At 39.1% G+C, this 144,179-nt stretch overlaps 1 protein-coding gene and 1 pseudogene across 1 annotated transcript; one reads left to right on the top strand and one right to left on the bottom strand.

The window, feature by feature from the left end:
• Nucleotides 1–42,834: 42,834 nt before the first annotated feature.
• On the bottom strand, nt 42,835–57,408 carry LOC134475683 (igE-binding protein-like). The gene is made up of 5 exons (XM_063246925.1): nt 54,460–57,408; nt 51,499–53,026; nt 48,538–50,065; nt 45,577–47,104; nt 42,835–44,143 (listed from the first exon to the last, which is right to left on the bottom strand). The coding sequence occupies exon 1, from the start codon at nt 57,009–57,011 to the stop codon at nt 56,103–56,105; it is 909 nt and encodes a 302-aa protein (XP_063102995.1). The 5' UTR covers nt 57,012–57,408; the 3' UTR covers nt 42,835–44,143; nt 45,577–47,104; nt 48,538–50,065; nt 51,499–53,026; nt 54,460–56,102.
• A 7,452-nt stretch (nt 57,409–64,860) lies between these two features.
• LOC100719914 (IST1 homolog) lies at nt 64,861–108,273 on the top strand (annotated as a pseudogene).
• The last annotated feature ends 35,906 nt before the right edge of the window (nt 108,274–144,179 follow it).

Here is a 144,179-nt window from a genome sequence, read left to right as displayed (position 1 = left end):
ACTGTGGGATCACAGAGGTGTATCACCATGCCTGGTACTTACTTTTTGAGTGATGCTTGATATTTATATTTTTGTAGGATTTACTTATGTTGTCTTCCTTTTCAACATTTTTGACATTAATGACTACTCTGATAACTTAGCAACTTTTAAGTCTCTATGGGGGTTTTTAATTATGCCCCTTTTTATTACAAATAATTATTTTGATCATATTTTCTATTTGTCTTTTGATTAATCTCATTAGAAGTTTTTTTTGTATTATAAGAAGTTATTTGTTTATAAAGAGTAATCTGTTGTCTCTGTATATTTTTGCTCTTCAGTAATTATTATTTTATGTTTCTTGGGGGATGTGTGTGACTGAATCCAGGGCCTCTGCACTGTGCTATATCTTCAGGACCCCCATCCTCTTCTGTTTTTCTTTTTATTAATTTTGTGACAAGATCTTACTAAGTTGTAAATTGTTCTAGCTGGACTAGAACTTGTGCTCCTCCTGCCTCCACCTTCCAGAGTGCTGGGATTATAGTAATATGCTTGATATTCTTTTTGGTCTATTTCACTTATGTGCAAATTTATATTTTTTTTCTAAATTTTGGGCATACTTTAAATTTATTAAAATGTTGAACTTTCTGTGTTTTCTTTTAAAAAATTTTTATTTAAAGAAAGACTACACAAAACAGAAAACAGGTAGAAATAATACATACTTTCAAAGAAATAAATAAACAGTAAGAAATCACTGCTTGATGATTACATATTGTCCTCTTTCAAATAATTGTTCAATATACAGAAGTGAAATATATATAGTGGTGATTCAAACAGCAAGACTGCAAACACTTCTGTTCAACTATCCATCAAAAACTTAATAATATGGTTATCAATCCTGCATACATGTAGTTATCCATGTTTGTTCAATTCATCATGTGTTATAAGATCAGTTCTTGTAAACTGTTTATAGATTCTACACATGCAGGAGTCTTAACATGTATTGCTATCGTTTCTATATTAGAGGGAGAAAAAAACAAAGCAATACAAAACAAAACATATTCCTATAAAGACATGAAATGAAAAAGACACATAAAACTGCTATACAAGGGGTTCTACCATGGTTACTGTGTTGTCTCTTGTTATCTTCAATAGAATTGGCTATATAATCAGACATAGTATATTTGAGTACTATACTATGAGTACTAACAATATTAATAAAAACACAACTTTGTGGATAGTATAAAACTTCAAAAACAGGTAGTAATCAAACCAAAATGGGTATTGTAGTGAATCTTGTCACCTTCAATGTAGTTACCTATACTCTCAGACTTGATACTATCAATCATAACAGTTTTGAATAAAATCTGTTGATACCAACAGCAATCAAATAAACCAGATTTAACTCAGATCAGTCATGATAAAGCAGTATAAGTTATACAGGGCCCCAGATTAACTTAATAGGAACTTAAAGATGATTACTGTACTATATCCTGATATTTTTGGGATAGCTATCTATGCCCTCGGATCTAGTACAAGTAGACCAAATGGGATAGAATAAAATCTATCTAAGCAGAGTGGTGTGAGTCATATGAGTTTTAAATCCTAATGCACTATTAACAATATCTTCTGTCATCTTTTTTAAGACTATTCCTCCCCCTTTCACTCCCCCAGGGTGCACTGTGCATTTTTGGGTCTCACCAACACCCTCAGTTTTTAGACTTGGGGGCAACCAGCTATTCACCTAAGTGGTTCCGAACCTTCTCCATCCTGGACTTGATCTCTAGTATTATTCCTTTACCTATTAAAGCCTGTGTTTCTAATGAAATACCAAGACTGTTAAAAAAAATCTATCCACAAATACTGGTCTAGTTGCCCCTATTTCTCTCTAGTTCCCTGTCACATAGAGCATCATTTTTTCATATTTGATTTTTTGATCCATATACCCTTTTTCAGGTTAATTATATTTCCTATAAAAGAGCATCTCAGTGGACCCTACCTCCTGATCTACTCTGCCTGTGTTTCTCTTTTTTTATTCAGTGTATCAAGGCCATCTACATTAGAGATTATAGCCAACCTTCTCTGCCACATTTCTGTTGTGCTTTTTTTCTGTCATTAATTGTCTGCTTTTCTTCTTCATTCTGCTTTCTGCTCCATTTATTGAGGCTTCTTTGCCACTGTTCCTGGAATCCTGGTACTTCTCTCTCTCTCTCTAGAATGTCCTTCAGTATTCTCTGTAGAGTTGGATTGGTGATCATGAATTTCCCCAGTTACTCTTTGTCTTGGAAGCATCTTGTTTCTCCATTAATTTCTAGAGAGAGTTTTTCAGGATACATCAATCTGGGCTGGAGGTTATTTTCTGTCAGGGCTTGGAATACTTTGCTCCAAGATCTTCTTGATTTGATGGTCTGTTGCGAGAAGTCTGCCCTGATTTTGATGGGTTTTCCTTTATAGGTAATCTGTTTTTTGTCTCTGATGGCTTTTAATATTCTGTTCTTATATTGGATTTCTGGGATCTTGATTATTATATGCCTGGGTGTATCTCTGTTTTGGTTGTAGGTGGCTGGAATTCTATATGCCTCATAGATTTGAATATCATTTCCTTTTCCTATGTTTGGGAAGTTTTCCTTAATTATTTCTATGAATAGCCTTTGTAGTTCCTTTTTTTGTACCCCTAATTCTTCATTCACATTGTTTATTCTTAAGTTGTAGATCTTCTTGTCATTTTCTAGCTTTTGTATTGTTACTACTTGTTTCCTTGTTATTTTTAAGAAATTTTTCCTTTCATGATCCCACATTGCAAAATTGTCCTCCAGTTTGGATAATCTATGCTTAATTTCTTTCAAGCAGTTTTGCCAGCTTTCAATGGAATTTTTAATTTCCTGATAATCTCTTTGAATCTGTTTCGTGTATTCTATGTTTTCTTTGTCAAACGATTCTCTCCTTTTTTTGTGCTCCTCCATTCTTCTGTCTGTGTCTTCTTGAGAGCCGCTTAGCATTTCTTTTATTAATGTACTTATATCTTGCTTCACTTGGTTAAATATTATGAGGTCCCAAAGATATCTCTTTATGTCCACCGATGCTTTGTCTGATATTGCATGTTTGCTGTCCTCAATCTCTTTTGTATTTACCTTTCCTGGATCAATGTTTTCAGGGTTGGGGGCTGGGGACTTTTTCTTGTTGCTTCCTCTTCTCATATTTTTTTTCTTCCATACAGGCATATAGATGAGGTCCCAGTCCCTTTCCCTCGTTGGTTACAGTTCTTCTGAAGCATGCTGGCTAGGTGATCCTGCCCACTGCAGTGTGTTATTGAAGTGCAAACAGGGGCAGCGGATGCTGGCTCCTCCCCTTCGGGTCAGTCAACCTACTGAAGCCTTCACTGCATTAGTGTGTGCTGTCGGGAATTGGTTTGGGACAACTTCTTGGGTCTCAGCCAGGGGCATGACTCAGGCCAAGCATACCCCACCAATCTCGTCTGGGAAGGGAACAACTGACTGAAGCCACTGCTGTTCCTTGTTCTTGCCAGTCCTGCCTGATTTCAAAATGTCATCCTGTTGGAATGACACCCTTTTCTGTGGAAGGGTTTTATTCCTGGCACTCACCACAGGTTGATGCAGGTCCCTTGCCAGCTCCGTTCCCCATTGGGCTCACTGACCTCCAACTTCAGTGCAATTGTACTGCAGTTCGACTGCAGTTCCAGTGAGTCAAAGCGGCGGGAATTCGGGCAGCTTGATGAGTCATGGCCGTGCGAATTTGGGCACTGCAGCGGGAGCACTGAATCTTAGCTGTTTCAATAGTAGCCAGGAGCTGCATGTTTGACTGGTTCTTTTTACTTTAGTTTCTTCCTGGGTCGAGAGGATCATACTCCTTCTTTCTGGGACTCCCCACGATGTGTTATTTCAGCATCTAAGTTGACTATCTCAGGGAGCCTCTGTATTCTGCTCTTATCTATCCATTGTCTTTACCCGTTTCTGTGTTTTATAATTTCAGTATTCAATAATAGAGCTTTATCAACCTTAATCAATCTCTGATTTGGCCACATGCTTTGTTCATTTGTGTGTTCTTATAGACTGAATTCACTTGTCCTTTTGCTATCAGTTTACTTTTTCCTTCTCAATTTGTTTAGCAGTTGTGTTTCTATATTTATTGTTCAAGAAGCTATGTTTTGTTACTAGTATTTGTAACAGAGTTTAAAATGAATCAAGATATTTACTTTCCTTCTGAAAAACATGAGATTCTTAGAATATTTTCTTTCTGATAATACTTTCCAAATTATTTAGCACTGGTGTTTGAGAACCCCTTTTGTTACATTTTTGAGCTGGAAATTAACATTTTTATTATTTTATACAATTAGAATCCAACCTCATCTTTACTTATGACTTCTTGGCTGCAGGCTTCCCTGGGGATTGATTCTTCTAAAATGTCCTTCTGTATTATAAAAGAGGTTTTGGTGACAAACTGTTTTGCTGTTTCTTGGTTTCAGGTCTCCCCCTTGTTAAAGATATTTAGTTTTATCTCATTTACTCAATAGAAGTGGTTAAAAAGACAGATTCTGGAGGCAGAGTAGGGAAGGAATGTAAAGTCCATATCTAAAAGGTAGACTTCCGGTTTGAGAAGAAGGAAAAGTTCTGAAAATGGCTGGCAGCCATGGCTCTACACCACTGGAAATATATTTCAAGCCATTGAATTGTATGCTTGAAGCTGGTTAGCAAAGTGATTTTTGTTATTTTACTCTCTCTCTCTCACACACACAGGACTGCCTCTGGAGATTAGCTCCCTGAATTCAGATTGCTTCTTTCTTGCTAAAAAGGTCAACTCAGGCAAGTAAAATAACTGGCCCTGTCTTTGTTGTCTGATTTTTCAAATAGAGAGAGCTGATTGGCTTCTTAGGAGGATTCTCTGAGGACAGAATGAGTTAGAATACGTAAAATATTTAAAATAGTGCCTGTCCATATTCATTATCTGTTACCATGGATCATTTTTCCTAATATAGATCACTACCCTGTGATAAAAATGAAGAGCACAGGCCTACAAAGCCCACTAACTCAGAGTCTAAATACTACGTTCTATGTGAAAAATTTCTTCACTGAAATCATAGCTGACACTCAATGCTTTTACATAATTCAATCTGAATTTCCAAAAATATTTTTCAGTGATATCCAAGTGCATTAGCTTATAATATAGCAATATTTTCCCTCATATATTTACTTTGTTGCTGTACCTTATTTATTCCATCATTTGTAATCCATATTTCAGTTGCTTAATAATTCAGTGTTTCAGAGGTGGTTTATGAAATGAAACTCTTCATATTATGTGGTAACTGTCATACTATTTCATGTGAGTATCGTACTACTTCAGTACTTGTCAGGAAACAAATAAATCTTTGGTTGTCTTTCATTTCTTGTTATAGCCTGGAGGTGCTTGTGTGTGTGAGGGTTTTGGCTCTTTTATAAATTTGTGTACAGTTCCAAACAAACATGTGAATGCATCCGGATTTAATCTATTTATTTCCATTCTTATTTAAATTGTTTCTGTTTTTTTCTTTGTCTGGATAAATATTTCAGAAAAATCAAAACTAAAGATATCACTTTAGTTTATTGAGAAGAATAATTTATACAACATACACTTGTCTGACTTATTAACTTAAAGATTTTATTGGACACATCATACATATTTTGAATGTAGTTGTGATCTTTAAATATGTATTCAATATAAAGGAATTATTCTTATCACTCCATTTTTTGGAAACTATATTCAACTGCAGACTGAAATTGTTAACCTCATTTATCAGGCAGTCCAAGTATTTTTAAAAGATATATAGAATGTTAAACACACATACATATTAACTGAAAATATTTTACAATGAATTCTACCCATTTAGTTTGGAATAAAATGGAAACCTACGCAATCACATTTGTAATTTGAAAATTGCAATAGAGATAGGAATTAAGAGAGTTGATTAAGTCAGAACTCATTACCACACACACACACACACAAACCTCCTCATTTTAAGCATTTGTGGGATATTAGAACTCAGAAACCCCTTGATATTAAGGATCCATCAGAGTCCCAACCACTGCAAACACTTCCTCCCTCCTTCTAACTGGCTATCAGTTTCATGTACGCTCATCAAGAAAAATATTTCAGCAAGCTGGGACAAAAATATCTTTCAGCAACCAAAGAGACTTCAAAAATTTTCATAATACTGTTTGTAAACAAAGCAGTGCATCATAATAACACAGAGCAGGCATACTTGACTTGTTAATGAATGAAGGTTAAAAATGTATGAATTCCTTCATGTCGGAAACAGGACAAGATCAAGTTGCTTCTCATTTTAAACCAAATAAAAGTGTGCCACAGAAAAAATCGTGCTGATGTCTACTGTCTACTGATGCTCTTACTTGTATAATATTTTAGCGGAAATTACACTATTGAGTAAGAGAAATTTCATAATAATTGTTTGTTATAGCTATCATTTGTTTTAAGACCTGTAGGGCTGGAAAGAATACAACTCATAACCAGCATTTTACAGATGAAATATTAAATTTTAAGTCCCCAAATTACTGAGTCATCAAGCGGTAAGAGATCTTGTTTAATATTTTTATTCAATTATTTTGCCTTTTGGAAGGACTATATAGCAAACAGTGCAGTCAAATAGTTAAATCCTGTTTGAAAATTGCACTCAAAGAAACAAATGTAATACTCAGTTCATTTCTTACCAGTAGACATAGATATTTGCCTTGTGGAAAATAGAGAAAATCAGGTTAATGGTTCAAACTCTCCTAGTTTTCGAAGATAATGTCTTTCATTGTTTACAAATGTGCTGCCAAATTAAATTGTGACTTGATGTAAATAATTTGTCTTTTTTCTCTGGTTGTTTTAAATATCTATGATTGTTTCACTATTATCTAACTACCTATTATCTAACTATCATTGATCTATCATATATGTGTTTATCTGCTTTCAACTCAGGTAGGCAGTCAAATGAGGACAGGTCTTTTGTTTGTTTGTTTGTTGTTGCTTTTTGAATGAAAATCTAAACCTCCACCAATTCAGGGAGATTTTCAGCTGTCATCTTTTTTACTAATATTTCTTCAATTCTCTAATCAGCTTCTAAGAACTCATGTAATTGATTATATCAAAATGACTAATGTTTCTCTTCTTTGGCTTTTATATTGTTTTTCATTTTCCTTGTATTTTATGTCTCTGATACATTCAAGTCAATTCTTTTGGATCTGTTCCTGTGGCTGATTAGAATGTTTAGCATTGTGTTTTATCTGCTTTGTAATCTGCCTATTAAAACTTAGTTTTTATGTTTATATTTTTATAGTTTTATGTTTATATTTAGAAGTTGCAAGATTCAATTTCTATGATTGTATTTTTCAAAATTAGAAGTTTTACTTGGTCTTTGTCACATATATTCAACCCTTTTTTATTATGTATTACTGCTTTCTTAAAGTCAATTCCTTTTTAAATGATTTTAAGCATCCTCATTTGTAGAGGATTTACCAGGTTCTTTTCTTATGTTTAGGGAAGTTTTAATCCTTTTAGCCATTGACCCCACTAATCGTGGTAGAATATCTGAATGCAGTTTTAAATAATTTAATTCATTGCAATTTTAGGGTTCTTGCAGATCTGCAGGGGGCTGGGGTGCAAGCCTGGTATTTAAAACACTTTTCCTTTTGTTTTTACTACATGCCCAACCTGTTTTCATTGCCCAGGGCCTTTTGTAGTTTTCTTAATTTCTTGGCTTGGAAATCCCCAGACAAATGGCCTGGAGAATTTTGAGTCAAAAACCCATCTGAGGTGTTGCCGTACAGTTTTAGCTTTTCAAGGGAGACTTAACTGTCTTTTGCTCCGCAGAGCCAAGGCAGAGACAGAGCTGCTGTTGAGTGTGCCATTTGCTTGAGTACTTTCCACTGATAGGGAAACATCTGGAGGACTTAGCATTACACAGAGATTATAGTTCTGTCTTCTCGATGGACTCACTTCCTCACAGTTTGTTCCTGGGGTAGTTAATCCTGTACCCTAAGTGTATTAAGTACCAACCACCTTGGCCATCCGAGGCGAGGATAGCTACCTGTCAATAGATTCACTTGCTGCTTTCATTTTCAATACTCTTTCACTTACATTTCCATGTGATTTCCTTTTTTGAACTGTCAACTATGGATTTGGCTAATTTTTCCCAGTATTTTTAGGTGTTTGCATCTGGATAATTTTTAGCTGATGATATTCCACCATCTTGTCAGCATATGTCATGTATCTATGAATGGCTGCTTCCTCAGAAAGCCATATGAAGCTTTAAAATTACCTCTTCTTAGACCAAATGCCATTCTTCTTCGTTTCTTTCTGAAGTGGTTACAGTGCATTGAATCCTTACTATTTTCACTATTTTAATTATTTAGTTATCACAACGTCTCTGAACACTGGAGTTTATAGAAATTTTATAAGGGTGGAAATTGAGAGGCAGAGAGGTTAAATTATTTGCCCAAAGTATTATGGTAGGAAAATGGCACTGGCAGGATATCAATGACTTGTCAACGTGAGTCTGTCTTATCAAGACTTTAAACCACATTCCAGAGACGCTTTTTGATGTGTATCATTGGCACTGCTTATTTTATAAAATTCTACATCCTTCTATATGTGGCTTTAGACTTTATAATTAAGTATGTATGTATACATAGTCATGTAATACATTTATATTATACATATATGTTTGCACACACAAAAACCATTTATTTATTTAAGTAATAATCTCTTCCCATTTATGTCTGGCTTTAGAAAGTTCTATATGATTTAAGAAAATTTCCTCCTTCATAATATTTCCTAGTCAGACTTTAAGATCAATCAATGAATACTTAGCACTAACGATAATTACTGAGTACTTTATAAATGTATCCTGTCACTTATCACATGAGAAAGCAATGCGGGAAGTGATTAATGATGCGGTTGACTACAAAACAATGCCTACAGTTTTTAGCCCCTCACTCACAACTTTGCGAACTCATGCCATCTCCTCCTTCTCATCCTCCCAAACACTGCTCTGAGATTTATGAGTGAGAGGTGGGCCAGAAAGTGTCCCTACCCATCCATGTCAGATTCTAACTTAGAGGAGGTGAGGCAAGTTGTGGAAACAGTTCAGAAGGTAAGAATCTAGACTAGAGAGGGGGAGAAAACAAGCTGTGTTTTTCATACTGAGTCCTAGCTAAGGGTAGACATTCAAATGACAATGTCCAGGTGACACTTTGGTGTTGCAGCAAGGGACAGTGGACCTTTTGGCTTTATCTCCTCAATTGGAGTGAATTTCCTGTGCCATGGGGACTGAATATATCATGTCCCCTCGGGGAAACTGCTCTCTGTTTAGTGTTTGACTCTTTGAAGTTATTTAGTCATGTTTTGCTTTCATGGCACTTCTGGAGCACCCTAGTTACCTAAACTTTAGCTCTCTTCACATTGTGTACCTTACCTTTGTCACACTACATTGGAACTTTTTGCTTAATTTTTGTTCTTCTCAATGGACTTTAAGTTTAGGAGAGCAGGAACAACCAAAAAATACCTTATAAATTATAGTTATTATTAAATATGTACTTGTAGAATAAATTAGTAGATACTTGATACTTATAACTCTAATTCACTGTGGCATTACAAAAGCATACAAGATAAGAAAAAAAGCAAGATAGTTGTTAGTGAGATGGCAAGAAATAAAAGCCTGCCCTATTGATGAGATCTGATCAAAAGTGTCAGAAGTGTACAAACTTGCACAAAATGTACTTGTTTAGAATTATTGCTTACTGTTTAGTTCAGGAAATGAGCCGGAGCAAACTCTTTTATTTCTACAGTTGTTCTTTAGTATTCTACACACCTCAAGTCCTTATTCATTTTTCACAAGGTTAAAGGGGTTCTTTGGAATTGTACAGAATGTTCTTCCATTGCTATGAAAGGAATGTGTGCTGGCAACTCTCCTCTTAGCATTTATCAAAGTTTATACGTACTTCACTCACTGTAAACAAAATGCGTCAGATTCACATTTCTTACAAGCCTTCTTCATCATTAATAGTTTCACTATTTAAGTGGTACAGAAATATACATGCTTTAAAACTATATTAGTTGCTTAAAAGTGTCAAGAAAGGTAAAGTTTATGTGGTCTGCCACCTGCTAATGCCTGTAAAATCATTCCTGCCAGAGATACTGAATTGTTTTCCATTATATTAACATTGTATGAATAAAAACCTAAGCCTTTTAAATCACAAGTTTCATAAGGTGTTGATTAGCCTGAAGCAGGATAAATTCAGATGACTATTTATGGTGCCAAGAGTTGTGTACATAAATATTCTTCCTTGAAAATGTTTCTAGTGTACTGTTAAACTGCCAAGGTGGTATAATTTAACAGGTAAAGCAGTGAACAGGGAGCCAAGGGTCAGTGAATTTGAATTCTTTCTCCATTCTCACTTTAATATATGATCCTAACCACCTGAACCTTTCCAAAGTCAAATTCTGACTTTGTGAAATGGGGGTGGGGTTATTAAGGCACAGAGCAGGGCCCACAGAAACTTTGGAAATCTAAGTTATTAGGTTGCAGACATTCCTAACATTGCAATGTTAGTATATAGGGATTTCTTTAACAGAAAACCTAAACTAGGTGGCTTTTCAACTATAAGTAATTGCTTCTTTCAGGCAGAAGGCTGAGAAATCCCAGATCAAGGAGCAGCAGATTCAGCTTCTGATGAAGATGGGCTTTCTGATTTACAGATAGTGCTTTTTAGCAGTGTCCTCATGTGGAGAGAGTGGACAAGATGTTTTTCTCTTAGCTGTCTTTTAAGGGCACTAATCCCAACTATAAGGCTCCATTTTTCATGACCTAGTCATTTCCAGAGTGCCACTTCCCAGTGCCTTCCTCTTGGGAGTGATTATTTCTGCAGATGTATTTTGATGAATCCCATCCCATTTGGACCAATGAAATGTCCATTTACAAGGAAATCAGTTTGCCTTTATTGTTAGTCTTCAGAACACACTTGCAAACTAACTGATAATAATGCCCGTTACCATTCTTTGACTGCTTACTGTTATTCAGACATTACCTTAAATCTTCTATTTACTCTTTGTGACAAATCTTTGGACCACATTTGTTTATTCCCACATTAATGAGGCTAATATTAGAAAATGCAGCAAGCTCCAGTTTTCCCATCTTGAGGATGGCAGGGGCAGGACTCCTCCCTATAGGCTTCCAACACTGGAAGTCTGGCTTCTTGTATTCATAGCCATCTTGTCAGCATTCCTTGCAAATGAATAGGCTTAGAGACTCCAATCTGTTTGAAGATGCTCATGTGCTGATGTGCTGGACTGGAATGACAGCCTGGGTGTGTTTGACCAGGAAGACTTGGCTTTGTCTGATTGCTTCTCTAGTAATTTCTCTGTTCTTGGTATCTTTTTTCCTCTTGAATACTGTGATAACTGGAGTCAGTTTTTAACTGAATAGCCTCACCTTTCTAATCTTGAAAACCCAATTTTACTAATGAATTCTACTTGAGGGGTTATGAAGGTGGATTAAGTATCAAAGGTGCAACCAGTGGCAGTTAAGTCTTTAGGAATTTTCTTCCCATAATGCTTAAATGAGGGATTTGGATGGTAGAGTCTGAGGCTTTTCATCCCCATTCTAGTTTAGCCGGAGTGCAGTGAATAGCTGTGTTTTATCTATTGAGTCACTGGAGCCTCATGGTGTTTAGAACTATATAGATAGGAATACCATATAGTTCTTGTAATAAAGTTGCATTAAATTTTCTGATTTTTAAAATTTTTTCGAATACTATGACATTACTTATTAATGTGGCAAATACATGATTTCTTTAATATGGTAAATTCTTTTAAAAAATTACATGTAGTGGCCAAATGATTTACTTGAATTGTTTATGATGTCTTTGTTCATTACACAGAAAGAAATTCAGCGATGATGCCAGGAACTATCAATGTAGGTAGACTGACTTAGAACTGTGCACTTACTTTCCCCGGAGAAAGCTGCCCACACAGGTACACCATCCTGTTAGGACTGTCCAGGAGACTGTACAGTGTGACATTCTTTGAGAGCAAAAAAACAACTAGAGATGCATCAGGTAGCTGTAAGCATCAGGTACGTTAATTAGTGATGTAAAATAGCTTCAGAGAGTCCAGGACTTCAGCATAAGTACATACTATTTTTCTTAAAATAGAGTGTTACGATTGTTTCTAACTTAGTATAACTTATGCTAAGCATGATTCCATGTGGAAAGAGAAAGAACAGAAATGTTCTTTAGGACTGATTTACATTTGCCGAAAAAATTCAATGCAAGAAGCAGCTGTAGTTAATCTCTGATCCTGCCCTGTGTGCCACAGCATGAGCACCTTTCACTTGGTCCTTTTCACCTTTAGGAGGCAGAATAACAACTCTTTAAAGGTGGGAATGCTTCAGTCTTTGTAACCTGTGACTATGGTAATTTACATGGCAAAAGGGACTTCGGAGATGTGCTTAAGGTTAAGAATCCTGATATCCTGATTATCTTTGTGGGCTGGGTTTCAACACAGTATTCTTTAAAAGTAGAGAAGATTTTATCTTTCCAGAAACAAAGCTTTTGTAAATAAGTAGGGAAGCGGGACAGAAGGGAGGGGAAGGAAGGGGAATGGCGAAAAAATAAAGATCAAGGTATGTTATTACAGGGGCAAGTTCCACACAATGCATGTGTTCATTATGTACACCTAAACTGTACCAACAAACTTGACTAATGTTATAAAGGTAGAGAACATGTTGTGACTGTAATCAGAGAGATGTGATGTGAAGGATCAATCTATTTTTGCAGGTATTTGAGGTAGATTAAAGGTGCCACAAACCAAGGTACACAGGTGGCCTCTAATAGTGGGAAAAGGTAAAGAAACAGGTTACTTGCCCAGGGGCTTACAGAAAGGGATCTGGCCCTTTTGGTTTAAACTTGGTAGAATCTGTGTTGGATTTAGGATTACAAAATTGGTAGATAATAAACTTTTTATTTTTTAAGTGGCTGAATTTGGGATAATTTTTTATTGTACCAAAAGAAAACAAACACTGAGCCAGCATAGCCCAGGAGACACAGCCAGATCTGGCCCTGTGTGCCGCTGCCACCTTCGGAAGGCTCGCTTCATGCAAGCAGCCAATGTGAGCAAGGAGACGCAGCCAGATCCAACCTGTACACCTGCAGGCCACCACTGGAGAACCTGGCTTCCTTTGGGCAGCCAGTGCCCAATGGGAGAATCAGGTAAACACACCTCCATGTGCCTGCTGCCACTGAGGGAGTCCAGGTGTGGATATGCAGGCTGAGAAGCAGCTCTGCCTCCACACACCCCTGGCCACTGGAGAAGCCTCAGTATAGCTGCATGAGGCCTGGAGAAGCCTAATCCATATCCTGCTATCTCCCTGGGGGTACCTCTCCCTTTCCCCAGGTTCAGAGTGAAAGGGTTTTGGCCCAGGCTGGACACTGTAGCCAGTAAAGCCAAGGAGCTCCTATCTCCCCCACCCTTAGGAATCTACCTCTGGTGCCAAACAAAGACCAATGGGCTACCTGTGCATCCCTAATGCCCCTTTAGGTTCCACCCCAAGCCAAGGCTACTTACGTGCCTCACTCCACGTGTTCCACAGAGAGATCACTGGCCCCGGGGTGGAGATGCCACACCGCAGGGGGTCGGGGGTGTCTCTCCCCACATTCTCAAAATAAAGGTCATTTATATTTCACACTTCTTATCTTTTCAGCAGCTGCCGGTCCCCCACAGTTCTATCATATGGTTCCCTGACCTGGACCAGCAGATGAGAGATTCCTGGGGCTGGTTCCCAGTTTTTTTTTTTTTTTTATTTAAGAGGAAAAAGAGAAAAACACAAAACAAACCAAAGCGGCGTAAGGGTACACACAATACAGAACTACAAACAAAACAAAACAAAACAAAAAAACATAACAGTAAGAAATCACCTGCTAGTAGATTACACACTATCTTCTTGAAAATAGTTCCTCAAATCACAGTATCAAAGAACACAAGGTGGACATTCAAACAGGGAGACTGCAAACAGCTGTGTTCAATGATCCAAAAACATTGATAAAGTCAGCTATTTAACACCCCCAAACACACTTGCTGTTATATCCGTTAGAGCTCTTTTTCTTTTTTTTTTTTCCCTCTCTTTTTTACAACAAAATTTACACATCTTGGATTTTATTACTCCTTAGTGCTTATTACTTTCTTTGGGGGGGGGGAAGATACAGTCAAATATGGCAAAACAAAGCTGTCAGTCAATACCAAGGATAGACATAGCACATGGTGTAGAACAGAGTACGAGTTTATCAACAATGGTTATCAACGTTGTCCCTTGTTTCCTTAAAAAGAATTGTCTATCTCATTAGATATTATAAAGTTGGACAAAACAGTAGAGAACAAGACCAATAAAACTTAGGCATTGTAAACATTACAGGACTTCCAAAGAAGACAATAGTCAAACCAGAATGGGTATCTTAGTGAATCTTATTGTCTTCAAAGTAGTTGCCTATGTCTTCAAACTTGATACTATCATATAGAATGGAACGGAGTCTAATCAGTCAAAACAAGATCGTGGGAGTACTACAGGACTTCAAAACAAGTTAATAGGAAATCAAAAAGAGTTACTATTTATATATCTTAATTTTTTTGAATTTTTTCTTTAATTAAGACAAACATAAGAAATGACTAAATAATTTTTTTTGAAACAATAAGGGGGAGATTGAGATAAAACAGGACATAACAATATAACAATAGAGGTCACAGCATGACTGTTTCAACAACCTAGTACTTCACCACCTTATAACCTGACTTAATAGTAGTTACCATAGTGTCTTTTTCCTTGAAATATTTGGATGAAACTTCATATACTCTAGCTTCAAATATTTTCATATCAAGAAGCCCAGAATAAAGCCTTTCTAATTAATGAGTGAAAACTTTATAAGGCTTCAAGGCCACCTAATGGGGAATCATGATTACCACATATTTTTATATATTTGAATCATTACTTACATTAGGGAAACTATTCGGTATTCACACATGCGAGATTGATTTATTTCACTAATGAGTATGGTCTCAAGCTGCGCCCATTTATTGATAAATATCTCAATGTGATCCTTCTTTATAGCTGAATAATACTCCATTGTATAGAAATACCACAACTTTTTTATCCATTCCTCAGTTGATGGGCACTTGGGTTGTTTCCAAGATCTGGCGATTACAAATTGTGCTGCTATAAACATAGGTGCACATATATCACTGTGGTATGATGCTTTCAGTTCTTCTGGGAATATGCCTAGAAGTGGAATAGCTGGAATAAATGGGATTTCCAGTCCCAACTTTTTGAGAAATCTCCAGACAGATCTCCACAAAGGCTGTACCAGTCTACACTCCCACCAGCAGTGCAGGAGAGTTCCTTTTTCCCCACAGCCTCTCCAGCATTTGTTGTCGGTTTTCTTGATCCTGGCCATTCTTTCAGGAGTGAGAGGGTATCTCAGTGTGGTTTTAATTTGCATTTCTCTAATGACCAATGATGATGAGCATTTTTTCATGTATTTATTTGCCATTTGCATTTCTTCATCTGAGAATTGCATATTCATCTCAGATGCCCATTTTTGGATTGGATCTTTGAATTTCGGAGGTCTGAGTTTCTTTAATTCTTTATATGTTTTAGACAAGAGGCCCTTGTCTGAGAGAGAGTTCACTAAAATCTTTTCCCAGTTTGTGGGTTTTCTTTTCACTATGCTGGAGATTTCTTTTGACATGCAGAAACTTTTTAATAAGAAGTGGTCCCAGTTATTGATTCTGGGAAGTATTTCCCGTGCGGTTTGAGTCCTGTTCATGAATTCTTTACCTACTCCTATGTCTCCAAGGTTTCTACCTATTTTGTCTTCCAATAGATTTAGTGTTTCTGTTTTAATATTCAGATCTTTGACCCATTTAGATTTTAATTTAGTACATGGTGATAGACATGGGTCTAGCTTTAGTTTTCGGCAAATGGAGAGCCAGTTTTTCCAGCACCATTTATTAAAGAGACTGTCGTTCTTCCAGTGAACCTGCTTGGCTCCTTTATCAAAAATAAGGTGGTTGAGTGTGTTCGTAGTTGTGGTTGTATCTTCTAATCTATTCCACTGATCTTCAGCTCTGTTTTGATTCCAATACCATGTTGATTTTACTACTGTTGCTTTGTAGTATAACTTCAAGTCAGGGATTGTGATGCCTCCTGCTTTGTCTTTGCTGCTTAGAATTGCCTTTGCGATTCTAGGTCTCTTCTGGTTCCAGATGAAATTTAGGAGTGATTTCTCTAGATCTATAAGGTATGTTGATGGTATTTCTATTGGGATTGCATTGAATCTGTATAACAGTTTTGGGAGAATGGCCATTTTCACAATGTTTGTTCTTCCTATCCATGAGCAAGGGATGTCTTTCCATTTTCTGAGATCATCTTCAATTTCCTTTTTCAGTGTATTATAATTTTCACTGTATAAGTCTTTCACTTCTTTTGTAAGAGTAATTCCTAAATATTTCATTTTTTTGCTTGCTAATGTGAATAGTCCAGTTTCTCTTATTTCCCTCTCTGTAATTTTGTTGTTCGTGTATAGGAATGCTATTGATTTCTGAGTATTGATTTTGTATCCAGCCACATTACTGAATTTATTTATTGTATCTAAGAGTATTTCAATGGAGTTTAGGGGGTCTTCTATGTAAAGTATCATGTCATCTGCAAACAATGATAATTTAACTTCTTCTTTTCCTATCTTTACCCCTTTTATTTCTCTTTCTTGCCTAATTGCTCTGGCTAGTACTTCCAGTACTATATTAAATAGGAGTGGTGATAAAGGACATCCTTGTCTTGTGCCCGATTTTAAAGTAAAGGCTTTCAATTTTTGGCCATTTAGTATGATGCTGGCTGTTGGTTTGTCATAAATGGCCTTTATTATATTGAGGTAAAGACCATTTATTCCAATTTTCTGTAAAATTCTTATCATGAATAAGTGTTGGACCTTATCGAAGGCTTTTTCTGCATCTATAGAGATGATCATGTGATTCTTATTTTTGGCTTTATTGATATGGTGGATTACATTTATTGATTTGCGTATGTTGAACCATCCTTGCATTCCTGGGATGAATCCCACTTGGTCATGGTGTATAATCTTCTTGATGATTTGCTGGATCCTATTTGCCAATATTTTATTGAGGATTTTTGCATCTGTGTTCATTAGGGAGATCGGTCTATAGTTCTCTTTTATAGTTGGGTCTTTCTCAGGTTTTGGTACTAGAGTAATATTTGCTTCCAGGAATGACTTAGGAAGGATTGCTTCCCTTTCAATTTCATTGAATAGTTTGAGGAGTGTTGGCATTAGGTCTTCTTTATATTTCTTGTAGAATTCTGCAGTGAATCCATCTGGGCCTGGGCTCTTCTTGGTGGGCAAGGACCCAATTACATTTTCAATTTCATTAGCAGAGATTGGGTTATTCAACAGTTTTATATCCTCTTGATCTAGCTTTGGTACTTCATATGCTTCTAAGAATCTGTCTATTTCTTCTGTGTTATCAAACTTTTGAGAGTAGAGGTTTTCGAAATAGGTGTTGATGATCCTCTGTATTTCTATTGGGTCTGTAGTGATTTCTCCTTTTTCATTTCTTATTGCATGAATTTGAGCTTTTTCTTTCCTTTTTTTTAATAAGGTTGGCTAGGGGCTTATCGATTTTATTTATTCTTTCAAAGAACCAACTCTTTGATTCATTGATTCTTTGGATTGTTTTCTTAGTCTCTATTGCATTGATTTCTGCTCTGATTTTTATAATTTCCTCTCTTCTTTTGGCTTTGGGCTTGACTTGCTCTTCTTTTTCTAGCTGTTTGAGGTGTAGCATCAAGTTATTTATTTGTATTCGTTCTGCTTTCCTGATGTGGGAACTCAGTGCAATAAATTTTCCTCTCAGAACGGCTTTCATTGCATCCCACAGATTCCGGTAAGTTGTATCTGCATTTTCATTTTCTTTTAGGTATTGTTTAATTTCTTCTTTAATTTCTTCTGTGACCCACTGATTACTCAAGAGTGTGTTATTTAGTTTCCATGTTTTTTTGTGGAATTTTTGCAGTATCCTTTGTCATTAATTTCTAATTTCAGAGCGCTATGATCCGATAATATGCAAGGGATGATTTCAACTCTTTTGCATTTGCTTAAATATGTTCTGTGAGCTAATATATGGTCTATTTTAGAAAATGATCCATGTACTGCAGAGAAGAATGTGTATTCTGATGTTTTTGGGTGGAACATTCTGTATATGTCTATCAAACCCATTTGTTCACAGGTGTGATTCAGTTCTGTTATTTCTTTGCTCATTTTCTGTCTGGTTGATCTGTCCCTTGGTGTCAGTGGTGTATTAAGGTCTCCTGTTACAATTGTGTTACTGATAATTTGAGTTTTCATTTCTGTTAATAATTGTTTTATATAACTGGGTGCTCTGGAGTTTGGTGCGTATATATTTAAGATAGTTATCTCTTCCTCTTGGAGTTTTCCCCTTACGAGTATGTAGTGGCCTTCTTTGTCCTTTATGGTCATTGTTGGTTTAAAGTTCACGTTGTCTGCAAACAGAATGGCTACTCCTGCCTTTTTTTGGATTCCTGCTGCATGAAGAATTGTTTTCCATCCTTTGACTTTCAGTCTGTGAGTATCTTTCTGGGTTAGATGGGTTTCCTGTAAACAGCATATGGTTGGATTTTGTTTCTTGATCCATTCTGCTAGTCTGTTTCTTTTGATTGGTGCATTGAGACCATTTACATTAATGGTTATTACTGTTAAATGCTGGTTAATTGTAGGAATGTTATCTCTCTGCTGTTGCATCTTTATCTTTCTGTTCTGTTTAATTATTTGCTTTGCTTAGTGGTTTTTTCCTTTGTGTATCTAAACTGTCTTTCAATATTTTTTGCAGGGTTGGTTTGGTGTTCATGAAGTTCTTCAGCTGTTCTTTGTCATGGAAGTATCGTATTGCACCATCTTTTTTGAATGATAGTTTTGCAGGATATATCAGTCTTGGTTGGAAATCATTTTGCTTTAGGATCTGGAATACTTCACTCCATGCTCTTCTTGACTTTATCGTTTGTGCTGAGAAGTCTGCTGTGATTCTGATAGGTTTTCCTTTATAAGTGATCTGTCTTTGCTTTCTGACAGCTTTTAATAATCTATTCTTGTGTTGGATTTCTGGGATGGTGATTATTATATGTCTGGGTGTAGTTTTATTTTGGTTATGAGTGTTTGGAGTTCTATATGCTTCACTGATCCTGATGTCAGTTTCTGATCTCATGCTTGGGAAATTTTCCGCTATTACTTCTCTAAATGTCCTCCTGACATCCTTCATGTTGTCTCCCTCTCTTTCATTAATCCCTATCATTCTTATGTTATTCTTCTTTGCATCGTCTTGCAGTTGTTGAATTGTTGTTTCCTGGTTCCTTGTTATTTTCAAAAGATCTTTCCTTTCCTGTTCACTAGCTGCAATCCTGTCTTCAAGGTCTGAAATTCTATCTTCACTTTCATTAAGGCGGTTTTTACAACTTTCAGTGGAGTTTTTTATTTCCTGTATATCTCTGTGCATCTGCATTATGTATTCTGTTTGTTTCTTATATTGCTCGTCTAGGGATTCTATCTTTTTGTTTAGTTCCTCCAATTTTTTATCTGTGTGTTCTTTAGATATATTTAGAATCTCTTTCATTTCTTTTATCATTTATTCTTTTATCTGGGAGATTATTTTGTGTTTGAATTTCTTTAAAGCTTCCTGGAGTTGCTTGTCAATTTCAGTGGCTATTGTGTCTGATATATGAGGTGGATGGGATATATTTTCTTCTATATACATCGCTCCTAGGGTTTCTTGAGATGGGCTGGAGGTTTGAGGTTGTAATTTGGTCTTTCATTTTGTCATTTTCCTATATTTCTGTGTTTCAAGTGTTATTTGAAAGCTTCCTCAGGATCTGTTGAAAATCCCCTTCTATGTTTGGAGCTACTGAGACTCTGGCGCCGCGCTACCCCAAGCCATTAGGCCTACAGAACCAGTGGCCCTCCTCTGCCTGCTCAGAACTCCGCAGTTCCAGACAAGCTGGGCCTCAGGGACACTGTGCGCCCACCTGCCCCTTGGAAGCTCCACAGTTCTTCAATCGCAGCCGGGTTAGGGTACTCACCACAGGCCGCAGTGCTTCAGGAACCTGTGGACCCTCCCTGGTTGCAGAGATATCCACAGTCCTCCAGACACATGGAGAGGCTGGTGCAGGCACCCCAAATCTGCCCAGCTCCTCCTCTGCAGACCAATGGCCAGGCACGGCAGCTAAACAGGCTGGGCTAGGCTGGTAGTGTGGGCCAGCCCACCTATCGGGAGCTGAGCAGGTCTCCAAGTGAAGCCGGGAATGGGGAGGCTGATGTTGAAGCCTCAAACCCACCTCTCCCCTTCACTGCACCTGGAAGCCTGAGGGAACTCCAGCAGTCTGGGCGCAGATATCCAGAGTCCTCCAGACACGCAGAGAGGCCGGTGAGGGCACCCCAGATCTGCCCAGCTCCTCCTCTGCAGGCCTATGGCCAGGCGCGGCAGCTAAACAGGCTGGGCTAGGCTGGTAGTGTGTGCCAGCCCACCTATGGGGAGCTCAGCAGGTCTCCAAGTGAAGCCGGGAATGGGGAGGCTGATGTGGAAGCCTCAAACCCACCTCTCTCCTTCGCTGCACCTGGAAGCCTGAGGGAACTCCAGCAGTCTGGGCGCAGATATCCAGAGTCTTCCAGACACGCAGAGAGGCCGGTGAGGGCACCCCAGATCTGCCCAGCTCCTCCTCTGCAGACCAATGGCCAGGCGTGGCAGCTAAACAGGCTGGGCTAGGCTGGTAGTGTGGGCCAGCCCACCTATGGGGAGCTCAGCAGGTCTCCAAGTGAAGCCGGGAATGGGGAGGCTGATGTGGAAGCCTCAAACCCACCTCTCTCCTTCACTGTACCTGGAAGCCTGAGGGAACTCCAGCAGTCTGGGCTCAGATATCCAGAGTCCTCCAGACACGCAGAGAGGCCGGTGAGGGCACCCCAGATCTGCCCATCTCCTCCTCTGCAGACAAATGGCCAGCTGGTTCCCAGTTTTGAGTCCCCTGCAGTTCAGGACCAGGACCGGACTGCATCCTGTATTAATTCCTCGCTTCTACACTCAGGAGCTGTAAGCTTGTCGCTGCCAGTTTGCAAACAACAGCCACCCAATTTACCACAGGTGAACAACTTCCCAGAGATTGCCATTGGGCCAGGCCCAGGCGTATTTTTCTCCCCCTTTCCATGGGTTCCTGTGATGCTCTCACATCCTCAGCCTAAGACAGGGTCTTTCTGGGCAAATCTGTGTCCACTCTGGACCACCCACACTGACAGGCCCTTACTTTCTTCAGAGCTTTTTAAGTTCTCACGGGCAGACAGCCCAAGGCAGAGTCTTTCTGGGCAAGCCTGTGTCCATTCTGGACCGCCCACATTGAGAGGCCCTTAAGTCCTTCAGAGCTTTTTAAGTTCTCACGGCAGAGTGGTTACTCGGCCCACATAAAGTCCACTCATAATATTGGTGATGGCCAATTACTAGGAGTTTAGAACCATATTAACTGTTCGGTCTGCAGTAAACAAATGACGACTTTAAGCTTGACAGACCATGGACCTTTGTCTCATCTGGTTCTAACCCCATGGGCTAGACCCCACACCAGATTTTATCTTGGGGACCACTTCCTGTCTCCCCCCCCCCCGAAACCATACCTAGCTATGGCTTATCACACTGCTGACAAGCTTACAAAACTCTATTTTTAAGCCTTTGTTTTGGGAATGTGTCCTTTCCCGCTCCTCCAGGATCCCCTCCCCCCACACTTAGAGATAACAGCATCTTCCCTTGCAGCCTTTTGGAGCTTTCTCAGTGTCTCCCTTCCTCCCTGCTTCCCCTCACCCCTGCTGCGCTGCCAGTGTCCCTTTGTTTCCCGTGCGCGCCAACCCATTCCCCGCCGAGATAAAAAATGAGACTAAACAGTGTTAAGAGATATGCACAAAACTGCTTTGGGCTTTAAACAGTATTTTTGGCTTTCACCTCACAGCCCCCAACTCCATGCGCAGTGTTTTGGCTCTCATGCTGTGATTCAGGTCCACATGCTCGATTCAGCTTTAATGCCACGCCCTAAGACGTGTGTCTCGCGAGTGAGCCTTCGGTGGCTGCTAGCTGTGCGTCTCTGGGAGTGGCCCCCAGCTTTGAGGTGTGCTGGGGCGTCTCCCACCCCCGCTGCCACTGCAGTTGCTGCTGCCACTTTGAGTCTGCCAGCCCCACCCCCATGTGCTGCTGTGGCCGCTGCCTTGCATGTTTCTGGGGGCCGGGCCTTCCCAGCCCCTCCTTCCCCCGTGTGCTATTGTCACTGTGGCCTTATGCATTTCCTGGTGTGATCTCAGCCCGCCCCTGCATGCTGCATCCTGGCGCTCACCCCAGCCACTCTGCATGTTCCACTTACAGGCTGCGTGCCAGAGAGATCCCAGCCCAGCCGCCAACCGCGAGTATGCTCTCTCTATAGGCTCGCTCTGTCTGCCTTTGCAGACAGGCACAATTGATAAACTCATTGCTGATCTGACACTGTGTTCGCGTTTTAAGATATTAAGTTCAGATTGGTTCTGCTGCCTTTTTTGTATGTGTGCTCCAGCCATGACAAACGTTTTCTTTTAGATCCAGATAATTATAAATTCCTTTTTGCTGGAAACCACTAGCTCTCTTCCAAGACAAGGGTTTAATTCAAAGTTTTATTTTATTTTGTCTTGGTTCATAGTACTGCAAATGACACTTTTAAAAAATAATTAAATGTGTTTAGAATTTGACATTATTAGATCAGTTTTGATAGATTTATTCATAACATTGGTAAACCTTTACTGCATAATGTTTCCATTAAGATTTTACTCCAAAAGGGGGAGGGCAGACTAAAGCCTTTTTGTTAAATATGTAATTCCATGTGGTACCATATAAAATAGCGGTGTGCCATCCAGATAAAGCCTGCTCTCTAATCTAAAATGCCAATATTAAACTCCTACATATTTACTTAATTCTACAAATACTTTCTACTATAGTCCAGATCTCAAACAAAAAGGCGAAACTTGCCCTTCAAACTCCACAGAGACCTTCTTAATATGGCTTTTTATATTTTTGAACAATAGAGATAACAGTAACACTTAGAGTTCTGAGGCAGATAAACCTACACAAGATGGAACTGCCGCGCCCCCCCCCCCATGCTCAAATGTAGCAGAAGACATTGGGCAAGAGAGAGTGCTCCATCCTGGCATTCTTTGAGACCTTACTCCAGAGCTGCTGGGCTGTCCTAGCCACCAGAGAGTGGGTAAGCCATCCTAACCTCTAGCCCTCACAGGAAATGCCAACACTGACAGATTTCTTGCTGACAAAATTTGCTGCTGAAGACTGAGGGGGTTCAGGGTCAACACAGCCCCCTTTGTGGGTGTCCGTCTCAGAATCCAAGTCACATTAAACTCTCAGGTAAAACGTTCTCTATATTTATGGAAAGAGGCCATATATACAGAGTTCTTCCTCAGTTTTCAGGCTGCTATATTAAGTCTTCAATCTCTGTGACGGGGTATTGATGGTCAACGTATGCCATTTAAACAGGGCCTATTTTGTGCAGGTCCCAGTCCTAAATCTTAAAATGCCTTTTATACAGGCTGATTTATACACACTGAGGCCTCAACAGCTTCCACCTGTTATTGCTAGTAAACCTCTCCTCAATGATATATGACCACCTCCTTCCTATCTTAGTCACCAATTTCTCAGGTAACCCTGATCAAGGCTGATAGATACATTTTGTCTTCTCACTTTGTTTATACTTTTTCAGGATACATAAAAGCCTTTCTCACAACCAGGAAAACTGCTGATATACTTGCTAAAGTTCTATTACAGCAAATCATTCCAAGGACTACAACCAGGTTACAGCGACCTATACCTACCTGATATTCTTGGCAACCTCAACAATGATTGGAGTTGCTAGACTGCCATTCTGGTTTCGTGTCACTCTGGCCCTAGATCTGACCATCCTTTTCCTACTCATCTCTGCCTTACCAAGGCCTCACAGCAATGACTCACAAGTTGTCATTTTTGTTATCCACTTCGGTTCCTAATTTCTTATGTTCTATTAATGATCATTTCTACAGCAGGACTCTTAACAGTATTTCCTACAGACCCCAATGTCATGCATATGAGAGACAAGCCTTACCGACCTACCTTTTTAAATTTTACCCTTTCAGATGGGGGAGTAAGCACCTCTCGTAACTTCACTCCTCCTAACCCCACGTTTAATTTTCAGAATTCTGCCTTAGCATGGAAATGTTTCTACCTCAACATGGTCCTGATATAATGATATTTCTAAATCAAAGGCACCTTTCCCTCTACCTCACCTGGGTCCTTAAATATGACAGTGCCATGTCTCCTCATAACATCTTGTCTCTTTATTTTTCCAGTCTAACATACGTGCATTCACCAGTAAAGTTGTTCTAGCTGAAACACCTGACACCAGCTTCTACCTGGTCACCAACCATCATCCCATCAACTCCCGTAGACTCTGGTACAGCACCCTCTGTCATCAGGAAGCAATTAAGAGAGAAATCTTCACCCCTTTTCATAATAATAATAATAATCATAAGGCGGGATATGAAAGGGTTTTGGCCCAGGCTGGACACTGTAGCCTATAAAGCCAAGGAGCTCCTATCTCCCCCACCCTTAGGAATCTACCTCTGGCACCAAAGACCAATGCATCCCTAATGCCCCTTTAGGTTCCACCCCAAGCTGAGGCTACTTATATGCCTCATAGGTTCCACCCCAAGCTGAGGCTACTTGTATGCCTCACTCCACGTGTTCCACGGAGAGATCACTGGCCCCGGGGTGGAGATGCCATGCCCCAGGGGGTCAGGGGTATCTCTCCCTACATTCTCAAAATAAAGGTCATTTATATTTCATACTTATCTTTTCAGCCACTGCCAGTTTCCCACAGTTCTATCACAGAGAAACCCAGGTGCCTGTCCCATTTCCCTACAGTGTAGAGGGACAGCTAATGTGGGAAGTACCTGAGACTCCACAACCAGCTTGGTGGGAGACTGTCAAGACAAAGGAACAAAAGACAATCCCAGACCTCCAGCCCACACAGTACAAGTCTGGGAGGTAAACTCATGGAAGAAAATAGTAGTCACACACCCGAAATCTCTGAAATGATAGCAACTGAAGTAAAGAAACAACTTTTTGAGACCGTAAAAGTAATCACATCAGAAATAATGTCTCGGGCAGAGGGAGAAATCAAAAACATAATGAAAGGAACTGCTGAGCATTTCTAAAGAAGACATACGTAAAAAAGAGGAGCACAGGAAAATGATGGAAACTTTGAATGAACAATATAGGAGGGAATTATACAACATGGAATAGACTCAAAGAGATATACAGGAAATTAAAAAGATGATCGAAAACTGGCAAAACTGCTGGAAAAAGATTAAACATAGACTTTCATATCTTGAAGACAGGATCACAACTAGGGATTATGAAAGGAAAGATTGCTTAAAAATACCAAGGAACCAGGAAATAACAATTCGAAGGCTGCAAGATGTTGCAAAGAAAAATAGTTTAAGAGTGATAGGTATCAGCGAAAAAAACAAGGGTTAACACAAATGAAATTAAAAAAAAAAAAAAAAAAACTTTACAGAATAGCGAAAACTTCCCAAACATGCATGGGAAAAGGATCTGGCATATAGTTAAGCAAGGTATACAGAAATCTAAACAAGCCATAACCAAAATAAATGTACACCCAGCCACATAATAATCAAGATCCCAAAAATTCAGCACAAGAACAGAATATTAAAATCTGTCAGAAAAAAAGAAAAAGATCCCCTATAAAGGAAAACCAGTCAGAATCACAGCAGACTTGTTGACACAAACCATCAAGTCAAGAAGAGTTTGGAGTGAAGTGTTTTAAATCCTAACAGCAAACAACTGCCAACCCAGATTGATGTACCCTGCAAAGCTATTTTTTAAAACTGATGGAAAAAATAAAACATTTCCATGATAAAGAAAAACAGAAGGAGTTCATAACCACTAACCCAACCATATAGAGAGTGCTGAAGGATATTCTAGAGAAATACAAAGATGACCATGGTTCCAGGAACAGTAGCAGAGGAGGATCACTACACAGGACAGGCAACTAAATGAAGTGGAAAGTGAAGGGCCAACAGCATGAGGACAGCATGACAGAGACAAGCCAGTATATGCTGGTTGTAACCATTAATGTAAATGGCCCCAGTTCACCAATAAAGAGAAACTTAGGCAGAATGGATCAAGAAGCAAGATCCATCAATATACTGCATACAAGAAATACATTTAAATTGAAAGAAATTCATAGACTTAAAATCAAAGGAGAGAAGACAATTGTTCCATGTGACAAGAGGCCAGAAAAAAAGTCAGAGTAATTTGCCCATCAACCACAAAATGGAAAAGAAAGACGTGGTATTTTCAAACAATGGAAAGCTACCCAGCTATAAAGTAGGATAATCTCAAGGTTTATGGGTGAACAATGATTTATATTTCCAGCATAAAAACTGAAGGAGTTAGTGGGATCCAAAAAGCACAATAGATATTATGAAAGTGATAGGGGAGGAAATGCCTAAAAAGGGAAAGTGGTAACCACTGTTAATTTCTTATCATCTTGTTTTGAATTCTTGTATCATTTTCAAGACTTTGTTAGGTTTAGTTTTATTGTGTCTTGTTAGATTACTGTGTCTCACAGTATGGGTAGCTATTTGGATGATAACAGGATGTATTATGGTAACTATTGTTGATTTCCTATGATATTGTTTCAAAGTCCTATAATTTTTTCATTTTTTGGTTTTTCTCTGTTTTGTTTTGTTTGATTTTACTATGTGTGATGGTATGGACAGCTATTTTGAAGAAAATGAGATCTTATGGTACCCATTGTTGATTTCCTATCATCTTGTTTTGAGTCCTGTAATGGTTACATTCCTTTGTTTTGATTGGTTTTATTGTGTTCTGTTTTATTATGTGTGATACTATAGACAGCTATTTTGAAGAAGAAAAGAGACAATATAGTAGCGACTGTTATTTCCTATTATCTTGTTTTAAAGTCCTATAATGTTTTCATTCTTTTGTTTTGATTGGTTTTGCTCTGTTTTGTTTTGATTGTATTGTGTGTGATGGTACAGACAGTCACTTTGAAGAAAATGAGACATTATGGTAGCTGTTCTTGATTTCCTATTGTTTTGTTTTGAAGTCCTGTATCACTCTCATTGTTCTGTTCTGATTTGCTTTATTCTGTTTTGTTTTATTCTCTTCAAAATAAAAAGAGATTAAACAAAAAGAAAACAAACACTGCATCACTGTGCCTGATCTTTTCCTGATAGGAATCCATAAGAACTGTCTTTGTAAAGACCAGGAGGATGGGTCAGGCATCGTACAAAGCATTATGTGTAGGTGTGAGTATGTGTGTGTATCTACATATACTGGCAATATGCACTATTATAAAAATTGATTATTAATCCAGATGTGGTGGTGCACTCCAGCACTCAGGAGGTTGAGGCAGGAGGACTGTTGCAAGTTTGAGACCAGTGTGGGCTACAAAGTGAGCCCAACACCAGCCTGAACTGCATAAGGAGATCATGTCTCACAAAGAAAAAAAAATTGTTGATTGTTTCTTCTTCATAGGTGAGAAAAAGTGAGGACTGAAAACTTCAAGTAATTTACATGAGTCACCTATCTGGTAATTGGTACAACTATTATTTGAAACCATATCAATCTGGAGTCAAAATTCATACTAGATCCACCTATATATACACCAGGGATACACAAAGTTTTAGGGTTACTTTTCTTCATCAAACAACGTTCAAAAGTGATGTTGTTTACTAAATATAGACTGTCATCTTTTAGTTACCTTAGATGTCAAACCATTCTCCCTAGCATATTGTCTTACAGATACTTCATTAATAGTAGTTAAATTAATGAATGCAGGATCACTGTTGTTGAAAAGAAATAACAGTATTAGGATATGTCATTATATTTGTTGTACTGCATACATGCATAGATTTATAATGTACATGTATATACATAATCATAAACATTCTTTTCATTATAAAAATAACAGAGATGTTCTTTTATGTCACAAAAATTGAGGGTTCTCATGGGATTCTTCTGCATTTATAGTATTTGAATTTATTATTACATATTTTTAAGAAGTGTTTTGCAGGTTATTTGTAGTTTATTTGTATATTTAATATCAGTAATGAGAGTGTATTTAATAAGATGAGATCAAAGATTATAGAATTTACATACATTTAGATCTGAATGCTTTTGCTCATTAAAATATTTAAAATATTTTAAAAAGATTATTGAACAATGTAAAGGAAATTAAATGACCCTTGTTTCTGCTGACAATGTCTTTCACTATCTTTTAAAGTTTCCAGTAAAATTAAGAGTTCTTTTCATTTGAAAAATGTCAGACACAAACCTATGAGAAATAATACAATCTTATTTATCTGTTAACCTTTCCCCCTTCTACTCCCTTTCCAAATGAGTACCAGATGACCTAAGGAGGAATATAGATGCTACTGACGCTTCAGCTTTATAAGGATATCAAATACAACCAAGTTGGTAAAAAGGACTGTTGGGCATTAAACTCTTCATGGAACTAAAACAAATGTCTACTGTCCATTTGCTTACAAATATTTTTTTCCAGGCTCCAGTAGAGACTACCAGTGGAAATGTGAATTTATCTTATTAGAAAAATAGCTATCTTTTCCTTAAAATGTTCATGTTGGACAGCATGGAGAAATGGAGAATGCTGCCTTTCATTCAGCAGAAATTTGAGTAGCAATGAGCAAGATAATCACATACTAAAGCAGTTTAAAAATACTTAGTTTTGATGTTGACATGCTGATTTATTTTAATTCCATAAAATTTATGAATATAATTATGTACATACACTTATCATATTTGTATAATATATTGGAGAATTATACATAATCATTTATATAATATAAAGTATTATAGCCCAAGTAACAAGCAATTTAAGCACAAATGTATATTAAAGTAGTATATTAAAGATGAAAGAGTTAAGATATGTTTTACATCATCACAAAGCATATTTTAGATATCATGACTAGCCAAACCCACAGTAACTTGGAGAATTCAAGTCAGAAATTAACCATGGAACTCAATCAGATCAGTGGATTACTAGTACCCAGAGAGGGTTGTAAAAATGGAAATGGAGCTTGGGTACAGAGAGGAGGATTAGAACGACATATCAGGAAACATCTGTGCATAGTGGCAGGAAGAAAGAGTTTTAAGACAAGAGCACTAGAATTGAAGCCCATGAAAAACCAACGGTCTTGGCAACTAGAAGCTAATTACATTTGCACTCTCTTTTTTGCTCCGTCCTGTATCTGAGGGAACTGTTTCTCTGCATTTTCAGGACATGAATACAAGGTTCTCACCTTTCCATCTTCTCCGAGACATTACTTTCTGTCTTTTGCCATCTTTACTTCCTGTTTTACCTCCTTCTACTGATTATGACTAATTTTAGAGTGCACATGAAAATTCTTCCCTAGCATTTGTTGATTTGAAAAGGTATCTAGTTGATTCCTTTTTCAATCTTGTATGTTTTCCGTTCCTTGAATTCACTGAATTCAAAATGCCTTATTAGTCTCCGTAACTCTTGGTTTGCATAAGCCCTAAAATGAAGTAATACGTGCATTAATTATGCTTTGCCATTTACTCAGAGTTTCTATGAAGGCAAATGCCACTATTTTTGGTTTTTAATCTTAAGATAACTCATTTTGAAATGCTATAAAATCTTAATGAATATCCAAATTCATATACATTATTTAAACTATAATTTCCTACACTAAGCAGTCATTAGATTAACATACATCTTTAGATTTCTTCCCAGCTGTACCAAATTAGCTTTTCTGAAGACTTTTAGTTTATGATTTGAGGCAATGCAGAAAGTATTGCTTTTCTAAGTTGTATTCTAAAGTTACAAACAGCAATTTGACTTTAAAATGCCATTTAAAATGGATGTTTCCTCCAGTTGGTGTTCAAGCAATGAAACTCAATTTCTCCCCAGAATTATGAATATTGATATATACTCTGATCTACTCATTTACAGATGAGGAAAAAGATATAAAAGGTTGAATATGTTTCAAAAGAAGTCTATATTTTGAGGTACATTCTCTCTCCTTCCTCTTTTGTATTAAGAAAAGTAACTGTGATGGAATCCTTGAAGTTAGGAGGGTAATTGTCAAGAAATATATCCAGGAATTGAAATGATCACAATTAAAAATGAAAATATTGTCATGCAGATTTTGTTAAACTGAGAAATGTCTAAGGGTGGATAACTCCAGTGGGTGTTTGTCAAGGTAGCTGACTCTTTTCCAGTATTTCTTTGCTAAGATTTTTGGTATCTAAAGGACGTCACACAGGAGAAGCATTTTCAGTTACCTGTCCCAGTAAATGAATTTCTTTTTCTCCTGCTTTCCCTTTCTAGTGTCTAGGTTTAGGCTTTCTCTTTTTCAGCTTCTCACATCTCTTAGAGATTCTTTTCACATATTTCACTGTACTAGCTAGATACTAACATCTCTCTCTGACACTTCCTTATTTCTCTCCTTCTGAAAGGAAAACTATGCTATTGTCATGATTTTTTATTTTAAGATTCCCTTCAGATCTCTCCTTTAGCCAGACACCCATTTCCAGTGCACCAGGAACATGGGGATGGCAATACCTCTTTTTTCTTTTTTTTTTGTTATTCCAAATACTCAGAATACTGCTGACATAATAGAAATAATGACAGGCATATTATGTTCATAAATTACTTTTCATCTTGTGATTTAAATGTAATTTATGTATGAGAATACTTTAGCAGTCTCAATTTTCTTATGATGTGTTGAATCACTTCATGTTCTTTCAGTGAGTGAAGCAACAAAGAAATAAGACAGAATTTAGGGTGAACATTATCTAATGGCTTGATGCTGGGGCTCTATCCAGTGGAGTAGCTTTTTTAACAATAAAAGAAAAATATGTAAAAAAATCTACTTTATTTCACTAAATTTAATAAAATGATACTAAATGAAGTAAAACTATCAAGGTTTTAATTTCATTCCAAAAAACTGAATTTCCATTAGTCTCTTAGCTTTTTTATATTCAGACAGGCACTTGCGGGTAGAGTAGATTCCATTCTTTTGCCTCCGCTTAAGGGCTTAAGGTAGGTTCAGTGTATTTTTTTGGCTTATTTCATAGTCCTGCAAATTTGCATTTCAGCCTTTTATCTCAAGCTGTGTCTTGATTATGATGCATAACAAAAGAAATCTTAGAAGTTATCCATCAGGTGGCCTGAAAGCAGAATTGGGAGTGGTCATTATTTGTACAAATGGTGCACTGTGCATGAATGCAGACGGAAAGTGAGGGATGATAGACAGACCAGGGAATTAATGCAAGACCTCAGACGAAAACTTGCCGTTGGGAGGGAGCCTAGCTGGGCTTCCACCTCAGAGCTGGTCCTATTTTGAGGCAGAGGTGTGACCTGCTGTACTCCCTGTCAGTCATTTTCTATGGACTGCCTAGGGGTCAGAGTATAATTTTGCAGGGAAGGCAGTTATCTGGAGTAGGAGCTGCCCTGGGCCCTCTGTGACCCCATAGCAGCTAGAGAATAGGTACCTCAGACTAGTAAAGAATGTGCGTCCTGTAGCTTTTGTGCCTTGCAGCATAGCCAACCACACTGATGCTTAAAACTGCAGCAATGTCTTTCATTTCAGCTTTCTTCAGGCTGGTTATTTGGTGCAGCCTAGCTAGACAGCCCTTCCGGTCTTGGTATACCTCAGCTGTCCTTAGCTGGGCTTGCCCCATGTCGGTGGCCACAGGTGGAATGACTGGGCAGCTGTAAAGCCTATGACGTCTTTTCACATCATTTCTCTTTTATGTATCATGGGGACTGCACATTATGGCCCGAAAGGCAACACTATGCACAGTATGCCCGAAAGGTTTGCTGCTTGTTTTTGTAAAGTTTTATTGGTATACATTTATTTATAAACCTGTCTACACTTGCTTTATCATTAAAATGGCAGAGTTGAGAGTTCTGCCAGAGACTAGATTGGCTCCAAAGCCTAAAATACTTGCCTCTGACTCTTCACAGAAAAGGGCATTGTCCACTTTCTACCAAGATGGCTCAGGAGTGGCTGCTTGGCGAAAGCATTCTCAGGGCAAGGTGTGTGAGGTCTAGATTTGTGACTTTTGCAAGGTCACTTCTGCCACATTTTAGTGTTCAAGGAAGTCACGAGAGTGATTCAGATTCAGGGAGTGGAGAAATAGACTTTACCTCTTGATGGGAAGAATTAAAAGCCTGTAGCTATTTTTGGCTATCTACCACAGTGGGGCCCCTGTACCCTCTACCACAAAATTTAACTTTACCTTATACTCTGAAGATCAGGTGACGCAGGCATGGAAAAGTGATATATATTAATTGTCTTATATCGTGTTAGAAGAAGAGCCCCCATTAGAAGCTGAGTGTCCTGATCGATAATCTATTATTTGAGCTTTACCATCGTGCTTTAATCATATGGGTACTGATGGAAGCAATTCTGGTGGGCTACTGAATGTTATTCATCAGTATTTTAACAGAATTGTATTACACAGCAAGGAAAAATATAATCAGACTCATACATGAACCTTCTTCCCAACTGAGTGGATCTATACACTATTTTTCCAGTTCACTGTCTCCACTGATCCTCTTTAGACCAACACATCTCTATGGTTTTCAGAGCCAAACTGCTATTCTGGCAAATTCTATTTTTCTTCATTTTTATATTAAAAATCCTTTATTAAATAACTAAGGTAAGCAAAACATTGTGCTAGGCTACAAGAAATTTTAAAAGGTGAAATTACAAGAAGAAGTAGGTAGATTTTTTTTTTCTGCAGAAAGCATCAGACTCTCAAGGGGTAAACAACAATTTCAACTATAGCAGAGATGATGGCTACAAGGATCAGGAAGCAGTACACAAATGGTCTGCCCGAATTTTGGGTGAATATTGCTGCTTCACAGGAGAGAAAATCAGGACAAAACAAGACACGAGTGTCTCAAAGCATGGGCCATTATTACTTATCTTAAAATCCCTGTATGTGCTTTCTTGTGTGTACTCAAGTTCAGGGTAAATGATTCAAGAAGCAGACTTTTCGGGTTACCTATATTTTGATTTCTGTTTTTTACAGAATATAGAAGGTGATTGGATCTTCACAGCGCCGAAGAGCCAATGGAATTTACTAACCTGAATAGGGAGAAGCCCTATCCCCCTTCCTTTGTTTTTTCTTATGTTTCTACATTATTTTTTAAAGTACTTAATGGAATTTATTGAAATTAATCTCTTAACATCAAGGGAATCTCTTTATTCCCATTTTGATTTATTTTTCTACATTATTTCTGAAGCTGTACTGAGGAATGCATTTTTTTTTTTTCCTGAGCATGTATTTTCAATATTCTAACCACGGAGTGAAGAGAGCCTAAGATGCTGAAAACATTAGCTTGCAAGTTTTTTTCTTGCACTCTTCACATTAAGCCTGTGATAAAAGGCCCACTTGAGGGCTGTGTTCAGTGCCTAAAGTGAATGTTTTAAATTTAATGATACAATCAAAATCATTTTTCCCTGGTAACTACTATTGTGCTCATTTGAATGGATTCCAGTACAGTTGTTTCTCCTTTTGCATTACGCTTTGTGTATAAATATAAGTGAGATGGTTGAGTTCATGTATAACAAGTATCCAGCTAATACAGTAATTTCCTTTGCCCGTTATTTATTTCTGTCAGGATGAATGTCTGCTTTTTCCCATCCTTGGTTCATAGCCATTATTATAATGTTACTTCCTCAGTTTAAGAATTCCACATGGAGTTGCTAAAAATTGCTTAAGAGTACTTCATACCAGAAGGTTAAATCTCAAAGAATTATGGTATGGAACTAGCAGTTGAAATTGCTTCTAGTAATATTATATTAATTAATGTCAGGTCAAACTACTATTTTTTCTTTGTGCTCAATTCCAAATAGCAAGTGTTTTTGGCTGTGCCAGCCACAAACTGATTTAAACAGAAGAGGTTGAATAGGCTCAAACTACTCGCTATCCTGAAATAACTACTTAGTTACAAATTTGACAGTGCTTTGAAAATCAGTTTTCAGAATCATTTTAACAATAAATCAACTTTAGTAGAAAACTGTCTTATAATTGCTTACGTGCCATCTTTCCCCTTTTCCAGCTAATTCCATACTCCCATAGGATGGGAATAGCCTGTAACTGGAGACAGGTCTCCTCTTACATGATTTTCTGCTTCTCGATGGTGACCTGTGTTTTATTTTTTCTTGTCACCCTCTAAAGAGTAGCAAAGGAATCAAAACTGAGGGTGAAGGCAAGGGAAGATGATAGGCAGATAGACCACAGCAATCTTGCTCCCCACCCGGGACCTCTGAGATGGCCTGTGCCCTTCCACACTCCAAATGGACTCTGGGTGGACCTGTTCCCTGAGCCCACTTGTGCAGTAAGAACTTGCAGCTCAGTTACACCAACTGATGTATTCTTGCTGTGGGGAAGTTGAAAGATCCAATGAGCTTCAAGTCATGAATGGAACTCTAGGTATAAAATCCATGTGGCTATTACGACAGTTGTTTCATAAGAATTACTCAACCATGGTAACAAGAATGAGGGCATCATTTCTCAAAGATCCATTAAGGAAGTACGATAATGGTCTACCCAACCCCAAAATTCAAAGCCCACAATGCTCTAATTTTCAAAATTTTTTGAGTACTAATATAATAACATAAGTGGAAAATTTCATATTAGTAAACTTCATAAACAAAATTATTAAAAATAATATATGCAATTATTTTTCAGGCTATGTGTGAAAGGTATATATGAAGCATTAAATTTGGGGTCTAGACTTGGGTCCTGGTTTGGTCTCCTCTGTCTCTCTGTCTCTCTCCTCTGTATCTTTTATCTCCTATCTTTTTGTCTCCACCTATTTATCTATCATCTATCTATCTATCATCTATCTATATCCTAAGAGCTGAAAAATCTGAAATACTTCAGATTTCATGTATTTGAGTTAAAAACTATTCAATGTGTAGTGAATACTTAGATTATAATAATAAAGAAAATGTTAAATTTAAATAAAAATTAAGTAATCATGTAAATCTGGGAACTTTTGAGAAAGGGTCCTGCTTTTTTAAGCAGTGCATACATTACAACGAATAATTTTTCCTTTTTGTGTCCTTCCTAAAATTTATTAATTCAAAATCACTTTATTTACTAATACTAGAAAGAAAAAAAAAGCCTGACACTCCAAAAGACTGAAAATTGATATTTACACTAATATGTATAAGTAAATGTGAAAATAGAGTGTATCTTTATCAAATAACTCATCTTCACAGTTTTCCAAACGCTGCTTTTTTCTTTTTTTTTGGTGCCAGGGGTCAAACTCACAACCTCATGTTTGCCAAGAAGGCACTTACACCACTGAGCTAAACCCCCAGCCCTATCTTCACAGTTTTGACTGTCATTAAATTCTCTACATTTTTTCCCATACATTTCTAAAAATCAAGGAAAAATATGTTTTATTAATATACTTTTCAAGAAGAAACAAGACAGAAAAAATGTGAAGAGATTTAAATAGAGACTATCATAAATATTGATTATATCAGAAGAGTTTTATTGTCACTACTTTATGCTTGTCTCCATATATTGCAGGAAATTACACTAAAATCAGGCTTTGTAAGGACCATACCACTGTCCCTTGAAGCTGGATTGTAGTGTTGAAGACTTCGAGTCTTTTTGTGCTTCATAAAATTCATCTGCAAAGGGCTGATGCAGTAACAGGGTACCAGTTAATAATACAATTTGTGCTGCCATTTCTGCAAATAATACTGGAAGACAGCCATAGGACATATTCAGTCTAAAGTAAATTTGGATTTCTCCGTTGGGCATTAGATGGCAGTATTAATCAAGACATTTAGAGCTGACTTATGCTGCAGAAATTTCTAAAGGTACTCATAATTCTAAGACTGTTTCATAAAACAGTTACTTATCCTGCATTTTCCACTTCTAAAAAGAGAAAGCAAGAAATGTATTGCAGATTCAGTTCTGTAATCTTTTGCATCTTGTATTTATTCTTGTTTTAGGGAAACTGCTGGAAGACAAATGACTTCATTTCCAGTTAGTTATTTCTAATGTCGTGTCCAAAGTACTTCATTTGCAATTTTTAGCTTTTCTCTTTTTATGGATATAAATGTATATATGTCAATGATTATAATTTCAAAGTTAGACAACAGGCAACATGTATGATAGTTTTATAAATATGGGTTTATGGTGCAGTTTGAAAGGAAGAAGGCACTAAAATCCTGCCTAGACCATTCACTAGCTGGTCCATGGGTAATTAATCTAACTTCTAACATAAATTCCTTATCAAGACAATGAAAATAACACTGATTTTATAGTCTTGCTGTCAAATATTTAGTGAGTTATGCAGAAAATGTTTAAGAGGAAAACAAAAGAAAGTGCTTGGAACCACGGTGAGCGTATTATGAGTACTATATAAATGTCTCTGGTTTATGCGGGAAGGACCAAGAAGAGGTCACCAAGGTGTCTGTAATAATAACACTTCTATTGTTCAGCACACAAAATATTAGGAATTAAATTTGTAAAAACTGAAGACTCTTCGCTTCTGTTGCCAGGTCAGCTGATATTTAGTGGCGCTAGACAGGAGGCATGATAGCTTATTTGCCACACAATGGGGGATTCTGTTCTGCAGTGACCACACTCATAGGTGACTTTCCCAACCAGAAACATTAGGGAATCAGATTCCCTCCATCCCTGCTTGTGAACAGAGCTCAGGCTCAGAGACCTCAGAAAAGAACGGCAAACAGCGGGTTGCACACACACAGAAAGAAACCATTTCCTGGGACATGAGTCGTCTTTGGCAGCCATTCAGAAGAGCACTTTGGAGGAGAGTCTGAAGATTGTTTACCATGGTAGACAATGACTTGGACATTGAAATGTGAACTTTTGAGATATTATAGATAACATCTGAGAATTCTCAACCCTGATGTTGGAAGGCATCCGACCTCCATAGACAATGGAATAAAAACATTGTGAGGGACCCAGGAAATGGTAAGCTGACCCGAGAGATCAGGAGAAAAGCACAGTAACTCAGATCTTTAGTAGTATACGGTTCAATGGTTTTGATTAATGTTCTGTGAGAAGAAATTATATTTTCTGTAATCTGCATGCTAAACATAATAGCCCCAAATTTAAAAGCTAGGTTAAGTACTTTGCATTATTTCATTTAATCTCTAATAATTTTAAGGTATTTTCTTCCCTACTATGTTCCTTAGAAGAAAACTAAAGCTAAGAAATGGTAAGTAACTTCCATGTCAAGTCATGGAGTTCAGTAATTCACCACCAGTACATAAGATAACTTACTAGTGAAGCTGAATGTAAATCTCTTACCATGTTGGTGTAGTCAGTCTCAATGAAGTCTTTCATAGATTCCTAAATGTCTAAGTTAAGTAATTTTTCTAGATACTTTTATAGAAATCTTCGATCATTATAAAATAATAGAACTGAAACAATTTTATCTGTTGATCTCAGTAAAAATAGTGAGTTGTAAGACAGGCAAGCAAGATAAACAGCATATATTTTTGAGACCACTGTCTTAATGGGAGGTATTTCAGTCAGGTAATGCTGGCTGTGTGTATATATGTAACTAACTAGACATGTGTTCATTCATATATTTAACAGCTTTATTCATATATATGGCCTTTGTCTTCTTCATATGTCAACAGATCACAGCTGAATGTAGGGTCGCTGTTATCATTCAAATGCTGGGATTAGGCATAAATTAATGCTGGTATCTTTTAATTTTGAAATATATAACATTGGTATTGTAAAATGGTACAACGGTATTGGTATTGAATGATGCAACATTTAAATTTGGTATTTAAATTTGACCTTGACTGCTCTATTTGCTCCTTGCCACCCATAATCCCTGAAGGAATGTAACATCAGATTCTAGTGTTATCGTCTATTAATGGAATTTAGGTTTTTATTTAAACATTCTCAAGTTAGTATTCGTAATAATCAAGCACTTCATTTAAGATAAATTTTTTAAAACTCTAAGTAATCAAAATAAAAACATTTTAACCAACCCTGGCATCTCTTTTCCTCTTATATCCCATAGAGTTTATCATTTCCTTTCAGTGAAGCTGCCGGTTATGATTTTTCCCTGTGTTTACTTCTGACACTGAAGATCAAAAAACAAAAACAAAAACAAACAAAAGGACTCCAGTGACTCATCTTCTACGGATCTACTGCCATGGTTGGCTATGATGCCTGAACCCGCTGTTTACAAGGCACATTAGTGTCTACAGCTCTTGACTTCATGGTTTGCAAAGCATTTTAGTTCAGACTGAGTTACTTGTTCATAGCAACCGATTTTCTGTTGTGTGGGTATCTATTTGACAGGGAAAACTCCATAATACAGCTGTCTTCTGTGAGCATGGTAGTGGTCACCTGCTTGTGCTTTGAGAGGGACTCAGTTTCTGAACCTAAAGTCAAAGCGGCATCAGAGAGGATGATACCCACTTTCCACCAAACAGTTCAAAAGTTTCATTTATTTTTCCTATCGGACAATTCTGTTTTGCTTTAACAATCCTGACACTATTGCTGTTTCAGATCCTGCATGCCTGCAAATGCTTCATCCATGAATATTTACACACACTGTAAATGTGATAGGCGTGGAGACAGATCTGGGCTAAGTGCAATACCTATGAGATTCATCTGCATGCTTATAGTTAGCTAGAAGAACTAAGTCCAAGAGATATGCTATGTAGCCTGGCCAAAATAGTTAATAAAAGCCTTGTATAAGAGTTTTCATTACAAAAGTGGTAAGTTTTAGATAATACATTTGATAATTAGCTGTACTTAACAATTTCAAAGAGTATATAAAGTTTTAGCATTATGTTATACCTGACAGATACCTATAACTTTATGTGTCAGTTGAACATATTAAATAAATGTGAAAAAATTGACCTGATAAATGAATAAACTAATACTTAGGAACCAAGGAGTCAAGCAGGGAGATAACCAGAGAACAGTAAGAGAGTGGCAGTCCTGAGAGTGAGGGCCTCTTTGTGTTTTGTGTCAAAGAAGATGCCCTTATGGCTTTACACCAGTTCCATATCCCTAGTGCCAAAATACATGAGGGGTCTGAGATTTTATCCTAACTGTACTCTAAGAAGTTAGTCTGCTGCAGTTTCATAGATGCTCACAGAAGGCAAAAGGACTCCTGCCTCAGAGACAAAGTATCCAGGAACATCAAGGAGCCCGAATTTCACGTTGGAGTTAGAGCCTCTTGTCAAACTCATCTGCTCTGTGATAGCGAGCAATCCAAGAGGATGTAGTGTACTATGTGGATTTATATCACAGCTTGGAAATCTGAAGCTTAAAACAATCTAGGTATTTTATAATGAAGTACAAGAAACCAAAAGTCCTAGATTTAAGACATCATATTTTATTATACTCATCAGTAAGCATGACAAAAACTAACCAACCAACAAAAACTAACCAACTAACAAAAAACAAAACAAAAGCCCCTATTCTCTGCTCTTGAAGGAAATGCCACCTATATCTTTCAAGGCTGTGCATTTGGAATTCTGGGAAAAAAGCGCGAGTGACTCTGATTGTAAAATGTACATAGTCATGAGAGATGCACAGAGAGTTAACTACTGACACAATATTTCATATGGTCAAACAAAGCAGTATTGATAAAGCACTCAGTCCAGGTGAGGGAGCACAGAAGGCACTCGATAAATGTTAGTTCATGGCTTATGCCTTTTTACCACGCTGAAGCATGGAAGCACATCTTTGACCCACAGCTGGAGGGTTAATTGAAGGTAGCAACTGCAATTTGTAGCTCCTACGATGAAAAATATTTTCAGATGGTTTCTGACTCCTGTATATCTGCAGATGAATCTAATCAAAGTCAACTCATGCTTTCTACTGGCCGCTTCTGGATTCATATAAATTGCTGACGGTCTCCACTTCAACCCCAAGTCAACATAGATACAGCATTAATCCTTAGCAAGGCAGGTCATGGTTTTCAAGGTTTGCTGATGCAGATCTAGCCACCAGAGCAGCTGAGAGACTACTGGTCAATCTATTTATGTTCCATATCCTTTCCCCACATTTCTTGTGTGGAATAGTGTTGTCTCCTACTGCCTGTTTTTCCCTAGTTCCTTTGTTAACCAGTTTCTTGTTGGGTTTGGCTAGTGAGAGAACAAGAGATGAGAACAAGGAAGTAGGACCCGGGACATTTCTCTCACCCCAAACAGTCGAATTTGGGTAGATTTCTGACCATAGTTGCATCTTCTAGTGATTTTAGCTTTTCCAGGCAGCACCTCATGTTACGGTTCTACATTCTATGCACACACCATCACTTGTGCTATTAACACATCTCTACCATTTTTTCCAGACCCACAGGTGGCAGTATCTTCTTGCTGTTACCTGTGTTGCTTTCTCAGTTCCACACTTGTACTTTTTCCCTTAGAACTGATGCAGATTGGTTTTTGACTGGTCATACACTATAACACTTGGACACCTGTGTATATTCCAAGTGGTATCTTTCTCCTGGTGTCCTCTAAGATAGTCCAACAGAGTCACCAAGATTCCACTTTGAATTTTTTATCACTCTGGTAGTCATTTGGTTGTAATAAAATAGAGCAGATTTAGGCTAGCTTCAGTAAAGGGTATATTGCAAAGGTTTTAGGGACTTCAACAAAATAGGAGGGGAAACATGCTGTTGATATACCTTACCTGCTCTAGTATTTGACTTTCATAAGAGCATAGATTCAATCTGGCCCCTTGGGACTGATTTTGAGCAAGGGAGCCAAATCAAGAAAATCCTTCAGCCTCAGAATTTTATTACTTTTTAGCTGAGTGGTAAGAAGGAGCCAGTCTGAAATGGGAGCTGTTTACAGTGTCATCAAAAGATAGTCCAGGAAGACCCAACTTGTGGATAAAATCATCTGCATTTTAATAAAATAAGCACTCCCTGATGACTAGCATAGCATTTAGAAACATTCATCAACAGAAACAGAAGCGTTAGTGTGATAGTAGAGGCTGCAGAAATCCAAGAAGAGAGACAGTGACTAAGAAAGTCTGAAATAGATGGGTATGCACTAACCCTGGGCACATTCTATATGCTTTAATTAGATGTATTTTTTCCTCTGCTGGACTTTTTTATTTTAGTTTGTCTTTGCCTTGGAAAAATGTGATGCAAAATATGCAGCAAAACAACATGGTTGCCACAGGCAAAAGTACTTAATCAAAATTCAAGAAATAATTATACATGATATTTTTGTGCCTAGTAAACGTATAGAGTATTAAGCCAATCTTTACTGTTTAGCATTGTTTTAAATGGTATATTTCAGCATCATTAAGCCTATCAGCCACTTAGCTAGCTGTAGCCATACTTTGTTCATATTCTTTTGATGAAAAAATATTGTCACTTGGTAGATTTAAAAAAAAAATACTTTGCCAGATGCAGCAAATGTAGCATGTTCTTTTACAATAGATGCATAAATGAGATTTCACATAAAAATTACTAACATTTAGATCTACCTAAGTACTATATACTTGACAGTGTTGATTTGGCCATAGTGAATTTGTAGGTCTTTACAAACTAGAATTCTACAAACTAAATTTTGTCCTCCACATCCACATTCATATGTTGAAGCTGTAACTCTTTAATACAACTATTTGGAAATGGGACCTGTACAGACATAAATAAGGTAAAATAAGGATAGAATGGTAGAACTCTGATCTGATTGCATGAACATTATTTAAAAAGTCTTTCTCTCCCAACCCCTTCTTCCCCTCCTTCTCCTTCCCTCTCTTTTTTCCTCTCCATTCCCCTATATCAGCTATCATCTGGGAATCCCTTGGGTGGAGGCCATGTGCAAGCCAGGAAGAGGGCCCTCGACAGAGCCCAGCCATGCTGACTGTGCGATGGCAGCTGGAACTGAACAGTAAGTAGCTTACGCTGACACTGATGCATCTTTTCTTAATTAAATGGCAAGCCAGGGGTGTGAAGTACGGGGATATCTGGAAGTGGGCTTGACACAGACTGATAATTCGGATGGGACTGAATTTGACAAAACAAACATTTGTTTACACATGAATGACATCCCCCACTTTTTTTGAAAGAAAATGATTGCCCAAATCTAAAATGATTTTCTTTCCCCCAAATTATTATATAGTATATTTTTGGCAAAAATAATTTAGTTTATTAAAACACATAAGACTGTGCTGAAATGCAACCATTTTAACATTAACTCTAGATTAAAGGAATCACATATTTTTAAACAGATTGAATGCTAAATGGAGAGCAACTTGTGAACATATCTGTTACTTAGGATTTTTTTCTTCTAATCGAATTCATTTTAGCTTCACCACAGCCAAGTAGTATTAGTAATGGCTGTCATCCAGGGTCTAGAAATAGCATCATTCCATTGAAATGTATGGTATAATTCCAGTCTTTAAAATTGAAATCTACATGTACAAATTTCATTTTCTAAGCTTGTGAAGAATGGTGCAACAGTGAGGTGACTCTTTTTAGGTGAAAAAACAGTTTAACATTAACCAGCAGTAAACTTTTTTATCATAATGTTTATTTTGAGTGATCAAAGATTTACCTCATGACCGGAGCCGCGGGAGACAGGAGGCCAGACTCGAGCAGGATCAGCTCTCAAACTTTATTACGTACAGCGAACCGGACCTGACAAGGTCCGCCACCCTCGGTGTTGATTCCTCTTCCGCCGTTGGGGGCAGGAACAACCTCTTATAAGGGGAAGCAGTATCCAATCACAGAGAAGTGCGTCTAACAAGCTGATAGGCTAGCGTCACGGGTAACTGGGCAGATATGACAATTTGGCGGGCTTGTTCAGGCCGGGAAGAACCCGGAAGCAGGAAATGGGCGCCATCATAGGCGGCTTCCCACATCTCCCCCTTTTTTATTTATTAAAATAGGATGGTCTGTGGGTCCCTCCAAGGTGTCTATGACCTTGTTGCTGTTAGACACCTAGGAGTGGGCCTACCTTGTAGGCCGAGGCATGAGAGAATGTAGAGGTCTATACCCTGCTGTGCATCACCCTGTTTTGTGCATATCCTTGCGCCAGGACCATGCTCAAGGTGAGTGGTTCATTTTTTCGCAGGGCCAGGCTTTTGTGAACCGAACCTGGATGCATATAGACATTCATTCCTGCCTTCCTCCCAACCTTTGAGGCGGATGGCACTGCAGTACCCTTGGTCTCGCATCTCAATGCCCATAATTTGGCTCCAGGAGGGACCCCTGGCCTTACAGGCCATGTATATCTGAGTGGAGCCTGTCTTAGGTTGACCGGGAGGGCTTTTCCCGTCTTACCCGTCATTGGCTTGCCCACTCAGCTCTTATAGCTGATGTTCTGCAATGTGAAGGAGATATGCGGCGGCCTGCTGGCCTGATGGGCCACCTGCTGCCATTTGCATGGCTGCCATAGCTGTGATCTTAACCTGCTGCTGAGTTTGTATGAGGCGATCTAACAAGCATTTAATAACCACAAGCCCTACTAGGATAGCCATGGCAATTAGGATCCAAAAAGAGGTAATCGTGGGACAGAAGGAAGAGAAATGGAGGGTCGACCGGAGTTAAGCGGGTGGGTCATAATCAAGGACTGTTTGATTGATGGTGTAAACCCTGGGTGAGGCGGGCGAGGCCGCCGAAAAAGGTGCCAATGTGGGCAGGTGGTGCCAAGGACCCCAAAGATATTGTGGTGGTTCTGTGGAATCTGAGCATATCACAGGGGTGATTAATAGGAACCCACAGAATAGAAAAAGCTCCAAACCAGACATTTTAGTTTGTAGATGGTCTCGGGCGCTGAGCGTCGGTCCCAGAAGGGTCGAGTTGACTTGTGTCCGCGGGCTTATCTTCCTGTGCTTTATCAGGAACTGGTGGGGAGTTTACTGCTCGCGTCAATCTTTCCGGGACCCACAGCGGTTCGCAGCCTGGTTCCTGTGGGAAGACACAAACCACACCTCGGGTCCAACTAACCACTGGATCCGGGCCCATCCATTGTCCTGTAAGGACATCTTTCCATCTCACCAGCCCTTTGTCGGCCGGGGACGGGTTATTGTGCTCCATGGCAGGGGAATGATATGGTAAAGAGTGCCAATGATATTCTTCCTTTGGGCGTTAGGCCGTGGCCTATCCCCTCTTTTTGCTTTTGTAAGACACCCTTGAGTGTCCGATGTGCCCGTTCAATGATGCCTTGTCCTTGAGGGTTATATGGAATGCCATGCTTAAGGACAACATCCATTTGTTGACAGAATGTTACAAAAGTTTTGCTGGTGTAAGCAGGACCATTGTCTGTTTTTAATATATTGGGCTTTCCCCAAGCAGCCCAGGCTGCAAGACAATGATTAATAGCATGGGTGGCCCTTTCTCCCTTTCCAGCCAGCCGTCTCCAGGCCTGGAGGCCACAGCGGCTAATTTGTTCATAAACCTGGCGAGGGTATTGAGTTTGATCTTCCTCAAAGGTTCCTCGCCCTAATAGCATATCCCTGTTCCACTCTCTCTGGTTATTTTCCCTGTTGGCTGCCGCCTGCTCTACACAGAATCCGGGGGAGAGGCAGGCGCGTGCCAGCTGGGTCCAATCTCCAGGAGTTAAAAGCAGACCTGCCAATGCCTCTAAAAGCGCCATGGTAAATGGCGCATTGGGCCCATAAGCTGAAACTACGTCCTTGATAGCTTTAAGTTGTTTAATTTCTAAGGGCTCATAATATCCTCCTCCTCCCCTGCCTCCTACTTGTACCGGGAATGCATGGAGACCGGAACACTCAAAGGGAAGCCTCGACCATACCCTCTGGTGGAAGGAACGTCCTCCTCCCTCCCCAGATGGGGGCGCAGAAGGCAACCCAGGAAGTAGCTCTCCCTCTAACCAGGGCGGTGCCATAGGTTGTGGTGGCAGCCCAGGGAGCAACTCCTCTTCCGGCCACGGCGGTGCAGTGGGGCCTGGAGCCCTGAAGGGAGCGACCATGGGTCGCGAACTTGCCAAAGGGCGGAAGGGCTTAGTGGGGCCTGGCGCCCTGAAGGGGGTGATCGTGGGTGTTTGGTTCCCCTTTTTATCTTCCCGAGCCCTGAATTCCTCTTTAAGCTGTGCAGGAGGGTCCTGTTTAGCGAAGACAACCTCCTCTTCTGAACCTTCCGAATCAGAATCAGAATTAGAGCCCTGAGGGTCCTCCGGAGACCCACAATCGGCAGTGGCTCCGGGCTCCTCTGAGCATTCCGATCGAGCTCTATCAAAAGCCTGTCGGGCTGTATTAGCGAAGCGAAAGCAAAACAGATGCAAAGGGAAAAGAAAAGAAAAAAAAAAAACCAGCGTCCACTCGTGTGGCGCTCAAAATCTGTTAGGTGCGTCCACCCAACCCAGGTGACCCAGTACTCACCTGTCCCGGGAACCGCTGTATCTCACGTAGCTGATCAGGGTGAAGAGAAGAGGCGCTCGCGGCCTTCCGTTGTTATTGGGCCAGGTCCTCCGTCGTACCGCAGGCGACAGCAATCGCACCTCCCGGCCGAAGAGGCACGTCGCTGAGTCTTTTATTCCCCGTACGGGGGCCACCAGATGACCGGAGCCGCGGGAGACAGGAGGCCAGACTCGAGCAGGATCAGCTCTCAAACTTTATTACATACAGCGAACCGGACCTGACAAGGTCCGCCACCCTCAGTGTTGATTCCTCTTCCGCCGTTGGGGGCAGGAACAACCTCTTATAAGGGGAAGCAGTATCCAATCACAGAGAAGTGCGTCTAACAAGCTGATAGGCTAGCGTCACGGGTAACTGGGCAGATATGACAATTTGGCGGGCTTGTTCAGGCCGGGAAGAACCCGGAAGCAGGAAATGGGCGCCATCATAGGCGGCTTCCCACATCTCCCCCTTTTTTATTTATTAAAATAGGATGGTCTGTGGGTCCCTCCAAGGTGTCTATGACCTTGTTGCTGTTAGACACCTAGGAGTGGGCCTACCTTGTAGGCCGAGGCATGAGAGAATGTAGAGGTCTATACCCTGCTGTGCATCACCCTGTTTTGTGCATATCCTTGCGCCAGGACCATGCTCAAGGTGAGTGGTTCATTTTTTCGCAGGGCCAGGCTTTTGTGAACCGAACCTGGATGCATATAGACATTCATTCCTGCCTTCCTCCCAACCTTTGAGGCGGATGGCACTGCAGTACCCTTGGTCTCGCATCTCAATGCCCATAATTTGGCTCCAGGAGGGACCCCTGGCCTTACAGGCCATGTATATCTGAGTGGAGCCTGTCTTAGGTTGACCGGGAGGGCTTTTCCCGTCTTACCCGTCATTGGCTTGCCCACTCAGCTCTTATAGCTGATGTTCTGCAATGTGAAGGAGATATGCGGCGGCCTGCTGGCCTGATGGGCCACCTGCTGCCATTTGCATGGCTGCCATAGCTGTGATCTTAACCTGCTGCTGAGTTTGTATGAGGCGATCTAACAAGCATTTAATAACCACAAGCCCTACTAGGATAGCCATGGCAATTAGGATCCAAAAAGAGGTAATCGTGGGACAGAAGGAAGAGAAATGGAGGGTCGACCGGAGTTAAGCGGGTGGGTCATAATCAAGGACTGTTTGATTGATGGTGTAAACCCTGGGTGAGGCGGGCGAGGCCGCCGAAAAAGGTGCCAATGTGGGCAGGTGGTGCCAAGGACCCCAAAGATATTGTGGTGGTTCTGTGGAATCTGAGCATATCACAGGGGTGATTAATAGGAACCCACAGAATAGAAAAAGCTCCAAACCAGACATTTTAGTTTGTAGATGGTCTCGGGCGCTGAGCGTCGGTCCCAGAAGGGTCGAGTTGACTTGTGTCCGCGGGCTTATCTTCCTGTGCTTTATCAGGAACTGGTGGGGAGTTTACTGCTCGCGTCAATCTTTCCGGGACCCACAGCGGTTCGCAGCCTGGTTCCTGTGGGAAGACACAAACCACACCTCGGGTCCAACTAACCACTGGATCCGGGCCCATCCATTGTCCTGTAAGGACATCTTTCCATCTCACCAGCCCTTTGTCGGCCGGGGACGGGTTATTGTGCTCCATGGCAGGGGAATGATATGGTAAAGAGTGCCAATGATATTCTTCCTTTGGGCGTTAGGCCGTGGCCTATCCCCTCTTTTTGCTTTTGTAAGACACCCTTGAGTGTCCGATGTGCCCGTTCAATGATGCCTTGTCCTTGAGGGTTATATGGAATGCCATGCTTAAGGACAACATCCATTTGTTGACAGAATGTTACAAAAGTTTTGCTGGTGTAAGCAGGACCATTGTCTGTTTTTAATATATTGGGCTTTCCCCAAGCAGCCCAGGCTGCAAGACAATGATTAATAGCATGGGTGGCCCTTTCTCCCTTTCCAGCCAGCCGTCTCCAGGCCTGGAGGCCACAGCGGCTAATTTGTTCATAAACCTGGCGAGGGTATTGAGTTTGATCTTCCTCAAAGGTTCCTCGCCCTAATAGCATATCCCTGTTCCACTCTCTCTGGTTATTTTCCCTGTTGGCTGCCGCCTGCTCTACACAGAATCCGGGGGAGAGGCAGGCGCGTGCCAGCTGGGTCCAATCTCCAGGAGTTAAAAGCAGACCTGCCAATGCCTCTAAAAGCGCCATGGTAAATGGCGCATTGGGCCCATAAGCTGAAACTGCGTCCTTGATAGCTTTAAGTTGTTTAATTTCTAAGGGCTCATAATATCCTCCTCCTCCCCTGCCTCCTACTTGTACCGGGAATGCATGGAGACCGGAACACTCAAAGGGAAGCCGCGACCATACCCTCTGGTGGAAGGAACGTCCTCCTCCCTCCCCAGATGGGGGCACAGAAGGCAACCCAGGAAGTAGCTCTCCCTCTAACCAGGGCGGTGCCATAGGTTGTGGTGGCAGCCCAGGGAGCAACTCCTCTTCCGGCCACGGCGGTGCAGTGGGGCCTGGAGCCCTGAAGGGAGCGACCATGGGTCGCGAACTTGCCAAAGGGCGGAAGGGCTTAGTGGGGCCTGGCGCCCTGAAGGGGGTGATCGTGGGTGTTTGGTTCCCCTTTTTATCTTCCCGAGCCCTGAATTCCTCTTTAAGCTGTGCAGGAGGGTCCTGTTTAGCGAAGACAACCTCCTCTTCTGAACCTTCCGAATCAGAATCAGAATTAGAGCCCTGAGGGTCCTCCGGAGACCCACAATCGGCAGTGGCTCCGGGCTCCTCTGAGCATTCCGATCGAGCTCTATCAAAAGCCTGTCGGGCTGTATTAGCGAAGCGAAAGCAAAACAGATGCAAAGGGAAAAGAAAAGAAAAAAAAAAAACCAGCGTCCACTCGTGTGGCGCTCAAAATCTGTTAGGTGCGTCCACCCAACCCAGGTGACCCAGTACTCACCTGTCCCGGGAACCGCTGTATCTCACGTAGCTGATCAGGGTGAAGAGAAGAGGCGCTCGCGGCCTTCCGTTGTTATTGGGCCAGGTCCTCCGTCGTACCGCAGGCGACAGCAATCGCACCTCCCGGCCGAAGAGGCACGTCGCTGAGTCTTTTATTCCCCGTACGGGGGCCACCAGATGACCGGAGCCGCGGGAGACAGGAGGCCAGACTCGAGCAGGATCAGCTCTCAAACTTTATTACATACAGCGAACCGGACCTGACAAGGTCCGCCACCCTCAGTGTTGATTCCTCTTCCGCCGTTGGGGGCAGGAACAACCTCTTATAAGGGGAAGCAGTATCCAATCACAGAGAAGTGCGTCTAACAAGCTGATAGGCTAGCGTCACGGGTAACTGGGCAGATATGACAATTTGGCGGGCTTGTTCAGGCCGGGAAGAACCCGGAAGCAGGAAATGGGCGCCATCATAGGCGGCTTCCCACATCTCCCCCTTTTTTATTTATTAAAATAGGATGGTCTGTGGGTCCCTCCAAGGTGTCTATGACCTTGTTGCTGTTAGACACCTAGGAGTGGGCCTACCTTGTAGGCCGAGGCATGAGAGAATGTAGAGGTCTATACCCTGCTGTGCATCACCCTGTTTTGTGCATATCCTTGCGCCAGGACCATGCTCAAGGTGAGTGGTTCATTTTTTCGCAGGGCCAGGCTTTTGTGAACCGAACCTGGATGCATATAGACATTCATTCCTGCCTTCCTCCCAACCTTTGAGGCGGATGGCACTGCAGTACCCTTGGTCTCGCATCTCAATGCCCATAATTTGGCTCCAGGAGGGACCCCTGGCCTTACAGGCCATGTATATCTGAGTGGAGCCTGTCTTAGGTTGACCGGGAGGGCTTTTCCCGTCTTACCCGTCATTGGCTTGCCCACTCAGCTCTTATAGCTGATGTTCTGCAATGTGAAGGAGATATGCGGCGGCCTGCTGGCCTGATGGGCCACCTGCTGCCATTTGCATGGCTGCCATAGCTGTGATCTTAACCTGCTGCTGAGTTTGTATGAGGCGATCTAACAAGCATTTAATAACCACAAGCCCTACTAGGATAGCCATGGCAATTAGGATCCAAAAAGAGGTAATCGTGGGACAGAAGGAAGAGAAATGGAGGGTCGACCGGAGTTAAGCGGGTGGGTCATAATCAAGGACTGTTTGATTGATGGTGTAAACCCTGGGTGAGGCGGGCGAGGCCGCCGAAAAAGGTGCCAATGTGGGCAGGTGGTGCCAAGGACCCCAAAGATATTGTGGTGGTTCTGTGGAATCTGAGCATATCACAGGGGTGATTAATAGGAACCCACAGAATAGAAAAAGCTCCAAACCAGACATTTTAGTTTGTAGATGGTCTCGGGCGCTGAGCGTCGGTCCCAGAAGGGTCGAGTTGACTTGTGTCCGCGGGCTTATCTTCCTGTGCTTTATCAGGAACTGGTGGGGAGTTTACTGCTCGCGTCAATCTTTCCGGGACCCACAGCGGTTCGCAGCCTGGTTCCTGTGGGAAGACACAAACCACACCTCGGGTCCAACTAACCACTGGATCCGGGCCCATCCATTGTCCTGTAAGGACATCTTTCCATCTCACCAGCCCTTTGTCGGCCGGGGACGGGTTATTGTGCTCCATGGCAGGGGAATGATATGGTAAAGAGTGCCAATGATATTCTTCCTTTGGGCGTTAGGCCGTGGCCTATCCCCTCTTTTTGCTTTTGTAAGACACCCTTGAGTGTCCGATGTGCCCGTTCAATGATGCCTTGTCCTTGAGGGTTATATGGAATGCCATGCTTAAGGACAACATCCATTTGTTGACAGAATGTTACAAAAGTTTTGCTGGTGTAAGCAGGACCATTGTCTGTTTTTAATATATTGGGCTTTCCCCAAGCAGCCCAGGCTGCAAGACAATGATTAATAGCATGGGTGGCCCTTTCTCCCTTTCCAGCCAGCCGTCTCCAGGCCTGGAGGCCACAGCGGCTAATTTGTTCATAAACCTGGCGAGGGTATTGAGTTTGATCTTCCTCAAAGGTTCCTCGCCCTAATAGCATATCCCTGTTCCACTCTCTCTGGTTATTTTCCCTGTTGGCTGCCGCCTGCTCTACACAGAATCCGGGGGAGAGGCAGGCGCGTGCCAGCTGGGTCCAATCTCCAGGAGTTAAAAGCAGACCTGCCAATGCCTCTAAAAGCGCCATGGTAAATGGCGCATTGGGCCCATAAGCTGAAACTACGTCCTTGATAGCTTTAAGTTGTTTAATTTCTAAGGGCTCATAATATCCTCCTCCTCCCCTGCCTCCTACTTGTACCGGGAATGCATGGAGACCGGAACACTCAAAGGGAAGCCTCGACCATACCCTCTGGTGGAAGGAACGTCCTCCTCCCTCCCCAGATGGGGGCGCAGAAGGCAACCCAGGAAGTAGCTCTCCCTCTAACCAGGGCGGTGCCATAGGTTGTGGTGGCAGCCCAGGGAGCAACTCCTCTTCCGGCCACGGCGGTGCAGTGGGGCCTGGAGCCCTGAAGGGAGCGACCATGGGTCGCGAACTTGCCAAAGGGCGGAAGGGCTTAGTGGGGCCTGGCGCCCTGAAGGGGGTGATCGTGGGTGTTTGGTTCCCCTTTTTATCTTCCCGAGCCCTGAATTCCTCTTTAAGCTGTGCAGGAGGGTCCTGTTTAGCGAAGACAACCTCCTCTTCTGAACCTTCCGAATCAGAATCAGAATTAGAGCCCTGAGGGTCCTCCGGAGACCCACAATCGGCAGTGGCTCCGGGCTCCTCTGAGCATTCCGATCGAGCTCTATCAAAAGCCTGTCGGGCTGTATTAGCGAAGCGAAAGCAAAACAGATGCAAAGGGAAAAGAAAAGAAAAAAAAAAAACCAGCGTCCACTCGTGTGGCGCTCAAAATCTGTTAGGTGCGTCCACCCAACCCAGGTGACCCAGTACTCACCTGTCCCGGGAACCGCTGTATCTCACGTAGCTGATCAGGGTGAAGAGAAGAGGCGCTCGCGGCCTTCCGTTGTTATTGGGCCAGGTCCTCCGTCGTACCGCAGGCGACAGCAATCGCACCTCCCGGCCGAAGAGGCACGTCGCTGAGTCTTTTATTCCCCGTACGGGGGCCACCAGATGACCGGAGCCGCGGGAGACAGGAGGCCAGACTCGAGCAGGATCAGCTCTCAAACTTTATTACATACAGCGAACCGGACCTGACAAGGTCCGCCACCCTCAGTGTTGATTCCTCTTCCGCCGTTGGGGGCAGGAACAACCTCTTATAAGGGGAAGCAGTATCCAATCACAGAGAAGTGCGTCTAACAAGCTGATAGGCTAGCGTCACGGGTAACTGGGCAGATATGACAATTTGGCGGGCTTGTTCAGGCCGGGAAGAACCCGGAAGCAGGAAATGGGCGCCATCATAGGCGGCTTCCCACATCTCCCCCTTTTTTATTTATTAAAATAGGATGGTCTGTGGGTCCCTCCAAGGTGTCTATGACCTTGTTGCTGTTAGACACCTAGGAGTGGGCCTACCTTGTAGGCCGAGGCATGAGAGAATGTAGAGGTCTATACCCTGCTGTGCATCACCCTGTTTTGTGCATATCCTTGCGCCAGGACCATGCTCAAGGTGAGTGGTTCATTTTTTCGCAGGGCCAGGCTTTTGTGAACCGAACCTGGATGCATATAGACATTCATTCCTGCCTTCCTCCCAACCTTTGAGGCGGATGGCACTGCAGTACCCTTGGTCTCGCATCTCAATGCCCATAATTTGGCTCCAGGAGGGACCCCTGGCCTTACAGGCCATGTATATCTGAGTGGAGCCTGTCTTAGGTTGACCGGGAGGGCTTTTCCCGTCTTACCCGTCATTGGCTTGCCCACTCAGCTCTTATAGCTGATGTTCTGCAATGTGAAGGAGATATGCGGCGGCCTGCTGGCCTGATGGGCCACCTGCTGCCATTTGCATGGCTGCCATAGCTGTGATCTTAACCTGCTGCTGAGTTTGTATGAGGCGATCTAACAAGCATTTAATAACCACAAGCCCTACTAGGATAGCCATGGCAATTAGGATCCAAAAAGAGGTAATCGTGGGACAGAAGGAAGAGAAATGGAGGGTCGACCGGAGTTAAGCGGGTGGGTCATAATCAAGGACTGTTTGATTGATGGTGTAAACCCTGGGTGAGGCGGGCGAGGCCGCCGAAAAAGGTGCCAATGTGGGCAGGTGGTGCCAAGGACCCCAAAGATATTGTGGTGGTTCTGTGGAATCTGAGCATATCACAGGGGTGATTAATAGGAACCCACAGAATAGAAAAAGCTCCAAACCAGACATTTTAGTTTGTAGATGGTCTCGGGCGCTGAGCGTCGGTCCCAGAAGGGTCGAGTTGACTTGTGTCCGCGGGCTTATCTTCCTGTGCTTTATCAGGAACTGGTGGGGAGTTTACTGCTCGCGTCAATCTTTCCGGGACCCACAGCGGTTCGCAGCCTGGTTCCTGTGGGAAGACACAAACCACACCTCGGGTCCAACTAACCACTGGATCCGGGCCCATCCATTGTCCTGTAAGGACATCTTTCCATCTCACCAGCCCTTTGTCGGCCGGGGACGGGTTATTGTGCTCCATGGCAGGGGAATGATATGGTAAAGAGTGCCAATGATATTCTTCCTTTGGGCGTTAGGCCGTGGCCTATCCCCTCTTTTTGCTTTTGTAAGACACCCTTGAGTGTCCGATGTGCCCGTTCAATGATGCCTTGTCCTTGAGGGTTATATGGAATGCCATGCTTAAGGACAACATCCATTTGTTGACAGAATGTTACAAAAGTTTTGCTGGTGTAAGCAGGACCATTGTCTGTTTTTAATATATTGGGCTTTCCCCAAGCAGCCCAGGCTGCAAGACAATGATTAATAGCATGGGTGGCCCTTTCTCCCTTTCCAGCCAGCCGTCTCCAGGCCTGGAGGCCACAGCGGCTAATTTGTTCATAAACCTGGCGAGGGTATTGAGTTTGATCTTCCTCAAAGGTTCCTCGCCCTAATAGCATATCCCTGTTCCACTCTCTCTGGTTATTTTCCCTGTTGGCTGCCGCCTGCTCTACACAGAATCCGGGGGAGAGGCAGGCGCGTGCCAGCTGGGTCCAATCTCCAGGAGTTAAAAGCAGACCTGCCAATGCCTCTAAAAGCGCCATGGTAAATGGCGCATTGGGCCCATAAGCTGAAACTGCGTCCTTGATAGCTTTAAGTTGTTTAATTTCTAAGGGCTCATAATATCCTCCTCCTCCCCTGCCTCCTACTTGTACCGGGAATGCATGGAGACCGGAACACTCAAAGGGAAGCCGCGACCATACCCTCTGGTGGAAGGAACGTCCTCCTCCCTCCCCAGATGGGGGCACAGAAGGCAACCCAGGAAGTAGCTCTCCCTCTAACCAGGGCGGTGCCATAGGTTGTGGTGGCAGCCCAGGGAGCAACTCCTCTTCCGGCCACGGCGGTGCAGTGGGGCCTGGAGCCCTGAAGGGAGCGACCATGGGTCGCGAACTTGCCAAAGGGCGGAAGGGCTTAGTGGGGCCTGGCGCCCTGAAGGGGGTGATCGTGGGTGTTTGGTTCCCCTTTTTATCTTCCCGAGCCCTGAATTCCTCTTTAAGCTGTGCAGGAGGGTCCTGTTTAGCGAAGACAACCTCCTCTTCTGAACCTTCCGAATCAGAATCAGAATTAGAGCCCTGAGGGTCCTCCGGAGACCCACAATCGGCAGTGGCTCCGGGCTCCTCTGAGCATTCCGATCGAGCTCTATCAAAAGCCTGTCGGGCTGTATTAGCGAAGCGAAAGCAAAACAGATGCAAAGGGAAAAGAAAAGAAAAAAAAAAAACCAGCGTCCACTCGTGTGGCGCTCAAAATCTGTTAGGTGCGTCCACCCAACCCAGGTGACCCAGTACTCACCTGTCCCGGGAACCGCTGTATCTCACGTAGCTGATCAGGGTGAAGAGAAGAGGCGCTCGCGGCCTTCCGTTGTTATTGGGCCAGGTCCTCCGTCGTACCGCAGGCGACAGCAATCGCACCTCCCGGCCGAAGAGGCACGTCGCTGAGTCTTTTATTCCCCGTACGGGGGCCACCAGATGACCGGAGCCGCGGGAGACAGGAGGCCAGACTCGAGCAGGATCAGCTCTCAAACTTTATTACATACAGCGAACCGGACCTGACAAGGTCCGCCACCCTCAGTGTTGATTCCTCTTCCGCCGTTGGGGGCAGGAACAACCTCTTATAAGGGGAAGCAGTATCCAATCACAGAGAAGTGCGTCTAACAAGCTGATAGGCTAGCGTCACGGGTAACTGGGCAGATATGACAATTTGGCGGGCTTGTTCAGGCCGGGAAGAACCCGGAAGCAGGAAATGGGCGCCATCATAGGCGGCTTCCCACATCTCCCCCTTTTTTATTTATTAAAATAGGATGGTCTGTGGGTCCCTCCAAGGTGTCTATGACCTTGTTGCTGTTAGACACCTAGGAGTGGGCCTACCTTGTAGGCCGAGGCATGAGAGAATGTAGAGGTCTATACCCTGCTGTGCATCACCCTGTTTTGTGCATATCCTTGCGCCAGGACCATGCTCAAGGTGAGTGGTTCATTTTTTCGCAGGGCCAGGCTTTTGTGAACCGAACCTGGATGCATATAGACATTCATTCCTGCCTTCCTCCCAACCTTTGAGGCGGATGGCACTGCAGTACCCTTGGTCTCGCATCTCAATGCCCATAATTTGACTCCAGGAGGGACCCCTGGCCTTACAGGCCATGTATATCTGAGTGGAGCCTGTCTTAGGTTGACCGGGAGGGCTTTTCCCGTCTTACCCGTCATTGGCTTGCCCACTCAGCTCTTATAGCTGATGTTCTGCAATGTGAAGGAGATATGCGGCGGCCTGCTGGCCTGATGGGCCACCTGCTGCCATTTGCATGGCTGCCATAGCTGTGATCTTAACCTGCTGCTGAGTTTGTATGAGGCGATCTAACAAGCATTTAATAACCACAAGCCCTACTAGGATAGCCATGGCAATTAGGATCCAAAAAGAGGTAATCGTGGGACAGAAGGAAGAGAAATGGAGGGTCGACCGGAGTTAAGCGGGTGGGTCATAATCAAGGACTGTTTGATTGATGGTGTAAACCCTGGGTGAGGCGGGCGAGGCCGCCGAAAAAGGTGCCAATGTGGGCAGGTGGTGCCAAGGACCCCAAAGATATTGTGGTGGTTCTGTGGAATCTGAGCATATCACAGGGGTGATTAATAGGAACCCACAGAATAGAAAAAGCTCCAAACCAGACATTTTAGTTTGTAGATGGTCTCGGGCGCTGAGCGTCGGTCCCAGAAGGGTCGAGTTGACTTGTGTCCGCGGGCTTATCTTCCTGTGCTTTATCAGGAACTGGTGGGGAGTTTACTGCTCGCGTCAATCTTTCCGGGACCCACAGCGGTTCGCAGCCTGGTTCCTGTGGGAAGACACAAACCACACCTCGGGTCCAACTAACCACTGGATCCGGGCCCATCCATTGTCCTGTAAGGACATCTTTCCATCTCACCAGCCCTTTGTCGGCCGGGGACGGGTTATTGTGCTCCATGGCAGGGGAATGATATGGTAAAGAGTGCCAATGATATTCTTCCTTTGGGCGTTAGGCCGTGGCCTATCCCCTCTTTTTGCTTTTGTAAGACACCCTTGAGTGTCCGATGTGCCCGTTCAATGATGCCTTGTCCTTGAGGGTTATATGGAATGCCATGCTTAAGGACAACATCCATTTGTTGACAGAATGTTACAAAAGTTTTGCTGGTGTAAGCAGGACCATTGTCTGTTTTTAATATATTGGGCTTTCCCCAAGCAGCCCAGGCTGCAAGACAATGATTAATAGCATGGGTGGCCCTTTCTCCCTTTCCAGCCAGCCGTCTCCAGGCCTGGAGGCCACAGCGGCTAATTTGTTCATAAACCTGGCGAGGGTATTGAGTTTGATCTTCCTCAAAGGTTCCTCGCCCTAATAGCATATCCCTGTTCCACTCTCTCTGGTTATTTTCCCTGTTGGCTGCCGCCTGCTCTACACAGAATCCGGGGGAGAGGCAGGCGCGTGCCAGCTGGGTCCAATCTCCAGGAGTTAAAAGCAGACCTGCCAATGCCTCTAAAAGCGCCATGGTAAATGGCGCATTGGGCCCATAAGCTGAAACTGCGTCCTTGATAGCTTTAAGTTGTTTAATTTCTAAGGGCTCATAATATCCTCCTCCTCCCCTGCCTCCTACTTGTACCGGGAATGCATGGAGACCGGAACACTCAAAGGGAAGCCGCGACCATACCCTCTGGTGGAAGGAACGTCCTCCTCCCTCCCCAGATGGGGGCGCAGAAGGCAACCCAGGAAGTAGCTCTCCCTCTAACCAGGGCGGTGCCATAGGTTGTGGTGGCAGCCCAGGGAGCAACTCCTCTTCCGGCCACGGCGGTGCAGTGGGGCCTGGAGCCCTGAAGGGAGCGACCATGGGTCGCGAACTTGCCAAAGGGCGGAAGGGCTTAGTGGGGCCTGGCGCCCTGAAGGGGGTGATCGTGGGTGTTTGGTTCCCCTTTTTATCTTCCCGAGCCCTGAATTCCTCTTTAAGCTGTGCAGGAGGGTCCTGTTTAGCGAAGACAACCTCCTCTTCTGAACCTTCCGAATCAGAATCAGAATTAGAGCCCTGAGGGTCCTCCGGAGACCCACAATCGGCAGTGGCTCCGGGCTCCTCTGAGCATTCCGATCGAGCTCTATCAAAAGCCTGTCGGGCTGTATTAGCGAAGCGAAAGCAAAACAGATGCAAAGGGAAAAGAAAAGAAAAAAAAAAAAAACCAGCGTCCACTCGTGTGGCGCTCAAAATCTGTTAGGTGCGTCCACCCAACCCAGGTGACCCAGTACTCACCTGTCCCGGGAACCGCTGTATCTCACGTAGCTGATCAGGGTGAAGAGAAGAGGCGCTCGCGGCCTTCCGTTGTTATTGGGCCAGGTCCTCCGTCGTACCGCAGGCGACAGCAATCGCACCTCCCGGCCGAAGAGGCACGTCGCTGAGTCTTTTATTCCCCGTACGGGGGCCACCAGATGACCGGAGCCGCGGGAGACAGGAGGCCAGACTCGAGCAGGATCAGCTCTCAAACTTTATTACATACAGCGAACCGGACCTGACAAGGTCCGCCACCCTCAGTGTTGATTCCTCTTCCGCCGTTGGGGGCAGGAACAACCTCTTATAAGGGGAAGCAGTATCCAATCACAGAGAAGTGCGTCTAACAAGCTGATAGGCTAGCGTCACGGGTAACTGGGCAGATATGACAATTTGGCGGGCTTGTTCAGGCCGGGAAGAACCCGGAAGCAGGAAATGGGCGCCATCATAGGCGGCTTCCCACAACCTCACTTTATGAAGGGAAACCCCTATTACAGTAAAGACAGACCTTTTTTTGAAGGGTAAATAATATATGATGTTCTCTATTTTGCATGCCTCATAGATGTTTTATTTTCTTAGCCTCCTCCCTGTCTGACAATTGACAGTTGTCCTAAATACCTAACCTCACACAGAGGCAGAAAGTTTGTGCTACATCTTAGAGAATCTCCACGTAGAGCTATTTTTAAACATGTATTGAGTATATACACATTTAAGCTTCTCATATGTGCCTATCATCCTACTTCAGGCTGAATCTACTGCAAAGATAAATAAGATCACTATTTTCTGTCCCCAGAGAGCTGCGAGGCTCAGCAGTCCAGATGCTGTATTTCTCTGAGAGGGGACAAACCGTTCAGGCTTTGTGGGCTGAACAGTCCTGTTGCCCAGCCTTCCTTGCTGCTTGGTTACGGTACTCTAAAAGCTACAAACTATTTTCCCCCTTCTGAGTGATACGAATCAGCCCTGCCCACCCTTAGTGGTTCACAGGTATTTATTATCATGCCTCAGACTGATCTGTTGAAAGCAGATCCCTGAAGTTATTCTGCAGAGTTCTTGGTTCAATCTATAAGCACCAGGACCTGAGAGTGGACATTTCCAGTGAGCTCACTGGTGATCCCGAGGCTGCTGTTCCTGGAACTTTATTTAGTCACCACAGCCTCTTAGAATCCCCCAGGGAATTAAAACAACAATCAAAACAAAGCCTACAAAATTATATCCAGCCTTCCTCCCAGAGCATAAGGGTAACTTCTATGTTTTCAGAAGGTTTATATCTAGGTCCCATCCCTTGTGCTTTGGGTGTGGGCATGCGCACACGTACACACACTATGCTATACATCTCATTGAATGTGATATGTAATCAGTACTGGACACAAGTTCTTGTTCCAGCTCCTCCTTCCCCTAAAAGGTAGGAAACCCTTTCCCTGAGGACTCAGCCCTTGGTAGGATCATGATTTTAAGCTATGTGCACTCACTTTAATTCTATTTTTATTTCCTTCCATACACAGGAGTCTCCACTAAGCAAAACCTCAGGGTCCTCTGGAGAAACAAAGCAGTTGTTGCACTGCGTATTTGAAGACTGTGATTATGAAAAGGAACCCAGACCTAAAGAAAAGTAAAGTATTCAGTATAAAAATCCTGTGGGCGGGGCTGGGGATTTAGCTCAGTTGCAAGCAGGCGGTCTTGAGTTCCATCCCCGGTACCAATAAAAATGAAAAAGACAAAAAAAAAAAAATCCTCTGGGCAACATGTTTGAGATCTACTTTGTATTTGTTTGAAGTGGATTTAGGCACCAAGGACATGGCGGAGGGGAGAGATTAGTACAGTACAGACCAAAGCGAAGAGAGGGAAGCAGATGCAGGCTCAGTGGAGGGGAAACGCGCATGGTCCAGACACCTGTAGGTCCCGCAAGAAATGGGATAGGATGATAATCCTTTGATGGAGAAAGACCCAGCACCTTAGATGCCCACTATGGGGATCAGGGACCCCCCCCCCCCAAGACGATCAGCATGGATGCATGTCCAACTGGATGGGCAGAGAGAGAGAGAGACAGACAGACAGACAGACAGAGACAGAGAGACAGAGATTGCCAAACCAGGGCATTTGTGTAGTTCCTGTGTAATTCTGCTTAGGGTTAGTGACTCTTCTGGACTCATTTTCAGGACAGTGGAAATGATTTGAGAAGATTCTCTGCTACTTTTGCTTTTTGACACCAGCCTGGGAAGTGTTTCAGGAATGGCCAAGGTCAGGAACGCTTTGGGCCTCCTCAGGCCGCTGTTCCAAGTAGCCCGAGTGGGAGGAGAGCACAAAGGGGCAGAATAGGGGAAGGAAGCCCTCAGGAGGAGGCTGAAGGGGAGGGGGGGGGAGGGAAAAAGAAGGGGGAAGGGTAGGAGGAAGAAGGGGAAGAGAACGGGAGGGTGAGGGGAGGGGGAAAAGGGAAGGAGGCGGGAGGGGAAGGGAGAGACTAGGGTGGGGAGGAGTAAACGGGACCAGGCGGCTGCGGGGCGCTCCAGACAGGGAGATGCGGACCAGAACCCAGGGCTTCCGGCGCTCCGCGGTCCGCGGCCCCTCTGAGCCAAGCTGGGGACTGGCACGGACCCTGCCTGCCCAGGCCCGGGCCTCTCTGAAGGCGGATGCTCAGCGGTGGCTGGGTGGGGCCTTCTACGGCCCGCCCCCCCCCCCATTCCCTACCCCCATCCCTGTCCCCTGACCCCACGTGGGCGGCTGGGCTTAGCACCGAGCCGCGGGACGCCCGGACTAGGACTGCGGCCGCCTGTGGACCTGGTGGGCCTTGGGGCCTCCCTGGAGGACAGCAGGAAGTGGACCCTGGGCTCTCTCTTCCTCCTTCCAGGCCTTCTGGCTTGCCCAGGAGGAGCCCAGCATGGTGGTCTTCACTGTCTAGGACCTGAGCTAGGTTAACATGAAGGGTGGGCTTGCATGTGTGAGTGTGTGCTTTGGTGTGCGTTTGTGTGAGTGCCTAATGGGTTGGGGTGGAAGGGGCCACTCACACCTGCGTTCAGAGGGCTGCATGGGGGTTGTGTGTTTTGGGGGGTTGGCTGCGTGGGACTGAGCAAAAAGTCTGGCCAAGGTTTGGCCCTGGACACTTGTTCCTTGTGCAGGGAGTGAAATCAATGCCCTTAAATTGAGGAAAACTCCACTGGCCAACTTTTGGGGAACTTTCTGGGCCGTGAAACTGATGATGGATGCTTCAGAACAGGAAGAAATGGCGCTTGCTACTGTCTCTAGCTGAGGCAGCAGATCTTTTCAGGATGGAATGTAAACAGGATATTTTGGGTCAAGGCTCCTGGTTTATGGTCTGTGACCCACCAGATCCATGGTCAGAATCTCATGGCCACTTTATTATTTGATAGGTGCTGAAAGGGCTGTGAGACAAACCTTTCCAGAGTGAGGCCTCATCTCTTCCTCTGGATTTTCCGATGGCACTTCTTGGGTGAAGTAGAATTTCTTACTGCCCTTTCATCTTGATAAGCAGAGCGCCCGTTTGCTGGCAGCGCGCACACAGTGTGGTGGACCTGCTGGCCCAACGCATGGCTCTCAGATATCAACTGCATGTCAGAATCACCTGGATGTATTGCTAGAACAGTGTGGGCCTTCTCTCCTGTCCTAGGACTGATTGTTCATCAGTGCTGCACCAGCATCAGGACCACCTTTGGAGGTTTAAAACTAGATCACAACAAACCACCCCCACCCCCACCAAAAACATGCAAAGATGCATGCCCAGACTCCCCTGTCAGATATTCTTCTGTCAATAGCGGGTCTGGGAAGGTCTTGGCCACTGATTAAAATCATCTTTGAGTAGGTTGGGTTTAGCTCAGTGGCACAAACGCCTGCCTGGTAAGTGCAAGGTTATGAGTTCCATCCCAGGTCCCCAAAACAAAACAAATCATCTTTGTTGTCATCCTCAGGTGAGTTTAGTCTGCGCCGGGGCTGAGAACCATGCCACAGTATGGCCAGTGGTTGCCATTATGACCACCTGCTCTGTTTCAGTATGTGTTCAGTAGGAACACTAATTGGATACGTAGAGGGGTCAGTAGGCACATACCCTACCAGTTGTGGGATAGTTGATGAGTAGTTTGATGTGCTTATCGGGAAAAGACAAAGGGGACAGATTCAGTTCATTTGGGGAGTGTTATGGGTTGAAAACTGGAGGTCAACTTAACGCCAGCTGGATTACATCAGCATGCACTGAGCAAAGATGCTCCACCTGAGGAGGGTAACCAGGATAAATAGGTGGAAAAGAAGGGGGCTGTTGAGGAGGGTTGAGGCATTAAAGAGGCATTGTGGGTTCTCCTATGAGTTGCTCTCTGAGCTGTTGGTTCTCTTGGAGAAGCTTTGGCCTTCACATCGAGCATTGCTTCCTGGCTCCGGAGGGGAAGACATGTGCTGCTTGGTCCCCAGGAAGAACTCATCACGCTGCTTCCTGGCATGTACCCGACTGTGCTTGTCGTAGGAGGAGCTTGGGGCCTCCGTGTCACTGAGGACAGCTGTGGTGCCTTTCAGGATAGCCCCGCTCTTTGTTGTGAGTGTGACTTCTCAGCTCCAGTGTAGAACCCTCATCCCACTAGCATAGTTCTTTCATCCTGCTGGCATAGACTTTCTGGCTTCCACCGCAGACCGTTGGGTCTTCCCGGCACAGATCTGTAAAAGAGACTGGCGTGAGTCCTTCTTGTGGGCTCTGGACTTCCAGTTGGACTCATGGAGGCATTGTCCTGATCTCTGGGTTTTTATCTGGACTCATATGGGACATTGCCGTGGGGTTTAGGCTCTTGACTAAATAATCTATGTCTTTGGTGTTGTGGATAGATTTCCTGCATTCTCCTGTGTTAACTTCCGGTGACCATTATAAAAATATTATAAACTCCATGTCCTAATCCTAGTTGTTCTCTGTGTACAACCCCTGACTACAACAGGGAGACATTCCGAAAAGAAGGAGGTCAGGTCTGCAGGCACATGATTCAAAGAGTGGATTAAAACAGGGAGAAGGTCATACAAAAAGAGGCGACCTAATTTCCAACAATGTGCTCATGTAGGGCTGAACTATCCTACCTGCATTAGCCAAAAAATTGTATATAGAATTTTGATCAGTTTCAGCAATATTACTTGATAGTTTTCATACCATCTTCTGTGCCTGGTTATTTTTAAAGAACATAGAAAGGACTGTCTAGAATCCAGAATAGGAACCACAAAAGGAAGAGATAACTGTCAGTGTGGCTAACAGCAGGGAACCACTGGGGAAGTATAAATACAGAATGAGCGATTCTGAGAGTTTGTGGAAGAGACAATGTGGGTGTGGCACAGGTGGACCAAATGCATGCGGCGAGGGGGGGGGGTGTTCATTAGCCCTGATCAGCAGTCACTGTCAGGAACGTGCCCTTTCTCCTGCTGGTGGAAGGCGCTTCTTTACAGATCTGATCACTGAAATTCAGTCCCTTGTTTCATTTTGACTGGAAATATTGAATTTCTGTTAAACATCTTTGTATATTCTCCATGTAAGTTCTTTGTTCTTTCACTGATTATTCAAATTTTTGCTCACTTTTTGTGTTGCTGTGTTGTTTCTCATAGAAACAGACTAAGAATTTTGTGTATCTTAAGGGCATTGGTATCTTCCGGTATATTTTCTCATGGGGGGGCATTTTTTCTTTGAAGTAAAACATTTTTGTTAATAAAGTTTTAGCCTTCTGCAAAATCAAATCTATTGTTTTTTATTTTTTTTCCTTTTTGGGGGATTCTGTTTTGTCATTCACAGAAAATCACTTCTCATTTCACTTTTAGCAGAATTCCATGAAGTTTATTTATTTATTTGTTTCCATTTAAACCTGCTGATTTAGTACAGAAATAATTTGCCGTTGGAGATGATTGAGTTTTGCTCCTTTTTTTCAAGTAGAGCTGGTTGTCAACACCATTTTTATCAACCGCTTGTCCTTTTTCTTGATTTGAGATGCTGTTAACCTAAAAATATATCCATATTGTCTTACTTTCATAGCTATACCAAAATACCTAAGTTGAGTGTTTCATACAGAAAAGAGGCTTATTTGGCTTATAGTTAAAAGAGACAGAAAGTCCAAGATTGGAAAGATTCTGTGTCACATCATAACTGATGGTGTCCTAGCAGGAGCTCATAGAAATGGGGAGACAGAATGTCAGGGTCTCATATGGTGAGATAGAAAGTCAGGGGTGTGTTCTTTAATGACGGCTTGCTTTTGTCATTAATCTCCTCTGTGGGAAGCACCCACAGAGGGTGACCCAGTTACTTTGCACTAAACTTCACCTGTTCAGGCACCCACTTGTACCCAACCACCTCAAATACTGTATCGTTGCTACACTGAGGACCAAGCTGCCAGCACATGAGACTTCATGGAACACACAGCTTCCACTCCATGGCCACCTGTGAATATATATATTCTGTCCCATGTATCCATCTTTATGGTCCCTGGCCAGTATATCCCTTTATAAAATTACCATAAATCTTTAAGGGAGTGTTGTACTGTTTCAAAGAGTAGGGGTCTTTTTTATTCTTACTTTGAAAATTTTGTCTTTTTGAATGGCTACTAACAAGAAATCAACCAATAACAAATGCTGGATTGTCCATGGAGAAAAAAGAGCCCTTCTCACTGTTGGTGGGAATGTAGACTGCTATAACCACTGTGGAAATCAGCGTGGAGATTCCTCAAAAACAAAAACAAAAACAAAAAAAACTAAGGTTGGAAGTCCCATTTGATCCAGCTAGTCCCCATCTGGGTATCTTCCCAGAAGAATTACAAACATCATACCCCAGGACTATATGCATACCCATGTTTATAACAGCACAATTTGTAATAGCTAAATCTTGGAAACAACCCAAATGCCCATTGACTGAGGAATGGATAAAAAAGATGTGGTACTTTTATATAATAGAATATGACTAAGCCACAAAGAAGGATAAACTGGAGACTTTTATAGGTAAATTCATGCAACTTGAGACCATACTCATAAATGAAATAAATCAGACAGACATGTGTAAACATAGTGTTGTCTCACCAGTGTGAGAAGCTGAAAGAAACAACATTATGTATATGTATGCATGTATATATGTGTATATAAAATAGTAGCTAAGATAGTTATACTACTGATTTCTCTAAGGTCACTGAAGAGACAGATTTGTCCTGCTACTATTAGGACAGTTGAAGGCAGTTGTTTTGTGCTCTGGGTAAGTGATTTGGAAATGACAATGTACAATGTACCTACCATTGTTGCCCCGATTGATGTGTTTTGAAATTTTTTCTTTTTTTCTCTTTGAAATAAAATTAATTTGAAAACAATTTTGTCTGTTCTAGCTCATTCTTTCAAAAAACTGCTTCATCATATCCCCCCAAAATATAATTAGGACAATGTGAAAAAACTGCAGATGTTTAAGAGTATCATTCGGAGAATGGAACATCCTCAACAGCAATGCATCATCGGGACAGCACAGCTTGTGTAAGTTTAACATGGACAAGTAGTATTTGTTTTATTTTAGTGCAAGAAGGAGAGAATGTAAATACTCAAAGCTGTCTTTTAATTAGTAAGTTAGTTTCAAGTTACTTGGATCACTGACAAATTTGGCTATGTGAGCTATGCAGGGCATATTATTTGGGATAAAGCTACCGAGAGATGGAGCCCTAAAAACCATAGATGATAATTTCTTTCTCAGGTGATGTATGAAGGACAGTAGGGCAACTGTGCTCCTTGAAGTTATTTGGTTCTTGGGATTCTCCTAATTTCATCTTCCTGGGTAATCAGGAAGTTGAATTGCTGAAATGTCTGGGTTGCAGCAAGAGGGAAGAGGAGAGAGAGCGTGGAATAGATGTATTCATGGTTGTGAGGTCTAGCCTGGTATCACAATGAAGCTTATTTTACTTTCATTCACTGCTTCTGCCTGTAGTCCTTTGAAAGAGCATGTGTGAAATGATTTAGGAAACTAGTCATGACTGATAGGGGACCTGCCTAACTGAAGTGTCTGCCTAGCTGAAGTGTCTGTGTGGTACAGAGAGAAAACTTTATCTATCATCACAGATCAGAAAGGGACATCTCTAGAGAAGCATGTGAGTGTAGTATAGTCCAGTTGTTTTAACTCCTTCTTTCTATCATTCTAATCAGTGTTTCAAGGGATAAAATCCTTATTTTTTCCACCTTGAGCTTTTATGGCCCCTTCTACCAGGAGCAGTTATAGGAGCAATGCTACAACAAGCTTGGGATGACCAGTAAAAATGGCCAGCGCACATACAGAATGATGAGCATTTTGTCAGACAGTACAAAATCAAACCAGTACCCTCATCGTAGCTGGAGGACTGGTTGCGATGAATCTGCGTGGCATTTCTGAACTTCTTTTCTTGCTCATATTCCCATGTCTGCTGCTCTTCCTACTGATGACTGTGTGTATCAGGAAGGGACAAAGGAAAAATAGGTGTAACAGTCGCGTGCTGAAGGCTCTGCCCATTCCAGTCGAGGCTAAAATACTTCCTATGCAATAGGCACTGCTTTGGTTAAGTGTCACATACTTCCTTTTGTATAAGAGGTGAGATGCTTGCTTTTATGTTTGCTAAACTCATAATGGAAAAAGCAAACTCAAATGGTCTGGAGCTAAGCATAAAAGGTCGTAAACTAAGATTTTTAAACCTAATCAGTTGGCAGCCAAGCCAATACTGAATATAGATTTGAACTTCATTTTTATTCATTAGAAGTACTGCATTTACTGTTACTTTTACAAGCACAGATTTATAGCAGTTTAGGTGTACAATGTTTTCACACAGCTCTAGCGAAATTATGTTTGCTGCTGTGTGAAATTGTTTCAAGTATTCTAAAATTAAAACTGTTCTGCGACAGTTTTCACATTTCTCCCTGCACTCGAGGGTCATTCTAATATGCTTTTCTGTCATTTAATGAACCCACTTGCAGTTTAGGGTACACATTCTAATTAACGCAGGTATCACAAATTCCTTAAAAACTAAGACCTTTGGTCTGACAGTAAGAAAATAAAGTTTGACCTCTGTACTTTTTTTAGGTCACAGTGAAGCACAACAAGCTGTTTGGATTTTCTTTGTTGAAACAATTCTACTCTCACTCTGGCTTAAGTCCCTGATGGGAAAAACTCCCCTCTCTTTAGACCTGGGGTTTCTAGGTATCCAGGAAGGCTGCCTGATGTTCCCTATTTACTGGTAATGGAAAATCAAACCTGGGTTCAGTTTGTTGATGGGATTGGAGGAAATTTCCCTGGAGGGGCTAAACTGGGAATAAAGTATCAAAAACATCAATTGAAAAACCAGAGTTAGAGATTAACAGGCTCCATATTTGCTTTTGAGAGTATTCATTGCCATCCATATTCAACCACTATTTTTCTTAAAGATTAGCATGGCTAAACCAGCTTTTCAAGTAGGCAGATGGTGTGTGTGTGTGTGTGTGTGTGTGTGTGTGTGTGTGTACTGACTGGCCACCAAGAATTCCAGGTACTCTATAACATATTTATTGTACATTTCTCTGCTTTAAAAACTTAGAGGTGTTCTCTTGAGTGCTTTGATTTCTGTCTCTTAGAGTGTGCAGAATTGTACCCTAACTGATCTCTGTGTCCTTTTCCTAAAACACCTTATCAAATTGCATTCTGTTAAATTAACTTCTTTACTGCTGCCTGAAAATATCATGCTGATTTCTCTTCCTGTCAGTAATCTAGCACAAAATTGGGTTTACTTCTGTAATAGAGGAATGAAAGAATTCCTTGACTTAGGTGCTTTGCTCAGGCCAATTCCTATATTTCCAGTCTTCTTTAATTTAGCACCAAACCTTTAGTTCTCTCTCTTGAAGTCTTCCTTGATTACCATCTAGATATTTTCTTCCCCATGGGCCTTTCTCTTGACAGCATTTATTGCACATTTTGGTACTTAATTTTATGTTTACTTTAGTACAATTGTACAGAGTATTATATTCTTCAATTCTCTGTTTCACAATTTTCATTACACCAAAAATTTTACAATGTTGCTACACCATTGGTTTTTTTCCTCCTTTTGTATCTTCTAAGAAACTTAGCACTCAATATCAAGCCTATAATATAACCTTAGAAGAAATATTCTGAGAATTCGAATGAATAGTTCTGATTAATCTTTTAATGTGATCAACTTTTGCTATTTCTACAATTCAATTCAGTATGTGCCTGTAAACCAGTACCATTACACTAATGAATCACACTTCGCATATTCTACATGTTTGTACCTGTACACATTTGTACACATCAGAGGACCAGTCGTCTGCTGGAGGATTAATTTCAGGTGATTTATGGTCCTATGCAAAACAAATAGGTAAATAACAAGGAAGTAACTTGCTGAAATCTCTCCCTATCCTTTTCCTGAACTGTGGTGTGTGTCCTGGGGACAGCATAAACAGTAGCAGCTGCCCTTATTTCCTTAGTCCTGGGCTGAGGCTCTGAAGCTAAAAAGTTCCTCTGCATTTAATGATTTCTTTGCCATCTATGAACTGTGTGACCTTGAGCAAGTTCTCAGAGCCTTGGTTCTGCCTTCTAAAATGAGGATAATCTTGGCACCCTTTCAAGGCCACTCTTGGGATTAGTGGTAATACCTACAGTAGTCATCACTTATGGTGATGACTCTGTGCCTGGCAGGATGCTTCGTACATAAATTTTCTCCTTTAGTTGTTACAACGTTTTTGGCAAAATGTCAGTAGATGCTCAGTAACAGTGGTTATTATATTTCAGGCCTTGGATTACACAAAGACTGAGTCAGTCTGGAAATTGCCAAAGGCTCTTTTTCATTTCCTAGAGTTGGAAGAAAGGTCTGGTAAAATCAGGCTACCACCAGAGGCCAGTGTAATAGTTGCCCTGAGTGGAGGCCAAAAGGCTGAACCACCTCCCCTACACTGTCATGACACAACCGGCTTTAGGAGACAAGGACACTGCTGTGAGTGGATGGGAGCTGCTCTGTAATATAGCCTCGTAGAAAGGGTGACTTAATTTCATTTAGCCCAGAAGTACTTCAACTTAGGTAAAACTTCAGGGACCAGAAAGTAAAATCTGGCTATTGTCAACAGGTCTTATTTCCTCTGAGCTTGGATAGTGGAACTTTCAACAGGAGGGACTTAGATTAAACCCCAGTAAGAGGTTTTTTTTTTTAATTATAAAGGCTTTGAGCCCTTAGAGCACATGAACAACAGAATTCATGAGAACTTATTTGGAGTTTTAAATGTTGTTTGTTCAAACCCAGGAAGTATAAAAAAACAACCCAGATGCCCTGAAACAGTAACTTCCCTGGACAAATTACTCCTTCTCATTGCCCTTTTGGTCTAAAACACAATTGCATTTGAAATTGTATTTCATTCCCCTGTTCATTCAGCCAAACATTAAACTTCTAGTGGTGTGGCTTGGAGTCTGGTCTTCTAGAAAATTCTTCCAATATTTCCATCATGCAAATGGGCCTGTTACCAATTCCTTGAATAAAGTGTCTCCCAGAGACTAGGGAACCGGTCACTAATCCCATGATGGGTTTGGCTGTGAAGACTATGGCATTGCCCCTTTTACTTCCACCTGTGTTTTGCATCTGCTATTATGGGCCACATTGTGCTTGCTAATTATGGAGGAAGGCTTCCCTGTTGGCCTATAATGACCTTATCAAGTTCTTGAATAGTGTGACCTTAATCTTAATTTCTCATGGAATTTCTGTGAGCCTGTTACATCTTTCATTAATTTCATACCACATCGTCTCATCATGGAAAATAAAAGAGCATTTTCTAATCCAATATCCTACCAGCAGCTTCTTCCTACTCTTTGTTATGTACATCCCACTGAGATAAGTAAAGTCATAATTCATGTGTCAGATTTATTTGTTCCTCCTTAAACAGTTGATGACGTAGAGGCTCAGAAAAGCTAAGTTACTTAGGTAAAGCCAATAACTTGTCAATAGGAGTGCTCCATTCAAAGCCCAGGAAGCCAACTCATCTTGTGTCCTCACTGAGTTTTGGTAGTAGAATCCAGTCCCCAGGACTAGAGACTGGGAGTAAAATGGCTGACAAGGGAAAAGCAGATTCTAGTTCTGGAGAGGGCTGTTAAAAATGCTTCTTTTTAATGAAGTATGGAACTCAAGAGCACAGACAGAGGCATTCTTTTGATTCAACAGCTAATAGCCTGAGGAAAGACTATGGCTCAAGATAAAGGGAGATGACTACAAACTCAGAAAGGCAGAGTCGCTGGAAGTGAAATCTTGTGTTAGGATCTTCCTCAGCTCTGGGAGTGGAGAATAAACAGACAAGGACTGGTTCAGAGTAGCCACCCCTGTCAGCACCACAGTGAGAGAGGAGAGGAATCACACAGTCTGAAAGATGATATTTGCCGACAGTTTATGAGCCCCTAGCAACATAGCAAGCAAGTAGCCTGCATTCCTTATTGCACCTTCAGGGTCCTTCTGTGAGGTGAGTAGCATTTCCAGTTCCTTTTCGCTGTCACCAATATGAAGCTGTAAAATGCCTACTAATTTATGACTGAGATTAAATCCTGGAGTTTAGAGTCTTCATATGTCCTCCCCATGTCTCCCATGGCCTTATGACTCCTATTTGTGGACAAAAGATCAATCAGGAAAACCAAATGTAGTTATTACCATTTGCCAGTCTAAGTTAATTTGACAACACTGTTAAGATTTAGTTTTTATGGAGGGCATTTGATATATCTTGTTTGGTAGGGAGGAGGGCAGAGGCGTTTCTGGTTTTGAAGATCTCTCTTTTCCATGAAGTCTGTGAGCTGTGGTAAGCAAACATGGCTGCCTGCTCTGTACTGCACCATGTCACACAGACTCACCCAACAAAGTGTCCATAAGGACCATGTCTGTGATTTTGAATGTTTGATAAATTGACTGATGAGGAATTTACTATCTGGTGGTGGAAGCACCAGAGCAATTGGATCTTGAGTGTCCGTGGGGAGAGCTATGTGTCAGAATCCTCATCAGGCTGTGCAGTGGGGCGACTTCCACGGTCTCCTTTCCTTTGTGTGTTGCCCATTTCTGAAACTCATTCTCCACTGTCTTCCTCTCCAAACTCAAGTCTTTGAGACATTAGGTATCTTCAGCAATTTCTATTTTTCGTTAAATGAGTTAGTTTCTGTTGCTTGTTACCAAAAACCCAGACTGACTGCTAGACTTTAGCAAAACATAAATAGAATAATTATATACAGAAAATTGCAGGTATCTTTCCTAGCTATTATGTCATAGTTTAGCTCCCTTGAAATCATGGCCATATTATGGAAAAGGTTTTCCTTATACTTTTATCTTACTGTTAAACTTTCTTTCTCATCTAGTTTTCTGATTTATTCTCTACATCTCTTTTTCAGCGAGGTGGGCCAAATATGGCATCTTTAAAATTTCTAACAGCTTTCTTTCTGGGGGTTCTGCACCTCACCCTCCCTGATCATAATCGTGATGGCTATGTACTTTTACACGGCAGGGGCCTATTGAATTTATCCTACTATTCAATTAATGACTTAGTACCAATGTGTTGAATGCTTTTGTACTTCTTCCACTTGCAAATAAAAAACGAGAGCTGTGGCTTGTTTCTTTATTTACCTTTTAGATCTCTGAATTGGTTTATACTGAAAAAGAAAATGAAGATTTTAATTCTTTCATCACTGTTGTTATCTCTTATGACCTGGACTAGGTTGTTATAAATCTTTTTTCTTGCAAAAGCACTTCTAAAGCTTGAAGGTATTCATGGATTCTTTGCTTATTTTGACCCTGACATAATAGACTCTACATTAGTGGTTGTGAAAAAAAAAAAAAAATAAAGTAACAGGGAGGGGAAAATGCTAGCAAAACTACAAATAATGTAGTTGGTTTTGCCTCTAAGGAAGTGACACAATTTTTCCCTAGAATCTTTTTAATTTAGTGGTCTGATCTTGGGTGCTAATGCTTACATGAATTAGAAGGAGACAGCAAATAGAAGACTGGCAAATTGGATTCATATGAAACAAAGAGAAACGATGATGAGGAGATTCTCATAAGAACCTGGAGCATCAGGAGAAGCCAGGCATATGGTAGCAGGTTTTCTGCCTAGAAGGGATAGGTAGGAAGCATTTTCTGGAGGTAGGGATGGTCAGGAACTTTCGGGGCTGGAATGGCTGATATTTAACAATTTTAAGTGGTTTGTTCCAATCCTGCAGTAAAGAAAGGTTCATATGTCCTTGATTTAATTTCTTCCTGGGATGTGAGTGGTGAGGGGAGATTGCTAGCCCAGGAAGTGAAAGTGTTGGATGCAGAGCAGAAGTGGCTCAAGATTAGACATAAAATTGTTATCCTTTTCCAGATAGAGCAGAGGAAGGAGAATCCTGGAAGACGATGAGGGCAGGCTGGAAGTATTTTGCTTCTAATCATTACTACATAGCCAAAATTTGGAGAAAAATGCACTGACCAACTGAGGAAGCAGAAAATAGATACTTGAACAGTTTTTAGTAAGGAAAAGATCAGCATGATGAATAAAGGCAAAAATATCATGCTTTTTCTTATTTTTCTGCTACCCCTTTCAATAATGAAAAGTGACAGCGTTTGATGTTCTCCTGTAAGTAGTGCTCTCAAGTGTACTGCAAAGTGGTGCTCATTCTGTTTAGCTAAGTGTAGCTAAGTGGCATTAATTCCTTCTATGCACAGTGACATGGCACAGTGAGATGTTTTCCTCCAAAAACAGAAAACAGGAAAGAATGTTCAAATATCTAATAAAAATGTAAGCACTTTTAGAATGTAATTTTCTTAGTTGGAATATTTGCATCATTCAAGTTTATTTCCCTAGAGATGATGATGATTATCTTACATTTATGTTTATGATTTCAGATATATGAAATATGATTGCAGCTAGTACCTGTTAATGTAGTAGTTCTTTAATCTCTTTATGACTAAGAACAACTGACCAGTTTAAAAAAAAAGTGATCAGACTTTTTGGGAATGAGAAATTCCCTACCTGGATTGCCAATATCTATTCCAGTGAGATATAATAGTTGGGATGAAAAATAAGGATCTTTTCTAGAATTAGGGGAAGAATCTGCAGAGGAGGATAGGCTAGAGAAGGAAAAGAAGCTGGAAAACAAACTTGGAAAGAAATACTTTGTAAAGTTTGAAAGTATCTTCTGACTTTTATCTTGATTGGGGTGACTTCTGAGCTTTAAGGGGTACAAAAATTAAATTTCTACTTGAGAAGTCAAAGTAGCTTTTTAAATATAAGATACTCCACTGTACTTTGAAATAGCTCATCAACAATCTTAAAGTTTTTACTTCAATAATGGTATAAAGCTATGATCCACAGAAAGTTAACATGTAGCTTACAGTAGTTTTTAAATATATATTTTCATTAAATGTTATGATATTTGAATATTAGATATTTGTAAAGAAATTTCAAATATTTAAAGTATCCCTGCTCAGTTCAGAGTTCAAATCTAGTATACAAATTTCTACTATAGTTTGAGAATATGTAGGTTTTTATGTGACATTGATAGTTACCTAAATGGGAGTCCCTATAACTTCTCTGAAAAAAATACATAATCCAATATGAAATGGATCATTCATAAATCACACTTAGAGAATAAGCTAGGATATGATTTCTACCTAATTTTTTTTTTTTTTTTTGTACTGGGGGTCGAACTCATGACTTTGTGCTTGCCAGGTAGGTGCTTATGCCACTAACCTAAAACCCCAAACCTGTTCTACCTAAATTATATGTAAGCATGCAGTGAAATAAATACATAATTAAACCAGAATATCCAGTTCCATATCCCACAGCAGAATTAAGAATTAGTTGGAAGACAAGAGGAAAAGCTGACGGAGTCTTAGAAGAGATGAAGTCTCCTTCAGAAATAGAGCGTCACCTGAGAGTCTTTCTAAAAGAAAATATTTTGATAGTTTCAATATATCATTATATTCTGTAACACAGATTTCTGTGTTGAATGGGAACTTGAAAACAACCCCCTTTATGCTGACCATGATTTGTTTGTCTCAACAGAAAGCTGTTCATCATATTAGTGTCATTTGCTTCATGATCTAAAAGTAAAATAAAAGAGAAAGAAAATAAATAAGCAGAAACATTATTCATTAGATTAAACATTAAAAGGAATTCAGTATACAGAAATATAGAAACTCAATAAAAAATGCACACAAAAAAGGAACAAATGGAAATCTGTGAGGAAAGCTTTTTTTAAATGGAAGAGTTGTGAGTGAGGGCTCCCTGAGAGCCTTCCGATGAGAGACAGTTCAAGGGCAGCCTCTGCAAGGCCCCAAAAGGAGACTATTATTCTAGCTGTCACAAATATAACTTCTCTGACCTGCAGGATGAAAGCTGCCTATTTTCAGGTAAAAAGAGTTATTTCCTTCTTTTTTGGTGGCAGGCACCTGACACATAAATGAGTCCTCTTCCAACTCCCTGGAACTTTCCCAGAAACCTTGGTGAATCCTTTGTGCCCAGTGCTGCCCTCTTCTAGGTCTTGTCCTCTGGGTTTCAGCTGTGACTTCCTCTAAGAAAGACTCCCTGAGTCCAACCTTGTTGCCTACTCCTCACCCTCACTGTTCATCACCCCAGATTGTCTTCCCCCATCTTTGGTATTGATTGAGCTTCCCTTTTTCTTTACCTTTTGATGGTGGTATTATTTCCTGTTACTTACCTTCCACTTGGTGCGTTCACCTTTATGAGCTCGAGGTCTGTCACTGTACCTGGGACATTGTGCATGTTAAGTAACAATACTGAGTAGTGCAAGAAAACCTTTGATCTTCTCCATGAGAAAAGAAACTGAGCCCAGGTGACAGAAGCTTGCAGAAGTTTATGCCCTGTGTCCATGAGCAAATGGAATAGTCTTCTACCTTGTTGTATAGTGACAACCATTTCATTTGTATTTTTTTTATCAGTTTAGGCATTATTATTCTGCTCTGGGGAAAAATAATGAAAACTATTCTCTACAAATTTTATCCTCAGTGTAGATATTTGGATGTATAGATATGAGTATATTACACTATTTTCCCCAGAGTGACATCTAGTCTGGCTTTTCATACCTGTTGGAGGCACTGCATACTTTGGACATTAATAAGCGTCTACAGGACCAGGTTTAAAATGATCAGGAAGTAGTTGTGCTCCAGCCACTTCATCCAGTCTCTTCTACATGTTGCAGCTACTTCTAATGTGCCTGTGCATAGAGATGACCTTGTCACTTCTCTAACCAAGGACCAATCCTCACACTTCCCTCCTTGCCTATCTTATTGGCACCGAATAAAAATGATACAGTGTAACAGTCTTATTTTTGTCCTGTCTCGTGTTTGTTTTTTATCAGTGTGAAACCTCAGAACATAAAACTAACCATTTAAAAAGCACATAATTCAGTTGCATTTGATACATTCATAATATTGTCGAACCACCACCTGAATTTAAAATATTTTCATCACTGTCAAATGAAATTCCAGTTGTATTAGGCAATTCTTTCCCCTTCTGCCTACTTCCCAGCCACTGGCAATCACCAGTCTACTTTCTGTCTTTTAGATTTAACTAATTCTGATACTTCATATGAATGGAATTGTGCAACACATGACCTTTTATGTGGAACTTCTTTACTTAGTATAATATTTCACTTCATTAATGTCATGCATGTATCGGGTTTATCCCTCTTCATGGTCAAATCTTTCATTGATTGGTTCTGCCATATTTTGTTTAATTATTCATTTGTCGATAGCCATTTAGGTTGTTTCCATTTTTATAGAATTGTGGACTGTGCTTTTAGGAACATATGTGCATGTGTATTTGTTTAGTCACTTGGTTTCTTGTCTTTTGTGGATTTAAGTAGGAGTAAAATTGTTGGGTCATACAACAATTCTAAGTTAAACTTTTTGAGGAAGGGCCAAACTATTTTCCACAGCAATGGAACTATATTACATTTCCATCATCAGTCCACAAGTATGTCAGTTTCTTTTTAAGTTTTCCCATACTTACAACTTTTTTTATTAGAATACCCATTTTAGTAGGTGCAATACGGTATATCACTGTGGTTTTCATTTGCATTTCCTTAATTGGTAATGACCTTGAGCACCTTTTCATGTGCCTTGCAGTGATACTTACTTGAGTCTTCTACTCTTTCTTTAATTTAGTTGCTTGTTCTTGATCTTTATAAACTCTGGATACCAAACTTTTGTCAGATGTAGTACTAAAAATATACAAGTGTTTATAGATAGGCTTTTCATACGTTATTTTCTGGATCATGTCCTTAGCTTCATAAAACTTTTTAATTTTATTGAAGTTCAATTTGTCTGTTTTAGATTTTGTTATCCATGTTTTTATTGTCATATCCACAAATCCATTGCTGGGAATTTACTCCTAACATGTTTTTTCCAAGTGTTTTGTAGTTTTAGTCCTCATATCTAATTCATTGATCTATTGTGAGTTATATAGTAGACGTTTCCCTCTACTTTTTATATCCATCTATCATTTAGGCAAAGAGAAATATATTCATACAAAATAAATTCCAGCCTCCAAGGCTTTGTTGTTTCTTTTATTTACAGAAACTTTCTCTGTTTTATCTCCATGTGGGCTTGTACCACCAACCATCCAAAAGCTGGACCAACTCTACTTTTCTCTCTTGCTTAAACTCCTGTGCCCTGTCCACAAAATAAGAGAAAAATTTGTCTTTCCTTTGAACTCCTCCGACCTCTTTTATGACACTAATTCATACAATTTTCATTTAGTTATCTGACCAATTGTCCACATACTTAAAAATAATAACTAGGCACCCACTCCATGAAGTACTATAGCCTTTTCAAAATGTTAAATGTGATGGAATTTTCAAAATGTCTTATTCTTTCTACTGATGTGACAGTTTTAAAACATAGGAACACCATGTCACTGAGCACTCCATCCTTCACAGGTCTCAGCTAAGCAAACTGAACAAATCAATGACTGCATCAATATGGGTATCACTCTAATATCTATTACCATCCATCGGCCCTGTCCACCACTGATTCTGAATCCTTGACCCCCACACATCTGCTGCCATGAAGCACTGATCTCAGCTGACACCAGGGAAGTTTATAGCAGCACACTTTCTCCAAACTTATCAGATTTATTGTACCAGTTCTCCTTTGGTCCACTACTCAGCCTCTGCTTATAAATGGAACTTTCAGTGTCTTCAGGGATAAAAATTGTTGCAGCAAGATAATCATCAGTTACTTTTTTTCCAGCAGAAAAACCAGAAGAATTCAGGCCTACATTGACTTACTTGCTTATAGACTTTAGACAAATGATTGTGCTGAAATCATCTGATGTTTTAGTAAAACCATTTGACAAAAGACCAATAGAAGTAGTCATATGTCTTTAGCATATTTTCCCACATATTGCTTAGGTAAGGATTAGAGAACGCTTTGTTGTGTGTGTAAATGTTCCTGTCTGGGTCTGCATGTGTGAGTGTGGTATAATTCTTTCATATCTTTCATTGTAAGCCAGCGTTTTTCTAAGAAGTTTTGAAGTATTGAAAGTGGCCCTGGTAAATACAGAATTGACAAGTTCCAAAATGACATCTGATATTTAAGTAACACCCCACATTGAATAAAGACATCTTGTTGGATCCTTTCTAGGTGCTTGGATTTTTTGAATTGATAGATTTCAATTACCTAACTTCTCCAAGCTATAAAATAGTCCACAAACAGAAAATTTCTGAATTTATGTGCTATTTGCTACACAGTAGTGGTAGGATAAAAAAAAAAATCTACTCTTTGAAAATGAGAAAAGATGGGAGAGGCTGCTCTTTGCCAAAGAAATTTTTGTTGGGGTGCTAAGGTGCAAGAGTCCTGACTTATTCAGTAATTTATTCAATTTAATTTGAAGTAAAATTCTGATAATAATGTCCCTAATTAGGTAGTTGTTTTCAGGTTCTGTGGCTCCCTGGCTAAATTCTCCACAATATCTGCTGAGTTTGAGCAATACATTAGATGGCACTATTCACATAGCTTAGGACAGCTCTCCAGGTTTGGTTCTATCACACAGACCCAAATACACACCTTCTTTTGAGGATTTTATATTGCTCCAGCTCTGTTTCTAAAGCTGATAGTTTCCAAGTGCCTTTTTATGCTTTGGGTGGAACAAGAAGAAGAAACCCCACATATATAATAAGAAAGTTAATAATTGTGGATATTCCACAGTAAACATTAAAATGTTTCCATATTGCCTCAATGCATATACCTTACTTCAGGAATAAGCAAAACCAGAGTAGATCATAGCTGTTGTTTATTCATAGCTTTTTAGTATTTATAGAAATGCATGTTGTCCTTATTTGCTAATTTATACTCACCTGAAAGTACTGGGATGTTTCTGTCATTAAAAATGGTCAGTTTTGAATCACATTCTTTATTAAAATATTGTCCCTCATTTAAAAGGTTGATTGGATTTCACATTATTTTATTGCTCTTTTCTTTTCTGCCTTTTTATTATTATTATTTTTTTTTTACTTTGACCCTTTGGCTTCTTAAATGAAAACCTTTATTCTAACCTTCCTTATGCCTCTATTTATTTTTAGCCTTAAATCCAATAAGGGTAATTTCCCTGGTCCAAAGCTGACTTAACTCCCTCTGAGCAGAGTCCATTTGGCACATGGACCAGATGCCAAATAATTTAATATGTCTTAGATGCCATCAGGAAAATGTCTCCAAAGTCTAAGTCTGGATGCCTTTGGGCGTTAGGGCATAGCTTTCTTTTTGAAAATGTAACTTGAACAAACAAGTCCTCGAGTCACTGGTTTTCTCCAAATAGCTGAATAGTTTGCCTTCTCTAATTTCCACCACCAAGTAATGTCTGTTTTCCAATTTTCCAGAAACCCTAGGACCTCTTGACCCAGGAAGGTGGAATGCCATATGTTAAATCCACTTAGACTAAATTTAGAAGCATCTTTCTCCCTACCCCAAGTGAGATCAAGCAGTCTTCATGGAGAGCAGAGAAAGGACTTTCAGAAGTAAGGGTTGCAAGTTGGAGAAATAAAGGGGGCTTTGTTTTACCTGGGGTTTAACCCTTTTTAATCTTTTCAGAAGCACCAGAGATCTTAGGCACATGTAATCAAAATAAACATTCAAATGGAATAAAATGTTTTAGGGAGGTGAACACCCAGAATATGTGCGTTGAATGAATGCTATCTAACTGAGTAATAATAATATCTGATTACATCTATAAAACTTTCACATAGAGAGACTATAATCTATTTGATAGGTGAGGAAAAAAGAATTAGAGCTCAGGTTTACAGATATAAGACTAATACCAAATCTTTTGACACTTAGCTGCTTTGTCTAACAATCTGGATTATGTATATTCCATTTAAACTTCAATTTACATTTGTCTTGACTTATTAGCATCAGGCGAAAGCTAGAAGTTACTTTGTTCTTTGGTCAGGAAACAATTATGAGAATAGCTAGACAGGGCCCCCTGTCTCCTGTGGCTAAATTGCCATATTACTTTCAGGTTAATCTGAATACTTTGGGAGCCACTTTCCTCTGGATTTTAAGGATTTTTCAAAGAGTGCATGATGTTTTAGAGAATTCATGTTTCAAGGGAAAACTTAAGCAGAGACATGTCCTTTAAGTGAGAATTTCCATCCAAAAACAAACAAAAACTTAGAGAGTTCTGATAGACTATGTTTGTTTTTTAATATCTAGCATATGTCTGATTTTAATCAGGGACAAGAGGAATGGGTTAGTGCTTATTTTCACAGATTATATAAATAACAGCCCCAAAATTGCTTATTTCTTTTAGGTGATAACCTTTTGGATTGTACTAAGTAAAGTGTGAAGGAAAAACTTAAAGCCATCACTAATTACTAATAGAAACAGCCCACGGATAGGTCTCTAACTAGTGCCCACAAAATTTTGGACTGTGAGGTTTTAGAGAGTGGATTGTTTTATAGCTAGAGATGAAGGTGATGGCTTTTAGGGGTTTTGACATTAATATTTTCGTTATCTGTTGTTATTTTTTCTCTTTGTTATTCTCAGGTTTAGCTTAATGACTTACAAATCTGACTTTTAAAAATTAAAGATCCAGCCATATTTGTTAATATTTTTCTTCTTCTGATTAAGACACTAAACAACCAATTTCTTAGCCTTCTTTCCACACATCTCCTCTGTAGAACTGCAAGGAGAGCTGGCCTGTTGTAATGCCCAGAGGGAAGAAAGGCTTTCACATTTGTGGAGCTCTCTCTCTGTCCAGGCACTACGCTAACCTATTACATATGTTGGGGTATAATATTTCAAAGTGCTAATTGTCTTGTATAACTGCCAGTTCTCCCCAGCTTGGCAGCTAAATGGAAAAGCAACATGGCTGTGGGGACGATTTACAGGGGGGAACAAAGTTCTTTAGCTTTTAAGTTCAAAGGGCACCATCTGGGTAAGAGACAGGGAAAATTTTGAAAAGGAATGCAGTCAGTGAGAACAGGTTTTTCTTCCTCATTCGAGACAAGGAGATAAAGGATCCTAGAGCTTGCAGCCAAGTCCTCCCCAAAGCTGCCCAAGTCCAAAAACATGACACTGGATGCTTCTTCAGTCTTTGCAAATGTACCTGATGCTGCTGCTTCCAAGGCTACCTGGAATGGACTGAAGTCCATTCAGTCAAAGGACTGAAGATTGAAGGTTTTGGGGTGGGGGAGGCAGAATTTATCACAAAATGGGAATAACTGAGTATAATGGGCATTTGCTGAAGAAATAATTGAATATCTTGGTTGTGCTGGTGGTGGATGTATCTCTCCTTTTATTCTTCCTCATCTTTGAGCTTACAAACCAACAGGTCTTGCCTCCCTCTCTCTTGTTGATGTGATCATTTGGATACAGGGAGCTCACAGAGTTCACAGACTTCTGCTCCAAGGACCTCAAATTGTAGGAGCAACTCTATGAGCATTCTCTACCCTGGTGGCAAATCTTTGCAAATTTCCTTCCCTTTTTTAAAAACCACATTCTGCATACCCACCCCCAGGAACTCATCACCGGCCGTCTGGCTTTTATTTTTCTTAATTCCCAGTCTCTTTGCTGCATCTTTTGTCTTATTCCCTCCAGCATCTGCAGTACACTTTCCTGGTGATATGCAAGATAGAAGGAATTGCTTATTTCTGTTAGAAAATTGTCATTTTGGAAGGAAAAGTTTGACTTCCAGAAGTGAAAAATTTAACATACTACTAAGAGGAATTGTCCCCAGAAAGTAAGCCAGACTTATTTCTGGCTCCTTTTCCTGAACTTGTATTTTTTAAAACATTCTTGCAACAACCGTCTTAGAGGCCCAGTGACCACCAGCTGAGTAGACAAGAGGGGAGATAAATTCTTCTGCCTGTGTGTGCTCTGAGTGCTGTGCAGCCATGGCAAGGGAGCTGGGGGGAGGTTAGGGCTTTAGGTTCATGTGCAGCCCGTGGTACAGATGTCACTTTGGAAAAATCATTCCTCTCTGTCTCAGATTTTCATCTGCAAGATGGATTTCTACTGCTACTGAATTAGGAGAAAATGAGATGAAAGATGTGCAAACATTTTTAAGATAAAATGCTTGTAAGATGCAGAAGACTGGTGTTATTCCAGTGACAAGAAATTGACTGTCATTTATAAAGACTAATAGACTTCAAATATACATATTATTTAGATTGAATTTCTTCTAAGATTGGACTTTAAGCAAATCTGCTTGGAAGATAAGTTTAATTTGGACATCTTTATGTTTCATAAATGAAACCAAACAAATTTTTTAAAAAGCAAATTGCAGTGATTATAAGTCAGAGACTTGCATTTACTTAATCGAAGTAACAGGTAAGTTAAAATCAGTGTGCAATGAAAAGTGATTACAAGGCACAATGACTATGGAATTTTTCCTTTTTTAGAGGAATTGCTTAGTTTTAGTCTTTAGATAAATGTATCTTTTTAATACTTGCTGGTGACAATCAAATGTAAGAAAACACTGTTTTAAAGAATAAAAATCTGCAAAGCTGGCTATAGCATATTTACTTTAGTAAGAACAAACCTAGTGATGTCTTGGTTTTTATACAAAGACTTGTGATTTAAATAAAAATATGAATTCATGTCACATGGAACTCCTACGTGGCCTATCGAAAAACTGATAGATAATATGCACAGTCATTTCTATTGTTAAAAACAATGATCAATGTAAAAGCTTGCTTCTCTTCATGTGTTGTGATATCACAGAAAAGAACAAGACTTGGCCAAAGTTTAAGGCTCCCAGATCGATGCAGTACAGACAGTTGTAACATGAGAAGGGAGGAGGGAAATAGGTGATGCAGAAAAACTATCTTGCATTCTGTAGGAAAATGGTGGAAAGTGGAAGAAAACGTAATCCAGAAATTCCTTTTCTAGGCTGAGTCACAAGCATCACATTTTCATCTCACTCTCCTTTCTTTGAGGTCAGGAAAATCTCTCCAGTAGCTAGTTATGCCTTGGGTCAGTACTTTGCACAGCACCTGATTCATTGTGGGGGCTTTTTAGTTAAAATTTAAGAAATGAAATGTATCCAGTTTACATAATATTTGTTATTCAGGGAATGGAAATTATAAATATATCTTTAAAACACAGAAAATAATAATGCTGATCCTAGAACCAGTTCAGCAGAAGATGCATAGACAATTGAAAAACTGACCTGAAAAATTTAGAAAAAGAAATATGATTTAAAAAAATATTTGCCCTGAGAAAAGTGAAAGAATGTATTTTTATATGGCAGAATTGCGTAGGTTTCTCCATTTGCCTCTGGCCCTGGTCCTGAGGTCTATTCCCTGCTGTGCCATTTTTGCTAAATATATAGATTTTATGAACATTCATGGACAGGGTTCTGTGTGACTCTAAGTTTTTATTTCTCTAGGATAAATGCCCAAGAGTGTAACTGCTGAGTGTGTGGTAAGTATATGTTTAGTTTTGTACATTGGATTCCATGTTAACTTCATCCATAGCTTTGTAAATACTCTCTTTATAAAACTTGGAAATAACCATTCTCTTCCCTTTAGGACTGACACAGATTTGAAATGTTGGAAACAACAACAAAAAAACTTCACTTTCTGTAGAAAATAGTTAACTTTGTAAATATATGGGCCTGTATTTAAAAAAATACCTCATAAAGGAAAATATAAGAAAAGAAAAAAATTAATAAAGAATAAAATTTTACATGCTATAAAATTAAAATTTTTATAAAATTGAAATTTTATAAATTCTGTAAAATTAAAAAATATAAAATTTAGTAAAATTAAACATCTTATGGAATTCTATAAAATTAAAATTAAAAATTCTACAAAATTAAATATTTTATAAAATTAAAAGCTTAATTTGATTCTAGTTATACCTACTAGCTATCGTCTTCAACAGGTCACATGTATTCTATATAATAAAAATAAAACGACAATGTAAAAAAGTTATAAACTCATAAGAGCACTAAAAAGGAGAATCACCCACACCACCAGATTGTGTTATATAAGGGCTAGCGGACATTGGTATAAAAGGAAGGAAAAGTCACTGGAGGTAAAATTGTGAAGTAAATCTAACTGCCACATAAATGTAGTCCATTTTCCTTTGTGTATATAAATTTGCTTCTTTGTTATACTTTATTGAAGTAAAATAGACATATTCTGAGAAGTATCTTAAGTGCGATATAATGAATCATTAAAAATATATGTACACTCAAGTAAACAATACCTCAATCAAAAACTATCTATTTTTTTAAATCGCCTAGAAGGTCTCCTTGGCCATATCCCTGACAGTCTTCACTTCCATCTACAACCATTGTTCTGATCTTTAACTCCAGAGACTCAGGATGTGCTTCTCAGAAGTGAATGACTTGGCACAAAAGGGCTTACGTAGAGTTTCATTTATTCCACACTGTACACGCCTACCATGCACAGTAGCTTGCTGTCTTTTTATTGCCAAATGGTGTTATCTTGCGTTACTGTTTTTCTGTTGATAAATATCTGAGCTGCTTTTATATACAATGAAAAATGCTCCTATAAGTAGTTATATGTACGTACATTTTTAACATTCTTGAAAGTAATACAATGGAATGAAATTTCCAAGTGATAAAATGTGTGTTTAACATTAAAAGATTTTCTCAGTGTACTTTCCAAAGCCACCAAACGTCTTTAAAATTCTACAGGGCCATTTTTAAGATATAATCACTGATTTGGTTGATATTAAATCCATTTTGTAATTCTTCTCTTTTTAGTTGTTTGCCATTTTTTAATGTTTTTTTTTAACTTTTGAATTTCCTAAAATGTTTTTATCATTCCATTTTTTTCCTTCAACTTTTCAAAAGTGCACTTAGGTAATCACATTAGCAACTACAATAGAAAACCTTTATATATAAAAGTCTAATATAAAGTGTATCTTTATCACTTAGATTACACACATATTTTAGATCACTGTGACATTGTTGATTCGCACATTTGCTTTTCCATTATGGTTGTCATGCATTTTAATTCTATAAATATTCATAGCAAAGGAGGTGAAATTATAAAAATTTTTCAATCTATATTTATTCAGATTTACCCATATATTTAAGAATTCTTTGTTTTCATTTATTTTTCTGGCATTTCCAGGTGCGTCTTAAATTTTCATTTTGCATGAAAAAATATTTTAATAGTTCTTACATATAAGTCTGTTGGCAACAATTTTAGTTTTAGTTTGTCTAGAAATATTTTTGACTTCATTTTGAATACTATTATTCCTCAGTATAGATATGTAAGTTGGCAGGTTTTGTCTTTGCTGTCTTTTAAACTAAAAGATATCATTTGATTCTTTTTTTTTTTTTCCTCTAAGTTTACTTCTTTTTACTTTGTGCTTCTGGAGATTGAACTCAGGGCTTCCAGGACAGTAGGCAGGTATAGCACCCAAGACTGCACCTCTAGCCACTGGCTGCATGTGTTGCTATTGTGAAATCTCTGCTGTAGAGATTAGTTTGTTTCTTGAAAGGAAAACTGGTGCTTTTACTTTAGCTGCTTTGAAGAGCATCTCTGTTCTTGCATTTCAGCAGATCTTAATAGCTTTCCTAGGTGTGTTTTTCTTTGTATTTTATTTATCTTGCTTGAGGTTTGTATTGCTTTTTCAATCTGTTGTTTGATACCTTTTGTGTGTTTTGAAGTTCTCTTTGCTATTATCTCTTCAAATGCTGTTTTACACTTTTCTTTGGGATGCCAGGCTCACAGGTATGGCATCTTGGCTAACCTTTGCGTGGTGTCTTTTCGCTCTCTTTTCATTTCATTCCCTTCTTTTAAATTGGAAATTTTTCCTCCCAACTTGCTTTCCAGATCATTATGCTTACTTTGGTTTTGTTTAGTTAGTTATTATGCTTACCTATGCATTCTTTATTTCAGTGTATTATCCTTTTTATTTCTAGAGATTTGATTCCTTCGTCAAATACATACGTTTTTCAATGAAATGGTTCATCTTGTCAGTTGTTTCTTCAGTAATTGTAAGTCTGTGGCTCACACCACCATTGTTTCTGTGTTCTCTGCATCGGTTTCTGTCAGAGGCTTCTCTGAGGATCCTGCCTGGCTTACTCTCTGTGCTCACCTTCTCTCAAAGACTCAGGACTCCCACTGTTGGCTCTTCTGTTCTGTGAGGCTGCGGAAATGTCTGCTCCTTCCCTGCCTCCTTATGTCCCCACTTGAAATGTCTCGACTGACATTTTTTTCCTGCTTATGAAGAGTGGATAGTTTAAGCAGAGAAATACTGTGAAATGTGAAGATCAGCCTTAGGAATTTCCCTGGTCTTTGGGATTTTGAGCACTTCAATTTGGGTTGCCCTACTGGCTCTCTAAAACTTGCAAGCAGATTCTCAAAAATTGTTTTATCAAGACTTTCCAGATGTTCTTGGCCACAAGACCAGTCTACCATAGTTCCTCATAACCAAAGGTTTTTATCTCATGCCTTTAGAGCAAAGTCAAAAGATTTAAAAGCCAAACAACCCCTGGGGTTGTGCCTCAGTCCAGAGATCCATGGAATTTTTAGCTTCAGGACAGAAACAAGCTGTCCTCAAGAAGCATCAGGTGAGCTGACCTCCAAGTCACCCACAAGCGAAGCACCAAGTAAAGCAGAGGAGCTTATCTTTGACTTTCTTGCCTCCAGCCCTGTCTCTTGAAAAAGTAGAAGCCTGATAAAGTCTCCTGGGAGGAGAAGCCATGAGCCACTCATGGATGTTTCAAAACAGCTGAATTTTGCTGGGCACTTGGGAAGTGGCATATTTGGGAAATTGAGGTAGGAGGATTGCAAGTTGAAGGCCAGCCAGGGAAACTTAGCTAATGCCTGTCTTACAATAAAAACAAAAATAAAGGTTGGGGATGTAGCTGAGAAGAGGAGCACTTGCTTTAGCATGTGTGAGGTCCTGGGCTCAATCTCTGGTACAGTACAGGGGAAAAATTTTCACAATTTTTTTGTTTTATTATTATAGAACTATTATAAAGCATGAGACAATTGTGTCATATTTACAAACAGAACTGAAGATTGATAGATACCATTTTCTTATCATCTTGGGCAATATCTATACTATTAGGTGAAATATCTTAATCAAATTCTCTGTCTCTCCCCCATTAAACATGAAGATACCCTCATTCACACACAGAAACCTTCCAAAATTTCTTTGTGTAAATTTAAATTTAGGATAAATCAAGAAAATAACACCAGTTTCTGTTTCAATATTTGAACTAAAGTACTGTAAGAATCAGTTTTTATTTTCTGAGTTTTCAGGGTTTTCTTATTTAGCATAAGTAGAATTATTGTCACTAAGAGACAAAATGCACAATTAACAAATAATTGGTTATCTACTATAATAATTCAGAGTAACAGAATTAGGAAATGAGCTTATAAATACAAATATGGTCCACTCATTTCCTTTCCATTATAAAGAATTATATCCCTTTCTACGTTAAAATTAAGGCATTCTAACTTCTAAATTTTTTATTTTCCTACATTCTTAAGATTAATCTCAAAATCCTTACAAAAAGAAAGCAAGTTGTAGACAAATTTTAAACACTGTGAACCTTTTAACTACTGAATATGTCTAGAAAGAAACATTTCCTAATATTTCAGCATTTACTGGTTAAATTGAAATTGTATTACAATGTGTTTCTGCAGGGCAATTTTATGCATTTTTCTTTTTAAAGTTGAAGTCCTACTTTCTTTTTGGTAGGGGAGCTTATTATATAAGCAATCCTATAATAAGTGCATAAGGAAAAAATTCTCTTTGGTAAAGTCAACACTTTATTTTCATTGATGGCTTCCAAATTTGAAATATCCCACTATTACATTTTTAAAAAGTGAAACATAGCTATTTCAGAGTGAGTATAAATTATAAGGAATTCTGACACTCTATTCAAGAAAATTGAATTGTATTTGAGGTAAAATGACAAGTTTTGAGAACACAAAGCCTTTGATATTAGTAGATGCATATTTATCTAAATTAATGTTTGCTACCCAAATACTTTATGAATACATTGTCAAGTGCTGTTGGGGGCACTTGTCTTCTACGGTCCTGAGAGGCTGTCCTCAGTGCTCAGGGAGCCCCTAAATGTTGAGATTATAGAACGCCTGTTGTAATTGGGGGTTAAATGTAGTTTTACATGTTCTCTAAGTACTCATTCCCTTTATTCACTCTCTTTTGGTAGTTGTCTGAAAGCCAAGGCCCTGCAGGTTATTTTGCTTAGAGATGTGGAAGCCAGACTGCCAAAAATCCTTTCCCACAGCTTTTAGAAAATCATTTCTCAGATGTATGGGAATTCTCATTTGTCGAAAATCTGCATGAATCTAAAATTAAACACAACAGCAATTCGTGTTGAAAAGAACTTATAAAGAAGGAAACCATGGCAACTGAATCATTTATTTTTAACTGCACCAACCCTTATCTTTACCTTCATCCCAAACTAAGCACACTAAAGCCACAGCTTGTTCATGCAGCCTTATTCCCATTGTAACTCTGCAATTCAAAAATAGCCACAGAAACTGTCGTATTTATATTAGTAAGTATTATGCAAGCCAGGCTTGCCTTCCTATTTACCAATTCACATTATCCTGCAAGCTGTCCTTGAGGAACTTCTGTGGTTGTCAAGGGAATTTCAGCTACCCCACACTACAGGGGCAAAGTCACTGCTAATGTCTACTATTGGCTTTGCAGTGATTGGATCAGGGTCTGATTTAACTGCCTGAGAATCCCCGTATCTCATCAGTTGTGGGGTGACCATACAAATAAAAGGTAGATGTCACTGAATCATCTCCCTTCACAGGTTCCCTTAGCACCTATGGTTTCTGTCTGTGGGTGGCCCTGAGGTGCTCTGCATTTTCTAGGCTGTTTCTTTCACATTCCTACTCTTGTGGTCACAATGCTAGCAGAGTTCACACTGTAAAGTGTGTATGCTTTCCTTAACTACAGACTGGCAAGCTTCAGGCAAAGGATGGTTTTGTTATGTCTTCAGAGTGTTCATTAGAAATGTTTACATGATTGATGACACTGGAAAATAGAAACATATTTTCTGATAATAATTTTAAAAACAACTCATTTTTCAGAATGGCATACACCTGAAAATCTCATAGCCTATTTTACAAATGAAAAGGATATGATGTTTGAAATTTTTAAAAAATTCTTCTTTGGATTTGTGTTAGCTCGGTTGCATGAAAAACTCAGGGTGTCCAAAGATGTGGGATCATGCTTGTTGGTTCAGTTGAGCTACTCATCCCAGAAGGGCCCTAAAAAACCCACAAACTTCATTATTAAAGATTAAAGACCCGAATGATAGAAGTAGGCTCCAAGAATGTGTTTAAGGCATGAAGGGCAATAACTCAATAACTCAATTGGATCATACATATTCTTAAAAAAATGGAAAATAGGATAGTTAAACACAGAAAGGTCTCCTTGTCTGTGAACCACACTCAGGGGTAAACAAAAGACCAAAGAATGGTGCAAAAATAGGACAGTAGACAATTGCTCTTTGGGGCTTATTTTTTAGCTTCTTCATTTGTTTCTGTGGCCCATGTCTCAGAGTCCCCACATCTCCACTTAGTGGTTTGTACATTTATTTGTCTGATTTCTTTACAGTGTAGCTTTCCTAGGATTTGGGTCAAGGATATCAGATATTTTTGAAGAAACTTTTGGTAAATTCTCAGGTAGGTACTTGAAGAAAAGTAATGAATGTTTGCCAATAGCATTTGATGCCTCATTTTCATTGAAGTAAAGAAAACAAAACAAACAAAAACTTTATTTACTTTTATGAAAGCAGAAATAGCCAAAAGTATATTGTTTTTTCAGCTTTGGTACAGAGAAACAGAGTCTTCCTTTCCTTGGAGGAGTTATGAGGAGAAAAGGAGGAATATAATACAATTTCTCTGTTTCCACAGCTGCAGTTACTTTATTTTCTGTGATTGCTTCTTTGTTTCCAACATCTCCCACTTTTGGTAGCGCCTCTAAGGATTTATCCAGCAAATATTTATTTTGCCCCTGCAAGGACCGAGTCACTGCCCATGATAAATGAGAACTGTAGAAGTCTGGCCACAGACTTGGGAAATGCGAGGGAATCCAGGTGTAAATAAGGTTTACAGTAGCCATCCCTCTGATGAGACACGAGAAAGAAAGCTGCTTATTCAGCAAAGAAAAAAATATCAGGACCACAAAAGTAATGAAAAAGGAAACATATTTTTCTGTGTTTCATGGGACATTGTGAAATGACTGTCCTTGAAAGAAACTAAATTTTGATAATATACTCCAAAGAAGAAATGAGAAAAAAATAAATTCTTATCTTTTCTGAGTCTATGGCCAGCTTTGTTAATTTTGTTAATCTGAACGTCCCTAAATAAGAAGGGTCATTACGGGAAGTCCAAGCTAACACAATGTAGTATTTGGATGTAAGGTTAAATTAATATGAAGAGTATTAGTTAGGCAAGCCAGGGGCAGGGAAGATTTGGAAATATCTGAACAATACTGCCAACCACTGAGGTGCACTGAAGAACATATTTAAATTTATTTATTCATTTATTCATGCTGGGGTTTGCATACAGGCCCTCGAGCATTTTCTCTCACCAAGCTGCACCCCACCTTCCTAAATCGTTGTCACTGAAAGCCCCAAGAAAGAAAAGCAAAGTTAGCAACAGGGAGTAACTGAAGATGTCTCCCCCTTGATGTTTTGCTTCTGCCTCCCTATTCTTAAATGGATGCTTAAAGTACCTGTTGTGCAACAGGATAAAACTCTGAGTACTTGAGACAATCATGGCACAGGGAGAAAGAGGCTGGAAACAACTGAGATTAAGGAAGCCACTGAAGCAAGACGAGGGAGTTGTGAATGTCAGGACGAGACACTGCCTCCCTGCCGGGAGGGAACACCCCACCCCAGCTGGCCCCATCCTAACCAGGGAACGAGCAGCTACATGTCTCATGGTGTCCTTCAGCGAAATCCAGCACAGTTGTTCAGAGCAAGCATAATTATTCCCACTCCTTGGACTTGAGAAATCTCTCTCTCCCATGGGACCTCATAAAAAAGCCAGTGAGTCATCTGGTGAAGCTCCTGGAAAGGGTCTTCACTGGCGCCAGGCGTTTCATAGAGGAACTACTGCTTGGAGTCTCATAGCCACTCTCCTGTCCTGGGGTCTCATACCCACCTGCTACTCAGCAAATGAAGTCATGGAAGTTCATAACTGAGATGAATCTACTGGAACACAAGGACCTGGCTCACCTTTTGGGCTCCATCAAATAGTGAAATTCTGTTTCTTGGCTTCTGATTATTATAGCACATCTTTAAAAATGTTTGCTAACATTTTTCAGCTTAGGAAGACAGAATATTCTTGAAATAAGATTGTGTAGTTGCATTTGGGTGTATGCATTCAGACTTCTTACTCAGTGGTCTCCGGTGCAGGAAGTTCAGGAAGAAAAGAGGACTCAGACCTATGACTTTACAGGGAATCTTAATATGAGGAATTATTGACTGATAGCTGGGGACTGGCCAGTATGAAGAGTTAATGGGAAATGAAAGATCATCCCTATTAAAGAAGGAGAAGTTGAAGAGGGGCAACCTACACACTGGAAGTAGGGCATCATCCTCAATGCTGATATTTAGGCTTTATTGGAGGGGCTGTCATTGATGTATTGGCTTGATGGGAAATTCACTGGTGCCTCTGGCTAAACCTGGGCCATTGACAACTGAGTGGAGGCAGAGAGGACGGAAGTGCTAGCAACATTTGATCCACGTAAAAGTTTGCACTGGGGCTGCTGCTAAGCTTGCAGGAGGAAATGTTAGGAGACCTCTTACAGCAGCAGACTCCAGGATTCAGAAGAAAGTATACACCAGTCTCAAGAGAAGTCTCTTTCTCTGGCACTGTCCATCCTTTAATACCTTCTACTGACAAAATTTAACATGCAAAGTGCCAGTAAAAGAGGAACCCTTTGGGATTCCATTCTATTCTTACAAAGCCTGGGAATGGTGGGTAAACATGGAGCTATGAGGCAGTAAACGGATAACTGCCATACCTCCATTTCCCCCAACTTGGGAGCTAATGCTCCCAAGGTGTATAGTACACACCTACAAATGCTCATTACCCATTTTATATAACAGTATGCAATGTGACATATATTATAGGGTTCAGGTGCCATGGGCTAGATGGTCAGTAATGCCTCCAAAGGATCAGAAGAAGTCAACAAGGAAAGTATGCTAAATAATTGTATGATTTTGCTACACTGACAGTCTAATATTCATGGTTTAAACTATCAAAATCTCACTCAGTAAGCCAGAAATCATCTGTAAAAGAAGAATGTTATGGCTTATATCAAGACATCCACCAAGAGCCACATGTGCCCACAGGCAGGGCTTTTGGGAGACAGTCAGATCACGGCACTTACAGCGGACTGGCTGTTACAAGGTGGGAGCTGGTGGAAGAGGCCTGTCAGTGCAGGCGCGGCCTGGAAGGGGTTCATCTCCTTCCCCAGCACCTTCTTTCACTCTGTTTCCTGGATGAAGGAGGTGAGAAGCCTTCTTGTGTGCAAGCCCATTCCCACCGGGGTTCTCAGCCACGCCTTTCTGCCAAGTTGTCCTGCTTTGGAGCCAGCCAATATGGACTTCTGAAACCTCTACTAAGTGTCCCAAATAAATCCTTCCTCCTTGAAGTTGACAGTACTGAGTATCCTGTTCCCGTAATAAGAAAGTTACTAAGACACTAGGTATTGGAGATACAGAGCTTAATAAAAATATTTTTTAAAAAACCCTCAAATTTAATGGTGATAAATGCTTTGAAGAAGGTGTATAATTGCTGTGAAAGCAAAATAATAGGAAGACTTTCCCTACCTTGGTAGAGAAGATGGGAAAGAATTCTCAGTTACAAAGACAGTCATTAAGCTTGAACTCAAAGGAAGAAATGACTACAGAGTGGCAGGAAAAACCTAGTGCTAGAGGCCCTCCACAATGACCCTATGAGGAGGATGAACATTACTTCAAGGAACTGAAGGTCTGTGGCTGAAGCTGGAGGATTGTGGAAAGGGTTTACTGAGAGAGAAAAATTCTCCATTAAATTTTGTCTGCACTATGTACTCTGTTGAGTCTCTTGCTTGTCTGCCCACAATGCCAATTTGAGCTCACCAACTTTTCTAATTGCATAAGCCAATCCTTTATAATAAATGTCTTCCTCTATTTATGTATATGTATTTCCTGTTGCTTGCATGAGTTTCTATTGGTTAGTGAGAATTCTGACTAAAGCAGATCAGTATCTGATAGGTAGGCAAACACCTTAAATTCTTTATCTTAGTATTTTTTTCTTGGGAGGAATTTTTCCCACCTGAGAACATTTCTAAAGGCTGCAATCATTTTTGGCTATTGTCAAGATATTACTGGCATCTAGAAGATGAAAACGAGGCTTATCCCCCTAAATGAAAAGTGTCCTCCAACAAAGACTTAGCTTATAGTTGAGAGCCCCTTTGTCCACGTTGATGGGCAGCCACTGAGATATTTTAGGCGAGACTGGGAGTGCAGGGTGAAGGTGAGGTAGGAGGAGGAGAATGCAGGGAGAGTGAACATTTCCATTTCAAAAATATCTTTCTCTGGAGAAAGCACAGGGTAGACACAGATCCAAGACATATTACTGTTAATATTAACCTTACATAACTGTAAGTAATATTTATTTACTATTTTTCATTTTTTAAAAAATCAGGACTATAAAAACTGTTGGCTGTGTCTTTCAGGAGGTAAAGAAGTCAAGCACCCTTTTTAAAGGGCTTAACAAAAGGAAAAATCAAAACATGGATAATACTCATTGTTTAGTTTTCTTATTTAAGTGACATATTACAGACCTCTGTGAAGTTAAGGAATCAATTTATTTCCTATCAACTTGACTTTCATGCCTAAAACTGGTTTCAGGTAGAAAGGCAATAATTTCTCTTAAATTTTCATAAGGGTAAGTAGTATGGAACCCTAAGATGCTACGATCATAAATTTTCTAGGGGAAAGTTAATGCAAAGTAAATTTTCAAAGTTTTAATTTGAAGCCATAGGATCCTTAGCTCATCTGTGGAGAGGATTTTTGACTACTGTAGAAAGCTTCTGGAATTTTTGCTGATGGATGTGAAAAAGTATGCTCAGACAGTGTGGCATTCTCAGTCAAGGTGCCCTCTAGTTTATTCTTCTTGTCAATTGTATTCAGACTTAATATGCCTCACCTTTAGCTCTGGAAAGATGATGTTTTAGCCACTGGACAGCTTTTCATCTAGTATTTTTTGTCTAGCCATCAAGAAATCTATAGGTTATAGATGCTGGTGGATTGATGCCTGGTGGCAGCAATTTTTTTACAACATCCAGATGAACTGAATCACATGGTGCTGGGTGTGGAAGGCCCACCTGAGGACTGTTACCAACATAAAAAGGAGACCTGGAGAGGAGAAGTGGCATGGTTGGTTCTCCTGTTGCCGTTGGTTCTCCTAAAGGGCTTTTCAAGCTCCTATTCTGGTATGAACTTGGCTGTTCTCATCATTGGAGGAGCTCAGGACCTTGTTCTCACTGAGGATAACTGTGGTTCATTTTGGGGGAGCTCTGGTCCTTACTTTGAGCACTGCTTCCTGGCTCCGGAGGGTAAGATTGGTGGGCTTGCTGTTCAATCTCCTGGAGAAGCTTGTCACACTGGCTTCCTGATATGGACTCAGCTGTTTTCATCATCAGAGGAGCTCGGGACCTTGTTGTCCCTAAGGATGGCTGTGGTACTTTTTGAAGAAATTCTGGTCCTGACTTTGAGCCTCACTTCCTAGCTCCAGTGCAGAACCCTCAACCTACTGGCACAAATCCTTCACGCCACTGGCACAGACTGTCTAGCTTTCAGTGCTGACCTTTGGCCTTCCTGGCACAGAGCCATGAAACAGACTTGCATGAGACATTGTTGTGAACTCTCAGCCTCTGGTTGGATTCAGGGTGGGGGTGGGGCATTGTTGTGGTCTCTAGATTTTCAACTGGAGTCATGCAAGACACTGTTGTGGGATCCAGGCCCTCAGCTAGATTCTTTGGGTCTTTAGTGTGTGGACAGAATTCCCTCACTATTTTGTACTTGACTCTTTGGGTGACTATTATAAAATAATTCTATAAATTATGTGTCCTGTATTAAATTGTTTTCGTTGCAAACCCTAACTGTAACATTGACATACTTCTATAAACTGACTTGTACAACACTTATAAAAAGGATATTTTTCAAATCTCTTTAAGGTGAAAGACAAATACTGAAAAGTCTTTGTTGAAAGGAATTTAACTAGACAAGATCAATTGGCAAGCTCTTAATTTTCCTTCTAAATTCAGATTAAACCAGCTATATTGACTCACCTAGGATGAACTTCATCAATGTGCCAATTTTCACTATATTTTGAAAGTATAAAACACCTCTTTTAAGCCTCAGAGAAAGAAAAACTGTCAGGACAGGTTGCAGGTGAATGCTAAAAAAGACTAGTGGAAATAGCTAAGAATAAACCGTCCTGCAAATAGATATTAAAATATGTCTATCTTGATGCATAAAGGAAAAAATAAAGATGCTCCATGCTTGTTGGGAAATACATGACCACAGAACTATTCCTTAAGTAGACAAATCTTAGAGTATTCACAATTCAAAAAATTCTATGCATTCTCATCTTGGTGAAAAAGTATACATCATTCTTTTCTGTGTTAAAGCTTCTGGACACTTATATTTATCTATATTCTTCAAGCTTTTTTCTGCCTGTTTCTTAAAGAAGCAAATTTGTTCTTACTAATCTGCAGTGTGTACCAAGAAAATTCTTTAGAGTTGATATCATCATAAACGGTAAATGAGATGGGAGACTCATGGTTGTGCATAGTAAGAACCAGAACCGGCAATCCAGAGCGTTTCATGAGCATATTCACAACCATGCACTGCCTGGCTTCCCTATGTGTATTCAAGTTAGCTCCAGTGTGGTATTTTACTCCCGGTGGCTCCACAGATTCACGTTTCACTCACTCCCCATAAGAGGCATTACATTTCCTTGAGAGGGGCTGGCTGTAGAGAGTGGTTAAAAGGAGGTGCTGATGAACACAGCTGTGAGGTGATGCCAGCAGTTTTTAATGACTTGGAAGTGCGATTTATAAAAGCACCAACCCTCCTTCCTCTGGCTAACACATTTTAAATCAAAGAAATCAGAGATGTTAAAAACAGGAACATGGGGCCAAGTGTTCACATGGTAGTCCCTGAAATCAATCTACTTTTCTGGAGGAAACTTTTAAGTGTTAGAGCATTTTCCTTTGTGCTTGTTGGAGATTTTTTTTTTTAAAAATATTTATCCTCTCTTGGTCTGACTGTTGGCTGACAAACTATTTCTAAACATTTATATGACTTTTGTTATGTGTTCCAGAGGGGGAAAGACCTTTTGTTGCAGGCAGTAAAAATCAAGGGAAACAGACAGGGGCATGATTTATCAAAGGTCAAAAGTCATGACCAGTGACTGGCTCAAAAGGCCTCGGGGTCAGAGGTGCAACCGGAATCCCATAGCCTTCACTCCGGCTTTTACATCACAAAGGACCGCTTGCCTTTTCTAGCTTCTGTGAAGGCATCCACACACACGCTCACATTTTCCTTGAAAAAATGATTTCAAATGATTCTGCTCATGATTATTTATCCCTTTAAAACCAAGAGGCATGAAATAGGCTTTTATATAAATTGACTGTCTTCTTAGCTTTTTATTAGTGTTCTGTATCAGCAACCTAGATGAGGAAGAACAGAGATTAATATGTTTTCTAAATAGAAAATAAGCACAATTTCTAGAAGATCAAAACTCAGACCAAAGAAATATCTTTATTTTCTTTGTTATTTTGTTTTCAATCTCCCATAATGATACGTATTTAGTTTTGTTTTCTTGAAGAAATAACAAAGTGGTGCTCACTTTTTCTTTCCACTTGGAATTTACCTTTATGCTAAATTTTCCATACAAATCCCCAGTAACCTTTCGGGATGAGAATCATTCTGGTATTATTATTTTTTATTTTGCTAGTTAGAAACATCTATGACCTTAGTAATGTTGGAGCCACTATTTGGGTTGGCCTGAGAGCAATCTCAGGGTGCACTGGCTGCTGCTACAGATGTACGTATAGCTATGTGAACAGAAGGAAAATAGTAGAACCTTACTTTTCAGGTCCATTGGTTTCTAACCTCTCGTGAGCACTTAATTCCTCATAGAGAGTAAAATAGTCACGCTGTGGAATCCTGTGGCCCATGAAGGGTAATTGGATAACATCTTTTGAAAGATTTACAAGGCTGCCAAGGATTTTGCCAGTTTTAAACCTGATTGATTCAGTGTGAAAAGATCTGAACAATTCTGACCTAAAAGTTTAAAGACAAACCTTTCCTGTGAAAGCATAATTTAGAGCCTGTAATAAAATTGTATTAGAAAACACCACATTGAAGAACACAGCCATAAATCGCCAACTTAGCATTATGGTAAAGAATCGTTTTCCCTTAAATCCTCTGAAAGAAACTTAATTCTCAACCAGATACTTCAATAATGAAGTGGTTTTGTTTTTTGTTTTTTTCTCCCAAGAAGTCCCCACCCCCATAAACAAAAACCTAGTTAATTTCTTGGTTATATAGACAGATGGAATTTATACAACTTTTATCTCATTAAGTAAAATAAAAACTCATTTATCTTTAATAAATAAAGAATACACCACAAGACTTTTCCCATATTTTAATTTTTCAAAGTGGTGATTCTCATCACATATTAATTTCCATCTTAACAAAATATACACACTCATCATTAGTGCAATATTTTGTGAATAGACTCTACTGCTTTTGATGACTCAAATTAATGATTAAACATCTTCTAGCTAATTACTCCAGATCATTAATTATTTATCCGAATCCATAAGTCAATCATCTATATTAACCTGTGTTTTCTGCTGCCCATTTTAGAAGTGGCAGGTTTAGAATATAAAGTAAAACATACAAATTTTAAGTAAATAAAATTAAGTAGAGGACTTTTTCTTTATTATTGAGGAAATTGAAACTATAGCATGGAGACAAAAGGTTATTTATCTTTAAACAATACTCCTTTTGTGACATGTTCACTAACTGTGTTTCCTTCTCAAATTTCAGTTTGAAGCATTTAGGGAAAAATACCATGTGCCCACTTACTGGTGATTCCGGCGGTCTGCCATTTGCCTTTTGAACTTTTGAATCGCATGAAATTGGTCCTACAGGTTTAAAACAGGAATCTTGATTGGTTAGTGCTTTTGCACTATTCATATATATTGACAGGTGACCAGGAATTATTACTTCTGTATGTAGATTTGTGAGAACTTTCAAACAAAGCGAGCCTATGTCTCCCTCATTATTTTTAAAACACACTGAAACATGATATTATAAAAAAACATAGACAAAAACGTTTCAGTTAAGAAATATGGAAAGGATAGAGTTTTCTCTTGGCATAAACTAGTGAAAATACCATTCAGAAGGGAAGGCGGAGCCTTAGGATAGGCTCTCATATTTCTTTCCTGAAAAATTAGGTCATAATTTTGCTTCAATTTTCTCCCCCTTCCACATTCTAACTAGTTAGGTGTTAAGGAGATAATTTAATAAAGTCACTTGAAAATTCCCCCGTCTTGTGAACTAGGAGAGTCCTCCCTATTGAAGTGATCAAGGGTTGACTAAATTCCACTGTATCAACTTCCCGTTGGTAGAAACACAATTTCTGCAGGATACATTTCTCATTGTGTTGGTTTTGCACACTGGCTTGGTCCCCAAGTTCTTCTTCAGAACTTTGCAGTCGGTTAAATTGAAAATTGTTACCTACTGGAAAAATACTCAAGGATGACGATAGCAATTGGCAATAAAGATGTTTTTGATAGGTTTAGAAGACACCAGATATCTTTATGTAAGTCATCCTACAAACACAGCGGGAGGCTTTCGGGTAGTCCTGATTTTGGGTTCTGGTGCCACCTAGTGGCAAGGCAGGGGAACAGAGGATGGGAGAGAGGACCAACTCAGATGTTGATCTGATAAATCTGATCTTCAGATCTTTTGTATTAAAAAATTCAGAACACCACCAACGGCCAACAAAGCTCTCAAATTTGTTACCTTCCTTTTAAGGATTTTTTCAGGGCTGTCTATCAGTTAAAGGATTAAGCCCACACCTTTGTTTTGCTGACATTCTTGGCTCCCACTCTGATTTCAGCCTGCCTTTGCAGAATTATTTAAAACAACTCCATGAATCTTTCACAGCAGGTGGGCCGGTCTTCTCAAAGGTACTGCGTTTGTTCATGTTATCTTCCCACTCAGAATAGACTCTGATACCCTCCTGCAATCTCCTGGTTGGAAAGGCTTTGTGATTGCAGTTGGTGCTCTCAGTGTGTGTGCCATTTGCAAAACTCTTTGACAAAAGTTCTCTGATCCCTCCCCAGGCATCTTCCAGGGCAGTGCCTTCAACCTGACCCGAGGGGTGGAATCTATTGCCAGTGGTCTCACAGAGAGCCTCTGCCCCAAGGACAAGACGCCCACCAGATGAAGCTGGAGGTTCAGCACAGACTGGAACATGACAGACTCAAACTTTGTGTAGCTTTCTACTTATGTAGTCACGGGAATGTATATTTTCTAGCTCATTTTCTTTACCTATAAAATGAGGATAATGATAGTGCCCCCTGTCATGTTAGGGCTGTAAATCTCTTTATATGTATGAAAGTACTTATAAGTTAATGGTTTGCAAGGGTTTGCTTTATATGTAGTTTTGGGGATTTATCATGGATTGGTGATGGTCACAGTGAGGAGAACAGATACAAAGCGTATACTGAACAACACATCTTAATGTGTACTTCCAAAATCTAACTAGAAAGACACTCCACAAGTAAAAGTTTCACGGAGACATAAGTTTGGGAAATGTTGATTTCTACATGCAGTTATGCAATATGTACATGTATAAGCTCTACGTACAGATGTGATAATTAATCAAGGCTATTAACCTGGTGGCATCTAAGCCTATGTGATCCAAGAATCCCTTTAATATAATCTTCTGTTGTTGTTTAGAGACAGGCTCTCATGAAATAATCCAAGCCAGCCTTGAGTTCCTTATGTACTTAGGCTGGCCTCAAACTCACACTTGTCCTGCTTCGAGCCTGCTGACTGTTGGGGGCAGTCATATGCCACCATGCCAGGCCCTAAATAACATTTAGCCTCTTCATGCTCATTCATATTTTAGCAGAGGGATCCTCAGCTCAAAATCTTTAAGGTCAGAGCAAATAATATAAATCGAAGAATCAGGTCAGATAAAATAAAATATGAAATAAAATAAGTTGTGGAAAGAAAGCCAGGGGACACATCTCTCCTAAATGTGTCTCAGTTTGGCTTGGGGAAAATAAGAAACTGTGGGGCCCAAACACGTTTAAAATGTGACTGTGGGGCATGATAAGCAGATCTATGACTCCTGCAGCAGAGAGAAAGGAACCAACTGTGTTACTCAGAATGACTAAGTTTTACACGTAGTAAAGAGAAGGCAAATGAAGAGCCTGTGAATCAAAGGTGAGCAATTGATTCCCCAAAGAGTAGATTCTTGGAATTAAAAAGAAGCCGGAGAGAGGCCTCTGAGCTAGGGAGAGGTTGTGTGGGTTTCCTACTGCTGCTGTAAGAAGTCGTCACAAATTTAGTGGCGTAAAAGAGTACAACTTTATTGTCTTTCAGCTCTGTAGGGCAAAGTTTGCCATGTGTCTGAGTTTCGATCAAGATGTCCTTAGGGCTGTATTACTTCTGGATGCTTTAGGGGTGAATGCACTTTCTACCCTTCTCCAGGTGAGCCGGCCTGCCGTCCTGGCCTTCCACAGCAGAAGTGCATGAGTCCTTCTCATGTCGCATCACTGTGAATTCTTCTGCCTTCTTTCATTTTTAGGGAAACTTATCAAACATTAATTCCGTATCTAGCATTTATACTCGTTTGTCATATAATATAATATAATATAATATAATATAATATAATATAATATAGTTACAGGTTAGGGAAATGAGGTTACAGACATCTTGAGATGCCACTATTCCACCTACAACAGGGGACAGGTAGAAGATTCCTGAAGAGAGATAATGTGCCATGAGACCTAGAACTGGGTGTCTGCATCCTCCCTCCCCTACCTACATTAGTATCCATCCTCCTACCTTGTACCAGTGGGAAAGACAATTGAGAAAGGAAAGGGAAATTGAAATTGACTTAGCACAAAAATATGCTCATAAATCTAAGCGTGTCACTCTAAATAGGTGGAATACCTTCTGATAGGAAGGAAATTGTTCAGGAAGCTGCTCTATTATGTGCATCAAAATTAGAATAAAGATGGCCCTCTAGAAGACGGGCAAGCAAAAGGAGATGAGCTTCCAATAACATGCTCTTCCCCCATATGAAAGCGGATGATCCATGAAAGATACCCCGGAGAGGAGCAACCCCATAGCTCTTGGCTGAGGGTACAGCTTTCACAGGGGCAGGTGGGAATCAGTCTGAGAAAACATCTTCTTGCCCTCTGTTATTCTCAGCAGCATGACTCTTCCCTAGTGCCTCCAGATTCTGGGGAGCTTCTCAGCACATTTTGTACAGACCTCTAGATTACCACACGGCACAAGTTACCTTGGCTTCTTACATAATCTTCCTTCGTGACAGTGAACTCCTGAATTTCAAGCAAGTCATTTAACTGTCTTTTTCAACTTCATCAGAGTGTCTGTATGTATGTTATTAGATTTGATAGGGCATATGAATGATTTGCATGATATAAATTTTAAAATATTGCTGGTAAGTATTTAAGCACATATCAGAATGTATATGTGGCATCTTGATATTCAAAGTGTGCTTCTCAGCCTCCACTGGGAGCTTGTGAGAAAAGCAGAAATGGGAGCCCTTGGCCTGACTGATGGCATGAGAATCTTCCTTTCAGCTTTATCCCCAAGTGACCTGGGTGCGCGTGGAAGTTTGAAAAGCAGGAAGAGAACATTGGACTACATATCTGGCAGCCCATATCCTGTGGAATGGGGCACATTAAAGTGTGAGTAAAGTTCAGATTCATTTAAATAATAACAGCACATAATATTGCTACACTACAGCCAATTGCAAAAAACCTAATCAGTCAACTGAGTGTGGGAAACTGTAAACTAACACATAAAAGTGACCATAAAGGTTTGTGGAATTAGTTGGCTATTTAATTTCTTAAGGCTTTTCAACCCTATATTCTACTAACCTAATGGGTACCTAGTTCTTTTTTTTTCTTTTTTTCTAGTGAAGTGATGAACTTCAAGGATTTGTCTTTGTTTTTACAGCGTCCGTACTTCTGAGTACCGCCCTGTGCCCTATCCTATCACTGCTGATGGAGTCAGCCTCTCCCTGTAACTCTAACATCTTGTCACTAGATCTAGTCTCTGAAATCCCTTTAGGCACCCACAGTGACTCCTTTGTCACGGACAGCTTAACTAGCACAGATCATAGGAAGCAATGAACACATATGCGTGCTGCACTACTGAAATCGTAGTCAGGAGTTTACCCAGTCACATGATGAAGTTCGAACATGAATGTGAAGCAAAACCAGCTAAGCAATCTAAACTCCTCCTCAGCTTCTGCAGGAGTGGAACCTGTGCGTTCCGACTTTATGGGCCCCATCAGGGCTGACTTTGGCTGTTAAGGCTATTAGCAGAGGGCAGTTTCAATGCAGTCAAAAAACCCTTTGCTCTGACTTGCTAAGTGCGGCTACATCTTGGGGTAATACAGTTTCACTCTTGAATTCCTGGGCACTAGTTATTTAGATACTGAGCACATCTCGCTTAACCGAACTCTCACTAACTAATTTGGATTATTAGGTTTCTTTCTTTTTTTTTTTTTCCAGAAAATTAGCCTTTATTCTTTGGCATCATAAGATTCTTTAAGTAAATAAAAAATGAAATGATTTAAAGAAATTTCTGCACTTAGAAAGCTTTCTAGACTTAGCATGTATTGGTGCTTATAATGAAAAAATGCATGATCTGTAATTATTCTCAGCTTTTCAAATTAGCTGTATCTCATGATGAATATAAAATGCTGATATTGTTTTTGTGTTTTCTATGTCTGAATGAGTTATTTATGATGTAACACTAGGCATTTTGTTAGATTGTCTCATGCTTGTTTGCCTCCTTTCAAAAATGACCAAATCAGGTGATTCTTTGAGTGACCTGAGGCATGGCTTTAATATCAGATTTGTACTCACAGAATATTGTTCACCTTCAGGAAATCTTTGTCATTTGAAAACTGGAGGAAATTGGAAATCAGAAAGGGAGAATGGATTAAATAACCTAAGCTGGTCTCGGTACTTAAGTAGCTTTGTTACATAAGACATTTAAATGTTCAGTTCTGCATATCATTTTAATGTGAGAGCTGAAATTTAATATTTATGGATAGCTTATATACATTATTTATATCTCCTCATTTAATAAACATAACTGCCATTTTGCAGGAGAGAAACCTGGGGTACTACAGATTTGAATCCAAGATATCCAAAATAGAAGTGTAAATTTCTCATTCTTTCACTCTTTCCTTGTCATGAACTCATGTTTTTTGAAAGTGAATAGTATGTACGAAGCATGGCTCTATAATATTAGGGGAAAATCTGGTTAACTTGAAGAAGAAATAAATCATAAAGGAATAAATCCTCTTCCTTGTGGGAAGAGGATAATCCAAATCTTAGTGTAAGAATGATTCCAAGTAAGGACATTTACAGGGAAAAAATCCTCTTTTCTGAAACAAGTAGTCATGGCTTGATGCTTTTGGTTTTTAATCTTTATATTTACATTTTCTCTTAAAATTTTCAAGCTCAGTATCTCTTCCCTAAATTGTCTGTATTTCACTGTATGTATTCTTCCATTTTTTCTCTTTTTCTACACATACTCCATTATTGATTCATAAAGGACTCAGAACCACTAAGCTGACTTCCTTAACTCCTTTTTGCACTCTCAATTCTCTGGTATTTGGAAGGAAGAATGATAAATAGAAGGGACAGAAGGGACCTGCCACTGAAGAGACTTTGTTCAAACCTTTGTCACCACGGACTGCTGTCTGAGCTTCAGGGTTCCTTTAGATGACATAAAGACTAAGAAAACCTAGCAGACTGGGTTATTAAAGGCTTAAATACAATGAGACACATCAACATTGTCCTCCCCATGCAGGATGTTTTGGAGTTGATCATGAAGTCTGTTTGTTGACATGCTGATAAAAAATGGAGCCTCATTTATAGGGGTGCTGGCTAAGTTCCTGCCCTCCCCTTTGCAGATATTGAGGTCACCAGTTCCATTCAGGCTAACTTGTGCTCTCTGCACCTGTCACAAATTGCATCTTTTTTCCGGGACAGATTTCCTTGCAGAGTGCAGTGGTCTGGAGGGGGATCAAGAAGCAAGGAGACAACATCTAGGAAAAGCAAGTCACTGCTCAGCACAGCGGGGCATGCTGTAATCTCACCTACTGGGAAAATGTGGCAGAAGGAGCCCATGTCCGAGACCAATCTGGGGAAATAGCTGGAGTTTCTCTCATAATAAAATTCGGTTGGGGATGTAGCTTGGTGTCAGAGTGCCCTTGGGTTTCTGCAGAAGTGAATAACGATTACTGAACGAGTACTAAAAATCCCTGAAGTATACACAATGGAAATGTGATTGTACAGTATGGTCTGTGCCATCATTAAAATAATCTTAAAGTACATATGAGATTTTTCCTCTAAGTTATGCCCACGGATGTAGCAATTTTTATATGACAGTGAACCAGTTTTGATTATTTAGTTTTTGTGTGTGTTTTTCAGAAACTTAGCTTTATTCCTGAGCATCATAAGATTATTCAAATAAATAAAAATTGAAAATATCTTCAAGAAATTTCCAAACTCATAAGTTTTCTATCTTTAGCATGTATTTGTTTTTACAAATAAAATTTATTTTAAAATTATGTGAGCCAGTACTTTCTGAATGGTTTCTTTTAAATTGTGTGTTGTGTGACTGTCACAGTTGTATAAAAGCAGCAATTAAAGAAGCATTTGCAAGTAGTATAGTGGTTACCAGGGTCTGGAGAAGGGCACTGGGGAGATGGTCAAAGGGTGTGAAATTTCAGCTAAAAAACATAAATTCAACAAACCTAGTATACAACAAGATCGATACAGTTAATGACAATGTATTCTTGAAAATCACTGAGTGAGTAGATTTTAGGTGTTCTTAACACACACACATGCACACAAAGATGTGAGGTAACATATCTTATTTACCTCAGTTTAACTATTACACAATGTATGTGCATTTCACAGTAACAAGTGCAAAAGAAACAAATATATATGTGTATATAAATAATTTTCGTTTGTCAGGCAAAGGATTTGACATTTAAAAAAATGAAATAATTTTAGCATATGAAAAGCACAAAATAGTTTGGGCATGTGATATGAAAAGTCACATCTCAGACATTGGTTATTAATAACAGCGATAGAGCTGAGAGTGTGCTCATGTACTTGTAAGGGAAGTTTCAGTAAATATAGTCAGCATCAGCGAGACGTGTTGACGAGAAGAGTTGAAAATAAAACCTCAACACAACTTTCTGATTTAAAATTCTGCTTGTGTTGTGTGTGAATGTCATTTATGGGGAAGCACACGGTTTCTTTCAACATAATGAAGACATGACAGAGTAAACAGGAGGAAATGCCGCTCAGCCAGCTCTGGCAGGATAGTCTTCAAATAAAGGCATGCAGAGAACTTGAGGCTTCCATCTTCATCACCTGCTGGTCTAGTGAAGTCATCTGGCTAATACCAACTTGGCTGCAATATATCTTCTTATAGTTTTAGTAAATTATATAAAATTCATTTTGTCCTGATACATAATCTAGATTCCTGTGTCACTCTAAAAGAGTTGACATTCATACAAATATTATACCTGAGGAATTTAAATTTCTTCCTGAAAACATGCTCCTTTTGAAGACATTTAGATACTCTCATGGTGATGCTTAAATGGAATATCTGCTTCATTAAATTAGAGCACTTACAAGACATAAACCTTCGGGGCAGGTGTCAAGACTCTGGACTTCTGGGCACAACTGTTTTAAGTGGATGGTTTCCCAATGATAGTACAGACCTAGAAAGGTTAGACTTTGTCATCAGTTCATATTTAATATAAAATAATTCTACCCTATATGCAAAGTTTTTCTCTATAACTTCAATTACTAAAATAAGCACATTAAACAATTTTAATGGTATTAAGTGTGCCAAATAATAACATAAATTACAAAACTGCATATTGCAACAGAAATATTTTCTGTATTTTCAGTTTAGCCACAGCACATTAAGTAGCATAATCCATTTTCTATTTAATTTTCATTGAAGGTCACAAGGACTAAATCATTAGTTTTCTGATTCTTTTTATCTTGCTTGTATAATGTGAGTGAAACTGTGCTCCATAGAGACTGCTTCATTATACTAATATGATGAAAATAAACACAAATGCTAAAAGTTTTAGAGAATAAGATGTCTTTGTTGATGTTTTCTGTAAGTACTTTTGAGAGGGCTATAAAGCATATTGGATATATAAACCATGGATAATAATGATTAAGTAAATTACGGCTGCAAAATTACTGCCTGTGTGTAAATTCTGGCTTTTCCACTCTGTAACAGTTTATTCCTTGGTGTTTATCTGATGTATTCCAGAGGGTTTTTTTTTTAATGTGGAAGATATCACTGGTCATAGGATTGTTGTGAGGATGAAATTTAATTTCTATATGTAAGCTCTTTAGAGTAGTATTTTGCATATAATTAATAACAAATGCTTATTTGCATGTTCTTATTAAAAATATTTTAGAGCTCTTTCCTTTGTATCTCACTTATGGTGACAGCATTTCTACTTATTTCTTATATCACATTTTTTTCAGATCATTTGTCTGCTTATTTCTTCCTAAGTTTAGCTTGATTCTTTCTTATATAAACCAATTTAACCTTCTTAGGCAAAAGTCTCCACCCATTACTCCAGTAAACCTAATAAATGTACAGAATCCACTACAAGTCTAGAGCAGGTAAATATGTATCTTTGCAAGAAACAAAAGGAAGTGTAAATTTGGACTGTTATTTGTTATATTTTATATGATGTGCATTTTGAAGTGGTCTTGGCAGATTTTTATCAGTTCTATTTGTACAGATTACATGGTCCTATATTTTATACATGCATTTAATTTCTCAACTAACAGCTGAAATATATATGCTGACAGTTATTTCTAACAATTAATAGAATGTAATTTAATGTGTCAAATCTGCTCTGAGAGTACAGTGTTTTATTGATTTCTCATTGTGCCTGCCAAATGCCCTTCTTTCTTCTTGAGTACAGCGGAGTAACACATTTAGAAATGACCTTTTTGAAACATTTTGAAAGTTCATGCTCCCACGATTTCTTTCGGTACTGACGAAAATGACAAAATGTATTTATAGTGTGGGTTTTATTAATATATGCTCTATATACAATGGTGAGCTGATAAATGCCTTCCTCAATAAGCCACCACTTTATTGGTTGACACCCAAGCTTCCTTGAAATGAACCCAGAGTTGGGAAGAGATGCTCAGTAGTGTGTCATCTGGAGCATCCCCACCATACAGACACGATACATACAAATAACCTCAAGAGCATGGATAACAGTAAAGTGCATTACAGTAATTAGAAAGTGATGTATTTTGAGTATTTATTACCCCTAGTTTTACCATAATTCATTTACTTGTAAGTTTTTTAAATAATGACTTAATTTAATAACTGGCTTTAAAATTTTTGAGGAATTAATAAAATACACACTGATGACATTGTATGAGCCAGCTCTAGCCCATGACTCCTGATGTACATATTCAGTGTTTGTTATTATAACAAGCTGAAAATAGCTTAAGCTGACATGATGTCCTTCCTCTTTCCTCCTTCCCTCACTCCTTACTTCCTTTATTTTTTCCTTCCTTCTTTCCTTTCTTTTCTTCTTTCTTTCTTTCTTTTCATGTTTGCAGAATTTCAGGTACATCAAGGATATAAGTGGTAGAAATAATGGCATTGATATGGGGATGGAAATCAGGAGGTTACGTTTTCATAGAAGTCTATGCTAGTCTTTTCCACTTTATGCTGTGATATACACACATATCTGTATTTGTGTCTAGGTAGAGTGGATGATCTATTTTTGTTTCTGTGAAAATCTATGTTAATGATAGAGAAGAACTTGCTTAAGATGAATCAATTAAAAAAAGGATCTCTGAACAAGGTGAAAGACCTCCATGAATATCAGGTGATAGCTTTCTGTTTTCTGAGTGACTTGCTGGTATTTCAGAGCACTTTAAAGAAGTAAAACTGGGGAATGTTTGAGATTTTTCAAGCCTGGATTCAGCCAGGAGGAATGGTATGGTGTGCTGGGCTCCGGATTTAGAGCTGAGTGTGTATGAGTCAGTTTGAGAGTGGTAAGCCATCATAAATTATTGGACAGAAAAAAAAGAGCTGGCTCAAAAAGCAAGGAAGAAGACTGATGACTATCCAGCCTTCAGGAGGGAGGAGAGAGTGCAGATCTGGGAAGATCACATTGTACAGGAGAGCTGCCTTGTAGAGGCTATGGAGAGCCTGTGATCTGCTGCTGGCTTGGTTTGGCCTCCTCCAGTCTGCAAAGAAGTTCAGTTCCAGTGTCTAATCTGATCTAAGCTGATCCTTGAGTCTAATTACAAGTGGCTTGGCTGGAAATAGTTTCTCATCAACTCTGTACCAAGTAGAGCAAAGGGTAAGGCAATATGGGACCAAGGAGACTGGGACTGTCAGTGACAAGCTAAAACATAGACTGACTCTGAAAGCCACACCCAAAGTCCTAGTGGAGAGATACCTGGTTGAAATTGCCAAGAATTACAATGCATTGCATGAACCTGACTCTGGAGTCACAGCAGAAGCTCCCCTGGGGCAAAAAAAGAACTTATTGATGTTGGAGTCGCAATGGTCTTGGAAGAGGGAGCAGAGGAGGAGGTGGTTCACAGCACCTGTTGGTAGACCTGTTGGAACAGTGCCAATGCTCATGCCTATGTTCATGCCAAAGCCATCTCCAAATACTTTCCTTTATGCACTTCAGATTTCAATGGAGTGTCAGTGGGGACTTATCAGGCCTTTCCCAGTATCCATCCACCTCAGATATCAGCCACTCCCCTTTCATATGAATGTGTTGATAACATTAGCGGTGATAAGAATGTCTTTGCAGTATCCAAGCCAAGCTTCTGCAAAGCCGCCTCCCAGACCTGTACTATTCTTTGTACTTTCAGAGTTCCCATCCGTGCCAGACACACTACCAACTGCATCTTCTGGTGGCAGCACCTCAGCATCTGAAGACGCTGACTTTGATTACCTTTCCCAGAGATCTGGAGGACTGAAAAAGAAAACATAGGCTACCTCCAGCTTCTGGGCTCTGACACAGCAGTTTCACCGTGTCATCACTGTGAAATTCTGTTTCATTTGTTAGCCATCACTGAGCACATCATTGTGGGAGGTCCCTTTCTCACTCTACCAAATTCTGTTGCTTTTCTGTTCTCTATTGATCCTCAGAGACTAACAACTGGACACTTGGAAGGAATCCCATGTTCTCTGGTGACCTTGCCCTCTCCAAGAGAATGAGGAGATGAAGCATTGTGGTGTGACCTGCTGGAGAGTGGAGGAGAGTCCTCATAAAGTATCTTAGCCTTGAGTTGAGGTTCCAGACTGGAAACAAATGCCTCTTCATAGGTAGATTGTGATGAGAATCAAGGCTGCGATGTGTTTCCTCACACCAGTGTGAGTAGGAGAGAGAAGGAGATTCAGGATGCCACAGTAATGTCCCCTGGACCCTCTTCTCACTGTAGGGTACTCTGCCACTTGTGTCTAATTGCAAAGATTATTAGGAAAATTGAAGGTGTCTCAATTCTACTGGATCCTCAGGGAGCTCTCTGTAGCCTTTTGTTTTAGTCTGGGTGCCGTGTGTCTCCTTCATCAGAGGGCAGTGTCACAAAAAAATCTTTTCCCCAAAGTGGAAGACAGACTAGTCACATATTGGGCAGAAGTTGCCACTGAAAGTTGGGGTGGGCTCTTAAGTCCCTTCACAACAGCACCCAAGTCTCTTAGGTAGTGAGCTGGAATGCCTATAAGAGGACAGGTACCTGTTTTCATTTGGAAACTTTATGATTAAAAGGATTTTAAAAAACTGATTTCAAATTTTTAGTGCCCATGTGACTGTAGTTCATTGGTTTCCTGGGTGAACAAGGCTCTTCCTATTAGAACTTATGTGCCTTTTTGTCTTTATTCTAAAGCTATCTATTGTAGTCAGGGCTTGCAAGGGAATAGATTTAATATAGGACACATAACTTACAGGATTATTTTATGATATTCATCCATCAAGTCAAATGTAGGCACACAAGAGATCTGTCCACATGCTAGAGACCTAAACGATCCAAGTGGCACTCTAGAGACCACAACTGTGTCTCATGCAAATCTATATCAAAGATCTGCTTTGGGAGGGCTCAAAGGTCAGTGATGGAAGCTAGACAGTCTGTGCCAGCAGGAGGATCTGTACCAGCAGGCCAAGGGATTTGGTGCCAGGAAGCAATGTTTCAAGTAAGGAACAGAGCTCGCCTGAAGTGAACAGCAGCATCTTCAGTGACAATGAGGACCCAAGCTCTTCCAAGGATGAGATGAGCTGAGTTCTTATCAGTAAAAGCAGAGCGACAAGCTTCTCCAGCAACAGCCACCACCTTCCTCTCCAGTTCTGCTTCTGTGCTGTTGGCAACAATCCTCAGGTGGGCTTTTCACACCCAGGACCACACTGATTCAGTTCAGCTGGGTGTTACAAGTTGACCATTCATTAGTCTACCACATCACCCTTTCCCACCACTTGGCTCTGGGTTTAGAAAATACAATTTTTGCTTACTTGTGTATCTGTACATATCTGTTTCAAGCAATTTGCGTTTAGTATCTTGCTTGGTTTGTATCTTTTATTTCAGTAGTTGCTATAAAATTAAAGACCTGTGACAAAAATAAGAAGAAATAAAACTAGAAATGAGATATTTTATTTCTGGAGAATGTTGATTTTTAATAAAAGAAATATGGAATTCTGTGAATATATTTTCACTAAATATAATTAAATTACTTCTAATGATTTAACTTTTTTTTTGGCAATTATTTAATGATCTTCTGTTTTAAGCACAGTGAACAGTAGGGCTTCAACCATGTGTGTATTTATCATTTCCAAAATCTACTTTTACTAAGTTCTGAATGAAATTCAGAGTAAGACTATGGTAAGACAAGACAGATAATTAAAATCTTCAAGTGGGAAGGGGAACAAGCGAAAGAGGAGTAGGAAAGGGGGAAAGAGAACAGGAATAAAAAATGTAATAAAGAATGGAAGGAACACAATGGAATCAAAATTTGGTAAATGGAGAAGGGGAATAAGGATTGAAGGAAAGGGTGGGGATTGGAAAAAGAGCATATATATATATATATATATATATATATATATATATATACAATTAATTAAAAAAAGCAATAACTTCAGGTGTCTTACCGTAATATTAATTTGACTCAATTTAAGAGAAATATATAAATGTTGTCAGATAATCTCTTCTGTTGAATTGATACCCCAATTTTTTTATTTTAGAATTGCAAATAAATCTTGTTCAATTTTTGTTGTTTCTCCAGTGTACTAATGAAAAAAAAAATCATATTCTTTTTATTCTAAAAGTCACTGTGCTAAATATGACTTAATGGATGCTTTGAACACTATGCATGTATATGTGGACCCAAAATATTTACTCTGAATTTTCTGCTTAAAAATTAACTAAATTTAACTTACAAATTTGAAAGTTTTATTGTTTCGTAGTCTTATAATTCTTATTTATGTAGTAATTTATCTAGAAAAATGTAATAATACTTTGGAAATGATACTTAGTGGTTGGTGCTATTTAGCACTTAAAGGATTTTCCATGGATTAAAATAATATTATTTGTTAAATAAGTAACTGTAGCACTGTAAGTGATAAGCATATCAAGAATACATTTTCAGACATTTGACACAATACTCACTGAATTATTTCCGTTACATCAGTGAGACATCAAATCCTTCTTATATTTCATACTTAAAAGCATAGCCCACAAATTTAATCATATCAATCTAAAATTCCCATACAAGCCACTGTATTATTTCACAGGACTCTGCATTTCTTTTGCTTTCAATATTCAAATGGCAATTTATAAACAACGATAAATCCCAATGTATGAAGACCTTCAAAATTTGGAGGATTTTATATATATTTTTAATCCTTCAATGCAATTTTTGCAAATGCAATAATGAAATCTGCCTAAATGTTAATATATTTATGGTATTAGCCATTTGGCCAAATCTTTAGATATATTTCTTGAGAAAAGTGTTTAGATCTTCCTGTTTGTATAAGATATGAAGGGTGGTTCTATGACTTATAAAAGAATGAAGCAGATGTACACTAAAGGAAATGCATGAATGCTATTTGTTCAATTATTTGTTCTTATTATTGCAAAACAACATAAATACTTTATGAAACAAAGTGTCTTGGCTGTAAACCTAAAACTGTTAATAATTAAGAATGTAACACTTGTACAACTTTTAAACTTCTCCAGTGTTCAGGCTTTTAAACAGTCTCCTTAGATCCCTTTACAAACAGCTTTATTGATTTCTCTTGAAATACATGTCACTTAAATAGAATGTACCTGCAGATCAGAGGTGTTGTAGTGCTGTAGAGAAAGCATAAGTCCCACTGAATGGATTGGACCAGGTCGTGCAGGAGAGGAGAGACAGGCCAGAAATACTAGCTATGTAATGGACGGAGAATTAGTTCAATTCCTCTTTGTGTTTATTGTGTATTAATGGAAATTGTTTGAAAATAATATTCTTTGCTTTTGAGTACCTACAGATAGCATAACATACATGTAAATCAACTGACAATCATAACTGTTCAAAATGCATACACAAATCTCAGAAAAATGTTTTCAAGAGGTAAAAGATGTGAATTAGGCATCTTTTCACAAGATGAATATGTAGGAAATATGCCCACTAGTCACCCTATTAAAAATTATCTTGAAACTCTACTCATCAATTGGTTGAATAGGTGGCCCTATTTATTACTCACATCTCTTAAATGTAGTTTTCAAATAAAATGTGATTTTCTTATGTGGAAACACATACTTACAGATCATGTATATACACATACATTGAAATTAAAAAGCTGAGAAAAACGTTTGTGACTTTTGCTTTTGGCAAATTAGATTCTGAGTTTGAATCATCACAGTTTTAGTTATTCCCTTGGTAAATGGTTTTTCCAAAAAAAAAAAAAAATCTTGAAAAATGTCAAACTGCAAACACTAACTTTGAGAAACCTGTAATTTTTTAAACCGGTATTTTCTCTTGGTAGTTGCTTTGGTTGTTAACATCTGCATTAACCATGTCCCTTTATCTGATGGATGGGACACAGCTGTAAGTATTAGCTTAGAAAAGAGGACATTGATCTAAACTAGAATTTTTTTTTTTTTAAAAGGGAAAATGCTAAGTGGGTGTGAGACCATTACTCATGCCTGCTGGCTAGAAAGTTAACAGCAGCAAAGGTTCTCACTCGTGGGCCTGAAACAGAGTCAGAGATTAAGACAAAGAGGTAAACAAAAGATAAAGGAAGGGTACTCAAGCAGTGCCTCTCTGTTTTCCTCTCTCCCTCCCAGGCTTCCCCTCCCCCCCCCCTCCACTGCAATTTGTTATCTTTGATATTTTAAAACAGATAAAATTCAGGTGAAACTGACACTAAAATTACCTAAATATTTTGTTTAAAAAGTCAGTTTTCTGTTGATTAACAAACCTTTCTTTTTTTCCTTAAACCAGTACAATTAAATCCAAACTGACATAACCTTCTAACAATTCAGTCAATGGATAACTTACGGTTTCATAATGCTTAACTCTGTTTTAATGGTGGTCTCCTGGTTTATATGAGCAGTGCTATATGTGAGCTCTGTAAGGATTACAAGATTGTTTTTTGAGAGATTTGGTAATTGGGAGAAATCTGAGTTGTGAAAGTGAAGAATTTTGAGTGAGTTATACAAATAATTATGATAACTAATAATACTTTCACCCTAATTCAGATTTAAGGCATGAGAATTTGTCATTTATAAAATTACCTGAAAAATTACTTTTATATTTTTATTCATTCCCATGGTGTGAGCTTTGGCTGCCTTGATAGTTCCATTATGTACATGTAAATGATGATTGAATTCTGTAAGTTCATAAAAAGACATAAAAAGTGACTTTTGTGATAGAAAAGCTTGTATTCTGAAATTTCCAGTTTTCTTTTTTAAAAATCTACATTCTGGTTATCGCTGAAACCAGTAGTCTGTAGTTTTACATTCAAGCGGTGAATGCTTAACTGTGTAGTTTTACTCAAGTGTGAAATTAATAATGAACTGGGTTTGTTGTGGCCTCTGACTTGCTTCCCACCATTCCAAAAGGTGTCAGAATTATGAGTTCTATTAACATTCCTCTGTGAGGGATTTTGTACCCATAAGATTCGCTTCCAGCCTGAATGAGTAGAAGACATGATGTTTGCTTTCCTTCATCTTGGATGAAGAGGTTACACCAGGCCCATTCTGCTGAATTATTTCCAGCCATCCTCTGATTTTAATGCGTGCTGCTTAAAATGTTCCAGAGCAATGGCCAGGAGTGATGACAAAGTGGGCAAAACCTTAGCAAACAAAGTAGAGACTCTAAAAACTAGCTCCTTTGTTACAATGAACAATTTCATCTTCTACTTCCAGAGGGTTTTTTTTTTTTTTTTTTTTTTTTTTCACATTTCTCAGAAAGGGCAAGTTATCAGCATATTTGCTGTGTATATGTCCTGCAGAAGATTCACTTCTGCTCCTAACTCTATATCCCATCCATGGTAAATACCTTAGATAAACCTGCAACTACTCTCTGTGTTAAACAAACCCTCGTTATTATACTCTTTTATTTGTGTCTTTTGTGCCCAGGTCATTTTCAGTTTTACATCATGTAAGAGAGGTTTAAAACCTTATGTTTAATGTCAATCAAGAGCAAACTTTACACACTCTCAATAGGAGAGTTAACGTCATTGTTAAATTATTCATTTTGTCCACTTGGTTTGTTTTAATCTTTTAACAAAATAGTCTCCTGTATAGTATCCTTTGAAGTAGAGCAGTGCACCTCAGAACTATTTAACTAGTTAACCACAATTTTAGTGGGTCTTTATTGTTTTTTTAGTTTTAGTTTATGTTTCCCCAGTGAGAGCTATTTCAGTAGGTTTTACTATTAAATCAGTCCAAAGCAGAGTTCCTCCTCCAATGAGAGGGAAACAGTTTGATTGAAGATCTTTCTCAGTCTTGAAAGGGCCAGTTAAATTTTACCCTGGCCAATGGCTTTATTGTCTCTGTTGACTTGAACTGTGTTTCAAATAATAGGGCTTCTGCTATACTTTCAAATCTGGGACTTTCTAGTGTGTGTTGCTTTTGTGTTCCCTATGAAAAAGGGTGCTGAAGGCATTTTTAATCTCAAATTCTTTTTCTGAGTGAGAAAATAAACACATAAGTGTAGAGCAAATTTTAAGCAATTTTATGCTACAGGAGACATACTTCTGAGTTTTTTAAAGAAATAAATAATTTTATCCAGCAAAAGCTTGACATCAGTTTTACTTTTACATAGAATTCAGCTGAATCAGGGCACAAGGACTTTATAATGAACAAAGAGGATACGTTATCTAACACAGACCTTTCAGCTAAATCTTTATTTTGTGCTTAAAAGATATATTTTTGTGTAGAAAATATTAATACTACCAACAGTAGCACAAAATCTCTTCTCCAGCCTCCACCCTGATTAGTCTCCACTTAATGCACTCATTTGAAACTCTGCCTCTGAAAGCTTTAATTTCAAATTTATGCTTTCAATGCCACTATAATTTTCCAAATTACTTTTTGAAAAGAAGATTTCTGAGACAGAGATAATGTTAAAAGATTTATCAGTCATTTTAAACTATGCTGGAGTGACTTAGGGTCTATTGATCAGATTTGATATTGATCAAAGAAGGAAAACCATGCTGGGAGGAGGACAGGGAAGTATGTATATGATTTGAGGATCAAAAGACCAGCATCTCATCAGTCAGTGCAGCCTACTGCAAGCAGAAAGCTTAAGAGTTGAAGGGGAATGCCATATAACATGAATGTTTATCTACAGAAAAGTTTCCTCTTTTTAGGTTTTAGTCCGTGTTTCAGGTTTACAGTAAGGTAGTATAATGTTTCTTAATTAAAAGTTATGCTTTAAAATAGATTCAACGTGGCTGAATAAAGGAGGACTCACACTGAATTTTTCCGAGGAACTCGAATAAAAACATAGGTAATTGGAAGAAGGGAGGGTATATATCTCATTATTAAAATTAATCTGAAATAAGAGACTTGTAGATCAAGCAAAACACAGGTGCAGGACTTTATAAAATTATGCTGCATTAACCTGGGCACTGTGGTGCACACCTGTAATCCCAGCACTTGGGAGGCTGAAGCAGGAGGATTGTTGTGAGTTTGAGACCAGACTGGGCTACAAAGTGACCTGAAGCCCAGCCTGAACTCATAGTCAGATGCTATCTCAAAAACTGAGACCAAAAAAAAGTTATGCTGCATTATTAAGAGAAAAATTTCAAGTTATGATTATATGGTATTATTTTCTAACAATACATCTTCCAAGCATATAGTCAGTCATGAATCTCCTGCTTCCGTTAGAAGACGCTGTGACGAGCATACCACATTTCAGGAAGCTGAAACTACCTGAAGTGTCTAATGTGGTTCTGCATGGTGATGGCCCTACATGTCTGAGTGTTGGCAGTGCAGGGATCCTTACCCTTCTTTCTTCTCTGTAGCTGATCTCATTTATTTTTATTCCTTTAAATATATTGTGTATATGATTTCCAAATGAGTATCTCAGGTGGGACATCTCTGATTTCCAAATGCAAGTGCATGGATGAGTCTGCTCAGCTGTGGATGGACTTCTCCATATAAACACATCTAACATGAGAGTACTGATGCACATTTCCTTCTCTCCAAACCTGGTTGTCCTTCCCTTTGGGTTGGCTTCTCTTCTGGGTAAGTGAATTGAATATCGCCTAGTTTCTCAAGCCAGTAACTTGAATTTTAGCCCTCATTCCTTATTTTCCTCACTCCCAGTTCCACCACTCCTCCTTCATGCAAATAAGTACACACTTAGAGAGCTCCTGTTTTCAGTGTTTTCCCTGCCATTGCCACACTGAGGTCATGTCTTACACGGGGACCCCGTCCTGGTCTTCTCATTGGCCTTCCCATTTTCACTTTTGTTTCTCAAAAATCTAATCATGTTACAGCAACTGGGGAGGTGGTGTAATTTTATTCCTTCTAGGTTAAATTAGATCATGATCTCTGGAAGAGATGTTAAATTCCCTCTTCGGACTTGGAACAAAATCTGCTTTCATGTCAAGGCTCTGCATTAACTTGCCACTATGTCTTTCCCCAGTATCAACGTCTGCCAAAACCTTCTGGCTCTCACTGCTCCAGCCTCACTGCCATTTATTTCCAGCTCCTTGGACACCCCAAGCTTTCTTTTGCCTCAGGAGCTTGGCACCTTTCCTCTGCTTGGAATGCATTTCTCTTATCGCTTTTGGAATGATTCTTTTCTTCTCTCACCTTTCAGGTTTCAAAATAAATGTCATTTACTCACAGACATTCTGCCTGGACACCTCAAACGTGGACAACGCTTGTCTACTTGTAAAGGTCGACCCATGCACAGTGGTTATTTTCTGCTCTGTGCTTTCCCCTGGCAGGAAGCTGCCGGTGGTCAGGAAGATGCTTGTTTTATTTACCACGTTACCTGGCTCTGGGCAAATACTTGTGTACTGAAGGAAATAAAAGTTTGCCTAATCTTGCTCCTCCAATTGTTACAACCATCCTGAAGCCTGTTTGCTTTTATTTTTTTCTTTTTAAGGATTTCTGGTTTTCCTCATTAATTATCCCTACTTTTCTTTTTCAGATTATATACATTATCTTGCCCTTCTGTTCCCTAGATTTGATTCCCTGGTAATTAATTGGGTCATTCGAAAATTTATTTATCAGCCCCTTAAATGAAAGGCCATTATGTTGGAAACTAAAGGTCACTGAAATAGGAGAAAATCAAAAAGCCTACTCCTATGCCTTTGGGACATTTTTGGAACAAGCAGGAGCAACAAGGGTGGAAAGCTGTATTCTATACATTAGAATAAAGTAAGGAATATGACTACTGGGATTTCCCAATGCCACACCACCTTCCTGGGTGCTGACATACCATAGTACAAATGTGAATTTATTGGCTTCTAGAACCCAACTTCAGATTCACGCATTTTTCTTTTTCTAGCTTTGGGATTGGCCATGACCAAATGTAATAGTTTCTTTTTTGGTTACACATGCATTTTTATGTATGTATAAGTTTATTCAATTTCAGCTGATTCCTGCAATTAATAGTGACTTTAATGCAATCAAAAAATCCAGACAAACTTGTTTTATAATTCTAAAGGTAGAGATGATAAAAAAAGAAAAAAGTTTGTAGTATGTCATACCATGGCCAGATTGAACATTTTAAAATCCTGATGTCACCCTGAAGACATATCCTTGGCAATTGTCCTATGAGTAGCAGTGATACGATTTTTCATTAACTTGTTTGATTCACTATAAGTAAAATTTTCTTAGCATTTTAGAATCTTCAAGTAAACTTACTGCTCTTGCAAGAATGGGATACTGTGTTTTAAAACAGTTGGACCCAGACTATTATATTAGTTACTTTTCTGTCACTGGGACAAAATACTCGGAATTCAAAGGAAGAAAGGTTTATGTTGTTCACTATTTCCAGTGGGTTCAGTCCATGACTGGTTGACTTGAAGCCAAGGTGCCTGTTGGATAAAAGCTGTTCTACTCAAGGTAGCTAGGAAGCAGACAGAGCAGGGAAAAGCAGGGCCAAGAAAATATCCTTCCAGGTTAATAGCCAGGCTCTTCCTCCTAATAGCACATTCACCTATGAATTCATCACTTTCAGCTATTTAACCACTAACAAGTGTCACATGTCTGTGATCCAATCTCTCTCCAAAACTTCCAGATCTGCACACATTTAAGATTTCAGGAGAACATTCTTGTTTTTGGTTTTTTTTTTTTTTTTTTTTTTTGGTCTTTTTCCTTTTTATCAGTACTGGGGATTGAACTCAGGACTGCCTGCTTGCAAGGCAGGCGCTTATGCCGCTGAGCTAAATCCCCAGCCCCAGGAGGACATTCTGGATCTAAATCACAATAACTGATTAACAGTTAACACAATGCGTTTTCCTTTCCTTTATGCTTAAGGAAGAGAATAGTTGAGTGTTATCAAAATTCATCACTATATTGGCATCTCTGTTGATTTAAATATGAATCTGATTAGGCAACTGGCCAGAGAATGTCTACCAAAGCTCCTGGATCCAAATTCAGTGGACCAGTGGTAATTAAAGGCTCAAGAAGCTTAATTGCTTGGCAACCTCACTCCAGGAAAACACACACACGCACACGCACATGCACACGCACACACACACACCCACATGCACATGCACACGCGCATACACACTACACACACACAAACAAAAACAAAGCAGATCAAATTCTAAAGAGTAAGACTGTAACTACTCAAATTTTTAGTACCAAATTGACTTAAATAGTAAGAGATGGATGTTTTACTGAAGTCTATCCAGGGAGAAATAAAACTCTTCTGATTTCTAACAAAACTTTGCTAACATATTGTGAAGAAGGCTTATTTAGTTAGTCATCAAAGATGTATCAATTCATAGAAAAGTTTTGAAAGTTTTACAAGAATGATTTTTTTTTACTTTATTATTTTTTAAATCTTAAAATGAAAAAGAATAAAAACCATGTGGAATTTCAAAACAAAATCAGATATTAACAATGGTTAATATATTTCATAATATTATATTCAAAGTAGTTGTTCAAATTACAACTGATTCAGATTACAACAAACATAAAAAAATATCAATCAATCAATGGAAGCATAAGCTTCTTTTTCATGGAGATTGGTAGTATAGTTATCTATCAGTCTGTCTGTCTGTCTATCTAGTCTTTTCCCTTACTTTTATCTTCTTTCTTGTATCTCAGTCATTCCTTCCTATTGAGCAGTGAGAATGGAGCTTCATGGGAGACCCAGGCTGGTGCATTAATGCCTAACTGTCCTCCTCTGTGAGCACTAGGGGAAAAGGTGGCACCAGTGCTCGCTGACAGTTGAGATCCTGTAGTTTACTCAGATGTGTGCCATGGATGGGGAGGCAGATGAATCCTGTTCTTCTGCTTGCTTGTACCTTTGTCTGCGGGCATCAACGCAGAGTGCCACAGCCACTCAGGGTTTGGCTTTGTCTAAGGGAGACAGGAGCCCCATGGCCCTCATAACGTAACCTAATTCTGTGTCTCAGTGTCCCATCCTCTTGCAGTCAGATACAACTCATAAACTGGCTTCTCGAGTGTCTGAGTTCTCAAAGTGGTTTATCAGCTGAAATACATTGTTCGATTTTTAACTCACATGTTTGCCAACGTGAATGTAACTCACATGAGGCGGTATTGACAAGACTGGTAAGAGAAAATTAAAAGTTATTAAAATAAAATAGTACAAACAGAGAACTCTGAATAACTCTGGTGCCACTAAGGAAATTATACTTTTTAAGAAGCTGTAAATAATAGACTTTTAAAAAATACGATTGACAGTCATAAATAGTCACTTTTCTACTTTGATTTTTTTTCTTTTTTGCTGGGCGTTCTGTAATGTACAAGAGGACATTAGATAGTCTTTGTTTCTAACAAGCTAAGTTTTTGAGAAAAATTACTAAACAATTTCCATTTCTTTGAAGCTGAGACTGACCAAATCTGTCTGCCTTCAGGAGGCCCATTTACCGCATTGCACAGAATTTCTTGAAATATGACTGATTAGTCTGAACTCAATACAGCAATATTTTGATAAAGTTCCAGAATAAAAGGGTTGTTTGATAGTGCTGAACATCAAGGAGAAAATGTACCCGTTAACACGTGGTCACTTTGAATTTCGAGCAAGGCGATGAGATTGTATTGTTGTTGTCTTAAGATGATTATTGAGACATTTTAGATACTTAATGAAGAAAATTGAGAAACTTCATACCTAATAAAATCAGCCTGACGAAAATTTGAAGGCATAAAGTTATAGTGAATGTTTTGAGTTGTAGTATTTTATTACGTAAAATAGGTGTCAATATCATTATGACTTCCAGGATATTTGTGTCTCCTTGTAACATAATTTAGTTTGGTGGAGTGTGCACATGGAAACAAGCATTCTCTGTTACCATATAACTACTTTTTGCAACAGCTGTGCTTTTTACCATCCTCAGCTGCTCTGGTTACAACAATCATCCTTTTAACAGCTTGACACCTGTCTCTTATTATGTTTGAGAGCAATCGTTAATTTCTTTAAATTTCTCATTCCTTGTCGTGCCTCTGCATTCCTTGATATCTCTGATGCACATTTACATGGCCTATTATATTAATTCTCTCATTTAATCTTGAGAACCTAAAAACTGCTAGGAAGTTAATTGTGCAGGGATCAGAGGTTTTTCTCACTTACAGCATAACTCTGCTAAATGACACAGTTTGTTTCAGCTTCTTGCTGACACTGCAAGGGATTGTCTAGAACGAAGAGTTCAATTACTTTCACAGCACTAATCATATATCATTATGTAGAGGCATGAATCCTTAATTCCCCAGCCAGTGCCCGGAGCGGCATGGCAGCAGTAAAGGACACATTCCAAATTCCTCTGTCCACTGCAGCGTGTAGGTAATAACCAAAGATTACAATAATTATGCCTACTTGATTATGTTCTTTATTAATTTGAATACCTCATGCCCTTAATGAATCATGTTCCATTAATTTTTATTCATCCACAGAAGTAGATATTTTTCAGAATCAATTTCAGATGGCTGAGTACAATATATCTTTATACTTACAAAAAATTTTCCCTCTCAATCTATTTTTGTTCTCTGTAACTTTTCAGAGTACAAATAAAAGTCACTAAATAACACTGAGCCCAGTGTCACAGGTGAAATATTCTCAGTGTTATGATAGCCTGGATCCTTGTCTCCTGCCAAGACCTTAGATACACTGGTTAATATGTAGCCACGGCTCTTCTCTGGTGCCGCCTTTTCAAGGTCAACAAAGATTGGAATCAGAGAGAAGAGTATTTTGTTTGTTCCATGGGCAGGAAAATGGCTTATAAAATCTCAGAGCAGGGTGTAACTTCATTAAGATAAATGTAAAATAACTCACCTCCTAGGAGTTATAGAAACAGGAAATCAAGCTTGAGTTTAATAGCAAAGGTCTTTTTAGCATTTCTGATATGAAAAGCTTTTGTGTTTGCTTTTTTTCACTCTACTCCCAGCCACTCTGCTCGCCTAGGCATGGAGCTGGATGGCTGTCCGTGTTCACTTTGCCTGCCACAGTTGTGTTCTGTAGTCTGCCGAGCTGTGGCAGGAGATGGCTGACAAATGCCCCCCTTCAGCTGGATGAATAGTTTCCAAATGTGTGTGTGTGTGTGTGTGTGTGTGTGTGTGTGTGTGTGAGAGAGAGAGAGAGAGAGAGAGAGAGAGAGAGAGAGAGGTAATCAGATTGCTTTTTAGAACTGAAGCATGCATTGTTCACTCCTTACTGCTAGACATTTTTCTCTTGCTAAAGTTGCTCATTTTTTTGCTAAAGCTAGCATCTATTTTACACCTGCTGTTTTGTAGGCTGCACTTAAAAAACTGAGAGAGCATTAACGATGTTCTTTAGTTCCAAGCTCATCAATTTATTAACAAAAATAACCCCAAATGGAATTTTCTAATGTAATCGCTTTAATCAAGTTGCAAGGTTGTCAAGCAGTATGGCAAAGTGTTTCGCTGTTTTATCTGCTTAATTTCTTTTCACACTGAAAGACTGCTTTCTCCTTCTTTTCCTCCCTTTTTGCCTTTTTACTCCCTTGTGCTTTGTCTTCTTCTTTCTTTCTTTCCAGCATTAATCTTGTGTTTCAGCTTCTGCACCTGGATTTCAGTGGGCATTCAGCTAACAGTTTCTGTGTCCCTTAACTGATTTCTAATGTGCAATTTGACATCACTGTTATTTCATTTATATTTAAAACACACTATTTTTCAAAAGTGGAATCTATGACAGTTGTTTTTTCTGTTTTCTGTGTTTTTCATAGAACAGTGTTCGGTCTCTTTCATAATGTGCTGACACTAAAAATGTGCTTCCTGTATTTGGAAACTAGTGCTTTTTTGGGGGGTAGATAATTATCTCTGTAGCATATTTTTTTTAAGGGTTTACCTGGTAATATTTTGCCATTGTTTGTCATATAGTTCACTTGTACCACTGCCTGACACAGTCTACTTGTAATTTTGCAAATATTTTATAAAGTACAATTCCTATGTATTTAGTTGATCGAAACAAAATTAGACTATCAGAAATCTTAGAAGTATGCCAATCAAGCTGTAAAAATTAGTAGATTCAATTGGGAGTCACCTATGATTTGGTGAGTGGGTAAATTCATCAATTGGAAATAATCCACACATATATTTTGAATATGCAATGTCATCACGATTTTTAACTTTTGCTAAACTTTAAAATTTCAGAGACCTTGAGTAACAGTGTCTGGTCACAAACAGACCAATTGAATGAGAAATTCTGAGAGGGATTTTGTCACCTATATTTTAAGTATTTCAAAGAATTCTGATGAGAGTGAAGATGGAGAATCCTTGGGCTGAGGCTCCAATGAAAGAACATCTCAGGATCACACTGAGCAGGTCATGTGAATTTTCCCCTGACCTACGCCCCATCCTCTCACTTATCTTCTTAAATTTTATTCCTTATTTGCTTTCCTTTTATCTACTTATAAAAATGTATATAGTTTGAATTGGATTCACAATCTTGCCAAATCAATATTTGCTCCCTGTAAACCAGGACCTGGCTACCTTCTTGATGTTTCTATAGTAGAAGTTCTTTCAGACTGACTTTCTTAAATACGTCATTCTGAATTTTACCTTCAAACAGGTATTCATACTTTTTATCTATATTAGGAAGTCACTGGAATTTATAGGCTTCAATATTGAGGCCACTGTCTCTTTTGTTTTCTCAAAATCCACCTCCTTCAAAGTTCAGACTTCCCTTAATTCTAACATAAAAATAATTGTAATAAATATAATAAATAATATTTTGAAGTTTATAATATTATAAGCTGGTTATTAATGACCACTCAAATATATTGTTAGGTTATGTTCTTTAAAAATATGATCAGGTCTTAAATATATTTTTAAAAGTCAGATTTGGAATTTTTTCCTTTAGTCAGAATCACCAACCAGAACATTTATTTGTTAGTTTATGTATCTAATTTTTCAAAAAGTAAACACATACTGAATTTATTTATTCTTATTTTCCTTTCCAAGAGTACTTATGTTTTAATTTTTCTTCATACAACAGTCTCTTGTCCCTTTTTCTAGATTCCATTGGGTTTCTTTTTTCCCATCCACTATAGTTTATAAACGGCTAATGTCTGCTGCATGTACCATATATTGATCAGCTCTTGCTCTATAACAAATTGTCCAGAAAATTTGTGACTTAAAATAACAAACATTTATAACTATCCTTGCTTCTCTGCAGGGTTAGTTTAGTTTCAGCTGGTCGAGACTGGGCACAGCTTTGTAGCTTTGCTTGTCTTTCTGAACAGGATCATGGAGTGCTCAGAGGGAGTCTGTTCCTGCTGAGAGAGGGTACTTCTCAGTTGTATATCTCTGCTCTTCCTCCTGGGATCAGCATGCCCTCTGGTAATCTTAAATCAGTCTTTCGGTTGAGCTAAGGTTGGCTTCAGACCTGTATGTCCTCAGAGGTCTATGAAGCTATGCAAATTTATTTGTTAAGGCAACAGACCCTGATCTCCATTTCTGATCAAGGTGTCCACTTTCTTGATTTTTAAGTATTTCTTTCTTTTTACATAATGCAAATTCCAGAGTTCATCCAGCTTGGGCAATAGGTTTAAAGCCTTAAATAATGAAACATATATTATTTTAAAATTTAATTAATGGTTCTTTTTTGTCTTGTTTTGGCATGAGATTGTGATGGAGGGATGACATTTATGACTGTTCTCTGTAGACTACTTGTGGCCATGGACACATATTCCTAATAAAATATGACCAAATGTGACCTATATCTATTCCAGGATGAATGCCATAATTGTGAGATTCTTCAGCACTTTCTCCATTCCCCTCTGGTCCCAGAAGCAAATACTGATGTGGACATACAATGCTGAGCCTTATCTTGGAAGACAGATTTCCTAACCATTGTCAAAACCCACAGCCAAGTTGCTTAGGCAAGTTACTTTTTAAGTCGTTGAGATTTCGGTGAACTTCTGTTCCTCACAAACTTAACCTATTGCGAATTCACTATGTTTTCCTGAAAGTGGAACTGATGGAAATACTATATATATAATGTAATTAATGCTCCAGGAAAACAGGAATAGTACATTCTTACAGATCCAGCAAAGTAAGATCCTAGGTAGGAAAATGTGAGTGATTTTCAAAAGTCTGTGATTCTTTTTTTGCTCTGTCTTTGCAATTCAAATGGATGGATGGCCTTTTGAAGAGCTCTCATGCTGGACACTCTCTGGACAAGCAGGAAAAAATGAAAGTACGTGTGAAAGGAGTGTTTTAAAATGTCAGGCGGAGGAGGCATCATCAGCACATTTCCGTGAGTGCTATCACTCCAACCTGGCTGAACTCAGGTTTGAATATAGAAGTATTGATTGGGAAGGTATCTTTGGGGGAGTAATTTATTCTTCTTCTGTTTTACATCAGAGGAACCTTGGACTGGAATTTAAGATGCTGCCCTTACAGCTCTCTGCATTGATTTATTCCTTGCCTGCCCTGTAAAATTGATTTTTGTCCCTTATTTTGGTATTTTGGAAAGTACAAAGTTGAGACACATATAATTGTGAATAAATAGACAATGGATTTTTTTTTTTTTTTGGTTTTTGGCAGAGAGTATCCTAATCCATAAAATATTTGGGGAAGTTCTTAAAACTACTCAGCAACATTCCTTGATTTATATGTGGCTCAGCAATCCCTGAGAAATACTTCAATACAGTGTATCTTTCAAATGCCCATATGGACCAGCAGACTGATGGACTGGTAGATCTGTGTATGCAGTCACACCACTGTGTCCCAGTGGCAAACGACCATGAATGAGCCACAAAAGGAGCCTGAAACGGACAGGGTGGGCCAGCTTTCAGGAGATGCAGATTCTAGGTAGAGGGTGAAGCCATGCTTTGATGTTGCCAAATGCTTACCTATGGATTTTGAAAAGCAGGGAGCTGAGACAAAAGTAAGAGAACTCTGTAACTCTCTCTGGAGGTTGATGAACAACATACAAAAGGTATCTTGAGTAAGAAGCAGAATTCTCTATTTTCTTTTTTATTTTTATGTAAATGTTTTAGTAAAACATAAACACATATGGAAAATAGGTGGTTTCACCAAAAGAACTTACACAAAAAGGAACCTACATGTGGTATCAGAATCCAGACCTAAGAACCAGACATTACCTGCACTCCGTAGCTGCTTTCAACTCCCACATGGGAAGTATATACTGATGTAACTTAGTTTTGCTTGATTTTGACCTTCAAATATAGAGTCATCTGCATCATGTGTGTTTTGTATCTCACTTCTGTTAGATAATGTTTGGTGTGTATGGTTCATTCTTGTCACATGTGGTTATATTCTGTTAATGTCTCATTGCCCTGTGGTATCCCACAGCATAAATTGGAATGATATATCTGTCCATTTTACGGATGATGGATTTCCTTTTTCCTAGGTCAGGGTTATTAAGAATAGTGCTTCTGTGACTCTTGATAAACATTTGTATGAATTTCTTTTTTGTATAACTAGGATCGAAATAATAGTCATAAAAACAAACATATGTATTCTATTGAAAAGATTCCAAAATAGTTTTACCAGTTTTCTTCAATAGTGAATTAAAGTTCCATGTGTCCCATGTCACCAATGATACTTGATACTGTCTCTTTTCATTTAATCCATCTCTAGGTTTTTAGACTATTATCTCATTGTGGCTTTAATTTGTATTACTCTTTAATAATGTTACATACTTTTCACATGTTTATTGGACTTTGGATGCCGTCTTTTATGAATTGCTCATATTTTTCTTTGGCTATTGTATAGATTTGCCTGCCTTTTTATTGATAAGTTTTTGAAAATGCTTTCTGTTATTAAAAATACTCTGGGTTATTCCAATCATTTAGGATTTGTTTTGTCTTTCATTATGGCCCAGGTTATGGCCACTTTGGGTGAGCAATGGCTACAGTGTGGATGTGGTCTGTAGCCCAGGGTCCAGGGTTGGAAGCTTGGTCCCTGTGTGTGGTGGGTTGGCAGTGGGGGTGGAGCCCAGTGGAATGTAATCAGGTCCTCCAGGGCACTGTACTTCGCGGAGACTGTTGTAGTTCTCAGGAGAACCTAGTTGCATTGCAGGAGAACGGTTGTCATCAGGAGTGAGACTGGCCTGCAGCTGCCTCTGATGTCTGTCCTCACCAGTGATCTTTGCCACAAGCACTGCTCGCCATCCTCGTGTCCGTGGCCATGGCGTTCTCACGAGAGGCTAAACAGATGGGACCACCCAGCCTTGGATTTCCAGCCTCCAATAATGTGAGCTTAATAAACCTCTTTTCTTTATACTCAGACTCAGTTGTGGCAACAGAAAATGGACAACAAAATAGTGGTTTTATATCTGAAAAGAGTGTTATTTCCACCATTGTTAGCATACTATTGTAAATATGTTAATGAGACAAACATTGTAATTGTCAGTGGTTGTATAGCTTTATTGTGTTTGTCTGCTTTCCCTACTGGAGATCTAGAGGTCTGTATTAAATCTTCGTGTGTGATTATTTACCTCTTTCTCCTTCCCTTTCTGCCCAATATTGCTTTATGTATTTTTAAACTATAGTTTTGGGTAGAGTCTGTTAATTGTGTAATTTAGCATTACACAACATTTCTCCTTGTAGCATGGTGTAGACTTTCTTAAACTTTTTCCTCCTCAAAATTGTCTTCTTGTTTTTGAAGTCAGTCTTTCTCTCTCTTTCTCTTTCTTTCTTTCTTTCTTTCTTTCTTTCTTTCTTTCTTTCTTTCTTTCTTTCCTTCTTTCTTTCTTTTTCTTTCTTTCTTTCTTTTTTCCTTCCTTTCTTCCTTTTCTTTTTCCTCTCACCTTCTCTTTTTTCCCTTCTTTCCCTCTGCCCTGCCGCTGCCCCTTCTCTCTCTTTCTCGCCCTCCTTCTAGTAATGGGAACTGAACCCAAGACTTTGCACTGAGCTACGTGAAAACCTTATTTAATTTTTAAGAAAAGGTCTTGCTAAGTCTGAAACTGTCCTGGCTGATCTCTAGCTTGAAGCCCTCCTGCCTCCACCTACCACAATGTGAGAGTACAGGGCTGCACTATCACTCTGGTTGTTGTTGTCTTGTAAGTAATAAGGAGTATGTACTCTGACAGTTATTTGGAGTATTCATCCAGGCAGGTTGGGTGCAGGTGAGTGTACAACTCCAACTGTTTTCTTTGTGGCTCACCTGTACTATATTTTCTCTCCTTTACTTTAAGTTAAATCAATCAGCTATGATTTATGGAGTTATATCTCTATAATACATCAAAATTTGAAAACATAATTCTTTAGAACTACTGTAAATAGCCTAATCTGCTGAGCCTTATAGCTTAGCCATATGGCATGACATAGAGTATTAGTGGTTCATTCCAAGGTCTCAGGGCTGACCTGGAGCTGTAGTTCTTGGCTGGGGCCTTGCAGCTCAAGAGATTATCTTAGTGCCCATTGCTGATCTGAGAAAAGAAGCCAAATTCAAAATTTGAAATATGGTTTCCATGGAATGTATACCTCTTTCACACCATCATAAAGTTAAAACAAATCTGTAGGTGAACCATTATAAGTCAAATACCATCTGTACCTGATTGTTGCCTTCTGAGAACTTGTTAATCACATATATTTTTACTCTGTGTGTGTGTGTGTGTGTGTGTGTGTGTGTGTGTGTGTGTGCGCATATATGAGGTTATGAGATTCTGGGCTTTGCACATGTTAAACAAGCACTCTACCACTAAACCACTCTTTTGGGTAATAATAGAATTATGCTTCAGTGTAGCAGCCACTAGCTCCAAGAGGCTACTTAAATTAAAACAAAAAAACCACTTCAGTTGTCCATCATTCTAGGTACATTGGAAAGGATCAGTAGACTCATGTGCGGAGAACTAAGGCATTGCTCAGACAAATACAGGCCATTTATACCATTGCAGAGTTTTACTATGTAGTGTTTCTCTAAAAAGTATAGCCTAAAAATGTATTAGAGAGTTTATCTTAAATTACTACTTGTCTGATAATACCAGAAGCTTAAAATTCTGTGTATATTCTTTGCGCATTTTGTATTACTTGCTGTCATGCATTTTAGTTCTATAAAATTAAAATAAACTTTTAATTTTAACAATAATAAAATAAGCTTTTAATTTTATTCTTTTGCTTTAGGTTTGTAGAAAAATACAGTGATGCTACAACCATATTCAGTTACCTTATTACTAATACCTTGTTACTATATATTTGTCGCAGTTAATATACCACTGTTACAACACTGTTGTTAATGAAAATCCATCCTTATTTAGATGAACTCAGTTTTTACCCGATGATCTTTTTTCCTTTTTACGATGACCTTCTTGGTACCATGTTACATTTAGTCAGCAAGCTGATATTTATTTTTGACTTCTCAAGATTTAGTATTATTTTGCATAGTTGACATTTACTTGTATTTTCTTGCTTTTAAAAATCTTTCTGAGCCTTTTAAAAAACCTTCTGTTATGCTTGCTTTTTCGTATTACATTTATTTTTCTCTGAGGTAATTTTCCTTTTTTCATAAAAAATTTTCTTTTATTTTCCATGCAACGAAGTGTTTGTTAAAAATTTTAGCTTTGGGGCTGGGGATTTAGCTCAGCGGCGTAAGTACCTGCCTTGTAAGCAGGCAGTTGTGAGTTCAATCCCTGGTACCAATAAAAAGGAAAAAGACCAAAAAAAAAAAAAAAAAAAAAAAAAAAAAAAAGAAAAGAAAGATAAAAATTCATTTCATATTTGTTTTTTAAATGGAATTAACTACTGGGAGCAGAGTTTTAGGATAGCAGTTATTTAAAAGATCCTATTACCTCATCTTTTGGCTTCCACAGCTTCTGTTGAGAAATCTGGGTTAACCTCAGATTCATTCCTTGGAAGGAAATGTGTCTTTTTTCATAGCTGTTTTAAGAATTTTCCATTTGTTTTTACTTTCTAACAATTTTAATACAATATAACTATAGATGACTTTCTATGTGCTTTTCCTGCTTCAGGTTTGCAGATTTCTGTGAAGATGCTTATCACATTTTTCAATCATTTTATTGAAAGCCATTGTTTCTTCAGATGGTTTGTCTATTCTATTTTTTTTCTACTTGCATGAACCCAAATCTCACATATTTTAGAACTGTTCTTTATGCTGTTGAGTCTTATAATCTTTTCTTTATTTTACAATTCATTTTCCTACCTCTACTTCATTTAGTGTATTTTACTTTGACTTGTCCTGCAGTTCAAAAACATTGTTTTTTTTTTTTTTTTTTTTTTTTTTTAACTGTGCTCATCTGCTTGTATGCTAAAAATATCTTCTTAATTTTGGATATTTCAGATATATTTTCCTATTCTAAATTTAACATTTGGTTGTTTATTTCAAAGATATCTCAGTTCTCACTCTTCTATTTTCACCAATATATGAATTATTATTATATTGAAATGTGTCTGTTAATTTCATTAAATGCGTTTCCTTCTGAACTTGCATCCTTTCATAATCAGTTGATTATTGCCTAATGGGGGCTGAGAATTTAGTTCAGCGTAAGTGCCTGCTTGGCAAACATGAGGTCATGAGTTCAATCCCTGGTATATAAAATAAAATAAAATAAAATAAAATAAAAAAAAGATGATTGCCTAATGATTTTGATTGAAGGTCTCATACTGTTTGGTAGAAGCAACTCAGGCACCTAACGAGGTTATTGTCTACAAGAAAATCATCACAATTGTGCTAGAAGAGTCCTGACCTCAGTCTTCTGTTTCTAAATTGAGTTGTTTATAGAAAAACTTACTTTACTCTCAGTTTATTCTTTGAACCCAGACAACCAGTGTTTTCCATTGAAAGTCTGCTCTGTTCCGCAGGGTAACCATCCTAGGAGCATGTGCCGATCCCTTCTTTGCAATGAACACATGAAGAAACTTCTGTGGTATTATTTTTATTTTGTCAAGTCAGCCCTGTTAGACCACTGATGTTTCTGTTTCTTTTTCTGTTCCTCAGCCTCTGGCCAGGATCAGAAATATATTCTCAACTCCTTCCTTTCTCCAATTAAAAAAGAGAGAGAGAAAATGTATTAGTCTTTCCAAAACTTCCATCTGAAAACATTGGATTCCCTAAGACTTCATCTTCAGGGCCTCTCTGGCATCATGATCCTATGGAGCAGTCTATTTTCCTTTTCCCCCCTACATTTTGACTTAAAAATGGACTTTGTGGAGCACTTCTAGAGTCACAGGAAAATGGAGCAGTAAATACAGAAATTTTCAGATCCTGCCTCACATATCCACTCCCTTTCCCATGATGATAGTCTCCTGTCAGGCTGGTCTGTTTACTGTTTCTGATGGATCTACATGGATATGTCAGTTCTCCTGGGAGTCTGAGGTTTGCACTGGGGCTCACTGTGGTGTGGTGCATCCTGTACACAATCAGAGCATCCATCACTGTGGCCTCACGTAGAGCATTTCACTGCCTTAAAAATTCTCTGCTCTGCTTACTCCTTCCTCCTTCCCACCAACACCTGGCAACCACCAATCTTTTATTTCTTTACTTATTTTTAAAATTTTAGCCACATATATTTTTCTAAATTTATTTGTTTTTAAATTTTAAAGAGGGTAAAACTAAACAAAACAGAACAAAGCAGATCAGAACAAAACAATGTAAGAAACACAGATTTTAAAGCAAGGCAACAGGAGATTATCACTGTTTATTGTATTGTCTTTTGTTTTCTTCTAAATACTTGTCCATATCTTCACACACAATGAATCCATAGGAAACCAAATAGTACTGAACTGATCAGAATAAGATGATGAAGCATTTTGACCTTCAAAATCAGACAGTAGGGAAATCAACAATGCCTGCCATAATGTCTCTCATTCTCTTTAAAATAGCGGTCCATACCTTCATGTGTGTTGAAACAGACTAAAAGTACTCTGAACAAAGAATAAGTTGCTGGATTTCATAGCATGACTCTATGCAATCAGCACTAGGTGCCATAGTGTCTCTTTTTCTTCAAAGTAGCTGTTCATTTCATCATGCATTATATAAACGATTCTCAAAAACTATCTAGGAGAAGTTCTATGCAGGTATGAGTTTCTACATGTATACTTATCCTTCCTGTATTAGAGGGAAAACTAAGCCAAACCAAACCAAACCAAAACAAAACAAATTCGTAGAAAAACAAGAAACAAAATGACAAATGAATAACAATAGCAAAGAGCCCCAAACACTGACAATATAGGCCTTCAAAACAAGGTGATGGGAGCATAACTGGGATTGTTATTTTATATGATGATCTGCAAGAGTTCCTCGGATCACTATACAGTAATATGCACAATTGCTCCAACCCTATGAATGTTAACTATTTTGTTCCAAGAACTTATAGAATTTGTAGCACAATCATCTTAGCTATCGTAAGTGTGTTCATATAATTTTAGATAATTTTTCTTTTCCCTTCTTTTTAATTTTTCCTCATTTTCCCTGAGACATTTTTTCTCCTTTAAGCAGATTCTTATCCTTTCACTGTATTTATTGAGTTATTTGTAACTTATGTACAATTACCATTTCTTATACTAGAGAGACTATACCATATTTACATATGTGAGTTTGATTTATTTCACTTAAGAGTATGGTCTTGAGTTGCATCCATTTACTTATAAATATCTCAATGTGATCATTCTTTATAGCTGAGTAGTATGTCATTGTATAAAAATGCCACCTTTTTTATCTATTCTTCAGTTGATGGGCATTTAGGTTGTTTCCAAGATCTGGCTATTACAAATTGTGCTGCTATAAACATGGGTGCACAGATATCACTGTGGTATGATGTTTTCAGTTCTTTTGGGAATATGCCCAGAAGTGGAATAGCTGGCATTCCAATCTCAGCTTTTTGAGGAACCTCCAGACTGATCTCCACAGTGGTTGCATCAGCCTGCACTCCCACCAACAATGCAGAACAGTCCCTTTTCCCCCACAGCCTTTCCAGCATTTGTTGTTGGTAGTTTTCTTGATCCTGGCCATTCTTTCTGGAGTGAGATGGAACCTCAGTGTTGTTTCAATTTGCATTTCTCTAATGACCAATGATGCTAAACATTTTTTCATGTGTTTATTTGCCATTTGTAATTTCTTCATCTGAGAACTGTGTATTCATCTCAGATGCCCATTTTTGGGATGGGTCTTTTAATTTTGGAAATCTGAAGTTTTAAAATCCTTATATGTTCTAGACAGAAGTCTTTTGAGGAACCGTTCACTAACATTTTTTTCCCAATTTGTGGGTTTTCTTTTCACTATGCTAGAGATTTCTTTTGACACACAAAAACTCTTTAATAGGATGTGATCCCAATAATTGATTTTGTGAAGTATTTCCTGTGAGGTCTGACTCTTGTTCATGAATTCTCTACCTACTTCTATGTCTTCAAGATTTCTACCTACTTTGTCTTCCAACAGATCTAGTGTTTCTGCTATAATATTTAGGTCTTTCATCCATTTAGACTTTAGTACATGGTGATAGGCGTGGATCTGGTTTTAGTTTTTGGTAGATGGAGAGCCTATTTTTCCAGCACCATTTATTTATTTATTTATTTATTTATTTATTTGTCTTTTTCGTTTTTTTTTTTTTTTTTGTCAGTACCAGGGATCGAATTCACAACTGCCTGCTTGCAAGGCAGGTGCTTATGCCGCTGAGCTAAATCCCCAGCCCCTTCCAGCACCATTTATTAAAGAGACTGTTTGGTCCCTCTATCAAAGATAAGGTGGCCGAGTGTGTTTTTAGTTGTATCTTTTAATCTATTACATTGATCTTCAGGTCTGTTTTTATTCCAGTACCATTCTGATTTTGTTACAGTAACTTTGTAGTATAACTTCAAGTCAGGGATTGTGATGCCTCCTGCCTTGCCTTTGTTGCTCAGAATTGTATTTGCTGTTCTAGGTCTCTTCTGGTGTGAGATGAATTTTAGGAATGATTTGTCTGGATCTGTGAGGTATGCTAGTGGTATTTTGATTGGAATTGCATTAAATCTGTGTAACAATTTTGGGAGAATTGCTATTTTCATGATGTTTGTTCTTCCTATCCTTGAACAAGGGATGTCTTGCCATTTTCTGAGGTCCTCTTCGATTTCTTTTTTCAGGGTATTATAATTTTCCCTAAATAGATCTTCTTTTGTTAGATTGTTAATTATTTCATTTTTTTTGGATGCTATCATGGAGGGTGTTAGCCACAGATCTTTTTATTGCCTTTATAATTTTGTCTTTTCTAGAAAGCCCTATATTTGCAATCATACTATATATAGCCATTTTACATTTGTTTGTTTCATTTAGTAATAAGCATTTTGTTTTCCTGCATGCCTTTTCTTGATTTCATAGATCATTTCTTTCTTCCATGAACTATACCACAATGTATCCATCCACTTATTTAAAAAAAATTTTTTTTCAGAGCTGGGAATAAAACTCATGACCTTGTGCTTGCCAGGGAGGTGCTGTGGTGCTGAGCTATGTCCCCCACCCTTATCCATTCATCTATTGAAGGGCATCTTGATTGCTTAACAAATTTTGACAATTTTAAGTGAAGCTGATACAAAGATCTGTGTTCAGTATTTTTATGGACATAAATTTCCAACTTTTTTGGGTAAATACCATCAAGCAAGATTCTTGATCCATGTTTAGTTTTATGCATCAAGCTGCAGCTTCCTCACCAGCTAGGGATGTGGAGTTCTCGTCCCATGTCCTTTCCTGCATTTGGGTGGGGATGTTCTGGACGTTGATACATCTAACAGGAGTGCAGTGATATCTCCTTGTTTTAATTTGCATTTCCCTGTGATGTTGTGATGTAGGCATCTTTTCGTACACTCATGTATCATCTTTTTCTCTTCTTTGTTGTGTTTTAGTCTTCATAGATTTCAGGTTTGCTTCTTTGGAAAGGGAGCTGTTTCTTGTGTAAGCTGGAATTCAGTGTATGTCTTTTGGGGGATCACAGTACATGTCTGAGGCTACACTACCATCTTGTTTTCCAACCTCTGTAGTCACTGAATGCTCTGTTGGCTTTGATTTTGTCATAGTAACTTTCTTCTTAGGCCAAATCCAATTTCCTTTGTTTTAGTCACTTTTTTGTCACTAGGACACAATATCTGACACACACAGTTTAAAAGAGGAGTTCATTTTGGCTCTTGTTTCAGTTCCAAGTCAACTGGCTCTAAAGAAGAAACAACAGATAGACATGGTGGAGAAAAGCTGCTCACATCACGGTGCCAGGGCAGAGAGACAGAGGGCAGAGCAGTAGAGAGAGACCTTCTGGGTCACACCCCAGTGACCTGCCTCCCTCCTGAGGGCCCCAACTCCTAAGGGCCTGTTAGATGCAGTGGCTCTGGGGTCTAATACTCTCAAAAAGTGCTTCTTATAAGCTTATGAAGCTCTTGGGGGACATGTAGATGTAAACCACAACACCTCGCCTCTCCTGGTGCTCCAAATTAGCACATGCCCCAAAGGCAGGAATGCCTGCAGTTTATGCCCTCACTTCTCCATGATCATCTCATAGTTATTATTTTTTATTTTTTGTTGCTTCTGCCACAGTCAGATTTAAATCACTGATATTTATATTTTACCTATCTTTCCTACTTGCTACTTGTAGAAGCATTGGTATGCCATGATCTAATCCTCTTTCATTTATTATTTCTATGTTGTATTTCCATGTAAATGTTAGATTTTTACAGTTTTGAGATTATTGTAAATATGGTACGTATTTTACCATACGATGCCAAATTATTATATTTGTAAAATTATTTTCAAACTAAAAAATAACACTCTGAACATTCCCATGTGATACTGAAAATATGTCTTGATAACATTTTTATTATTACACTAAGTTATATAATGCCCAATACAGCTTAGTATCTTAATTTTCATCAATACATTGATTTCATGTAAGCTTAATTTGAGCACAAATATAGCTTAGTGTGTTGTAACAGAGAATGAGTTTAACGATGCCTGTAGGTGCAAATAAATAAATTATTTTTGTGTTTTTCTTCATGCTGTTTCACAAATTTTCTGTTTTACATATTTTGAACTTGTTTGATTTCTGCCAGTGGCAATCTATTCTCAAGGCTTAATACTTTGTCTTTATTATTCTCAAATTTTTACCCAATAATATAGTTTATTAGTCAAGCTAATATCTCTGACTTGTGGTTCATTAATTGAAACTGCAAATTCACCGGTTTTAATAAAAAAGTCCACATTCACATCTTAAATCAGTTTCAGATGTAGCTAATTTCTTCCAATCTTGTTGTTGTTTTTCTATCTTTGTAAGAAAATATTTAATGACGTGATTCATTAATACTAACCAAATGGTTGAGTTTGTACCACTCATAAAATAGGATGAAATCCTAATATTATTTTCAGGTGACATAATTTTAAAATGCTTCCTGATTGTCCAGGAATAATAATTTTAAAAAAGATTTAATTTTTTGAGATTAAACAGTGAAAAATATGAGGAGCTACGTATTTAATTTTGAGGAACTTTTTTGAGGAACTTAATGTGCCCAATTCCCTATTTATAGTCATCATTTTGTTATCACAAAATGCTTTGTTTGAAAAAAGTATCAGGGGCTGGGGATTTAGCTCAGCGGCATAAGTACTTGCCTTGCAAGCAGGCAGTCGTGAGTTTGATTCCTGGTACTGATAAAAACGAAAAAGACAAAAAAAAAAAAAAAAAAGTATCACATAGTCACAAAATGTTATTTTATCTGTTTTTCTTATAACAATAACTTAGAAAATTTTAAAAACATATAAAATATTTCAATATATCACAAGTAATTCAAAATGTCTATGTAGACATACAAATTAAAATAAAAATATAAATGATATTCTACTAAAATCCTTAATGGTAAAAAGTACACTTTTTGATTGCCTAATCTCATGAACTCTCTGAAAAAGCGTGATCATCATTAGGAGGTTTATTTTTAAGGCTGAGTGAAAGTTTTACTTGACAGCTTCAGTAACTTGAAATCTTGGGCGGTGAATTAGCTTCTATAAAGTCCCTGTGTGTTTATTGGGCTATCCCGTATTTATTGCATGATTCAGTACCTACTTGGACATTAGCAGGAATCAATCGCAGGGAGAAGGAATCACAGCTGGGAGCAACTAAGACTGGCTCCTTCTTAGCAGAAAAAACCAAAATGGAGCGAAATCTCTTTGGTGTGGGGATGGGGGAACGGGGAGTCACATTCCCAAGCTTTTCCTAGTTGAGTGCAGCTCTCAAAGAACTTGAGGGAAAATATGTGAATTTCAAATATTCGGAAGCTTCTTCAGCTGATTTGCGTACCATCTATGTATCAGTCTTTTAATTGTCCTGCATATTTGCGAGAAAAAGAAGTTCAAGCAAGTTGACCAACTTTGCTTCTTACACATTTCCCAGAGTTTTAAAGGTTTCACTAATATTTTCATTTGCTTTGATGGATAGACTGTAGATGGTTTCACTTTTCATTCATTTGTTGGAGATTGATATAGTTGTGGTTTCTAAGAAAGTTGCAAGCATGTAAATATTAGTTCCTTTTAAAAAATTGCACAGCGTAGTCTGTAAGTTTGGTCTGTGTTATCCTTTAAAAACTGTGAAATAGTGCAGCTGGAATTCTAAGCGGAAGATATGCAGAGACTTTACACATCATTTCTGAAACTGCCATTCTGCATAAAGAATTGATTTCTAAACAGTCAGATAAGAATGTGCTTAATAAAGCAAAAGAAATGAAATAAACTGACAATAGAATACACAGTTTCTAAAAACGTTTCTTTGACTGTATATATGAATTACAAATATTTATTGGAAACATATTTCTTTTGAATAGGCTGAAATGGATCACTAATAAATTATAAAGTTAGTTGTTTCTCTAGACTTTTAAAAGTAATCTATAAAAGATTCATTTATTGTCAATTCTATTTGTCAGCTGCTTCTAGCTTTGATGGTTTATATAGATGTTCTGGTTAGTATACTGAACTTTTTGTATCAAAAATATTATGATTAATATTAGAAGATTTATAGGCAATCATGATACTCTTTTCTTACTGGTAAAATGATTTATTTTATATGTGATACTCTAATGTGATCATCTATAACGATTTGTCACAAAACATTTTTCTTTTTCTCTCTTTTCTCCTCCCCTCCCCTCCCTTCTCTCCTTTCCCCTTCTCGTCTCTCTTTTCCTTTCCTTTCTCTGATGGACTCGCTTAAAATATTACACAGGAAAAAGAGAAGGTCAGTTTTTGAAATATATTCTAAGTAAATCGCTTTGAGAGACTAATTTTTCAAAGAGCACAAACAATATAAGTGAGGAGGCACATAAATGGCAAAAGATGTGGATTGGAAGGAGGACAAATACTGAACCAAAATTTGTCACAGGTTTTTATCTGAAGATACATCACTGTATCCCACTGTATCAGTCAGGTCCTGGAATCCATTTTACTACTTCAGCTATTTTAAAAATTGATGATACTAATTCAGGGTGTCACATGATTATATAACTATATTTTTACACATTTAGAAAAGATTTATTAGAAATATTTTAAAAATGATGCACTTTAGTTTGAGTTGGAGACAATTAGTGAATAAATCATAGGAACTCATAGTTCAAAATTCAGCAATCATAGCCAGAGATATGAAAGAGCACACAGTAGATTTATTGCCACCGAATTGATCTGTTTCCTAAACTAGCTGTTCTTCAATTTTTATCCCTTAAGTATCAAGATTTCTTCTAGAAAAAAGCTCAAGTTTCAATATAATAGAAAATCTTATTTTTTTCAAAGTTGAAAATGCATATGCTTGCATGATATGATGTACAATAAGATTAGAGACATAAGTTACAAGACTAATATTATGTATTTGCTATCAAATATTTTATTCTTCATAATACTATTATCTCTTGCACCAGGAAAAATATATTACTGTTATAGGCATAAATAGATCTGCCATTTTGGCTGATGAGACATTTAAAAATAGCCAGAAGATTCAGGCTGGCTTGGTGTGAAATCCTACCAAGAAGAACCACAGAAAACATGGTTAGAAAAGTACATAGCAAGTGAGGTAAGCAAAGATTTCAATTCATAAGTTTATTCTGTGTCACTCTTAGCAGGTCAGGTCAACACTATGTTTCCACTTGCAACTGGATATAGGAATTAAGTCAGAAATCCTAGAGGTATTTAAGGAATAATTCTTGTCATTTGTGTTCTTCAAGTTGGGGCTCATATAATCCTGGCGGTGGTAAGAGAGTAGTATGATTTGTGCATGGTTTATCCCCAAAGCTTCATGTGTTGGAAATTTGACCCTCGGAATGATGATATTGGGAGGTGGAGTAACCTTTACCACGTGAGGCCTACTGTAAAGTAATCAGGTCACTGGGGGCACTGAGTTCCTTGAAATGGATTAAACAAGTTAGTTCTCAGAACAGGTTGTTGCCAATTGGCCATCCTGTGTGTTTGGCCCCTTTCTGTACATGAGCAATTCGTTTTCCACTTTTTCCCTATGTTGTGATCCTAACAAAGGCCTCTCACTGCAGTCAGCACATATGAGGCTATGTGTCACTGAGCTTCCTGTGCCCAAAACTGTGAGCTAAATAAACTAATTTTTATAAATATCTAGCTACTGACATTTTGTTATAGCAACAGAAAATGGACTAATAGAAAAGCCCAGATTGTTCTAAGGAAGGTTGCTCAGATCCTTCACTTTTGTGCAAAATAATATTTTGTAAAACTGGGTTATAAGTGCTTTTGAAATGGTCATGCTTCCATCTAATTAAGAAAGGCAGCCTTCTTCAGCGGATATCTCACTCTGGAGTTTTAGACTCTGCAGCTGTCTCTATGGGCACAGGAAAAAATACAGGTGACCGTGATAGAAACACTTTCAGAGATTTTAATCTTTTTCTCCCTGTACATGTTCTTGGCAGTTTACAGCATCACATATAACAGGCAAAGTGTATGGGGTCTTCATGAGAATTTCTGAATGCAGGTATTTGGTGTAGTTGTAGCATGAGATTAACAGCAACATTTATTCAAGCTCCATATGTCTGTCATCTGTCTTATGATGAGAAAGGTACTCATTTTCTTTTTTCTTATGTTTCTGGGGATGAAACCATATCTCATGCATGGTAGGCAAGCACACTACTACCACCACGCAACACCATCACCCCAACAATACACTATTTTTGAAGGACATTGAAGCCCAACAATATAAATACAGTAAGAAATTGTGAGCAGAAAAATAATCTCCCCACACATGTAATAATACACAGTTGTTTTACATTTATTCACAGTATTCTTCTTTAAAAGTACTTTAAATGTATATTCAAAGAGGAAAACCTAATTCATATCATCTTTTAACTGGAATTTTCAAATATACATTGACTAAAAGTCTAAGGATAATATGTTATAATTTATTTTGGGCTAAATAAAAATGATGTTATGAACTATTGCAGTTATAGCTTCATCTTATTTTATTTTATTAAATATTTACAATTTTCTACCAAATATTGATAAAATCCAAAATCACATTGTAGCTCACAGAAAGATTCATTTTAATAGGATACACTTGCTTCTCACTTAGGTACGTTAGAGTATTTTGAATGTGACATGTAATTTTTTGTGTTGCTTCTTATTTTGATTCTTGATGCTTATTTAATTATTATATAAAATTTGATCTATGACATCAACGAAGACATAATTGTCTTGTGTTGGTATAAAAATTCACACTAGGAATGTTTCACTTGGCTTGACATTTGTTTGTTCAGCCATCTATTCAGTATGAATACCTTGTTTGCTCCCGAGCTTCCATTTGTGCCTGGATAAGAATATTAGGCAGAACATCACAATTACCTCAGTGAGTTCAAAGCCTAGGGTGAGTTATTGACAACTACAAGACAGTAAGTGATGTAATGACAACATGCTAAGAAACCTAGTTTCCATAATCTGTATCACTTGAATCAGCATGGTGTCTCAAACTTGCTAGGAGAGATACAATAAATTTCTCAAGTTCACATTTGGATACGACTTTCTGAAGGATATGTATGTTATCTGCAACCTGAGTCTTTAAGGTTAAAACATTTACATGAACAGCTCCTCAGTGGAGACACAGGTAAGCAAATTTTGTTACAACACCATAATGGAATATTTCTCAGCAGTAAGAGAAGCACCCTACTGCTACATGTAATAACATGTATGAATCTCATATATGGGATGCTAAGTGAAGGAAGCCAGACGGGAAAGTATGATTCCACTCATATGACATTATGAAAAAACCATAATTATCAAGACACACAACAGGTCATTATCTTCTAGAGGTTTGAGGTAGCAGGGGTTGACTTCAAAAGTCATGGGGGAATTTCTGGAAGATAGAATTAATATTTTTAATTTTGAAAACAACCAGTTCTCAGAATTGGCCAAAACAAGGATAGTAATTTCTGAGAATAAATTATACTGTCATTTAAAAAAAAAGAGTAGCTCCTATGGACTGAGCTGCACCCATGGGCACGAGCATACACATGCCCACATACCAGACCCCTGTGGTGACTCCTTGAGAAGGGTTCTTGGCAATGTTAGCAGGATATTTTTTTCATTGCCTGGAACTGTCGTGTGCTTTGGAGGATATTCTGCAATTCTGGTGCTCACCTAGAGCATCCCCATTTATATCCCAAAGTCTCAATGACTTTGAAGAAATGTGTCTCAATTTCAGCTAAAAAAAAAAACCCTTGTTACAGTGAGCTCTCATCATGGGAGGAACAGAGAAGCGAAGTGTTTGTCTCTGTCTCACTGTTTTGAGAGGGCTGTCTCTCCACACCGATGATTACAGGCACTCTAGTCTGCGTTCGCCATAAGTAATAGAGTTGACTTTGGCACTGACCACATTTTGGGACTGAGGAGTGTGTAAGTTAAAGCCACGTGTCAGCAAGCCATCTGTCAGTACATGTGCCATGTTTCCCTGAAGGTCGATTTTACCAGTAAAATTTCTGGCACATCTTATCAGTCTGACTCCTGTATCTACCTTATCTGATCTTGAGAAGGAAAGAGAGCAATGCTACTTGCACTTCCACTACCCCAAATTTCTGCAGAATTAACTTGTAGCAGATAAGTTACAGTGTATCTTCTGACCCTCCTATCTGTCCTAACACGTGCCCTCAACAGAGTAACCCACACCCTGGAAGTCAGAATACAGTAACACGGTAGTGCTGTGAACTGTCTGGAACTAGTTCAGCAGGTGTATACCAAAACCCAGCGCCATTTGCTTCTTACAACACACCAGCATTTCCACATTCTCCCTCTGCTTTTGAATGCAGCAGGTCAAGGTCACATAGCAGCAGTCTCTGCTCCTGTAACCTCATGTCAGGCTCTCTAATTGTATCGCTGCCGGATCCAGACTCATTCCTGCCCTGCAATTTGTACTCTGCACACAGTTTAAATGAAACCTTCAGTGTTAGGTGGAGACAAGCTTTTCCTTTGAAGCATGTGAACACTTTTTTTTTTTTTTTTAAGGAAGAAAGTCTTTATTTTGTGGGATAATGGAAATGTCATAACATGGAACATTATCAGATCTCTTTGTCAGTGACTTCAAAAGCTAGACACGCTGCTGCATACATCCCAAGGTCGGAAATTCTTGTTTTAAAATAGTATTGATGGCATTATGACATGACACAGGTGCACTACCCTCTGGAAAGAAATTAAATAGGCAATTTATTCCTCCCACATTATAGAGACCTTCTAACACTCTCTTGTTGGCCTGTGTGTTCTTTCTCAGATATGAGCCCTAGATTATTTATAAATTAGTTGAAATCTATAAAAGGGAAAAAACCCTGTGTGGCTAAAATATTCATAGGTATTGTTAATCCCTCACTTTGTTCTAACAGGCTGACTCTATTTTAATATGGAACATCACCTTTTATTGCTTTTAAATGTGTGGCTTTTACCAGGACCATTAATGGCTTAGGCAAAGTAGTATTGAATGGGCTTCAGGCATTACAACAGATTTGATGGGGGGATATGGAGTATTCGGAGATCCCCAGAAAGCACAGAATAAACAATTGCCTGCTTTATAACTCCTGGATACTGGAACAGAACTTCTGAATTTCTTATTCTCAGAATTATGTGTTCATCAAATGTGAGAGTGTTGTATATAATCTGATCAGGGCTGCTAAGTTTTTTTTTTTTCATTTTGTAGGGAAATTTAATTTAGTATTCAATTTATTGAGCATCTATGATGCACTAGAAATAAAAACAACAATCATGAAAGCATATATAGTGTGCTCTGTCCTAGGTCCTTGTCTAAATATTTCTTTATATTGAATCATTTTTTCTTTAAACAACACCATGACATAAGTAGTATCAATAATGTATCTATTTTATTATTCAGAAAACTGAGATTCAGAGGAGTTATATAACCTACCTAAGGTCACTTAGCTGATTAGCGGTAGACTTGAGATTCAACTCTCACTTTTGGTGCACTTCTGCTACTAGGGTTAATATGGAAGAGACAAAAAGAGTTTAAGTTAAAAAGAAGAGTTTAAATTCAAACGCAATTTTGCATTTGTATAAACAAACACATGGGTTCAATTTGTGCAGAATAACAATGGTTAAGAAACAATTGCTTTTAAGTGCTATTATTTTCCTCAAATTTATAAATTTATAAATTTTTCCTTCATAACCTCTTGTGATAAATCATGGTAGTTATGCATCTATATAGGTAGAAGCAAATTTTACAGAAATGGAATGTGTGAGCTTATCACAGGACAATATAACATTTTGTATTTTAATTTGTATGTGATTAAAAATTAATTAACAATGGCCTCCTTTTTCTTGGGAAAGAAACTTTAAAAATAATTGCTTTTAAAACTGATCAAGAAGTGGAAACAAAAATTGGTATTTTAAAAATGCATTTAGAAAATATATTTGAATTTTATAATTAAGAATGATTTGTAAAGAGACCTTCACGTGCTTTGTATTCTTTTAATTTATAGTTTATAGTCGCCTACATGTACGTAGACTTCCTAAAATAACTTTTATGAATAAAAAACGGTCAGGTCAAAACCAAAGCCACATACATTGTTCACTGTAATAGATGTCAATAGTCAGGGAGAACTCATTTACAAATCTTGTGTTTGTATATTAGGCTTTTGAAAAATATTGTCATGGTGTACCAGTAAAACGGATTTAAGTACATAGATTTATCAGACTATCTTTTTGAAAAGTTGTTTACACTAATGCTATCTTTTATAGGTAAGAGCACAATGAAGTTATGATTCATTCATTCTGAACTAAGAAATTGCTTAGAAATTAAAGCAAGGAAAGTAATATTTTTTACTTGATAAATAAAAAGGAGAGGATATGGAAAGACATTAACTGTTTCCATGTTTTACATTTTGTTGGGTTGAATATGTGCTCTTCATTTTTGTTATAAAATATGACTTTTAATGTTTAACATCTTCTTCAAAACCGCAGGGGAGTCCACAGACTCCCCTGATGGAGAGGAGAGGAGAAGAAAGGTGATCCCAACTTCTGTCCCTTATTTTAAAATCAGGCTTAGGCTGGAAAGGTACATTTTCTAGTGACTTTACAAATGATTAGCTTCATTCAACTTTAGTATTAAATTAGCCATCAGTTACCTTTCTGATATAATTGCAGCAAAAAAATCAAAGGATTATGGAAGAGTAAACTTGGGTTGCTTTTAAAAACTTGAAGAATATTTAAATAATTTGCAATGGAGAATAAATAGCACCAGTGGTAGAACTTCAGTTCATTAGAACTTTGGGTGCCTGAGCTGTGGTCCCTGCTCTTCCACTAATCAGCTAGATGGTGTTATGTGAACTTCTTCAAG

Source organism: Cavia porcellus, unplaced genomic scaffold (genome assembly GCF_034190915.1).
Source record: "Cavia porcellus strain 051 isolate PalLab524CR breed Dunkin Hartley unplaced genomic scaffold, mCavPor4.1 scaffold_4, whole genome shotgun sequence".
Lineage (NCBI taxonomy): Eukaryota > Metazoa > Chordata > Mammalia > Rodentia > Caviidae > Cavia > Cavia porcellus.
Note: the sequence above shows the minus strand (reverse complement) of the source record. Positions and strands in the feature narration are given on the sequence as shown.

Coding starts and splice junctions, on each gene's coding strand:
- LOC134475683 (XM_063246925.1), bottom strand. CDS start 57,011: ATGGTCGCTCCCTTCAGGGCTCCAGGCCCCACTGCACCGCCGTGGCCG.